The following is a 144,179-nucleotide window of genomic DNA, read 5'->3' as shown; positions in this document are numbered from 1 at the left end:
TAGAGGATAGTAACCAAAATGTTCAAAGAGCAGCTTGGCAAAACCATGGAAGTATATATTGACGACATGTTTAAGTCGAAAAGAAGGGAAGACCACATCGACCATTTGAGGGAAGCCTTCAACATACTCAAGTTGTATGACATGAAATTGAACCCCGAGAAATGCGCATTCGGCGTAACCTCAGGAAAATTCCTCGGCTTTTTGGTGTCGCAAAGAGGCATCGAGTTTAACCGAGACTAAATCAAGGCTATGGAGGGAATACCAGAAAACTTAAACCAGCCAAAAGCAGGTACAGAAGCTGACCGGGCGTATAGCCGCCATGTCGAGGTTCATCTCAGGATCCTCTGATAGATGCCACAAATTCTCTGGCGTGCTCAAAAAGGAAAACGGACTCTAATGGAATTCCGAGTGCATCGACGCCCTACGAGAACTAAAGGCGTACTTATATTCGCCCCCGCTACTTGCTAAGGCAGAACCCGGAGAACTCCTCTAATATACCTGGTCGTGTCCGACGTTACAGTAAGTGCAGTCCTGGTCCGAGAAAATAAAGGCACGCAATCTCCAATTTACAACATTAGCAAGACCTTGGTCGACGCTAAAATGAGGTACCCCACCTCGAAAAGCTAGCCTTGGCTTTAGTCGTAGTTTTACGAAAGCTTAGACCTTATTTCTAGTGCCACCCTATCTCGGTGGTCACGACCTTTCCTTTATAAAGCATCTTACAAAAGCCTGAGCTGTCGGGTAGGTTGGCCAAATAGGCTATTGAATTGAGTGAGCACGATATAGCCTATCAGCCGCAAACAACGATAAAGTCACAAGTACTTGCCAATTTCATCGTCGACTTCAACACTAAAATAATGCCTGAGGTTGAAAGGGAAGCCACTAATACTTCTCCCAAGGCACGTGACCTATGGATTTTTAGACTGATGGAGCCTCCAACACGTCAATATCTAGACTAGGACTTGTGCTCGAGGTCCCGACATGCGAGGTAATTTGCCAGTCCATACGATGTCCTGATATGACTAACAATGAGGCCGAATATGAGGCTGTGATTGCAGGGTAAAAACTGGCACTCAAGTACGGAGCACGATGGGTAGTCCTTTGATGCGACTCACAAATCATCGTCAATCAAGTCAGAGGGACTTTTCGAATCAATGAACAAATGCTACAAAAATACGAGGCCAAGATCTGCAAGTTACTGCCTGAGTTCGATGAATATTGATTCGACCAAATACCTCGAGCGCAGAACATCTAGGCGGACGGCCTCACCAAATTGGTGGCAGGTACTAAAAGTATAACCGGAAAAGAGAATATGGTCACTCTCCTCCACTCGACCATCGACCAAATTGAGGTACGCGCTATTAACCTAACTTGGGACTGGCACAACCGTATTGTCGCCTACCTGTAAGATGGCATGCTCCCAAACGACAAAAAAGAAGCCAAAAAGCTTCGAATGCAAGCAGCTAGGTATAGCATCATCAACAACAATCTGTACAAAAGGACGTATGGCGACCCTCTAGCAAAATGTTTGGAACCAAACCAGACACAGCGCGTCCTAGAAGAGGTCCACGAGGGTCACTGCGTGTCTCACACCAGCAATCGAGTCCTAGTCAGGTGTCTCATATAAGCGATCGCTACCGACTCGACACTACGCTGTGGTAGGAAGAGCGGGTCGCAATAGCTTTTACCCGAATAGAGGTCCGGGATCGAATTTCCACAGGGAGCTAGTCGTGGAGTTGTATTTTCCGTTTAGCCTAGAGTTGCGGTTGTGCTTCTAATGTCACTTCAAATATTTTTGGGTTTTTGATTTATAACTATTTTTATAAGACTATTGATTAACACTAAAATATACTACAAGAATATTGCTAAGTTGTATCTAATGGGAAGAAGGGCACTAGGGTCGTGACACTACCTAGGTGGCTAATTGACGGGTAGATGTTACTTAGGTTCGATTGACATATTTGGGGCTTATGCTATAACCGTTGCACAATCTTACCCACTCTCACACCTCTCGGTAGAGAGAGTGATTTTTTGCCCAATTGACTCTCTCGAGACCAAATGGGTAGGCAAATTAGACCAAGCAACTAGGGTTCAAGTAGGGTAATTACTCTCTCGAGGTTTAACCCGTTAATTGGGACTATCATTTCTCATGAGTCCATCCCAATTCCTTGTTGGGTCAATTTTGGGGTCATAGACTCTCTTTCTCAAGAAGAGTTAAACCCACAAAGCTTGAATCAGTGTTTGCAACCACCAATTCTAAATTAAATCATAAATTAAACCCAAATAACAAACACCCATAGTCAATCTAATCTTAGATGGCAATACCCATCAATTACCCACACTAGGGTTGAGCCACAACCCTAGCTAATGGGTTTAGCCACTCATGCTAGATACATAAATTGAAGAAATAGATGAAGAACTAAACATATTAATTAATTACTTAGAAGAAACTACAGTAATCTATATTTAATGGAAAGCAAAATATGCCAAAAATGGCTACAACACCAAGCGCAGCTTTTGTCTCTCATACCTAGATAAATCAATACCTAAAAAAAATAGTAAAATGTTCTATTTATACTAGGCTGGAAAAACTGGACAAAAATACCCCTGCGGGGTCAGTGCGGGCCGCAGAAAACGGACCGCGGCCGCACTGGCTCTTGAACTTCAACTGTTTGATGACTTGAGCTGGGGGACGCGGACCGCGTGGCAGTGTACCACGGTCGCGATGGTAACTGGCGCGGTTCGCGCAGTCGTGACTGCGGACCGTGTGATCAAAAATGCCCTTCCCTGAACCTTATGAACGCGGACCGCACAGCGCAGGAGTGCAGCCGCGAAGCTCTACCGCGAACCGCGAAGATCCTACCACGGCCGCGTGCCTTTTAGCCTGAATATATCAAGTCTCTGAACCTCCTAGTGCGACCGCGGTCACTGTTGTGCGGTCCGCACTAGGCCCTTTCTTCTTCAATTCTCTTGGTCTTTGGTACTTGAGCAGGTTTCACTTCTTTTTGAGCCGATCTTTGACATTTCGTCACTTTGTCGATCAAACCTGCAATCAAGCACAACTTGTGAGCATTTAGGAACTAATTTGTAGCAATTTATTTTAAAAGCATAGGCAAGCAGGGGCAATAACACGTTAAAATCCTAACTTATCAACTCCCCCAAACTTAAACCTTTGCTTGTCCTCAAGCAAACAAAATAAGACCCACCCCTTAAAGGAACATCCAAGTAAATCCAGCTATCCTAAAATAACCTCAACAAGCATCAATTGCAACTAACAATTGCCCTCAATACGAATGCATCATTAACACATTTAAAACTTTGAAAACTATGGATCAAGTGTGACACAAGAGCATCAAGAGTTGACACGTTTCATCAACGAGTTTTTTTACTTACTTTGGTCATTGTGGAACCCAAACTCTCACATCCTCAACTCTCCCTCAACGAACCTCACCTTTTAAGTATTGACACACAAATCGAGGTTAATGGAATTTCACTCATCTCTCTCAAAAAGAAGGTCACAAGTCCTACTCTGAGTACCATATGCTTGCCCCTTATGTAAGTATCCACTAATGTAAGCTCCCTTCAACTTGAGATCAAATAGGGCTTTTGTGGAGTCATTGTGAAGGCTTTTAGGTAAGGGTAGGACATATTTTTATTCAAATGGGTTCAATCTTCCCTTAAGCACTTCTTTTGATTCATTTTGGCACAACTCTCTTGACTCTTTTGAGTATTTCACTTATTCACAAGGGGTTAGAGAGACACATTGTCACTCTTTCTTGTACAATTCAAAACATTTCTCCTTTTTCCACACCTTTTTCACTTTTGTTTTCCTTAAATCCCTTTTTATTCTTGTTCACATTGGACTTTCTTTTTGTCCTTTTTCTTTTCTCACTTTTTCATTGCCTTCTTTTCTTTCTTTTGTACCTTACTGCTTTGCTTCCTTTCTTGTCTCTCCCCCCAAACTTAGATTTTTATCAGTACTCAAGGGAAGATTTGGGTGCCAAGAGAGGGTAATCATTTAGAATAGTTATAGGCTTGTAGCATTGGTTCTTGAAAGAAAAAGGTTTAAGGCTCAAAAGGGTTAACTGGGGATCATCTCATTGGCAGGCTATGGAATTGTTCAATTTAACATTTGGATCAAGGAGAACCTATAATCATTTCTCAAGTCAAATTTCACCTAGGATTTTGCCTCAACAAACATTCAGGGCAAGTTCTAGACCATTGGCTCAGGACTTGGACTCATATTTCGATTCCTCACCACACACGCTAGGGAGTTGCTAAAGACATCGAGTCGAGGGCCCAAACTAACCTTAGTTATGATTTAAGCACATAATGGTCCAAAAAGACCACATGATGATTGTTTGGTCAACGCAAGAGTCTCATAGCCACAACTTTCACCATCCTGAACACAACATAATATCTTTGACCATGGGATCAAAGGCAAATGTGCTAGGCCCAAGTAAAGCTTTGCTTGAGGTACCTTTAACTACAACTATCAAAAATAAAAGAAAAATCAAAGAAACGGACTCAAACCCTTAAGAAGGTAGTCACGCCATCTATCATTGGGAAGAGCCACCCGGTTTGCACAATACTCCACCCTTGGAAAGAACCATGGCATTAAGAAAACCAAGGGCTTATTGGAGGCGTCAAAAATAAAACAAGAGGCTGCGAGCCTAACTACAAAGCTAAAAATGATTTTTTTTGCGAAAATAGAAAATAGAATGAATATATCCAATAGGGGAGAAGAATATACAACGGGGATGAATACATACAAAAATGTAAAGTTATATACATCCCAAAATAAAAAAAATATCAACAAAAAGATAAACTAAGAATCTATATATACAGTCATCCAGATAAAAGTAGGGCGCACCCCCATGAATAAAAGCTGACATTGTCCTCTTTGCCAACTATCAAATAAGCATCAAAAACAAAGTAAAGAATATAGGAGCTCCCTAGGCCTGGTCCGTCTGCATGGGATCATCAGTGGTCCCTAAGTTCTCTGTATGTACGGGAACCTCAGACTGGTTCCCGATCTCCTACTACTTAGCTGCTGGGACTGGGGCCTGCTCCTGGATCGGCTGGATGATAGGTGCATCACTGGAGGGGGTCTCCTATGGGTATGCTAGCTCAATAACTGCACCAACTGAACTGGGGAGCTTCCTCTTTTTCCTTGGAGGCCTGGGTGCCTGCTCTTGCTGTGGCTGTGGCACTGGTGCTGCTGCTGGGGCTGCATCCCCGAATAGCAAGTCTAAAGGCATCTGGTCTGCTAATAGCTTGTCCACATTAGTCCTTAGCACTCTTACTGACTCCTTGGAAGCCCTTGACTTCCTCATCTTCTTGTGCTCCTTGGCAAGCTCCCTCAAAACCTTGCCATATGAATCCACCGCCTTAGTCAAGGCGTCCTGAGTCCTCATAATCTTCTCCTGATTGTCCAGGAGCTTCTTCAGTGTATCCTCAATGGACTGAGGAATCTGAGCAGTGGAAGGTACTAAGTGGGCCTCAACTGTAGCAGACAATGTAGACAACTTGGATGTCGCAGCTGACATCTAGTTGTTCAAACTGGCTAGTGTCCGGCTCAATTGATGGGCCGTGAAAGGATGAGTCCGGGAAGAAGGAACCCCCGGGTTAGCTGAAGTACTGGGGCCAGTAGAAGAGAAGGGTCATGGAGGCAAATCATCAACAGTGGTGGCAGCAGGCATGGTAGAAGGCTCTGTGGAGGGCTCAGCAGAAGACTCTACCGCAACTGGCTCCTCATACTGGCCAGCTGGGGTAGAAACATGCGGCTTGTAGTTTTTGTCCTTGGGGTTGTCTGACCCCTTCAAACTGTACCAGGAGAATGGAGCCACAGGTTTGACCTTGACATCAAACGGTCTCTTCTCCACCTCCAAGTCTCGGAAATACATAGTGAGGGTGCTGGGAAAAGGGTAGTTCCGGTCATGCTCAACCCCCACTGCAGAAATAGTGCGGGACATCACATTGCCCACATTGATAGGATAGCCTACCATAATAGAAACAATAAGAACTGCCCGAATAAGTGGAATAGTCTGATCATGGGTAGTCGGGTCGAGCGAACTGCACACAAAGGTCAACCACCCTCTAGCCTCGAAGTTGAAAGTTTTCCGAAGAATTTTGGCCCCTGCTTGTAACCATTCTGGAACTGTACCCGGGATTGCCAGGTATGAAGCTAACCACGGACGAACCTCCTCGCCCATTGCTAACTTTTCATTATAAAGGGACTCATCTTCATCAATGAACCCCAAGTATTCATTCAGTGCCCTCCCGGTGAATACCACATTTTTGTTTCTCACCTTGGTCACCTTAGTGCCCTTAAAGATATAGGCCATATTGATGTAAAATTCCTTGACCATATGCTCATTCGCCTTCAAACAATTGTCTTTAAAGAACTCCCAACCCGCTCGAGCCTGAAACTGTCTATGCACATTGGGGTGTAGGGGTAGAAGGTCTTTGTCAATGAAGCTTCTCTCAAGAATCAACTTCAGTAACGGCCACCATTCCCTAAACTTGTGGAACGCCACCTGGCTGACAAATCGATCTTCCCAAACTTCAGGTTTTCTAGTTCGTTCAACACCGCCAACCTGGGGCACATCACTGTCTGGTACCTCATTATCACTATTAGTCCCACCCTCTGCACTCTCCCCAGATACTGAAACTGTGGGGGAGGTGGAGTATTCACCGCTTCCTTCTACTAAGCCATCAGACAACTTAGACAGTACACGTTGTGGGGCTTGGGCAGTATGTGATGCTGGGACTGCAGGAGCTGGCCCTGAATCAGAAGAGAGGTCTTGAGAGGGTACATACTCACTCCCCGATTGGTCATCTATAATAATTTGTTTCCTTGTTTTCAGTTTAGGTCGGGGAGTGAGTTTAACTTGTTTTCCTTTTCCTCCCCGGGAGGAGTCACCTCGACCGGGCTGTTTGGATCTTCTTCCTTGTTGTTTTACCATTGTCTGCAAGCAAACACATCTAACATTGTTAGTTAAAGCACAGGTAGTGAAACAGGTGAATGACTTAAAGTTGCAGACAACAAAATGAAAGTTGCAGATAGCAAAATGATTGTTGCAGACACTGCTGCAGAACCAGGCACCGCGGACCGCACCATCAGGAGTGCGGCCATGTTGGAGGCATTGCGGACTGCGTTAAGATGACCGCGGGCTGCGCTGAACAAAGCCCCAGGAAAGGTCTTCTCTGAATCTCACACCGCAGTCCGCACAAAATGGGGTCGCAGCCGCGGTGGGCCAGCGCGAACAACACAAAAGTTACCGCGGTCACGCTGGACACAAGTTGTTCTTCAGTCAATCAAGCATCGCGGATCGCGTTAGGGTACCGTGGACCGCGCTAAGGCGACCGCGGGCCGCACTAGGTCAGATTCAGGGACTAAGCTAGGGTTGCATGCTTTGTTCTATTTTTGTTCAAATTTTTACCCTTACTTGTCCCTTCTCAGGTGCCCAATTCTTAGGTACTTTAAACTAATCATGAAATCTAAACTAGACTAACAATTCGAAGAAAATCATGAAGAGAAAGAAGTTACAGACTACTGGCAAGCTAATAAAATAAAAATAAGAAAGTAATTAATCATGAATGCATAAAATGTTACCAGGATTAGGAAGAATGAATGCAATCTATCCACACAAGCAATAATCTCAATCTTGGAAGAAGATGAGCAGTAGAATTAGGGTTCTGGGTTTCCAATTTGCAAAAAGGGTAAAATTAGACCCTTGGTCTCTATTTATAGATACCCAGTGGGACCCGTACTCACCTACCAGCGCGGCTGCACAAAAGTGACCGCGGACCGCACTGGGTTTATTTGTGTGACCCTTCATGAAACACCCTACGCGGACCACACAAAAGTGAAACGCGGCCGCGTAGGTCCTCCGCGGACCGCACTAACTTGACCGCGACCGCGGTGAAGAACTTCAGAGAGTCCCCTTTTTAACTCATGCTGGTGCGGACCGCACAAAGTGCACCGCGGCCACACTGGCTGTCTTTAGAGACTATGCAATTTTCCTAATCTATTTTGCACTGCTTCAACACAATCCCTGCAACATCTCACAAACAATTAGCTAAAAAATCCTAAGCTTCAAAGAAAAATAAAAAAGACATGGGTTGCCTCCCAAGAAGCGCCTGATTTAACATCGCGGCACGACGCATGTTACCACCCCATCACTTTAGATGAAGAAGCGCCACTACGTGGCTGCCATCAAACTTTCCAAAATAATGCTTGACCCTGTGGCCATTAACTCTGAAGACTGCACCATTTTTGTTTTTTAGATCAAGATCACCAAATAGGGTCGCGAACACAACTTCAAATGGCCCACTCAACTTTGAATTGAGCTTACCCGAAAACAGACGTAACCGGGAATTAAACAAGAGAACCATATCCCCAACTTTGAACTCCTTGCCCCGAGCATATTTGTCATGAAGGTATTTCATTTTGTCCTTGTACAAGGACGAGCTGGAGTATGCATGGAATCTAAACTCATCGAGCTCATTGAGTTGTTCAACCCTCAGATTTGCAGCAACATCCCATTCTAAGTTCAACTTCCTCAAGGCCCACATAGCCTTGTACTCCAATTCCACCGAAAGATGGCAAGCTTTCCCAAACACCAACCGGTACGGAGACATACCAATCTAGGTCTTGTAAGTTGTCTGATAGACCCAAAGAGCATCATCCAATTTTTTCGACCAATCGGTCCTATTTGCATTTCTAGTTTTAGACAAGATACTCTTAATTTCTCAGTTGGAAACTTCCACTTGACCGCTAGCTTGAGGATGATTAGGGATGGTTACTTTGTGATTAACTCCATATTTGGCTAGTAATGAATCAAAAGCCTTGTTGCAAAAGTGAGATCCCCCGTCACTAATGATAGCACGGGGAGTGCCAAACCTCGTGAAGATATCTTTTTAAGAAATGCCACAACACTCCGGGCTTCATTGTTGGGCAAAGCCACGGCTTCAACCCACTTGGAAACATAATCCACCTCCACAAGAATGTAAGTGTTTCCAGAAGAGCTCACGAAAGGACCCATGAAATTGATGCCCCAAACATAAAAAATATCTACCTCGAGAATCGTATTGAGGGGAATCTCATCCCTTTTTAAAATTCCGCCGGTTCGTTGGCATTCATCACATCTTTTGACCACATCACTGGCATCTTTAAACAAAGTAGGCCAATAAAATCTGCAACTAAGCACTTTAGAAGCCGTTCTCGCCCCGCCATGATGGCCACCATAGGGTGAGGAATGGCAAGCTTCCAAAATACCCAATTGCTCCTCCTCCAGGACACATCGTCGAATCACACCATCGGTGCAAATCTTAAACAAATAGGGCTCGTCCCAATAATAATCTAAGCTATCCCGCTTGAGCTTCTTCATTTGGTTAGAAGAGAGCTGACACGGGATGATTCCGGTAACAAGATAATTCGCAACATCGACGAACCACGACATTCCACTCATTGACACCGCAAGGAGTTGCTCGTCGGGAAATGTATCATTGATCTCAAGGCCGTTACAAGGCCTCCCCTCCTCCTCCAAACGGGACAAGTGGTCCGCCACTTGATTCTCACTACCCTTCCAGTCAACAATTTCTAAATCAAACTCTTGAAGAAGAAGAACCCATCTCATCAATCTTGCCTTTGAATCTTTCTTGGTCATCAAATACCTAAGAGCGGCATGGTCGGTGTGCACAATAACTTTGCCCCCCATAAGGTAAGGACGAAACTTTTTCATAGCAAAAACAATAGACAATAACTCCTTTTTGGTGACTGTGTAGTTCCTTTGAGCCTCATTCATGGTCTTGCTTGAGTAGTATACCAGATGGAACATCTTGTTGATCCTTTGGCCTAAAACCGCCCCACCGCAACGTCACTAGCATCGCACATGAGCTCAAATGGTAAGCTCCAATTTGGTGTGGTGATGATGGGGGTAGTTGTCAACTTTTGTTTAAGAAGCTCAAAAGCCTCCATGAATTTCTTATCATAAACAAACTTGGCATCTTTCTCTAGAAACTTGCACAGTGGGTTAACTACCTTAGAAAAATCTTTGATGAACCTCCGGTAGAAACCCGCGTGCCCAAGAAAGCTCCTCACCCCTTTGACAGAAGTAGGGGAGGAAGCCTTGAAATAACCTCGATTTTGGCCTTATCCACTTCAATTCCTCGCTTCGAGATCTTGTAACCCAACACTATACCTTCTTCTACCATAAAATGGCACTTTTCCCAGTTTAGAACAAGGTTGGTATCTTCACACCAAGCCAACACTCTATCCAAATTTACCAAGCATTCCTCAAAAGAATCCCCAACCACGCTGAAATCATCCATGAAGACCTCCAATATATCTTCCACCATGTTGGTAAAAATAGCCATCATGCAACATTGGAAGGTTGCCAGAGCATTACATAATCCAAAATGGCATTCTAGAGAAAGAGAATGTGCCATAAGGACATGTAAAAGTCATCTTTTCTTGGTCCTCCGGGGCAATAAGAATTTGATTGTACCCCGAGTAACCATCCAAAAAACAATAGAAAGCCCGGCCCGCAAGACGATCAAGCATTTGGTCAAGGAATGGCAATGGGAAATGATCTTTTCTAGTTACCTTGTTCAGCTTCCGGTAATCCATACAAAATCTCCAACCCGTCACTGTCTGAGTCGGAATAAGCTCATTATTATCATTGGTCACTACAGTCATTCCACCTTTTTTCAGTACACATTGCACCGGAGAAGTCCATGAACTGTCAGAAATGGGATAAACCACACATGCGTCAAGCCACTTGATGACCTCTTTCTTTACTACTTCTTGCATAGCCTTATTTAGTCTTCTTTCATGCTCAAGTGAAGGCCTCACATCCTCCTCCAATATGATTTTATGCATGCAAAAGGTGGGGCTTATACCCTGAATATCAGCTAAAGTCCATCCAATTGCCCTTTTTCGCTTTTGAAGAACCGCCAAGGTAGCCTCAACCTGCATGTTAGTAAAACAAGAAGAAAGAATAACGGGTAAAGTAGAATTTGAACCCAAGAATTCATACTTGAGGTGTGGAGGAAGTGGCTTCAACTCCAACACCGGTGGCTCCTCAATCGATGGCTTTGTTGGTGGAGTTTTGCGGTTTTCAAGATCTAAATATAGCCTTCTAGGCTCATAAGAATATGAACCCATACCGTGCAATGCATTCACGCACTCCACTCTACTAGCATCATCATTGACATCCATATTAAGAAGCACAGCCTCAAGAGGATCTTCAACATTGATCATGGAACTTATGTCATCCACTATCACAGCTGTGACAATGTCCACAAATGAACACACCTCCGTGCTATTGGGTTGTCTCATTGATTTGCAAACATGGAATACCACCTTCTCATCTCCCAATCGGAATGTCAACTCACCCGCTTCAACATCAACCAATGCTTTCCCCGTAGCCAGGAAAGGCCTACCAAGAATAATCGGCACTTCAAAGTCCACCTCACAATCTAATATGACAAAGTCATCCGGCAATATGAATTTATCAATACGGATAAGAACATCATCGATTATGCCCAAGGGTCACTTCATCGATCGATCCGCCATTTGAAGTCTCATTGAGGTAGGTCGAGGTTGCCCAATTCCCAAAGTCTTGAAGACCAAGTACGACATTAAATTAATACTAGCCCCCAAGTCACACAAGGCCTTAGCAAAATCCGCACTTTCGATAGTACATGGGATAGTAAAAGCTCCGGGATCCTCAAGCTTAGGTTCCATTGAATGCACTATGGCACTCACTTGATGAGTCATCTTAATTGTTTCACACTCCATCGACCTCTTCTTTGTAACCAAATCTTTCATGAACTTCACATACCCCGACATTTGCTCAAGTGCCTCAACCAAAGGGACATTGATTGTGAGGCTCTTCATCATGTCAATGAATTTTTTGAATTGATTGTCACTCTTTTGCATCTCTAACCATTGAGGATAAGGTGGAGGTGGCCTAGGCAAAGTTGCCTTGGCCTTTTGTACAACCGGCTTGGGCATGTCAATCTCGTGTTCCCTAGACGGGTTCACGGCATCTTGAGTCTCCACCTCGGCTTCATCATCAATATCAATCCACACATCATTGTTCACATTTTGATTGACCATATCATCAACAATCAAAGGTACATCCTCACCCCGCAACTCAAAATCTTCATCCATAGCTTGCTTTTGCATCGAGGCATTCACATCACCGTCTCTTCCACTTCTTGTTGTAACTGCCATCACATGATTATTATTCCCACCCTTCGGGTTCACCACCGTATCCCTTGGTAGAGCACCCTTGAGACGAGTATTCAATGCTTGAGAGATTTGGCCTAATTGCACCTCCAAGTTCCGGATAAATGTGTTATGCGAAGCTAATTGTGCTTCGGAATCTTAGTTCTTTTTCATCATTTACTTGAACATGCTTTCAATTCTCCCCATATCACTTCCGGATGAACTCGGACCTTGTGAAGGAAAGGGGGGTAGATTGTTTGGTTGTTGATACATGGGGGGACTTTGAAAGCCTTGCCCCCGGTTGCCTTGGTTCCCGCTATTGTTCCACCCTCCTTGATTGTTGTTGTTGCCCCAGTTATTGTTACTACCATTCCAATTTCCTTGGTTGCTATGATTACCCCAATTGTTGTTTTGGTTGTTGTTATTCCAATTACCTCCGCCTTGTTGTTTATTGTTGTTATTCCAATTACCGCCGCCTTGTTGTTAATTTCCCCAATTTCCTTGAGGACGCCATTGTTGATTCGAAGAGGTACCTTTATTCCCTTGGTAGTTGCTGACATATTGGACCTCTTCGCTTTGATTATCATAGCACTCATTTGAATAACCACCACCATCATTGTTGTTGTCATATTGTTCACAATTACCTTGAGGTTGTTGTCCTTTTTGCCTCCTTTTCAACATAGAAACACCTTCCATTGAATTGACTTGGCGCGGGTTTTGGGCTTGTTGTAATTGCGCCTTTGCCAATTGATTCATAGTTGTTGTAAGCTCGACGATGACTTGGCCATGATCGTGCAATTCCTTGTGCAAATGGATGACCGTGGGGTCACCTTGGGGCACATTTGCTCGAATTTGCCATGCCGAAGAGGTGTCGGCTATTTCATCAAGTACATCACATGCCTCTTGGTAAGAAAGTTTCATAAAGTTCCCTCTAGCCAATTGGTTCACAATGCATTGATTCGTGGTGTTGATGCCCCGATAAAAGGTTTGTTGAATCATAGCCTTGGTCATGTCGTTATTAGGGCACTCTTTCACCATTGTTCTATATCTTTCCCATATCTCATGCAAAGTTTCCGTTGGCTCTTGCTTGAAATCTAGAATTTCATCCCGAAGAGCTACCATATGACTTGGAGAAAAGAACTTGGAAATAAATTTGTCCGCCAATTCATCCCATGTTGTAATAGAATGATTGGGGAGCCTTTCTAACCAATCCAATGCTTTACCCCGAAGAGAGAACGGGAAAAGCCTCAACCTCAATGCATCCTCGGACACGTTTGTCTGCTTGCTACCCCAACATGTATACACGAACCCCTTCAAGTGCTTGTAGGCATTTTGATTGGAGGCACCCGTGAAATACCCTCTTTGCTCGAGTAAGGTTAACATAACATTTGTGATTTGAAAGTTCCCCGCCCGGATTCGGGGAGGAACAATAGCACTGGCGTATCCTTGATTTGGTAGAACTCTGGGAGCCACTCTCGGCGGTGGCGGAGGAGTATCTGGAATATTGTTGTTCTCATTTGCATTTATGTTGGCATTTCGGCCTCTCCGTGGAACTTGAGGTAAGACCTCATCTTATTCTAGATCCTCTACCTCCTCCCCCGCCATCACATTGCCGAGAGGGTCATTTGCATTAAGAGCCATGGTACTTGATTGATCGACACAAACAAAATTAGTAAACAAGAAGGAAAGAGAAGCAAAAAACTAACTAAACAGATAGTCAACACCGTAAGCTCCCCGACAACGACGCCAAAAAGTGATCGCTGCCGACTCGACACTACGCTGTGGTAGGAAGAGCGGGTCGCAATAGATTTTACCCGAATAGAGGTCCGGGATCGAATTTCTACAGGGAGCTAGTCGTGGAGTTGTATTTTCTGTTTAGCCTAGAGTTGCAGTTGTGCTTCTAATGTCACTTCAAACATTTTTGGGTTTTTGATTTATAACTATTTTTATAAGACTATTGATTAACACTAAATTATAGTACAAGAATATTGCTAAGTTGTATCTAATGGGAAGAAGGGCACTAGGGTCGTGACACTATCTAGGTGGATAATTGACGGGTAGATGTTACTTAGGTTCGATTGACATATTTGGGGCTTATGCTATAACCGTTGCACAATCTTACCCACTCTCACACCTCTCGGTAGAGAGAGTGATATTTTTCCCAATTGACTCTCTCGAGACCAAATGGGTAGGCAAATTAGACCAAGCAACTGGGGTTCAAGTAGAGTGATCACTCTCTCGAGATTTAACCCGTTAATTGGGACTATCATTTCTTATGAGTCCATCCCAATTCCTTGTTGGGTCAATTTTGGGGTCATAGACTCTCTTTCTCAAGAAGAGTTAAACCCACAAAGCTTGAATCAGTGTTTGCAACCACCAATTCTAAATTAAATCATAAATTCAACCCAAATAACAAACACCCATAGTCAATCTAACCTTAGATGACAATACCCATCAAATACCCAAACTAGGGTTGAGTCACAACCCTAGCTAATGGGTTTAGCCACTCATGCTAGATAAACAGAAATTGAAGAAATAGATGAAGAACTAAACATATTAATTAATTACTCAGAATAAACTACAGTAATCTATATTTAATGGAAAGCAAAATATGCCCAAAATGGCTACAACACCAAGCACAACTTTTGTCTCTCGTTCCCAGAAACATCGATACCTAAAAAAATAGTAAAATGTTCTATTTATACTAGGCTAGAAAAACTAGACAAAAATACCCCTGCAGGGTCAGTACGGGCTGCACAAAACGGACCGTGGCCGCACTGGCTCTTGAACTTCAACTATTTGATGACTTGAGCTGGGGGACGCGGACCGCGTGGCAGTGTACCGCGGCCATGATGGCAACTGGCGCGGTCCGCGCAGTCGTGACCGCGGACCGCGTGATAAAAAATGCCCTTCCCTGAACCTTATGAACGCAGACCGCACAGCGCAGGAGTGCGGCCGCGAAGTTCCACCGCGGACCGTGAAGATCCTATCGCGGCCGCGTGCCTTTTAGCTTGAATATGTCAAGTCTCTTGACCTCCTAGTGCGGCCGCGGTCACTGTTGTGCGGTCCGTACTAGGCCCTTTCTTCTTCAATTCTCTTGGTCTTTGGTACTTGAGCATGTTTCACTCCTTTTTGAGCCGATCTTTGATATTTTGTCACTTTGTCGATCAAACCTGCAATCAAGCACAACTTGTGAGCATTTAAGAACTAATTTGTAGAAATTTATATTAAAAGCATAGGCAAGCAGGGGCAATAACACCTTAAAATCCTAACTTATCAACAAGCAGGCTACTACTGGCCCACAATGAAAATGGAAGTAGCTGATTTTATTTAAAAATGCGAACCATGCCAAAAATACGCCACCATGATCCACCAAGCGGGCAAACATCTCCACTCAATCACTTCGCCTTGGCCTTTCATAAAACGGGGAATTGATTTCCTCGGCCCCTTTCCCGCAAGACGAGGTAATGTGCGATTTCTTTTGGTTTTAACTGACTATTTTTCTAAATGGGCAGAAGCAAGTGCGTTCGCCCAAATACGCGAACAAGAAATGATCGCCTTCATATGGAGGAACATCGTATGCCGCTTCGGTATCCCCAAAGAAATTAGTTATGACAGCAGACCCCAATTCACAGGGAAGAAGGTTATTGAGTTCTTCGAGAAATGGCACATCAAAAGAATGCTCTCCATGCCATATCACCCCGCAAGTAACGGACAAGCTGAATCCTCCAACAAAACAATATTGAATATCATGAAAAAGAAACTTGAAAATGCCAAGGGACTATGGCCAGAGGTGCTGTCAGAATTGCTGTGGGCGTACCGCACCACGCCAAAGACAAGCTCAGGGAAAATGCCATACTTACTAGTCTATGGGACTGATGTAGTGATACCGGTCAAAGTCGTATAATCAAGTCTAAGATATTCAAATAAGAGCGGGTCACACAACGATGAAAAGAGAAGGCAAGACCTCGACGAGGCCGAAGAACGAAGAGATATGGCTTACATAAGAATGGTAGGCCAGAAACAACAGGCAAAGTGGTACTACAACAAAAAAGCTAAGGTCAGGCCACTCAAAGTCGGGGACTATATACTCAAAGCCAAAACACAGGCGAGCAAGGATACATGTGAAGGAAAGCTGGGGACCAATTGGGACGGCCCATACAAAATCATGATGGCAGTAGCAAAGGGCCGTTCCAGCTAGAAACAATGAAGGAAAATTACTGCCACACAATTGGTATGTCGCCCCCCTCAAATACTTTAACTTCTAAGGATAGACATCCCCCAAGTCGTACTCTTTTTTCCTAACCCGAGTTTTCTCCCAATTGGGTTTTCTCATGGAGGTTTTAACGAGGCGACAAAGAGGGCATATCGAAGTTAAGTATAAGTTTATCGCTCGACCTCTCAACTACTTCTCCAGGTCGACCAATGAAGGGACAAGATAGATTTGGACTTCTCCATTGTATGCATGAATAGAGCAAAAACATTTAAACTTCTTCAATGAATGTATAAACAAAGAGAAATATGCAAACACATGATGTTAACATTTCTCCACCAAGTTTATACATTACGCCAATCCAGGAAACAACATTCAACTTCGTTCGAACTAATTTTAAAGTCAACATTCGACCTCGCTTGAATGGACTCACATTCGACCCCGTTCGAATTAATTTTAAAGTCAACATTCGACCTTTCTCGAATCGACTAACATTCGACCCCGTTCGAATTAATTTTAAAGTCAACATTTGATCTCGGCCGAATCGGCTCACATTCGACCTCGTTCGAATCAATTTTAAAGTCGACATTCGACCTCGCTCGAATTGACTTACATTCGACCTCGTTCGAATTAATTTTAAAGTCAACATTAGACCTCACTCGAATCAACTCACATTTAACCTCGTTCGAATTAATTTTAAAGTCAACATTCGACTTTGCTCGAATTGACTTACGTTTGACCTCGTTCAAATTAATTTTAAGGTCAACATTCGACCTTGCTCAAATAGACTTACATTCGACCTCATTCGAATAAATTTTAAAGTCAACATTAGACCTCACTCGAATCGACTTACATTCGACCTTGTTTGAATCAATTTTAAAGTCAACATTCGACCTCGCTCAAATCGACTTACATTCGACCCCGTTTGAATCGACTCTTATTTGACCTCGCTCGAATTAATTAAGACACTTACATATAACTCACCTCGAAGTAATTATGTAATGAGCCAACCTCATTGAATTGCAATCAAAGTAGTCAATTGAGGAAAACATTCAAAGGAAAAATAAGAAACTCAGAAACGGACAACAAAAGTATCTTTCTAAAAAACATCTTACGAAGGCTAAACAGATGCCCGCAAAACATAAAAGGAAAAAAAGAACAATAAAAGTACAAAACAAGAACACTACTTGGTAGCACCCCCATCGCCATCATCACTAGCACCCTCACCATCGAAGTATTCATCATCATACCAATCACCTGGCTCGAACCCGCCTACATCAATTTCATGATCACCCTCTCCGGGCGTACTGGGATCATAGCCCCAAGCTTCCCGAGCTGCACATGCCTTAACACGAACATCCTCAAATTCTGCCTCAGAAGCTTTCCCGGCCGTCATCAAGCCCCTAAATATGTATAGATGAGCCTCAGCATGAATCCACTTCTCGTACAAATCCCGTGGAGCATCGAGATAAGTGGAATCATAGTAGAAAGACGGTTGAGCCAATAGTTGCGCCTTCTCAGCCTTGAGAACGACAATATGATTGTTTAGATCCGAAACCTCTATCTTTAGGACACCAATCCGTTCCTCAACACTCCCCTCCTTAAGTGCAGACATCTCCACTTCATTTGCCGCTCAGATCTGGGGACACAGTTGGAACCCGCTAATGCCGCCCCTCTGCCAAACCCATCGTCTTGGCTTTCTTGGCTCTCTCCAAATCCGCCACTTTTATGGCCAACTCGTCACTCAAGCCGTTGGCTCTAGCTTTACTTTCCTCAAGATCGGCCCGCAAGGATGCCACCTAAGCTTGAAGGTCGACGCACTCGGACACAACCCCCTTTCTCACCTCAAGCTCGTCCATTTTGGCTCCCAACGTTCCTTCGAGCTCGCTACTCATACCGATGACTCTCACAAGCTCATCGTCCTTCTGCTTCAGCTCATCTCAGAGACTCTGGAACTAACCATCCTTGCCGAGTATGCTTATCAATGTATGGTGATTGGTACGATACTCCCTAGAGTTGGACTCCATTCTTTTATAGAGAGCCTTCCTCTTCTCTTCTTGACGGGTACACTCAATCTCCAAAATGATAGTCTGATAAACAGGTAGGAAACAGTCAGCAAAGACGAACAAGGTAAAGAAAAGGAAAAGATATGAGAACACTAAAAAGACAAAAAACTTACTCGTGGGGACATCACGAAGATGCATAATGACAAGTCATCATCCTTGAATATCTGCAAGGTCCTATTCTTGGCGCCAGCATAGAGGGGAATCAAAGATGGGACCATGCTCTCCGAGTTGGTTAACAAATTATAGTCCAAGGGAATGATGATGTTTTGGGTAGATCTCTCTATTCTCACCTCTACCCAAATGAACCCCTCGTCGAACGTCTGCACCTCCTCGGGGTCTATGTCAGAACCAGACCCATCATCATCGACGACCACAATCTTTCTTTTCCCCTCGGTGGACGAAGATATGACCTCCCTGCCTTTGACCGCCCTTTCTTCCATGGCGACCTCTGCTGCCTCTGACGGTATCCCTTCCACGGCGACCTCTGGTGGGAGAACAGTCTCCGCAACTAAAAAACGTGCAGACTCCACACCCAAAACAACATCACTCTCGGGTGTGGCCACGGTCGTAACCACATTGCTAACCTCCACTCTCCGCCTTTTTAGAGGAGCCATTTCCTTCTCACCCGATGAAGACTTGTCCACTAAATGCAATGTTGGGAGGGCCGGAGTCTGGTGGAGCAGCCCGACAGTCAGGCCCACTTAAAGCTGAAGTCTATAAAGAAGTATTCCTTATGGACTCAGTCAGCACGAACTGCGACCGGGTCGAGGCACCCGATTGGCAAAATACGGGAATGGGAGCCTTCGCCTTTCTCGAAGCTTTACGACCTAACACCAATGGGAAACTGTAAGTAAAAAAAAGAGAAGAGAAACGGGACTGGGATGAGGTCGAAGTGGTCAAAGATAGAAATCTGAATTATCGGTCGAAGTCTTGGGTCCAAATTTCTTGTTGAAAGATGCCCAGTCGCGAATCCCTATTGTGTGGGGCAAGATTTGGGCCACCCAGTCACTAATATCGGTGACCAACGAAGGACGATGTTTCTCGGCTACAAGAAAAGAAAAAAGAATGATTAAGCCTTAAAACCAAAAAAAGGGAAAGGAAAGGAACGTACTTCAATCAACAAAAGCACTTACGGGCAAAGTTCCACTGCTCAGGAAATCCACTAGGGCTCGCCACCACATGCACGGTTTTTGTAAAAAAGAAGTTGAACCAAAACCGATGATTCGCCTCATAGTCTATTCCTGCCACTAGCCCCTTGGTCCCGTGGTGGCGAAGGTGTATCATCGTGCCCCTTTGGAACCTTGGTGCAAAGAGATGCAGCAAATGGCGAATAGAAATTTCACAGCCAGCCAGCTCCACAAACTTTATTAGCATAAGGAAAAGCTTATAAATGTAGGGGGAGAGTTGGGCCAGGCAGATGCCGTAGTAACGGTAGAATTGCTCCGCCAATGAAGGAAGAGAGAGAGAGAGAGAGTAACCAACTTGGAATGGATATTCATAAAACATGCAATACCTGGGCCGATGAACCTGGATCATGTCGTTCCCAAGTAGAACCAGGTCGACGTGAGTGGGGATGTTCTATTTGGCCTTGAGTGCGGCTATATGTTTTGCTTCCATTTCGAACTTCACAGGCTCGGGGTCATGCGTATGTTCCTTAAAAAAATGAGACCTGGGGCCTGGGTTATGAGGAATGATCTCTTCCACAGTAGGGAAGCTTTCATCCTCCATAATAATTGCCTCCATCCGCAAGAAGGCATGGCCATTGACAACGGAGTTGGGTCTGAGATCATCTCAGGGTTAGGAGTTACGCTAGTCATCTTTTGCTAATGTGTATATGACAGAGCCAAAAGTATAGAATAAATGGGTGATGACCGAAGTTTCAGGAAAACTGAACACAAGAAGAAGGAGAAAAAGCAATGGGGAAGATCAAAGAATCAACGAGGGTAAAAATTTTCTCCAAAGGTTCTCCCCCTTCTTATTTATATAAAACAACGGGGCTCAAATCAGTGCAGTCAACCATCAAACAACACTAGAATCGAAATGACAGAGGCTCAAGGAACGATGCAATATATCGGGAAGACGCATAATGATAACACATCTAGTTGTGACATTATCCTGAACCTGCCTCACTGATTGCAGCTCACGGAGCGACACATCATCACCTCGGCAATGATCACCATTATTTGATCTCCACATCCAAATTTCTCAAGAATTGCTATTGATGAAATCCGCTCATTGAGGTCGACCAAAAGATCACCTCGATAAGAGAAAAGGTATTTCTGTATGGGTCAAAATCCGGCTAAGAAAATTAGACATGAAAAGGTAACCAAGTGTGAGAACTGTGTCCCATCATGGGGTGACTAGGTCGAGGCCGACCCGAGCTTGACAATATGGAGCAGCCAGGTAAGCTCCTAAGGCCGAGGGCGAGCAGCAGGAAAAAGGAATAACAGCTAGTATAGCGTTGGAACTTTCAAAGGGAATATTTTGTTATTCCTTCTGCTTTATTTTTTAGGGTTTTTAGGAATATCTCATATAAATAGCAGAAGAGAGAAGGCAAAAGGCATGGAATTTTCGTTCTGATAAGCACTTTAATGAGAAGTTGACTCTAGAGTGATAATCCAAAATATTACCTTTCCAGTTTCCATAAGGATTCGATTTGTTGTTCATTCAACCTTTTTTCTCGCATCAGATCCGAGAAAATCTCATATATTCCAATATCAATTTGTCTTACATCGTTTTTAGATAAGAGAATCATCCACCTCATTCAACATTTAGGTGAATCATTCTCTCTATTTACACTTATTATCATTTAATATAGTTATTGCTCATCATTGTTCCTCCATTCATTCTAGACAACATCATTTAATACCATTTATATTAAATTGGCTCGAACGATTATTCTGTACTATTTATACAAGCACATGTTAGATCTAGAACTTATTATATTTAACTAGGATTTACCCATCACCTTTTTATTTAATTAGTTTAATAAAACGTTTCATACATTTTGGTCAAACAATTTCCATCTTCTTCTTCTTTCTTAAGTAGAAAAAGGATTTTAAGTGATTAGTAATAAGAAATCTGAAAGCTGTGATGAATCAGCTATTTATGGATATCAGTGTAAGAAAGGCTCCAACTCCGAACGCTACTAGGATTTCAAAAACATAGACCGAAGCAATTTTTGTTTGATTATGATTTTCCTAACTTCTAATTTACGGCATTATATAATAAAAATCTTTTTGTTTTGAGAAGGTTAAAAATTTAAAAAGTATCATAAACTTTTAGAATCATGGATTGGAACTTATTCAGTATCCATATAAAAGCCTGTGTTCTTCTTGTGTGTGCAGTTGTTCTAATTCTCTATTTTTGTTATTTTTGTAACAAATTATCAAACGACGTCGTATTATCAATTTCTAACCATGAGCCATTCCCCGCCGCCGCTTCATCCCCGACGACTTCTAACCTTTTCATTGTCGTTGCCGCTTCATACCCTATGACTTCTAACACTATGCAATTTCGTGCCACCGCTTCATCCGCTATGACTTCTAACCGTTCGCCATTCACTGTCGTCACCGCTTCATACCTTATGACTTCTAACACTATGTTATTCCCCACCGCCGCTTCATCCCCTATGACTTCTAACCATTTACAATTCGATGCCATTGCCGCTTGATACCCTACGACTTCTAACACTATGCCATAACCTGCTACCGATGCTTCATCCCATATGACTTCTAATAGCGCACCATTTGCCGCCGCTTCATCCCGACCTAATTCTAGTCAACAGCCACCATCGGTATCAAAATATGATATTGATTTTGTGGTTTTTAATGAAGGAAGTCAAATGGGAAAAACAAATATCGGAGTTACGATTACGCTATTTGTCTTTCGGAGTCTTTAAAGAGAGAAAGATGCACAATTCTGTGTTAAAAATGTTAGGCAAATGGCGGGGGGCTAAAGAGTTACAACCTAACTTTATGTGTTAAACGAGAAGAAATAGCAGGGGGCTAAAGAGTCATAGCCCAGTCAGGTTATACATATACATGATAAAAGAGCATTCCAGGCGGGCATATTTAGGATTTCAAGAGCATGGGTGCACCACCAGCATCAAAAACCCCAGTTTCCAAGAGGATGTCTCGTAAACGTATTTTGGTTTAGGAATTTTAAAAGTCAAAACAAATACTAAAAAAGAAAAAGTAAAAAAAATGTGTAGCCATTAAAAAAAGGAAAAATAAAACAAAAGAAGCATGTTTAATAGAAAAAGCAGCAAGGGCATGGGGATTTCACTCAATGTATTAATTTAAATATAATTTAAAAGCTGAAAGAGTATAGTGATCGGAGATTTAACCCTATTTATTAATTAAAAAGTAATTTAAAAGAAAAAAAGTACAAGGATTAAACCCCTCCCTAAAGGATAGAAAGTGCACCTCTGTATGAGTGCACTAAAGTAGTCACTTGAGCTTGGGTTCACCACCCATGTTTGTAGACATGTGATTTTTGACCCTCCCCAAGATTTTTCATATTTTAGCACGTAAATATTTAATTTAGGCCTAATATAGGTATTTCAAATAATTTTTACTCCTTTACTTCATTTTTATTACAAGAAAAATAAAAATTACAAAAATTGTTCCATTAATGTTTTTTGTAATTATTTTTAATCTTGAAAAAAAAAATTAAAATAGTTTATTTTAACGGTCAGACTTATTTTAATAGTTATTTTACTTAAGTAGGACTAATTAATAAATGAGGTCGTATTTTCGTCCAGTTCGCGGAGAAAGAATAAAACTTAGGCTCGAGCAACCCATTTTTTTAGGTCTAATTTTGGACATAGCCCATAATTCCTAGGCCCATACCCCTAACCTAATCCCTACCCCTGTATAATAGTACCTAATCGCTAAATTGACCTAGACTCTATTCGACACAATCAGCCGTTTCTTTACTAAAACAATATCCTAGGCATTGTCTTCTTCTTCCTTTTCCAAAAATGGACAATAGCTTTTCACAATTTTTAGCTATTGAAATTCCATTAAATTACCTCACAATCTCCAAAAATAAGCAGTCATTTTCTCCATAAATTCAATCATTAAAACAACATTGAACAACCCCCATCTTCCTCCATAAATAGCCATGGAATTCCTGCTGAAAAGGACTCCAAAAAACTACAATGAACCACCTAAAGTCCAACTCTAAAAACACCATTAAAATAGCCCCCTTAACCCCCCCAAAAACGTCACCCAGCAACAGCCCCGAAATCTGCACGAAATCATGCCAAAATAGCTCCAAAATGAGCTGAAAAATACTCCCCAAACCCCAACAAACATGAGCTGAAAACTGCTCCAAACTCAGCTGAAATCCGACATTGAAATGCCCCAAAATCAGCCGCGAAAGAACTCCTTGAATCTCCATGAAAATCCATAGAAAAGCTGCTCAAAAACTCCAAAAAGAGAGCTAAAAATCTGCCCGAAATGCAGTCATGAACCTTTTTTTTTCACCACCAAATCAGCAGCCTCAACATCATCCAAACACCTCTGTTTTCCTCCCCTCAAAACAGCCATGAAGGCTGGCTATTTTCGCAGCTCTTAACCACCAAAACATGCCCCCAAAAAACTCCAAAACTCAACACCTCTAACCAGCAAAAACGCCTCCAAAAACCCATTAAAACACCATCTTCTATCGAGTTTTGAGGTCGCCGGTTCGAGGTTCGGATCAATAGCTCGTTTGTTTTGTTTTGCTAGTTTTGAGATCTTATTTCAATGTTCATCGAAAAATTTCAGCAATAAAGGTCAGTTTCCTACTGTCTTTTACATTTTATCACATTTTATCTTTACCTATTCTTTACTTGATTCCCATCTAGATGATTTCTAGCCCAATTCAATATTTTCAATTTGATTACTTGATTAAAAGGCAAGGAAACAAAATTTGTCTAAATAGGTTAAGTTAGTTTTGTTAATGTTTGATGTAAATAATTAGTTGTTTGGTGATAGTATTGAACCTGGAAATGCTATTTGATAATGAACCATTAACAGAAAAGTGAAGTATTATACCATATGTAATTGAGTTGGGTCTTGCGATTTTTGATTGGCAAAAAAGATAACGTTGGTTGTTTAATCAAATTGAAGAATGGGCCATTTTCTTTAAGACGATCTGATGGGTCTTAGGTAACGTGGAAAAGGTTTGGGCCTAAAGAAAATTTAGACTATTATTCACAATAACATTTTGTCCATAAGTCATGGCCTCACAATAATCTCAAATTAGTTTAGGAAAATCATGAACACCGTAGTTTTCTTTAGGCCCCATTTACATTAGTATTGCGATTATATATACGTTCGCATAATATGATTGCAAATATTTAACTCTAAAAAGACTCGAGGGATGCGTTCGCGCAACTTCAACCAAACTTTTCTTAATAAAATAAACAAAGCGTTATTAATTGTGGACACATTCGCGTGACATAATTTTTGACGTACCAAAGGAAAAGAGTATACGTACGCGTAACTCAATTCTTTAATTACGAATAATAAAGTGATTAAAAGCGGTAAAAAGATAATTGCACATAGGTCCTAAAAATGAGTAGTTGAACAATTAAGCCATGCATAAATCGTTAAGCGACCATGCTAGAACCACGGAACCCGGAAATGCCTCACACCTTCTCCTGTGTTAACAGAATTCCTTAACTAGAATTTCTGGTTCGCAGACTTCAAAAGAAAAGTCGAAACTTCCTCGATTTGGGATTTAAAATAAACCAGTGACTTGGGACACCAAAACTATTCCAAGTGGCGACTCTGAAAAAAAAAAATCCTATTTCGAATAATGTCACTTAAATTGGAAAAACTCCCTTATATTACCCCGGGTGTGGTAAAAAGGAGGTGTGACAGCTCTGGCGACTCTGCTGGGGATCGAACCTAGAACTTCCGGTTTAGGATTCAAGAATTCGAGCTTGCTAATGCGATTTTTATTTGGCTTTATTGTTGATATTATTGTATTTTGTGGACTTAATGTTCTAATTGTCATTTACCGCTTTGATATTACATGAACTGTATTTAAATGTCTTCTTACGCCACCCCTCTAAGTCTTCTGAAAATGGTGCACATGTTCGCGTGACCTACTTTTTCTGTAGAAATTATACCAAATACAACGAGACAGGTGTACCCAAAATAAAGACCATCCTGATGCATCCTACGTGCTATGTGAATATTTATTTGTTTCGGCTTTCATGTTGACCCGCTAGGAAAAGGAAATAAAGAGAAAAACCAAGAGTGAGGTAGGATAGAAATTTACACAGTTCTAAAAACTCCAGTATTTGAAAATGTCCCGAAACTATGCCAAATTTTTGAAAAAGAGAGAAAAAGGAAAATGTATTTCAAAAGAGTGAGTCAAATATCATGTTTTTAGGTAAATCTTGACGAACTACGCGGGTCTGATTCTCACCGGATGTGAGATACGTAGGCAAACCTCATCGGTTCCGGCCCACCATTTTCAAAAAAAAAATCCAAAAATATTTTTCATTACTTGATTCTTTAGAAAGTCTTTCTTTTACACCCCATTTTTTTAAAAAAAAATATACAAAAATATTTTCTTTTAGTTTCTTCTCAAAATCCAAAAATATTTTTCATTCTTCTTTCAAAATTTGAAAAGAAAATTCAAGATTCAAAAAATATTTCCTTTTTCTTTAGGAGAATTTCTTGCATAAATTCAAAATAAAATTCCAAAAAAATATATATTCTTTCTTCTTTAGAGTTTCTTTTAAAAAAAAATACAGACAAAAAATCGAAATCCAAAAATATCTTGCTTCTTCTTTTTAAATCTTTCTTCCGAATAAGTCCAAAATCCAAAAAAAAGGGTTAGTTTATTTACTTTATTCCTGATCTTCCCGAACTACGCAAGATCTGATTCATGTTCCCACATGATACGTAGGAAACCTACATCAGGTTCGATCAATCGGAAAAAAAAGAAAAAAAAATGAAAAAATGAAAAAGTGATGATAATAATAAGGACCGACTGAGTCCATTCTAACATGTTTTGTTTTGAATTGTGAAGAAAGTTGAGGTGGTCGGTTTGTGGTAAGCCGGAAACACAAGATCCAAGGAAAAATGATAACTGACATCGAAGCTGTTACAAGTGCTCAAGAGACTCAGGGTCAGAGGGTTCAACAAAAGTCTACTGTGTTTGAGAAAAATAGAATACTGAAATAGCAAATGACCAAAATGTGTCAAGCATGGGCCAGTGGTCAAGGACAGCCTCGTCATGAGTCACAATTTGCTACACAACAAGGGCAGTACCACTCTACTGAGTACCACTCGTACTCGTTTGATCTTCCTGCAGACATTGAGAAGCCTGCCCGAAAGATGGTACAAGAAGAAATGACCCAAAGAGTGAAAAGCTTAGAACAACAGTTGAAAAACATGCAAGGGTTGGCAGGTCAAAAGAGTGTTGCCTTTAAAGATCTATACATATTCCTCGATGTCCACTTGCCGCCTGGTTTCAAGACTCCCAAATTTGAAAAGTATGATGGACATGGAGACCCTATAGCCCACCTGAAAAGGTATTGAAATCAACTGAGAGGTGCGGGAAGAAACAAAGAATTGCTGATGGCCTATTTTGGGGGAAAGCCTTACGGGAGTAGCATCCGAATGGTTTTTGGATCAAGACACATCTCGCTGGTACGTCTGGAATGACATGACACAGGCCTTTGTCAATCAGTTCCAATACAACATCGACATTGCCCCAGACCGCATTTCCCTTACAAACCTAAAGAAGAAACCAAATGAAAGTTTCAGGGAATAAGCCATTAAATAGAGAGAGCAAGCAGCTCGAGTTAAGCCACCCATGGATGACCACGAGCTAATCACTGTCTTCCTTCAAGTGCAAGAGCCAAATTACTTTCAAAACATGATGTCCGCAGTTGGCAAATCCTTCTCGGAAGCAATCAAAATGAGAGAAATGGTAGAGAATGGTCTTAAGACAGGCAAAATTATAAGTCAAGCAGTTTTTAAAGCCGCAACTCAGGCTGTCCGGGTTGAATCTGATAATTTTAGCGACACAAATGAGAAGGTTAAAGAAATCATGATGACATCAGGGTCGAGAAGAGGTCCCAGGAGAACATCTCGAAGGTATGAGCAACCTCCTCAAGTTTTCCATGACTCCCCTGAGCAGTATTATCAACCTCATAACCCTCAATACTCTGTCGCTCCACCTCACTATGTTGTCCAGCCACCAAAACACCCCAGAAGGCGAGCACGAGCATCACGAAATCTCCAACAGCCTCCACAAAATTTTTAGGTGCCCTATAACCCACATCCAAGCTAGAGGTATAAAGGGGAACAAAGGTTGAAAGATAATCTTACACCAATAGGAGAGTCCTATGCAAGCTTATTTGAGAAGTTAAAGCATTATGACATGATTGCACCTATTCCTCCAAATCATGTGGACCCAAGTGCGTGAAGCTTTGACCCTTCTAAAAGGTGTGAATACCATTCCAATGCCCAGGGGCACAATGTTGAAAGCTATCGGGATTTGAAAAGAGAAATAGAAAGGATGATCCAGGAAAATCTGATTGTGATCCAAGACAGTGATACCCAGAATATCGCGCAGAATCCTTTACATGCACATCATGATGCACACTTTGTGGGGATGATGCCTGGTGACATGGAGTTTGAGAATCCTCTCGGGAGCTTGCTAACTAAAGTTAATGATGTTGAAATTGGAGAAGGCTCTGGTGATTCTGATGAGCAAATTTGTGGCTAAATGTCAAGCCTAGCAATTGAAAAGTCATCCCCTCTTCACTAGGAAGGAATCTTGGTAGCTTGTTTTGATGTTTTTTCTATTATCTGGGTTATTTCAGGGTTGTGATCCAGATTTTATTTGTTTTATTGAGTCAAACCCTTATATCCCTCCATTTGTCTGTGTGAGTCTTGTCCGTTTGTTCTGTTGCTATTTTCATTATTTGAGTTATTTTAGGGTTGTAACTCGGATCTTGGGTTGTTTGTCTTGTTATCAAATCTTTTCATCCTTTACTCAATAAAATACAATTTGTCCTTTTGTGTCCTTTTGTTCCTAGTTCTTTTCTCGCTAGTTCTAATGACATGACATGCATGCGAAAATTTTGGCCAGATCATAGAAACTGATTTAATATGGAATTGGATAATTGAAAAAAAAAAGATACTTTTGAGTATGAATAATGAGTTGAGATACTTTGGAATTGAGGTCGAGTAAAATTCACCTTCAAATCATTGTGGAGGTCGGGCTTGAGGATGTTTAGTTAATTGAAGTTTGTAGGAAAGTAAGGGATGAAAAGTGTCTTGTGACCACGACACACCAAGAAGACATACATGTTCGTCAATGTTGTGATTGTGAAAAGATACTATAATTGGCGTTCTCGAGGCTGGTAGGCCATTTTTCTGCTACCCAAACACTTTATACCCTTTATTACCCCTTTTAAGCTTGTGTTATTTTCTTTGATCACCCCCTTTTGGAATCAACTTTAGAGTCAAGAGTCAAAAAAAATGAAAAAAGAAAAGAAAAGTCCATACCCCAAGAGTACAAACTGGGGTAGCTCTTTGAAAGTTCAAGTAAAAAGAAGAAGAAGAAAAGAACTGTCAAAGGTCCATGCCCTCAAAAATAGAAGCTGGGGCAAACAAAAAAAAAAGAAAAAGAAAAAAAAAAGAAAAAAAAAATAGAAACAGAAAGAAAGATGCAAAATAGTTTAGGTCAGATGTTTGAACTACGTTCAACCTGATTCCTTTAAAAAAAAGCAAACGTAGGCAGCCTCACGGTTCAGTCCAACTAAATACGAATTAAAAAAAAATCCAAAATAATCCCCAATAGCTGATTTGGGGCAGAGATTTTTATTTCACTTGTAAAAGAGTCGGTTCCAAAAGTTGTAAGTCCATAACCCCTCATTTTGAGTTTACTTTGAGCCTTTATGCCGACCTTTCTTTCCAACCCTATCCAAAAACCTTCCAAATAAAGACCTTCCGATATGCCTTCAAGAATGCCAAGAGAAACATGCAATGAGCAACAGTTGTCACGTGACATAGAACACTGTCAAGTTGTTCACACAAGAAAGAAAAAGAAATAGAAAAAATGAGAGAGTCTTACTAGTGAAAACCCTCACGGGCACTGTAAGGCGGCGGTAAGCAGAGATGAATAAATGAGAGAGACTTGTTGGTGAAAACCCCTCGGGGCACCACTAGTCGAAAGTGAGTCATGAAGCTTATGCAAAGAATTGGCACGAACAAGCCCGACTTCAAAGGTCATAAGGACGGTAAAAGGGAAGATTGGATTAGTTTGATAGATCAGGCTGTTGAGTCCAAAATACGTGTCATGATCATTAATGCTAGTTATTGGAAAAAAAGGAAAAAAGAAAAAAAAAGAAAGGAAAAAAAACCCTTCCTTCTATCCTTTCCGACATAGACATTTCTTGTTAATATTATCTCTTTGCATCATTTGTGTCCTCCACTCTGAGTCAGTCCTTGTCAAAACAAGCAAGAAAAGATTTCAAAATCTGCTACCAACTTTTCAGTTGCACAAAGTAAATTTGGCCAGCACACTCGGTTGTTAATGGCAACATGCCTTGAGGATTCATACAAAGGCTCCTCCAAAAGACTCTTGTCAGGCTGCTTGACGCAAGAAAGATAACTAGTGATTCTCTTTGACAGACAAATTGCTCAAAAAGCAGAAAGTCATTCAAGATATCGGAAATGGTCACCTAGGCAAAGATCTCCAGTTGAGATAGGCTGATTGAGCCGCAAGTACAAATGATACTAGGTGTGAAACAATTAGGGTTGATGCAGAGCAAATGTCTCTTGAAGCCGACTCAAGCTGATTGAGCAGAAGCCAAGCTGCCCAAAGACTTAAGGCCACAGACCGACCACGATTTTCAAAACTGACAAATTTTTCTTTGTATGAAATAGGAACAAAGCGATGCAAGGAAAGTGATTCAAAAATAGAAAAAAAAATGAAAAAGGGAAAAGAACAAATAAAAGAGAAGAAAGAGAAAAGACGAGAAGAGCCGACAAAAGGGAAGTTTCTCAAATCTTTGCCTTTATTTATCTTGCTATTGTGCATAAAATCTTGCCTTTAATTTTTATATTTTTCCTCATAGGATAAAAAGTCCTAGTCTGATGGATTTTCATCCGAATATAAATCCCGGTCTGATGAACTTTCTCTTAGGATCAAAATCTTAGTCCGATGAATTTTTCTCCTAAGATAAAGAAACCTAGTCTGATGAATTTTTTCCTAGGATCGAAATCTTAGTCTTATGAATCTTTCTCCTAAGATAGAAAACCTAGTCTGATGAATTTTTCTCCTAGGATCAAAATCTTAGTCTGATGAATCTTTCTCCTAAGATACCAAAAAGAAGTAGAAAAGAGACCTAGTCTGATGAACTTTCTCCTAGGATCAAAATCTTAGTCTGATGAATCTTTCTCCTAACATAGAAAACCTAGTCTGATGAATTTTCTCCTAGGATAAACGTCTTAGTGAGATAAATCTTTCTCCTAAGATACCCAAAAAAAAGAGAGAGAGAGAAAAAGGACCTAGTCTGATGAATTTTCTCCTAGGATTAACATCTTAGTCTGATGAATCTTTCTCTTAGGATAGAAAACCTAGTCTGACGAATTTTCTCCTAGGATATTCTGAAAAAAAGGGAAGTCTGGATTTGAAAAAAAGGGGTCAATTTTTAGTTTTCTTAAGTTATCAATGTTTAGTTTTCTTGAAATCAAAGGCCCCACATGGAGAATATGGTCAGTCTTTACTTTAGTCAAGCTTAGTCTGTAGTTTTCCGCAAGTTCAATCACGTTTAGGAGACGTACAACCTAGTCGAGTCATTAATTTTACTTTCACATTGCATCAATAGCATAAGTGGTTTACAGTTTTGCTAACAACTCACAAATCTTCCTAGTGCAAACTGGGGCAGAAAAAATTTCTTTTGTTTTGTCTGTTTTGTTGTAATCAGGCGCCCACCTGGAGAACAAGGGAAGACAACTCAAGTTTCAAGGGAAAGCAGTTTCGAAGGAAGACAACTCAAGTTTCAAGGGAAAGCAGTTTTGAAGGAAGACAGTTCAAGTTTCAAGGGAAAATGGTTCAAGGTGCAAGGGAAAACAGTGTCAAGTAACAAGAGAAGACGGTTCAAGTTCAGCCATCAGGCGCCCGCCTGGAAAATAAGAGAATTCAATTCAGAATGCAATTCAGGTCAGCAACAAAAGAAGCTCGCATCAAGAATGCGAGTCTGCAGTCCGAGATGATCAACAGAAGTTAGTCACAATCCAAAATTAAAAAAAACAAAATAAACAAAAAGAAAGACAAGAAGTGAATCCAAATGCAGAAGTTAATGAAAGATGTGAGTTGCTCAAGACATGGCTGAGGTCACAAGCTCTGCATGTCCCGTCTTGATTTGAAAAAGCTGAAGAAGATTGAACCAACATCTGAAGCTAACAAGCATCAAGATTCAGATCAGAGTCCGCATGAAGAACCAACCAAGTCTCAAGATCAAGCTTCAGAAGACTCATAGATAGGAATCTTGTAACTCATAGCTGATAGTCTTAGTTAGTCTTTTTCATTTTTGATTTTGAAGTAATAACGAGACTGCGGACCGGAACCTCGACGAAACGGCACCTCAACCGGCTCTCTACCTCGGTAACTCCATCATCTCACTCGCCTCTGAACTACACGTGGCCTGATTCCTTTATAGCGAAGGATATGTAGGCAGCTCAGTTACCAGGGCTCGGTCACATTCTCCTTTCCCTTGGTTTGGTCTCCTTAAATAAGGGTCGGGTCAAAAAACCTATCTAGTCATTCTTTGTCTGAAAACTCTTCACGTTTTCAGTTAAAGAGGGGCAGTTGTAGACATGTGATTTTTGACCCTCCCCAAGATTTTTCATATTTTAGCACGTAAATATTTAATTTAGGCCTAATATAGGGATTTCAAATAATTTTTACTCCTTTACTTCATTTTTATTACAAGAAAAATGAAAATTACAAAAATTGTTCTATTAATGTTTTGTAGTTATTTTTAATCTTGAAAAATACAAAAAAAAATAGTTTATTTTAACGGTCAGTCTTATTTTAATAGTTATTTTACTTAAGTAGGACTAATTAATAAATGAGGTTGTATTTTAGTCCCGTTCGCGGAGAAAGAATAAAACTTGGGCTCGAGCAACTCATTTTGTTAGGTCTAATTTTGGACCTAGCCCATAATTCCCAAGCCCATAATTCCTAGGGCCATACCCCTAACCTAATCTCTACCCCTATATGATAGTACATAATCCCTAAATTGACCTAGACTCTATTAGACACAATCAACCGTTTCTTTACTAAAAGAATATCCTATGCATTGTTTTCTTCTTCCTTTTCCAAAAACGGACATCAGCTTCTCACAATTTTCAGTTATTGAAATTCCATTAAATTACCTCACAAGCTCCAAAAATAAGCTGTCATTTTCTCCATAAATTCAATCATTAAAACAACATTGAACAACCCCCATCTTCCTCCATAAATAGCCATGAAATTCCTGCTGAAAAGGACTCCAAAAAACTACAATGAAACACCTAAATTCCATCTCTAACAACACCATTACAATAGCCCCCTTAACCACCCAAAACCACCCAAAAAACGTCACCCAGCAACAACCCCGAAATCTGCACGATATCACGCCAAAATAGCTCCAAAATGAGCTTAAAAATACTCCCCAAACCCCAACAAACATGAGTTGAAAACTGCTCCAAACTCAGCTGAAATCCGACATTGAAATGCGCCAAAATTAGCCGCGAAAGAGATCCTTGAATCTCCATGAAAATCCATAGAAAAGCTGCTCAAAAGCTCCAAAAAGAGAGCTGGAAATCTACCCGAAATGCAGCCATGAATCTTTTTTTTCACCACCAAATCAGCAGCCTCAACATCATCCAAACACCTCTATTTTCCTCCCCTCAAAACAGCCATGAAGGCTGGCCATTTTCGCAGCTCTTAACCTCCAAAACATGCCCCCAAAAAACTCCAAAACTCAGCACCTCTAACTAGCAAAAACGCCTCCAAAAACCCATTAAAACACCATCTTCTATCGAGTTTTGAGGTCGCCGGTTCGATGTTCGGATCAATAGCTCGTTTGTTTTGCTTTGCTAGTTTTGAGATCTTATTTCAATGTTCATTGAAAAATTTCAGCAATAAAGGTCAGCCCTCAAAAATAGAAGCTGGGGCAAACAAATAAAAAAGAAAAAGAAAAAAAAGAGAAACAGAAATAAAGATGCAAAATAGTTTAGGTCAGATGTTTGAACTATGTTCGACCTGATTCCTTTAAAAAAAAGGATACGTAGGCAGCCTCACGGTTCGGTCCAACCAAATAAGAATTAAAAAAAATCCAAAAAAATCCCCAAAAGCTGATCTGGGGCAGAGATTTTTATTTCACTTGTAAAAGAGTCGATTCCAAGAGTTGTAAGTCCATAACCCCTCCTTTTGAGTTTACTTTGAGCCTTCATGCCGACCTTTTTTTCCAACCCTATCCAAAAACCTTTCAAATAAAGACCTCCCGATATGCCTTCAATAATTCCAAGAGAAGCATGCAATGAGCAACGGTTGTCACACGATATAGAACACTATCAAGTTGTTCACACAAGAAAGCAAAGGAAATAGAGAAAATGAGAGATTCTTACTAGTGAAAACCCTCACGGGCACTGTAAGGCGACAATAAGCAGAGATGAATAAATGAGAGAGACTTGTTGGTGAAAACCCCTCGGGGCACCACTAGTCGAAAGTGAGTCATGAAGCTGATGCAAAGAATTGACACGAACAAGCCCGACTTCAAAGGTCATAAGGACGGTAAAAGGAAAGATTGGATTAGTTTGATAGATCAGACTGTTGAGTCCAAAATACATGTCATGATTATTAACGCTAGTTATTGGGAAAAAAAGGAAAAAAGAAAAAAAAAGAAAAAAAAACCCTTCCTTCTATCCTTCTCGACATGGACATTTCTTGTTAATATTATCTCTTTGCAACATTTGTGTCCTCCACTCTGAGTCAGTCCTTGTCAAAACAAGCAAGAAAAGATTTCAAAATCTTCTACCAACTTTTCAGTTGCACAAAGTAAATTTGACCAGCACACTCGGTTGTTAATGTCAACATGCCTTGAGGATTCATACAAAGGCTCCCCCAAAAGACTCTTGTCAGCCTGCTTGACGCAAGAAAAATAACTGGTGATTCTCTTTGACAGACAAATTGCTCAAAAAGCAGAAAGTCATTCAAGATATCGGAAAGGGTCACCTAGGCAAAGATCTCCAGTTGAGATAATGCTGATTGAGCTGCAAGTACAAATGATACTAGGTGTGAAACAATTAGGGTTGATGCATAGCAAAAGTCTCTTGAAGCCGACTCAAGCTGATTGAGTAGAAGCCAAGCTGCCCAAAGACTCAAGGCCATAGACCGACCAACATTTTCAAAACTGAAAAATTTTTCTTTGTATAAAACAGGAACAAAGCGATGCAAGGAAAGTGATTCAAAAAGATAAAAGAAAATGAAAAAATGGAAAAAACAAAGAAAAGACAAGAAAGAGAAAAGACGAGAAGAGCCGACAAAGGGAAGTTTCTGAAATCTTTGCCTTTATTTATCTTGCTATTGTGCATAAAATCATGCCTTTAATTCTTATATTTTTCCTCCTAGGATAAAAAGTTCCAGTTTGATAGATTTTCGTCCCAATATAAATCCCGGTCTGATGAACTTTCTCTTAGGATCAAAATCTTAGTCCAATGAATTTTTCTCCTAAGATAAAGAAACCTAGTCTGATGAATTTTTTCCTAGGATCGAAATCTTAGTCTGATGAATCTCTCTTCTAAGATAGGAAAGCTAGTCTGATGAACTTTCTCCTAGGATAAAAATCTTAATCTGATGAATCTTTCGCCTAAGATAGAAAACCTAGTCTGATGAATTTGCTCCTAGGATCGAAATCTTAGTCTGATGAATCTCTCTCCTAAGATAGAAAACCTAGTCTGATGAACTTTCTTCAAGGATAAAAATCTTAGTCTGATGAATCTTTCTCCTATGATAGAAAACCTAGTCTGATGAATTTTTCTCCTAGGATCAAAATCTTAGTCTGATGAAACTTTCTCTAAGATACCAAAAAGAAGTATAAAAGAGACCTAGTCATATGAACTTTCTCCTAGGATCAAAATCTTAGTCTGATGAATCTTTCTCCTAACATAGAAAACCAAGTTTGATGAATTTTCTCCTAGGATAAACGTCTTAGTTGGATGAATCTTTCTCCTAAGATACCCAAAAAAAAGAGAGAGAGAAAAAGGACCTAGTCTGATGAATTTTCTCCTAGGATTAACATCTTAGTCTGATGAATCTTTCTCCTAAGACAGAAAACCTAGTCTGACGAATTTTCTCCTAGGATATTCTGAAAAAGGGAAGTCTGTATTTGAAAAAAAAGGGTCAATTTTTAGTTTTCTTAAGTTATCAATGTTTAGTTTTCTTGAAATCAGGGGCCTCGCATAGAGAATAAGGCCAGTCTTTACTTTAGTCAAGCTTAGTCTGTAGTTTTCCGCAAGTTCAATCACGTTTAGGAGACGTACATCCTAGTCGAGTCATTAATTTTACTTTCATCATTGCATCAATAGTACAAGTGGTTTACAATTTTGCTAACAACTCACAAATCTTCCTAGTGCAAACTGGGGCAGAAAAAATTTCTTTTGTTTTGTCTGTTTTGTTGTAATCAGGCGCCCACCTGGAGAACAAGGGAAGACAACTCAAGTTTCAAGGGAAAGCAGTTTCGAAGGAAGACAACTCAAGTTTCAAGGAAAAGCAGTTTCGAAGGAAGACAGTTCAAGTTTCAAGGGAAAATGGTTTAAGGTGCAAGGGAAAACAGTGTCAAGTAACAAGAGAAGACGGTTCAAGTTCAGCCATCAGGCGTCCGCCTGGAAAATAAGAGAATTCAATTCAGAATGCAATTCAGGCCGGCAACAAAAGAAGCTCGCGTCAAGAATGTGAGTCAGCAGTCCGAGATGATCAACAGAAGTTAGTCACAATCCAAAATAAAAAAAAAACAAAAAAATAAAAAGAAAGACAAGAAGTGAATCCAAATGCAGAAGTTAATGAAAGATGTGAGCTGCTCCAGACATGGCTGAGGTCACAAGCTCTGCATGTCCCGTCTTGATTTGAAAAAGCTAAAGAAGATTGAACCAACACCTGCAGCTAACAAGCATCAAGATTCAGATCAGAGTCCGCATGAAGAACTAACCAAGACTCAAGATCAAGTTTCAGAAGACTCATAGATAGGAATGTTGTAACTCATAGCTGATAGTCTTAGTTAGTCTTTTTCATTTTTGATTTTGATGTAATAACGAGACTGCGAACCGGAACCTCGACGGAACGGCACCTCGACCGGCTCTCTACCTCGGTATACTCCATCATCTCACTCACCTCTGAACTACACGTGGCCTGATTCCTTTATAGCCAAGGATATGTAGGCAGCTCAGTTACCAGGGCTCAGTCACATTCTTCTTTCCCTTGGTGTGGTTTCCTTAAATAAGGGTCGGGTCAAAAAACCTATCTAGTCGTTCTTTGTCTGAAAACTCTTTGCATTTTCAGTCAAAGAGGGGCAGTTGTAGACATGTGATTTTTGACCCTCCTCTAGATTTTTCATATTTTAGCACGTAAATATTTTAGTCCCGTTCGCGGAGAAAGAATAAAATTTGGGCTCGAGCAACTCATTTTTAGGCCTAATTTTGGACCTAGCCCATAATTTCCAAGCCTATAATTCCTAGGCCTATACCCCTAATCTAATCCCTACCCCTATATAATAGTACCTAATCCCTAAATTGACCTAGACTCTATTAGACACAATCAGTCATTTCTTTACTAAAAAAATATCCTGGGCATTATCTTCTTCTTCCTTTTCCAAAAACGGACAGCAGCTTCTCACAATTTTCAGCTATTGAAATTCCATTAAATTACCTCACAAGCTCCAAAAATAAGCAGTCATTTTCTCCATAAATTCAATCATTAAAACAACATTGAACAACCCCCATCTTCCTCCATAAATAGCCATGAAATTCCTACTGAAAAGGACTCCAAAAAAAAAATGAAACACCTAAAGTCTAGCTCTAAAAACACCATTAAAATAGCCCCCTTAACCCCCCAAAAACATCACCCAGCAACAGCCCCAAAATTTGCTCGAAATCACGCCAAAATAGCTCCAAAACGAGCTGAAAAATACTCCCCAAACCCCAGCAACCATGAGCTGAAAACTGCTCCAAACTTAGCTGAAATCCTACATTGAAATGCCCTAAATGAGCCGCGAAAGAGATCCTTGAATCTCCATGAAAATCCATAGAAAAGCTGCTCAAAAGCTCCAAAAAGAGAGCTGAAAATCTGCCCGAAATGCAGTCATGAACCTTTTTTTCACCACCAAATCAGCAGGCTCAACATCATCCAAACACCTCTATTTTCCTCCCCTCAAAACAGCCATGAAGGCTGGCCATTTTTGCAGCTCTTAACCACCAAAACATGCCCCAAAAAAACTCCAAAACTCAGCACCTCTAACCAGCAAAAACGCCTCCAAAACACCATCTTCAATCGAGTTTTGAGGTCGCCGATTCGAGGTTTGGATCAATAGCTCGTTTGTTTTGCTTTGCTAGTTTTGAGATCTTATTTCAATGTTCATCGAAAAATTTCAGCAATGAAGGTCAGTTTCCTACTGTCTTTTACATTTTATCTTTACCTATTCTTTGCTTGATTCCCATCTAGATGATTTCTATCCCATTTCAATGTTTTTAATTTGATTACTTGATTAAAAGGCAAGGAAACAAAATTTGTCTAAATGGGTTAAGTTTGTTTTGTTAAGGTTTGATGTAAATAATTAGTTGTTTGGTGATAGTATTGAACCTTGAAATACTATTTGATAATGAACCATTAACAGAAAAGTGAAGTATTATACCATCTGTAATTGAGTTGGGTTTTGCAATTTTTGATTGGCAAAAATGATAATGTTGGTTGTTTAATCAAATTGAAGAATGGGCCATTTTCTTTAAGACCATCTGATGGGTCTTAGGTAACGTGGAAAAGGTTTGGGCCTAAAGAAAATTTAGACCATTATTCACAATAACATTTTGTCCATAAGTCATGGCCTCAGAATAATCTCAAATTAGTTTAGGAAAATCATGAATACCGTAGTTTGCTTTAGGCCCTATTTAGATTAGTATTGCGATTATATATACGTTCGCGTAATATGATTGCAAATTTAACTCTAAAAAGACTCGAGGGATGCGTTCGCGCAACTTCAACCAAACTTTTCTTAATAAAATAAACAAAGCGTTATTAATTGTGGACACATTCGCGTGATATGATTTTTGACACGCCAAAGGAAAAGAGTATACGTACGTGTAACTCAATTCTTTAATTACGAATAATCAAGTGATTAAAAGCGGTAAAAAAATAATTGCACATAGGTCTTAAAAATGAGTAGTTGAACAATTAAGCCAAGCATAAATCATTAAGCGACCGTGCTAGAACCACAGAACCCAGAAATGCCTAACACCTTCTCCCGGGTTAACAAAATTCCTTATCTAGAATTTCTGGTTTGCAGACTTCAAAAGGAAAGTCGAAACTTCCTCGATTTGGGATTTAAAATAAACCGGTGACTTGGGACACCAAAACTATTCCAAGTGGCGACTCTGAAAAAATTAAATAAAAATAATCCTATTTCGAATAATGTCACTTAAATTGAAAAAACTCCCTTATATTACCCCGGGTGTGGTAAAAAGGAGGTGTGACAATGTTAATTTAAGTATTTGAACTAAAGTTCACTACAACTATACATGATTTAGAGAGAGGAGGATGGGTTCACGTGAAACTACCTATCCCATGTGCATCCGCCCCTTAATTTTCAACTTAGGAACCTTGGAATACAATTTGGGTTGTTTCTAGACCAGTTCGAATTAGATGCTTATTTTATAAGTTTATAAATTTATATCGACACAATGCCTAAAATTAAGTATGTGGGAACTGTATGAGTCAAAATCTGAACAAGGGAATCTTACCTATAAGAGGATAACTAAGAGCCGATTAGGTCGAGGTCGTGCTTAAGAAGGACCCTATTGGCGAGCTGAGTGGCTAAGGTCAAGGTCGAGTACTCATTTCAGCCTAAACGGCTAGTTTAGTAATAAAATATTTTTAGAGGAATATTCTACAGAATATTTTCTGCACTTGTACTTTTAGTTAGGTAAGGGATATGTCCCATATAAGTGGAAAGAGGGAGAGAGAGAAGAAAGGGCATGTAAGATTCTAGATGATAAGTTCTCTTATGAAAAGTTGACTCTCAAGAAAAATACAAAGATTATCTTTACATAAAGAAATTTATTGTTCATCCCACTTTCTCGCATCAGATCAGAGAAAGCTCCCTATATTCTCACGTTTGTTAGCCTTACATCATTGTCAGATTCAATATTTGGGTGAATCATTATCTTTATTTAATTTTATTGCCATTCGATATATTTACTAATTATCATTATTCTACCATACATGCATAACAGTATCATTAAACATCCCCTTGCATTAAATTGGTTTAAATGCAATTATACGTTGTTTATATCATCCGGTTTTAGATCTTGGATTTACTATGTTTAACTAGGATTTACCCACTATCGTCTTATTTTATTAGTTTTAAAAAAACTTAATACTATTTGTCAAACAATTTGGCACCGTCTGTGGGGGCAACAGATTTGAGCAAATGGCCGACAAGTTCGTCACCGCACACACTGGGGCCAAGAAAGCAGAGGTGAGGGTAAACGATATATTCGCCATTAAAAAGTCACCTAGCGAAGGGCTCAGAGATTTCCTCGCCCAGTTCAACCGTGTTAGAATGACTCTTCCAAACGTGTCAGAAGGAATGGAGGTAGCATCATTCCAAAATGGACTGAATAGGAGCGATTCGAGGGCAATCAAGAAATTGTTAAGTCAACTCATGAAATACCCCCTACCACTTTCGATGAAATATACAATGTCTATTGCGCCAAGGTGAGAGCCGATGAGGACGACCTCAATGGACTGACCCAACGGTTGACATCATTCCAAATAAAGGTGAGAAAAGGCCGTAGAAATGATATCAGAAGGGACCATGTAGGCCCATGCCCCAACCGTGAAAGACACCAGCCATACGTCAGAGCTACCGTCATTCCACCCCCTCCCCCCCTCCCGCTATGGCGACGGTCCATCCAGGACACAGATGGGGACTCATCGAAATGAGAGAGGTATTTCTCTATTACTATCTACTCACAATTTTTGTGTTTCTCCCTCAGAGATAGTCTACGCCCTAGAGAAGCTCTGCCAAAGTTGAAATGGCAACAAAAGATGAAGTTTGAGCCAAATATGAGAAAGTCGAATTCCCTCTATGAATTCCACTAGGAACGAGGTCACAAGACCGAATATTGCATCGCCTTGAGGTAGGAGGTAGTGAACATGCTCCACTAAGGGCATTTGAAAGTATTAATGAGTAACCGAGGAAGAGCGAAATTCGCTCGAGGATGAGAACAACATCAAGGACTGCCTAAGCCACCCTTCCCAACCCGGACCATCCAAATGATCAACAATGGAGGCGACGAGGCATCAATCAGCAACGTAAAGTTCACAACCACCCATAAGCTGAAGCAACCAATCACCCATGAACGGTATGACGACCTCGAAGAAAGTATGATCTTCGATGAGTCAGATACCTAAGGATTGACCTTTCCTCACTATTATGCCCTTGTTATTACTTTGCGTACCGATGTGAAACAAATTATGGTAGATAACGGAAGCAGTGTGTGCATTATTCACCCTCGTGTCCTCACACAAATAGGGCTTGAAGATAAGATAGTGTCACGCTGCATCACACTAACGGGGTTTTAACAATGCAGTTGATCAGACTTCCGGAGAAATCATGTTGCTCGTCCTGGTGGGCGGCATCACTTTGGAAACCATGTTCCACATCATGGACCATGATACGACGTACAATGCCATCATAGGCTAACCGTGGATACATGCTATGAAGGCCATCCCATCCAGCTTATATCAGGTGGTCAAGTTTCCTACCTCGTGGGGAGTATTCAGCATCCGCAGCGAGCAACGCACAACCATCGCCCAAGACTGCACCTACGAAAATAGTTAAAAGGTGAAGGCGTAGAATCATAGCAATTAACGATGTCGAACACAGACAAAGAGAAAGATGACATCAAAGAACCCAATGTCTTGGAAGCTAAACGATCAACTGTGGAATACCTTGACCCCGTTTAGCTCAACAAGAGCGACCATAGTAAAAAGTCCTATATCGGACACAAACTACAAGAACTAGGTAAATTCCATCAATTTCTAACTAATAATGCAGACTAGTTTTCCTTCTCTCATGCAGATATGTCGGGCATTGATAACTAGGGATTTTAACGCATTTCATGCTCCTTCTTGCTTATGCTTTGATTATAAATTCATACAAAATAGGCCCAAATGGCTCATAAGTTGTGCTTGATTGTAGGTTTGATCAACAAAGTGACGAGATGTCAAAGATCGGCTCAAAAGAAGTGAAACTGGCACAAGTACCAAAGACAAGACAAAACTCAGGAGAAACAGGCCTAGTGTGGCCGCACTACACTTTGTGCGGTCCGCACTAGGGAGATTCAGAGAGTTGGATTTTCAAGCATTAAAGCAATGTAGCCCTAGTAGATAGTGTGTGGCCCGCACTAAAGGCACCGCGACTGCACTACCATTCTGTGCGGTCCGCAGAACCAAAGTTCAGAGAGATGCCAAGTTCTGAAGATCAAGCCTGTGCGATCTGCGGTCATGTTTGTGCGGACCGCACTAGATGCCTCTAAGGCCACAGTCCATTCTGTGCGGTCCGCAGAGCTTGGGTTTAGAGAGTTGAATTTGCAGAGTCAAGAGCCTAGTGCAGCCGCACACCATTTTGTGTGGTCCGCACTAACCCCGCAGGGGCATTTTTGTCCAGTTTTTCTAGCTTAGTATAAATAGAACATTTTTCCATTTTTAGGGTATCAAATATTATCAGACATTAGCTGTGCTCGTGAGAAGACTTTTCTTAGCCATTTTGGGCATTTTTACTTAGTTTTTATCATTGAATCTTTGTATTTACCTTAGTAATTAATTAATATGTCTTTATCTTCATCTATTTCTCTATTTTTCTCTTCAAGCATGAGTAGCTAGACCCATTAGCTAGGGTTGTGACTCAGCCCTAGTGTGGGTAATTGATGGGTGTTGTGGTTTAAGGTTAGATTGACTATGAATGTTTGTTATTTGGGTCAATTTCATAGTTTAATCTATGAATTAGTGGTTGCAAACACTAGTTTGTGCTAAGTTGACTTGGGTTATTCTTGAGAAAGAGAGCCTAAATCTCCGAAATTGACCCAACAACGAATTGGGATGGACTCAAGATAATTGATAGTCATAATTAAAGGGTTAAACCTCGAGAGAGTAATACCCGACTTGAACCCCAATTGCTTGAGCAAATTTGCCTACCCTATTGGTCTTGAGAAAGTCAATTGGGCAAAATCACTCTCTACCGAGAGGTGTGAGAATGGGTAAAATTGTGCAACGGTTATAGCATAATTCCAATTATGTCAACCGTGCCTTAGGCTCAATTACCCATCAATTGGCCACCTAGGTGGATGCCACTACCCTAGTGCCTTTTAAACTATTAGATACAACTTGTAGCAATTTACTCATAATTAATTTAGTAGCAATTGTAATTTGTAGTTTGATAATAGTAGAATATAAAGAAAACCCAAATATGATTAGAAGTGATACTTGGAACAAATATGCAATTCCAACCTAAATAGATACTCCACTCCATTCATAGCTCTCTGTGAAAATTGATCCTGACCCACAAATCGGGTAAAAGCTATTGCGACCCTCTCTTCCTACTTTTTAGTAGTGTGGAGTAGGCTACGATCACTTTTTGGCATCGTTACCGGGGAGCTAATGGCTAGCTATCTATTTAGTTAGTTTTGTGTATTGTTCTTATTTCCTTCTTTGTTACTTACTTGTTTGTGTCACTACTCAGGTAGCAACATGGCTTTAAACAACGCTAATGACCCTCTTGGAAACGTGATGGCGGGGGAGGAGGTAAATGATCTTGAGCAAGATGACATGCCTCTTGCACCTCAAGGACAATGTAGAGGCCGCAATGCCAATGCGAATCCAAATGACAATATTCCAGACCCTCCTCTGCCACCTCCAAGAGTGGCTCCCAGAGTACTTCCGAACCAGGGTTATACAAGTGCTATTGTCCCACCCAGAATTCGGGCGGGCAACTTTCAGATAACCAATGTGATGTTGACCTTACTTGAGCAGCATGGGTACTTCACGGGTGCTGCGAATCAAAATGTCTACAAACATCTCAAGGGGTTCGTAGATACATGTTGGGGGAGCAAGTAGACGAATGTATCTGAGAATATACTGAGATCGAGACTTTTCCCGTTCTCACTTTGGGGGAAGGCATTAGACTGGCTTGAGAGACTCCCCAACCATTCCATCACAACTTGGGATGATTTGGAGGATACGTTTATTTCCAAATTCTTCTCTCCTAGTCATATGGCGGCACTTCGAGATAAAATATTAGCCTTCAAGCAAGAGCCAACGGAACCTTTGCATGAGATTTGGCACCGGTATAGAACGATGGTGAAGGAGTGCCCAAATAATGATATGATCGAGGCCATGATCCAACAACCTTCTATCGGGGCATAAATACTACAAATTAATGCATTGTTAACTAATTGGTCTGGGGCAATTTTATGAAGCTTTCTTATGATGAGGCATGTGATGTACTTGATGAAATGGCAGACACTTCTTCAGCATGGCAGAGTAGAGCAAATGTGCCTCACGGTGACCCTACAATTATCCATTTGCACAAGGAATTACATGATCACGGGCAAGCGATAGCTGAGCTTACTACTACTATGAACCAATTGGCTAATGCGCAATTGCAACAAGTTCAGAATCCTCGCCAAGTGAATGCCATGGAGGGTGTTAGTATGCTTGTCAACAAGAGAAGGCAAAGGAGGCAACAAAATCAAGGGAATTCTGTGCAATATGATGATACATGTGATGGGTTTCAAAATGTTAGTTATGATGATCAAACTAAAGAGGTACAATATGTCAACAACTATAAAGGCAATAGAGGCAACTCTTCAAACCAACAATGGCGACCCTAAGGAAATTGGGGCAATCAACAACAAGGTGGTGGTAATTGGAACAACAACAACCAAAACAACAATTGGGGTAACCAAAACAATAAAAAGTGATCACGGCCAACTCCACACTACTAAAAAGTAGGTAGAGAGGGTCGCAATAGCTTTTACCCGATTTTTGGGTCGGGATCGATTTCCACAGAGAGCTAGGAATGGAGTCGAGTATCTATTTAGGTTGGAATTGCGTATTTGTTCCAAATATCACTTCTAATCATTTTTGGGTTTTCTTTATATTCTACTATTATCAAACTACAAATTACAATTGCTACTAAATTAACTACGAGTAAATTGCTACAAGTTGTATCTAATAGTTTAAAAGGCATTAGGGTAGTGGCATCCTCCTAGGTGGCCAATTGACGGGTAATTGAGCCTAAGACACGATTGACATGATTGGGGAATATGCTATAACCGTTGCAAAATTTTACCCACTCTCACACCTCATAGTAGAGAGAATGATTTTGCCCAATTGACTTTCTCAAGACCAATAGGGTAGGCAAATTTGCTCAAGCAACCGGGGTTCAAGTCGAGTATTACTCTCTCGAGGTTTAACCCTTTAATTGGGACTATTAATTCTCTTGAGTCCATCCCAATTTGTTGGTGGGTCAATTTCGGAGACTTAGGCTCTCTTTCTCAAGAAGAACCCAAGTCAACTTAGCACAAACTAGTGTTTTCAACCACTAATTCATATATTAAACCATGAAATTGACTCAAATAACAAACAACCATATTCAATCTAACCTTAAATCACAACACCCATCAATTACCCACACTAGGGTTGAGCCACAACCCTAGCTAATGGGTATAGCTACTCATGTTTGAAGAGAAAAATAGAGAAATAGATGAAGATAAAGACATATTAATTAATAGCTAAGGTAAGTACAAAGATTCAATGATAAAAACTAAGTACAAATGCCCAAAATGACTAAGAAAAGTCTTCTCACGAGCACAACTAACGTCTGGTAATATCTGATACCCTAAAAATGGGAAAAGGTTCTATTTATACTAAGCTGAAAAAACAGGACAAAAATGTCCCTGCGAGGTCAGTGCGGACTGCACAAAATGGTGTGCGGCCGCACTAGGCTCTTGACTCTGCAAATTCAACTCTCTAGACCCAGGCTCCGCGGACCGCACAGAATGGACTGCGGCCGCGGAGGCATCTAGTGCGGTTCGCATAAACATGACCGCGGACCGCACAAGCTTGATCTTCAGAACTTGGCATCTCTCTGAACTTTGGTTCTGAGGATCGCATAGAATGGTAGTGCGGACACGGTGCCTTCAGTGCAGGCCGCACACTATCTACTGCAGCCGTATTGCTTTAATGCTTGAAAATCTAACTCTCTGAATCTCCCTAGTGCGGACCGCACAAAGTGTAGCGCGGCCGCACTAGGCCTGTTTCTCCTGAGTTTTGTCTTGTCTTTGGTACTTGTGCCAGTTTCACTCCTTTTGAGCCGATCTTTGACATCTCGTCACTTTGTTGATCAAACCTGCAATCAAGCACAACATATGAGCCTTTTGGGACTATTTTGTATGAAATTATAATCAAAGCATAAGCAAGAAGGAGCATAAAATGCGTTAAAATCCCTAGTCATCAACTCCCCAAACTTAAGCTTTTGCTTGTCATCAAGCAAACAAAATAAGACCCACCCCTTATGGGAAAATCCAAGAAATTTTCAGTTGTCCTAAAGCAACCTCAACTAGTATCAATTGGGACTAACAATTAACCTTAATATAAATGAATCATTAACAACATTTAACCTTTGAAAAACCATGGATCAAGTGAGACACAAGATCATCAAGAGTTGACTCAACACATCAAAGAACTCTCTCAATTACTTTGGTCATTGTGGAACCCAAACTCACACATCCTCAACTCTCCCTAATCAAACCTCACCTTCTTGAATATTGTCACACAAACCGAGGTTAATTTCACTCATCTCTCCCAAGAAAAAGTCGCAAGTCCGGCTCTAAGTACCATATGTTTGCCACTTATATAAGTATCTACTAATGTAAACTTCATTCAACTCAAGAGCTTATAGGGCTTTTGTGGAGTCATTGTGAAGGCTTTTGGTTCAAGGTAGGAAATGTTTTGATCTAAGTGGGTTCCATCTTTATTTAAGCACTTCTTTTGATTCATTTGTCACACATTTTCTTGACTCTTTGAGTCATCTCACTTCTTTCTTATGCAATTCAAACCGTTTCTCCTTTTTCACCTTCCACACCTTTCATACTTTTGCTTTTCTTGAATCCCTTTTTATTCTTTTTCACATTGAGCATTATTTTTTATCTTTTGCTTTTCTTTCTTTTTTATTGCCTTTCCTTTTCTTCATTTTTGTGCCTTTTACCACTTTGTTGCCGTCCTCGTCTCTCCCCCCAAACTTATACTTTTGCCATGTGCTCAAGGAAAGATCGGGTGCCAAGAGAGGGTACCTTTTAGAACAGGTATAGGCTTGTATCATGATTCTTGAAAGAAAAAGGTCTAAGGCTCAAATGGGTTAACTAGGGATCATATCATTGGTTGGCTATGGAATTTGTTCAAACTATCATTTGGATCAAGGAGAGCCTATAATCACGTCTCAAGTCAAAATTCACTTAGGATTTCGCCTCAACAAACATTCGGGGCAAGTTCTAGACCAATAGCTCGGGACTTGGATTTGCAATTCAATTTCTCACCACACAAGCTAAAGGATCTCTAAAGACATAGAGTCGGGGGACCACACAACCTTAGATACGATTTGAGCATACAATGGTCCTGAAAAACCATTTGATGATTATCGGTCAACACAAGAGTCTCAAGGTCATGACTTTCACCATCCCAAACACAACATTTTGTCTTTGACCATGGATCAAAGGCAAATGTGCTAGGCCCAAGTAAATCTTTGCTTGAGGTACCCTTAGCTACAAACTACTAAAAACAAAAATAAAAACGAACTCAAACCCTTAAGAAGGTTGTCATGCCATCCACCATTGGGAAAAGCCACCCGGTTCACACAACACTCCACCTTTGGAAAGAACCATGTCATTAAGAAAACCAAAGGCTTATTAAAAACGTCCAAAATAAAACAAAAAGCTACGAACATAAATAAGAAGCTAAAAATGAAAATATTTTGCAAAAAATAGAATGAATATATACAATAGGGAGTTTGAATATACAACGGGGGATGAATATATACAATATGATGTAACTTTATATACAGACCCAAGGAAAGATAAAAAATGCGATAAAAGTAACTAAACATAAAATTTTACACAGACCAAATAAAAAATCAAGAAAGCATAAAGATATCAATATATACAGAAATGTGTAGGGCTCGCCCCCTCAAATAAAAGCTGGCATTGTCCCCAATGCCAACTAGTCTAAATAAGCACCAAAAACAATAGAAAAAGATATAGAAGACTCCCTAAGCCGTGTCTGGCTGCATAAGATCATGGGTAGTCCCTGGGTCCAACGTGTGCTCAGGAACCTTAGACTGGTTCCCGGTGGTCTGCTATGCTGCTACTAGAACCTGGGCCTGGACCTCGACACGATGTGGAACTAGTACATCCTGTGACTGACTGGAGGAAGCCTCTGGTGGGTCTGCCAACTGGATGATGGCATCATCTGCTTTAGGGTTCTTCCTTCTCTGCGGAGGCCTCTGGGTCTACTCCGGTTGTGGATGAGTTGCTGGGACTGGATCATCAAGTAATAGGTCCAAAGGCAGCTGGTCTGCCTTCAGTCTATCTACATCTGCCCGCAGCTCCTTCACGAACTCTTTAGAGGCCCGTGTCTTTCTAAGCTTCTTGTGCTCCCCAGCAATCTCCTTGAGAGCATTGCTGTGTGAATCAACTACCTTGGTTAGTGTCGCCTGAGTAGTGAGGATTTTCTTTTAGTTCTCAAATATCTCTTTCAAAGCATCCTCTATCGACTGGGGCACCTGAGGGACTGGAGGAGCCGACTGAGCCTCTACCGTGGTAGTCAATGTGGACAACTTGGATGAGGCAGTCTGCATCCATTTGTTTATACTCAGCAGGTCCTGGCTCAACCTGTGGGTAGTGATGAGATGTTCTCGGGTAGATGGGATCTCTGAGCCTGCTTATGTGGAAGGGCTAGGAGGAATGACTGAAGATGTGGAGGGTCCGGGAGGCATGTCAGCAGAAATGGAGGTAGGCTCAGCAGGGACCTCTACCACAACTGGCTCTTCAGACTGGCCAGTTGGGGCAGAAACAGGGGCTTTGTAGTTCTTGTCCTTGGGGTTATCATTCCCCTTCAATCTATACCAGGAGAACGGGGTTGTCTCCTTGACCTTGATGTCGTATGGCCTCTTGTCCACCTTCAAGTCCTGGAAGTACATAGTGAGGGTGTTGGGGAAAGGATAGTTTCGGTCATGCTCGGTACCCACTATAGAAATGATTCGAGACATCGCATTCCCCACGTTGATGGGGTACCCCGCCATAATGGAAACAACCAAAACAACCCGGTGGAGAGGAAGGGTCTGGTCTTGGGTAGTAGGATCTAACCGGCTGCACACAAATATCTCCCAACCCCTCGCCTCAAAGTTCAAGGTTCTCCGCAATATTTTGACCCCCACAGTCAACCAATCAGGAACGATACCCGGGATTGCCAGATACTGAGCTAACCATGGATGGACCTCCTCGCCCATCTCCATCTTTTCCATATATAGAGATCGCAACCTACTCCACACTACTAAAAAGTAGAAATATATAGTCGCAATAGCCTTTACCCAATTTGTGGGTCGGGATCGATTTCCACAAAGAGCTAGGAATGGAGTCGAGTATCTATTTAGGTTGAAATTGCGTATTTGTTCCAAATATCACTTCTAATCATTTTGGGTTTTATTTATAATCTACTATTATCAAAATACAAATTACAATTACTACTAAATTAACTACGAGTAAATTGCTACAAGTTGTATCTAATAGTTTAAAAGGCACTAGGGTAGTGGCATCCTCCTAGGTGGCCAATTGACGGGTAATTGAACCTAAGGCACGATTGACATGATTGGGGAATATGCTATAACCATTGCATAATTTTACCCACTCTCACTCCTCTGGGTAGAGAGAATGATTTTGCCCAATTGACTATCTCAAGACCAATAGGGTAGGCAAATTTGCTCAAGCAACTGGGGTTCAAGTCGGGTATTACTCTCTCAAGGTTTAACCCTTTAATTAGGATTATTAATTCTCTTGAGTCCATCCCAATTTGTTGTTGGGTCAATTTCGGAGACGTAGGCTCTCTTTCTCAAGAATAACCCAAGTCAACTTAGCACAAACTAGTGTTTGCAACCACTAATTCATAGATTTAACCATGAAATTGATCCAAATAACAAACACCCATAGTCAATCTAACCTTAAATCACAAGACCCATCAATTACCCACACTAGGGTTGAGCCACAACCCTAGTTAATGGGTCTAGCTACTCATTCTTGAAGAGAAAAACAGAGAAATAGATGAAGATAAAGACATATTAATTAATTGCTAAGGTAAATACAAAGATTCAGTGATAAAAACTAAGTAAAAATGCCCAAAATGGCTAAGAAAAGTCTTCTCACGAGCGCAGCTAACATCTGATAATATCTGATACCCTAAAAATGGAAAAGATTCTATTTATACTAAGATACTATTTATAAGTATTATATAAAATGATACTATTTATAAGAGCATAAATGGCAACGACAGTCACAACAAGAAGTAGGAGAGGCGGTGATGTGAATTCCTCTAAGCAAAAGCAAGTCGTGGATGATGATATTGAATTGCAAGATGACGAAGTCCCTTTGGTAGTTTAATATGTGGTTGATAAAAATGTGAACAATGAAGTGAGGAACACATAATTGAGGTGCCGGAGCCGGTTGTGCCAAAAGCCAAGGCTCATTTGCTAAGACCACCTCCACCTTATTCTCAAAGGCTCTCGAAGCAGAAGAATGATAATCAGTTTAAAATGTTCATTGACATGATGAAGAGCTTATCTATTAATGTGCCTTTGGTGAAGGCACTTGAACAAATGCCGGGTTATGCAAAATTCATGAAAGACTTGGTTACAAAGAAGCATTCTATGGATTGTGAAACTATAAAGATGACTCACCAAGTTAGTGCTATAGTGCATTCAATGGCCCCGAAGCTAGAAGATCCCGGTGCTTTCACCATTCCTTGCACCATTGGGAGTGCGGATTTTGCCAAGGCTCTATGTGACTTGGGAGCTAGTATCAATTTAATGTCCTACTCAGGTTTCAAAACATTGGGTATTAGGCAACCTAGGCCAACCTCAATGAGACTTCAAATGGCAGATCGATCGATGAAGCGACCATTGGGCATTATTGATGACGTGATTGTCCGGGTGGACAAATTCATTTTGCCGGCCGACTTTATCATTTTGGATTGTGAAGTAGACTATGAGGTTCCTATTATCTTGGGTAGACCTTTCCTTGCAACGGGAAGGTATTGGTTGATGTTGAAGCGGGTGAGCTCACTTTCCGAGTGGGAGATGAAAAGGTCGTTTTCCATGTTTGTAAGTCTATGAAGCAACTCAATAGCACCGAGGTGTGCTCATTGGTAGACCTTGTCACAACTGTGATTGTGGATGATACCAGTGCTATGATCAACGTGGAGGATCCTCTTGAGGACGTGCTATTAAATCTTGATGTCAATGAGGATGCAAGCAGAGTGGAGTGCGTGAATGCCTTACATGGGATGGGCTCTTATTCTTATGAGCCTAGAAAATTGTCTTTGGATCTTGAAAACCGGAAAACTCCACCAACAAAATCATCAATTGAGGAGCCACCGGTGTTGGAGTTAAAACCACTTCCTCCACACCTCAGGTATGAATTCTTGGGATCAAACTCTACTTTACCAGTTATTCTTTCTTCTTGCCTTACTAACATGCAGGTTGAGGCCATTTTGGCGGTGGTTTAAAAGCGGAAAAGGGCAATTGGATGGACTCTAGCTGACATTCGGGGAATAAGAGCCGTATTTTGTATGCACAAAATTATCTTGTAGGATGATTTAAAGCCTTCCTTGGAGCATCAAAGAAGATTGAACGAGGCTATGCAAGAAGTGGTGAAGAAAGAAGTGATCAAATGGTTGGATGTCAGGGTTGTGTACCCCATTTCTGATAGCTCATGGACTTCTCCGGTGCAATATGTACCGAAGAAGGGTGGTATGACTGTGGTGACCAATGACAACAATGAACTTATTCCTACTCGGTCAGTCACAGGTTGGAGGGTTTGCATGGACTACCGGAAGCTAAACAAGGTGACCCGAAAGGACCATTTCCAATTGTCATTCCTTGACCAAATGCTTGATCGTCTCGCGAGGCGTGCTTTTTATTGCTTTTTGGATAGGTACTCAGGGTATAATCAAATCTTAATTGCCCCGGAGGATGAAAAGAAGACCGCCTTTACTTGTCCATATGGAACCTTCGCTTTCTCTAGGATGACGTTCGGGCTGTGTAATGCTCCGGTGACATTCCAAAGATGCATGCTAGCTATTTTCACTGACATGGTGTAAGATATATTGGAGGTCTTCATGGATGATTTCAGTGTGGTTGGTGATTCCTTTCAAGAATGTTTGAAAAATTTGGATAGAGTATTGGCCCGATGTGAAGACACAAACCTCGTACCCAATTGGGAAAAATGCTATTTCATGGTTGAAGTATAGTGTTGGGTTACAAAATTTCAAAGCATGGAATTGAAGTTGACAAAGACAAGATAGAGGTGATTTTAAGGCTTCCTCCCCCTACTTCTGTCAAAGGGGTGAGGAGTTTTCTTGGGCACGCGGGTTTTTACCGGAGGTTTAAAAAAGATTTTTCAAAAGTGGTAAACCCCTTGTGCAAGTTGCTAGAAAAGGATTGAAAGTTTATGTTCGATGAGGGATGTATGCAAGCATTCGAGCTTCTCAAGCTTAAGTTGACCACTACCCCTACCATTACCGCACCAAATTGGAGCTTGCCTTTCGAGCTCATGTGTGACGCAAGTGACATTGCGGTTGGGACTGTTTTGGGTCAAAGGGTTAATAAGATGTTTCATCCAGTGTACTACACAAGCAAGACCATGAATGAGGCTTAAAGGAACTATACAGTCACCGAAAAAGAGTTGTTGGCTATAATGGAAAATTTTCGGCCATATCTTATGGGGGCCAAGGTTATATGCACAATGCTCATGCCGCTCTTAGGTACTTGATGACAAAGAAAGACTCCAAGGCAATATTGATGCGATGGTTTTACTACTTCAAGAGTTTGATCTAGAAATTATGGACCGGAAAGGTAGTGAGAACCAAGTGGCGGACCACTTGTCACGTTTGGAGGAGGAGGGGAGGCCTTGTGATGGCCTTGATATCAATGATTCATTTCTCCACGAATAACTCTTTGCGGTGTCAATGAATGATATGCCATGGTTTGCCGATGTTTCCAATTATCTTGTGACTGAAGTAATCCCGTATGAGCTGTCTTCTAACCAAAGGAAGAAGCTCAAGCGGGATAGTTTGGATTTCTATTGGGATGAGCCATATTTGTTCAAGATTTGAACGGATGGTGTGATTTGTAGATGTGTCCCGGATAAAGAACAATTGAGTATCTTAGAGGCCTGCCACTCTTCACCCTATGGTGGCCATCACAGTGGGGTGAGGACCGCCTCGAAATTTCTTAGTTGTGGATTCTATTGGCCAATTTTGTTCAAAGAAGTGGGTGATTTTGTGAAGAGGTGTGACGATTGCCAAAGAGCGGGTGGAATTTCAAAAAGGGATGAGATGCCCCTCAATACCATTCTTGAAGTGGATATCTTTGATGTTTGGGGCATCAATTTCATGGGTCCATTTGTTAGCTCTTGTGGGAACACTTACATTCTTGTGGCGGTTGATTATGTCTCAAAGTGGGTTGAAGCTGTGGCTTTGCCTAACAATGAAGCCCGGACTGTTGTTGCATTTCTTAAAAAGAGCATTTTCACAATGTTTGGCACTCCTCGTGCGATTATTAGTGTTGGGGGGTCTCACTTTTGCAATAAAGCTTTCAACACGTTGTTTTCCAAGTACGGTGTCAATCATAAGGTTTCGACCCCTTATCATTCTCAAGCTAGTGGTCAAGTGGAAGTCTCCAACAGGGAAATCAAGAGTATCTTATCAAAGACGGTCAATGCTAATAGGACCGATTGGCCGAACATGACGCTCTATGGGTTTATCGGACGGCGTACAAAACTCCGATTGGGATGTCTCTGTATTAGTTGGTGTTTGGGAAAGCATGCCATCTTCCGGTTGAGTTAGAGCACAAGGTCATGTGGGCTTTGAGGAAGTTGAATATTGAATGGGATGTTGCAGCCAATCTTCGTGTAGAGCAGCTCAATGAACTCGATGAATTTAGATTCCATGCCTACTCCAGTTCGTCCTTGTATAAGGACAAGATGAATTACCTTCATGACAAATATGCTCGTGGAAAGGAGTCGTAGGTGATTTAGTTCTCTTGTTCAACTCCCAGTTATGTCTGTTTTCGGGAAAGCTCAAATCCAAATGGAGTGGACCATTTGAAGTTGTGTTTGTGACCCATTTTGGTGCTCTCGATTTGAAAAACAAAAATGGTGAAGTCTTTAGAGTTAATGGGAACTTGCTCAAGCATTATCTTGGAAAGTTTGATACAAGCCACGTGGTGGCGCTCCTTCATCTCAAGTGATGTGGTGGTAACATGCATCGTGCAGCGATGTTAAATCAGATGCTACCCATGTCTTTTTCTTCGTGTCGTTTTCTTTGATTTTCTTTGTAGTATAGGATTGATTTTTGGGCTAATTGATTGTGAGATGTTGCAGGATTGTGTTGATGCAGTGTAAGGCATGATGGAAAAAATGCACCCGGTCTCTGAAGTTTCCAGTGTGGCCGTAGTACATTCTGTGTGGACCGCACTGGTGTGGGTAAGATGAAGCTTCTCTAAAGTTTGCCACCACGGCCGCACTACATTTTGGTGGTCTGCGATGGACCTCTGCTGCCGCAATCCGTTTTGTGCGGATCGTAAAAGGTTGCCTTCTCAAACTTGTGCTAAACAAGGCAGTGCAGACCGCAGTCCATTTTGTGCGTTACGCACTGGTAGGTGAGGCTGGGCCTTAGGGGCTTTTCTATAAATAGACCCTGAGGACCCCCTGTTACCCTTTTCGCAAATTTGAAACCTCTGAGAAATTAAACATTGTTCATCTTCTCACTTGCATGTAATTACTTGTTGAAACTCATTTTATTCAATTCACCTCACAATCTGGTACTTTAATCTTCCTCTTTACTTGTTTATTTTTGTCACTTGCATTTAATTTTCATTTTTTTCTTAGTTTTTATTTCTTCCTTCTCCCATAATGTCTTAATTTGTTAGGTTAGGGTAGTTAGATTTTTTATTCTTATCTACTTAGTTAGTGTACTGGACTGGGTAAACATGTAGAGACATAAATTAAGGACAAATTTTGACTTAAAAGCAAAATCTGATGAACCCTAACTCAGTGCCAAGTCTGGGCACGTAGTGCGGATCGCGGTCGTTTCTGTGCGGTCCGCGGTGCCCTAGTGCGGTCCGTAGTGCCATTTTGTGCGGAGCGCACTGATGAACTTCTGAAAGATAACTCTTAGGCAGTGCAACCGCACTACACTTTGTGCGGTCCACACTGACCCAGTGCGGCCACGGTACCATTTTGTGCGGGCCGCACTAGTCAGATTCAGAGGATGGGTAGTCTGAACCCTATCCCATTGCGGACCGCAATAGTTTTTGTGTGGACCGCGCTGGCCCCTGTGCGACAACACTCTATTTTGTGTGGTCTGCACTGAGCAATTCCTGCAACCTGTCTGCAACATTTTAAGTCTGTTCTGCAATTCTTTCTGCACCAATGTTCCCACTGCTTCTATTGATACTAATAATGTTAGATGATTGTGTTTGCAGATAATGGTTAAACAACGAGGAAAGGGGTCAAAACAACCCGGAAGAGGTGAATCTTCCCGGGGTGGAAAACAGAAAATGGTCAAACTCACTCCCCAAGCTAGGCAAAACATCTAGAACATGAGGAAGGCCATAAAAGCGGCTGACAGAGCCATTGACATGTTGGGGACTGAGTACGAGCCCTCTCGGGAGATCTCTTCAGACTCAATCCTAGAATACATCCTGTATCCGGAGAGGGCCAGACATAGAGACACCCCTCCCTCATCACCCACTGCCCAAGCAATAGGCATGTTTCTACTGAGTTGTCTGAGGGCCCAGCAGCCAGCAGTGGTGAATACTCCACCTCCCCCACAGCTTCATTATCCGAGGAGGATGCAGGCGGAGGTGAGGAGGAGGTACAGGGGGATGAGGAGGTAGCTGAGGGTGGTGAGCCTCAGGTTTGAGGCATTGCAAGAACTAGAAAGCCCGATGTTTGGGAAGATAGGTTTGTGAGCCAGGTGGCATACCACAAGTTTAGGGAGTGGTGGCTGGTGAGAAAGTTGATACCGGAGCGGAGTTTCATTGACAGAGATCTATTCCCCTCAGCTCTAACATGAAAAGACAATTCAAAACTCGAGTGGGTTGGGAACACTTTTTAGATGACTATGTTGATGCCAACGAGCATTTGATCAAAGAGTTTTATTGCAATGTAGACCACATCAAAAAGGGCTCCAAAGTTCGTAATTTGAAAGTTTTGTTCGATGGGAAGTCAATAAATGAATATTTGGGCTTCAACGAGGAGGATGAGATTCTATATAAGGCAAAGATGGATATGGGAGAGGAGGTCCATCCATGGTTAGCTCAGTACCTGGCAATCCCGGGTACCGTTCCTGATTGGTTGACTGTGGGGGTCAAAATATTGCAGAGGACCTTGAACTTTAAGACGAGGGGTTGGGAGACATTTGTGTGCAGCCGGTTAGATCCTACTACCCATGACCAGACCCTTCCTCTCCACCAGGTTGTTTTGGTTGCTTCCATTATGGCGGGGTACCCCATCAACGTGGGAAATGTGATGTCCCAAATCTTTCTATAGTGGGTAATGAGCATGACCGGAACTATCCTTTCCCCAACACCCTCACTATGTACTTCCGGGACTTGATGGTGGACAAGAGGCCATACGACATCAAGGTCAAGGCGACAACCCTGTTCTCCTGGTATAGCTTGAAGGGGAATGATAGCCCCAAGGACAAGGACTACAAAGCCCCTACTTCTGCCTCAACTGGCCAGTCTGAAGAGCCAGTTGTGGTAGAGGTCCCTGCTGAGCCTACCTCCATTTCTGCTGACATGCCACCCGGACCCTCCACATCTTCAGCCATTCCTCCTGGCCATTCAAAATCAGCAGGCCCGGAGATCCCATCTACTCGGGCCCATCCCATCACTGCCCACCGGCTGAGCTAGGCCCTACTGAGTATAAACAACTGGATGCAGACTGCCTCATCCAAGTTATCCACATTGACTACCACGGTAGAGGCTCAGTCGGCTCCTCCAGCCCCTCAGGTGCCCCAGTCGATAGAGGATGCTTTGAAAGAGGTACTTGAGAACTAGAAGAAAATCCTCACAACTCAGGCGACACTGACCAAAGTAGTTGATTCACATAGCAGAGCTCTCAAGGAGCTTGCTCGGGAGCACAAGAAGCTTAGAAAGACACGGGCTTCTAAGGAGTCCGTAAAGGAGCTGTGGGCAGATGTAGATAGACTGAAGGCAAACCAGCTGCCTTTGGACCTGTTACTTGATGATCCAGTCCCAACAGCTCATCTATAGCTGGAGTAGACCCAAAGTCCTCCGAAGAGGAGGAAGATCCCGAGAGCAGATGATGCCATCATCCAGTTGGCGGATCCACCGGAGGCTTCCTCCAGTCAGCCACAGGATGTACCAGTTCCACAGCCTGTCGAGGTCCAGGCCCAGGTCCCAGTAGCAGTAGAGCAGACCACCGGGAACCAGTCTAAAGTTCCCGAGCACATAGAGGACCCAGGGACCACCCATGATCCTATGCAGCCAGATACGTCTTAGGGAGTCTTCTATATCCTTTTTCTATTGTTTTTGGTGCTTATTTAGACTAGTTGGCATTGGGGACAATGCCAGCTTTTATTTGAGGGGGTGAGCCATACACATTTATGGATGACTGTATATATTGATATCTTTATGCTTTCTTGATTTTTCATTTGGTCTATATATAATTTTATATTTAGTTACTTTTATCGCATTTTTTATCTTTCCTTGGGTCTATATATAAAATTACATCATATTGTATATATTCATCCCCCGTTGTATATTCAAACTCCCTATTGTATATATTCATTCTATTTTCCGCAAAAAAAAATTCATTTTTAGATTCTTATTTATGTTCGTAGCTTTTTGTTTTGTTTTGGACATTTTCAATAAGCCTTTGGTTTACTTAATGCCACGGTTCTTTCCAAAGGTGGAGTATTGTGTGAACCGGGTGGCTCTTCCCAATGATGGATGGCATGACAACCTTCTTAAGGGTTTGAGTCCGTTTTTGTTTTTGTTTTTAGTAGTTTGTAGCTAAGGGTACCTCAAGCAAAGCTTCACTTGGGCCTAGCACATTTGTATTTGATCCCATGGTCAAAGACAAAATGTTATGTTTAGGATGGTGAAAGTCGTGACCTTGAGACTCCTGTATTGACCGATAATCATCAAGTGGTTTTTTGGGACCATTGTGTACTCAAATCGTATCTAAGGTTGTTGTGGGCCCCTGACTCTATGTCTTTACCGATCCTTTAGCTTGTGTGGTGAGAAATTGAATTGCAAATCCAAGTCCCGAGCCATTGGTCTAGAACTTGCCCCGAATGTTTGTTGAGGCGAAATCCTAAGTGAATTTTGATTTGAGACGTGATTATAGGCTCTCCTTGATCCAAATGATAGTTTGAACAAATTCCATAGCCTACCAATGATATGATCCCTAGTTAACCCTTTTGAGCCTTAGACCTTTTTCTTTCAAGAACTATGATACAAGCCTTTACCCGTTCTAAAAGATACCATCTCTTGGCACCCGATCTTTCCTTGAGCACATGGCAAAAGTATAAGTTTGGGGGGAGAGACGAGGATGGAAACAAAGTGGTAAAAGGCACAAACAATGAAGAAAAGGAAAGGCAATGAAAAAGAAAGAAAAGCAAAAGACAAAAAGAATGCTCAATGTGAAAAAGAATAAAAAGGGATTCAAGAAAAGCAAAAGAATGAAAGGTGTAGAAGGTGAAAAAGGAGAAATGATTTGAATTGCATAAGAAAGAGTGACAACGTGTCTCTCTAACCCCTTAGAAAGAAGTGAGATGACTCAAAGAGTCAAGAAAATGTGTGCCAAATGAATCAAAAGAAGTGCTTAAAGGAAGATGGAACCCACTTAGATCAAAACATTTCCTACCCTGAACCAAAAGCCTTCACAATGATTCCACAAAAGCCCTATAGGAATCTTGAGTTGAATGAAGCTTACATTAGTGGATACTTACATAAGGGACAAGCACATGGTACTTAGAGCCGGACTTGCGACTTTTTCTTGAGAGAGATGAGTGAATTTCCATTAACCTCGGTTTATGTGCCAATATTCAAAAAGGTGAGGTGCTTAGGGAGAGTTGAGGATGTGGGAGTTTAGGTTCCACAATGACCAAAGAAATTGCGAGAGTTCTTTGATGTGTTGAGTCAACTTTTTATGCTCTTGTGTCACACTTGATCCATGGTTTTTCAAAAATTAAAAGTTGTAAATGATTCATTTGTATTGAGGGTAATTGTTAGTCCCAATTGATGCTAGTTGAGGTCACTTTAGGATAGCTGAAAATTCTTGGATTTTCCCTTAAGGGGTGGGTCTTATTTTGTTGGCTTGAGGACAAGCAAAAGCTTAAGTTTGGGGGAGTTGATAATTAGGGATTTTGACGCATTTCATGATCCTTCTTGCTTACGCTTTGATTATAAATTCATACAAAATAGTCCCAAAAGGCTCATAAGTTGTGCTTGATTGCAGGTTTGATCAACAAAGTGACGAGATGTCAAAGATCGGCTCAAAAGGAGTGAAACCGGCACAAGTACCAAAGACAAGACAAAACTCAGGATAAATAGGCCTAGTGTGGCCGCACTACACTTTGTGTAGTCCGCACTAGGGAGATTCAGAGAGTTGGATTTTCAAGCATTAAAGCAATGTGGCCGCAGTAGATAGTGTGCGGCCCACACTGAAGGCACCGCGGCCGCACTACCATTCTGTGCGGTCCGCAAAACCAAAGTTCAGAGAGATGCCAAGTTCTGAAGATCAAGCCTGTGCGGTCCGTGGTCATGTTTGTGCGGACCATACTAGATGCCTCCGCGTCCGCAGTCCATTCTGTACGGTCCGCGGAGCCTAGGTTCAGAGAGTTGAATTTGCAGAGTCAAAAGCCCAGTGTGGCCGCACACCATTTTATGTGGTCCGCACTGACCCCGCAGGGGCATTTTTATCCAGTTTTTCTAGCTTAATATAAATAGAACATTTTTCCCATTTTTAGGGTATCAGATTTTATCAAACGTTAGTTGCACTCGTGAGAAGACTTTTCTTAGCCATTTTGGGCATTTTTACTTAGTTTTTATCATTGAATCTTTCTATTTACCTTAGCAATTAATTAATATGTCTTTACCTTCATCTATTTCTCTGTTTTTCTCTTCAAGCATGAGTAGCTAGACCCATTAGCTAGGGTTGTGGCTCAACCCTAGTGTGGGTAATTGATGGGTGTTGTGATTTAAGGTTAGATTGACTATGGGTGTTTGTTATTTAAGTCAATTTCATGGTTTAATCTATGAATTAGTGGTTGCAAACACTAGTTTGTGCTAAGTTGACTTGGGTTCTTCTTGAGAAAGGGAGCCTAAGTCTCCAAAATTTACCCAACAATGAATTGGGATGGACTCAAGAGACTTGATAGTCCCAATTAAAGGGTTAAACCTCGAGAGAGTAATATCCGACTTGAACCCTAGTTGCTTGAGCAAATTTGCCTACCCTATTGGCCTTGAGAAAGTTAATTGGGCAAAATCACTCTCTCTACCGAGAGGCGTGAGAGTGGGTAAAATTGTTCAATGGTTATAGCATATTCCCTAATCATGTCAATCATGTCTTAGGCTCAATTAACCATCAATTGACCACCTAGGAGGATGCCACTACCCTAGTGCCTTTTAAACTATTAAATACAACTTGTAGCAATTTACTCGTAGTTAATTTAGTAGCAATTGTAATTTGTAGTTTGATAATAGTAGAATATAAAGAAAACCCAAAAATGATTAGAAGTGATATTTGGAACAAATATGCAATTCCAACCTAAATAGATACTTGACTCCATTCCTAGCTCTCTGTGGAAATCGATCCCGACCAACAAATCGGGTAAAAGCTATTGCGACCCTCTCTTCCTACTTTTTAGTAGTGTAGAGTAGGCTGCGATCAGGCATCTCAAAGGACATAGCAACACACAAATTGAACGCCAACCCACTCTACCCCCCGGTACGGCGGGTTCTAAGAAAATTCAATGCCCCAATAAATGATGTCGTTTGCGAAGAGGTGGAAAAGTTACTTTAAAATGGCTCTATCAGGGAGTCTAAATACACCAAATGGGTTTCCAACGTGGTCATGGTGAAAAAGAAAAATGGAAAACTACGAATGTGCGTAGACTTCACATATCTGAATAAGGCATGCCTGAAAGACTCATTCTCACTGCCTCATATTGATCAGCGCATCGATTAAATTGCAGGGTGCGAGCTTCTAAGTTTCCTGGATGCCTATTCAGGTTACAACAACATCCTCATAGAGGAAGACCTAGAAAATATCACTTTCATCACCTACCAAGCGACATACTGCTATAGAGTTATGCCGTTTGGATTAAAAAGGTGGGGGCGACATACCATAGGCTAGTAACCAAAATTTTCAAAGAGAAGCTCGGCAAAACCATGAAAGTATATATTAACGACATGTTGGTCATGTCGAAAAGAATGGAAGACTGCATCGAGCATTTGAGGGAAGCCTTCGACATACTAAAGCGGTACGACATTAAATTGAACCCCGAGAAATGCGCCTTCGGCGTAATCTCAGGAAAATTCCTCGGCTTTTTGATGTCACAAAGAGGCATCGAGGTTAACCCCGACCAAATTAAGGCCATAGAAGGAATACCAGAAAACTTGACCAACAAGAAGCAGGTGCAGAAGCTGACCGACCATATAGCCACCCTATTGAGGTTCATCTCACGATCCTTTGATAGATGCCACAAATTCTTCGGCGTGCTCAAAAAAGACAATGGACTCAAATGGAATTCCGAGTGCATCGACGCCCTAAGAGAACTAAAGGGGTACTTATCTTCGCCCCCACTGCTTGCTAAGGAAGAACCCGGAGAACACCTCATAATATACCTAGTCGCTTCCGACGTTGCAGTAAGCACAATCCTAGTCCGAGAAATAAAGGTACGCAATATCCAATCTACTACATTAGCAAGAACCTTGGTCAACGCTGAAACGAGGTACCCCTACCTCGAAAGGCTATCCTTGGCTTTAGTCCTTGCTTCACAAAAGCTTAGACCTTATTTCCAGTGCCACCCTATCTCGGTGATCATGACCTTTCCTCTAAGAAGCATCCTGCACAAGCCCGAGCTATCGGGTAGGTTGGCCAAATAGGCCGTTGAATTGAGCGAGCATGATATAACCTATGAGCCGCGAACAACAATAAAATCGCAAGTACTCGCCGACTTTGTCGCCGACTTCAGCGCTAAAATAATGTTTGAGGTCGAAAGGGAAGCCACTAATACTTTCCCCTAGACATGCGACCTATGGATTCTGTACATTGATGGAGCCTCCAACGCGTCAGGATATGGACTAGGACTAGTGCTTGAGGTCCCGACAGGCGAGATAATTTGTCAGTCCATACGGTATCCCAATATGACTACCAATGAGGCCGAGTATAAGGTCGTGATTGCAGGGTTAAAAATGGCACTCAAGTACGGAGCACAACGGGTAGCCTTTCGATGCGACTCATAACTCGCTGTCAATCAAGCCACAGGGACTTTCCGAATCAAGGAACAAAGGCTACAAAAATATTAGGCCGAGATCTACAAGTTACTGCCCGAGTTCAACGAATACCAGCTCGACCAAATACCTCGAGTGTAGAACATCGAGGCGGATGGCCTTACCAAATTGGCGGCAGCCACTAAAAGCATAACCGAAAATGAATGTGGTCACTCTCCTCCACTCGACCATCGACCAAATTGATGTACGCACTATTAACCTAACTTGGGACTGGCACAACCGTATTGTAGCCTACCTGCAGGACGGCGTACTCCAAAATGATAAAAAGAAGCCAAAAAGCTTCGAATGCATGAAGCCAGGTATAACATCATCAACAACGATCTATACAAAAGGACATATGGCGGCCCTCTAGCAAAATGTCTAGGACCAAACCAGACACAGCGCATCCTAGAAGAGGTCCATGAGGGTCACTGCGGGGCTCACACCGGCAATTGATCCCTAGTTAGATGTCCCATACGAGCAGGCTACTACTAGCCCACAATGAAAAAGGAAGTCGTTGATTATGTTAAAATATGCAAACCATGCCAAAAATATGCCCCCATGATCCACCAAGCGGGCGAGCACCTCCACTTAGTCACTTCGCCTTTTCCCTTCATCAAACAGGGAATGGATATCGTCGGCCTCCTTCCCGCATGATGAGGTAATATACGATTTCTTTTGGTTTTAATTGACTATTTATCTAAATGGGTGGAAGTAGGTGCGTTCGACCAAATACGCAAACAAGAAGTGATCGCCTTCATATGGAGGAACATCATATACCGCTTTGGCATCCCTAACAAAATTAATTTTGACAACGGACCCCAATTAACAAGGAAGAAGGTCGCCAAGTTCTTCGAGAAATGGCACATCAAAAGAATACTCTCCATGCCATATCACCCCACAGGCAACGGACAAGCTGAATCCTCCAACAAAATGATATTGAATATCGTGAAAAAGAAACTCAAAAATGCCAAGGGACTGTGGCCATAGATGCTGCCAGAAGTGTTGTGGGCATACCGCACCATACTAAAGACAAGCACAGGAGAAACGCCATACTCACTAGTCTATTGGACTAATGCAGTGATACTGGTCGAAGTCGGAGAACCAAGTCTAAGATATTCAAATGAGAGTGGGTCACGCAATGATGAAAGTATAAGGCAAGACCTCAACGAGGCTGAAGAATGAAGATATATGCTTACATAAGAATGGTAGCCCAAAAACAACAGCCAGAGCGGTACTACAACAAAAAATCCAAGGTCAGACCACTCAAAGGCGATGACTATGTACTCAAGGCCAAAACATAGGCAAGTAAGGATCCACGAGAAGGCAAGCTGGGGACTAATTGGGATGGACCATACAAAATCACAGCGGCAGTAAGCAAAGGGTCGTTCCAACTAGAAACAATGGAGGGAAGATTACTAAAAAACAATTGGAACATCGCCCACCTTATATACTTCAACTTCTAAGGATAGACGTCCCCCAAGTCGTACCCTTTTTCCCTCACCCGAGTTTTGTCCCAATTATTTTTTCTCGGGAAGGTTTTTAACGAGGCTACGAAGAGGGAATCCTAAAGTTAAGTATAAGTTCATCGCTCGATCTCTCAATTACTTCTCCAGGTTGACCAATGAAGGGACTAGATAGACTGGGATTTCTCTATTGTATGCATGAACAGAGCAATAATATGTAAACTTCTCCAATGAATGCATAAACAAAGCAAAATACGCAAACACATGATGTTCACTTTTCTCTACCAAGTTTATACATTACGCCAATCCAGGAAACAACATTTGACCTGGCTTGAATAGACTTATACATTCAACCTCATTCGAATTAATTTTAAAGTCAACATTTGACCTCGCTCGAATCAACTTACGTTCGACCTCTTCGAATTAATTTTAATGTCAATATTCGACCTCGCTCGAATCGACTTACATTCAACCTCGTTCAAATTAATTTTAAAGTCAACACTCGACATTTCTTGAATCGACTTACATCCGACCTCACTCGAATTGACTCACATTCGACCTCGTTCGAATTAATTTTAAAGTTAACATTCAACCTCGCTCGAGTCGACTTATATTCGACCTCGCTCGAATCGACTTACATTCGACTTCGTTCGAATTAATTTTAAAGTCAATATTTGACCTCGCTCAAATCAACCTTCATTTGACCTTGTTCGAATTAATTTTAAAGTCAACATTCGATCTCGCTGGAATCGACTCATAATCGACCTCGTTCGAATTCATATTCGATCACTCAAATTCAACTCATGCTTAACCAGATTTGAGTTCAATTACATCTTCGAAGAAAAGTAAAAGGGCCCAAAAACATATAGTAAAAAGTCATGACCATTCCATTCCAAAAAATAAATCTTACAAAGGGCTAGAAAGATGCCCCCATAAAAAACGAAAACTAAGTACAAAAGCATCACACCACATCATTTCCACCTTCACCGCCCGATCCAGCAGCGCCATCTGCATCGTTGCCCCCGCCATCGTGATGCTCCTCGTCATACCAAGAATTAGATGTAAGCTCGTCTGAGTCCTCTTCACCATCACTGGTCACCGGTGTAGCGGGTCATACCCAAAGGCGAGCCTAGTCTTACGTGCCTTAACACAGGCAACTTCAAAATCGGCCTCAGGAAACTTCCCCACCGTCATCAAATTCCTATATATGTCTAGCTGAGCCTCAGTGTGGATCCACATCTCATACAAGTGTCGAGGAACGTCGGGAAAAGCTGAAGTGTGGGGAGAGGACGACCGAGCTAATAATCGCGCCTTCTCAGCCTCAAGAGCAGCAACTAGATCATTTAATCTCGAGATATCTCTCTCAAGACCACCAATTCGCTTGTCAAGTTGTGCCTCCCTTCGCGCGGTCGTTTCCGCATCAGCTGCACGTTCAGACCTGAGTACACGAATTTAGTCCTCTAATGCCGCCACCTTCGCCAAAGCCGTTACTCGGGCCTCCTCGGTCCCCTCCAACTCTACCACTTTCTTGATCAACTCACCACTTAGGCCGGCAACTTTGATCGAGCTTTGCTTAAGCTCGGTTCATAAGGTATCCACTTGCACTTGAAGGTCGACACACTTGGCCACGACCCCCTTGCTCACCCCGAGTTCATCATCTTTGGCCCTAAGAGCCCCCTTGAGCTCACTGCATCTGTCGATAGTCCATTTGAGCACCTCATCCTTCTGGTCCAACTCATCTCTAAGGGACTGGAGGTTACCGCCTGCTCTGAACCGTGAACGCATCTCACGGTACTTGTCACGATATCATACGTACTTCGAAATCATTATCTGGAAAACAATCTTCCGCTTCTCCTCCTGACGGGCACTCTCGATCTCCCAAATAAGGGTCTTAAAAAAGAGGGAGAAGAGAAGAAAAAGGAAGAGCCAAAAAAAGTTAGTAAAGTTAAAAAGAGGAGAAGGGTGCAAAGTGCAAGAGTAATGAGGAAAGAAACACACTCTCAGAGCCATCCCAAATATGCCCGGTGATAAAGTCAGTGTCTTTAAGCGCTTGAAGAGTCCTGTTCTCGGCAGCAGAGCAAAGAGGGGCCAAAGAAGGAACCACTCTCGCCGTATTAGCCAGCAAGTGGTAGTCCAAAGGGATAACAATCGAACGAGATATTCCATCTGTTCTCACCTCAACCCGAGTAAAACCTTCATCAAATATCCTCTTTTACTTAGGGTCGACATCGGAGCTGGATTTATAATTATCTACAACCACTCCCTTCGCCCTCTCTTCGGCCGAGGAAGGAACATCGACCCCCTCCGACGTCGATGGATCACTCCTCGAAACCATAGTTGCCTCTGGTCTCTCCCCTCCATCCACGGAAGCAATCTCCATATTTGACGGGGCACGATCTCTGCGTCGAAAGCCACATCGCCCCCCGGTTCGGCCGTGGCCAACTCGGGATCACCCCCTTCGGGCTCCTCATCCTCGATCGCTCCTGTGATGACCCAAAAAGGTCATCACTTATTTTAAAATGAATTCTATGTTTTGAGGCCTTAAAAACCTCTTTTAGCATCACCTTAATTTGCGTGCGCAGTTCGGACGCGTAGCCGGGAAGCCATTATGGGTAATCTGTGAAAAATAATGAATTTTGACTTTAAAATGGATTTAAGTTGACTTTAGTTAACATTTTAGGTAAACGGACCTGAACCCATGATTTGACGGTCTATAGGAAAATATGGGACTTGGGCATATGTCTGGAATTGAATTCCGAGGTCCCAAGCCAGAGAAATGAATTTTTAAAGAAAATTGTTTTCTGGAATTATTTATGATTTTTGAAAATGAAATGCATTTAGAATTTGATGGTATCAGGCCTATATTTTGGTTCTGGAGCCCGATACAAGTCTTATATGTGATTTAAGATGGGTCTGTGAAATTTGGTAAGAAACGAAAGTCGTTTGAGGTGATTCGGACCCGTAGTTGTGAAAATTGATACTTTGAAAGTTTTGAAATTTTTCTTAGATTTCTACGCTAAATTCGTTATATAAGAGGTTATTTTGGTCATTTGATCGCACGGATAAATTCATATGATATTTTTGATTTAGTATGCATGTTTGGTTTGGAGCCCCGAGGGCTCGGGTGAGTTTCGGAAGATTTTGAACTTAGGAAAAATTGTAGGTTTTTGCTCTCTCAGTGCACAGAGGTTTTGTTCTTCGCGTTCGCGTAGTCCCACTCGCGAACGCATAAGGCAGTTCCTCAAATGATAGTTTGCACTTCGTGAACATGGAGCTTGGGCGCAAACGCAAGGTTGTAAGGGGAGTATCCTTCATGAACGCTTCCAGGCACTCGCGAACTCGTAAGGCTAATGGCTTGGGGGAGGGGTTCACATTTGTTCTACGCGAACGCGGCCATCTGACCGCGAACGCACAGGCTCCAGGAGCTGAAGCTCCGCGAATGCAAGCCGACGAACGTGAACGTAAAGGTAACCTAGGCCTGACCCATCGCGAATGCGACAGGCCTATCGCGAACGCGATGAAGTCCTTCCCAGTGATTTTTAAACAGTAACAGAACACTCGGGATTTCACCAAAATTTCATAACTTATTCCAAACTCCAAATTGGGCGATTTTTGAAAGAGAACTTCAACATAAATTCACAGGTATGTAATCTTAAACTCATTTTCTTCAATTTCCATTAACACCCATTAGATTTCTAGGCCTAAAACTTGTTCTTAAGGGTAGAAAATTAGGGATTTGGGTAGAGTTAGGGCTTTTTGTATAATTGGAATTTAGACCTCGTTTTGGGGTCGGATTTCGAAACTAATTACATATTCGGGCTCATAGGTGAATGGGTGATAGGGTTTTGGTCCGAACCTCATGTTTTGACCAAGCGGGCTCAGGGTCATTTTGACTTTTGGGAAGAATGATGGGAAATATATAATTAAACATTGGAATTGAATTGTGTAGCATTTATTGATGTTATTAAGTCGATTACATCTAGATACAATTGATTTGGAGCCAAATTCAAAAGGGAAAGCGGTGTTTGAGGCTTGAGTTGGCCGTGGAAGTTCGAGGTAAGTGTTTGGTCTAACCTTAGCTTGAGGGATTAAGAGTTGTGTCCTATTTGCTACATGTTACTTGTTGATTACGACATATAGGAATGGTGACAAGTATCTATATATTGGTGTCAAGCATGACCGTGAGTCTTAAATTGAAATTTTGTGCTCTTAATAAATACTACGAATGCCTATGTTGTTGATTCTCTATGTTGAGCAAGGATTATGATTATTCTCGTGGAAATTACTTAGGATTGAGTATTGGTGCTAGTTGAGGTAGTTAGATGTTGGAATAAGTTTGGTTATAGCTGATTTTCCCTTGCCCGGACGTATTTACTTATACTGTCGATTCCCTTACCGAGACAGTGTTGTTTCTTTATTGATCCCTTGCTGGGACTCTTGTTGTGATTGGTGTTAAACTGTATATGTGGATCGGGTTGCACGCTGCAACCATATTATATTTGGATCGGGTTGCATGCCACAACAATATTATGTTTGGATCGGGTTGCACGCCGCAACAATATTATGCTTGGATCGGGTTGCACACCGCAACAATGATATAATTGGATTGGGTTGCACACCGCAACAATAATATAATTGGATCGGGTTGCACGCCGCAACAGTGTTATTATGTTTCGGGATCGGGTTACGCGCCGCAACAATTGATAATACAAAGTGTTTATAGATTGGTTACGAGTTCCTTACTATTTTACTGTAAAATTCTAAATTATCCTTATGCCCTTCTCTTAATTTACTGATGGTATTTGTCAAACCTCATTTTTCCTACACCCCGGAAGGGTATAAGGGAGTTTTTCCAATTAAAGGACAATCGAAACGGAATTGTTTATTAAAAGATTCAGAGTCGCCACTTAGGATAATTATGGTGTCCCAAGTCACCGGTTCAAATCCCGAATCGAGGAAAGATTGACTCTATTTTACAGTCCGCGAACACAGAAATCCGGGTAAGGAATTCTATTAACCCGGGAGAAGGTGTTAGGCATTCCCGGATTTCGTGGTTCTAGCACGGTCGCTCAACTGTTATATTTAGCCTATTTACTTATGTGCATTTTAATATATGTTCTAGCCTATGTGCATTTTATCCTTTTTAAACCGCTTTTATTTAATTATTTTTTAGGAAAGATTCAACATCACCTAAAACACGCTCTTGAACCACGTCACATAAATGCACCCGCGGTCTTCGACATATTTTAACATTGTTGAGATTTGGATTTTGGTCACATAAATGCGCACCCGAGTTTAAGGAAGTTAATTTAATATTACGTGCCTGAAACACCTACGCACTTTCAAGTTTGCGAGGGCCATGAAAATTTGCTAAATGGCATACTTCGAATTCTAAGGATCAATACGAGATTAATTACAACGAGGGTCATGCAATTGTCATTTTTTGTTTGGCGTGGCGCACCTCAATTCCATTTTAAAAGGGTATTCAAAACTAAAACCCGGAGGGCCATAAACTACTTGTGTTACTAACATGACTCACTTTCATCTAAATGAACAAAATATCATTTCTAGATCCTTCACTAAAAGTTGTTAATCGCATAACTGTTATTTTAAAAAAAAATGTTGGGCTACTGGACTAGAATAAGCCAAAGAGAAATATTGAGTGACGGCAACCCAAGTGTTTAAAAACCTCCCACTGACTAGGCCCAAGTCAAACCAATTCATTGAACAAATAAGCTATATAAAATCAATTAAAACACCAAATCAGCTAAGGCACAAGAAGCATAGCATCAAATCAATATTCTCAAATCTGAGTCTTAACTGATTGAGTATAAATCAATAACTGAGCTTTTTCTTGCATTTTAATTTCCTTGAGCCAAGTTTGTTTTTTAACCCAATTGGTCACAGCAATCAAAATGAATTTTGGGTCCAACGAGAGAGGAAACGACCCCAGTCTCATTTAAAGGGGAAACAGACATGCCTGAGCCCAATGTCAAGTCCAAACTCAAACAAGGATTGTTTCAAACAATGAAGAGGTCCTTAGCTGGAATCCACAACTTAATTCGGAAGTCAGTCGCTCACATTTCATTTTTAAACTATTAAACCAAAGGAAAACAATGAACAGGGCAAGGCTTTCAAAGTTTTGGGCATGTATTAGGCCCAGTCCGGGCAGATGAAAATAGCAACGGGTCTTGCCCAGGGATCGAACCCCTGCAGACCAGAAAAAGCAATTTACAAGGCCCAGCCCCAAAACTGGCCTTCACCTTTGGCGAACCAAAGGGAACACAAGGACAAGACTCACGTTCGAGTCCAGGCGCACATTTTTGTGTAGAAACATTAAGAGGGATGCCAACATCAAGACTGGCTAATTGCAACAAGGCCAGTTCTACATCCCATCAAATTTGAAATAATTCAACTAGTATTTGCATGAGTCTCCAAATTCAATTACATTCCCTTTTCCATGAATACAACAGTAGAACCAAACTTTAGGGATTTTCAAGTGGACAATTTAACATCAAAATTAACCTAAACATGCTCACAACTATGCCAAAGTAATTTCTGTACATGGCTGGACCATTAAGGTCATTAGCCAAGCTATTTTAATCAAGTGACTGTAAATTAACACATGACCTCAAAACCATCAATGATTTTTCACAAAGCATAGTAAGACATAATCTCCAAACACTATACTTCAGACCATGAAAGAACAAATCTGCCAAACGATTTCCTAATCAGGTGATCCATTTAATAGTCCAAACAGCCTAAGTTATTACACTTAAACATATTCGACTCCAAATAAAAATGACATACGACATCAAACATGAGAATAAATAATTAGAGTCTATTGTTTACTCATCAATACAGATGCAAAATATCACATCAAGTCACTTTCACATACCCAATATCAAAGGAAAAGACCCTAACTAACATATATAACTTGAGATCTAATTATGGAACATAGAAATAGTAAAAAGAAACGGGGAAGTCAACTTCAAGTGGAGTCTTCATTTAACAAAACTTCAAACCTTTTACATGCTTAACAATTAGGCCTCAATCGTGAACTAAGGAAGTACCTGGATGTAGAAAAACCGAGGAAGAAGGGTGAGAAATCAGTAGCCCAAAGAACAGCAATCAACAGCAGTTTTCAACCAGTTTCAAACCCAGAAAAAAATGACATAACAGCTCAGGAAAACATTTTCAATCCAAGCAAATGAACCAGAAGACCTTAACCTGACTTGATTTCAACTCATTTCAACTATCAGCTATCCAGAAATTATTTCAGCACTAAGGAAACTTTAGAAATCACCAGAAACTCAATGAAACAATGTTTTTCTTTAGAGTTCTCAGCCGTTTTTTATTTTTTCAGGATTTCTTAGTTCTTCAAAATCTATATTCTTATCCCTGTACTTTCAGTATATACTCTTTTCTATCAATGTCTATCACTCTCTATCTTTTTAGTATTTTTCAGAGTCTCCTTGTCTTTGAACTCAGTGTATGTATGTGTGTACTCTATATTTTTAGTATTTCAGAGTAGTCTCCCTTTAACTCTCTATGTTCTTCAGCCTTTTATAGGCAACCAATTAGTGCAATCCCCATTACGAGTGTCCCTTCCCTATTTAATTATCCCTACTGACTTAGTTTCTGAATTAATCAATTAGTGCAAATTCCATTACCAATCCCCTTTTCCATTTTAATTATCTCCACTAGCCTAGTGTCTTTAATTAATTCAGTAATGCAATTTCTACCCTACTACTATTGAGAAGCTTCCTTAAGTTAGGTAAACACTTGAATTAAACTTACACTAATCAATTCTTATCAACAAGAGATTAATAAAATTATCAGATTAATGTTAGTTAAATCGACTAAATGATTAACAAGATATGACTGATAATACCATTAAGGAAACAAATAACATATTCACAATCAACAAAACCCATGGATGGAAGCTATTTTAAACATACGGATTGGTCGAGTTTCAATTGAAATCGACCAGAAAAAGAAAAAGAGATGAGGAAGGATGAACAACAGAATATTACTAATCGAGAATAACTAATAAACTCGAAAAACGTATCGGGTAAACTTGAAATTACACTTGATACTCTGATTCACACGAAATTGATACCAATCATTTGTTCTTTGTCAAGAACAAATGAGCAGCATCGGTTTTGTAGTGAATCAATCCTTCTAATGGTAAAGATTAGAGGTCTAGATCGATGCATGTTATTGGGTTCATAGGAAACCGATTTTAAACTTTTAGGGCTCGATCTTAAATTTGAGATTTGAGAGGTTCTGGAAAGATTCGAGGGAAACAGATCGTGGTTTTGGAAAGAGAGGGTCGTGGTGGTTCTGGGGTGTAATTTTGGAAGGGATTGGACACCGCCCGCCGCCGTAAGCGATTTCCGGCGGGCGGCAGGTGGTGGTTTAGGGCGGGGCAAAAGGGGGGTCTCTGAGAGATGGTGAGAGACAAAGAGGTAGGGGGTTTGGTTTGGGGTAGGGGGAGGGTTTTGGGTATATTAAATTAGCGAATTAATTTGGGCCGTTGGATAATTGGAATCCAACGGCTCAGATTAGTTCATTAAACGAAACAGGGTTGTTTGGAGTAGCACTGGGGCGGTCCGGGTATTGGAGTGACGGGTCGGGGTCGGGTTGGGTCAAGGCTTTGGGACCATTTGATCAAGTTAATTTCAACGGTATAGATTGAAACGCCTGAAACGATGTCGTTTGGTTGAGGCTGGAGACGGGTCTGGGCTATTTGGGCCAGTTCGAACATGTTTGGACGGTTTTCTGATGGGTTTTGGACTGGTTTTGTGTTTGGGCTGGGGATTTTTGGCCCAGATCTAGTTTCCTCCCTTTTATTAATTCTTTTTCTTTTTCTTTTATTCCTTTTTTTTCAAAAATTAAAACTTAAAAATCCTAAAAAAACTAAATTATCTTAAAATACTAATTATCTCTAAATAATAATTATCACACCAAATTAAAAGAAAATCGCAAAATTTGACATTAAACACTAAAATGCAAAAATACGTTATTTTTTGAATTTTTCATTTTTGTAAAACAACATTTTACTAAACTAACCAAAAATATAAAATCAAATCCTAAGAGCAGCTGCTATAGTTTTTGCATTTTTTAATGCATTAATAAAATTAAATATGCACACAAAAATATGCAAACAATCAGGAAAATCACACAATAATTCCTATAATAACACATAATTAAAGAAAAACCTAATTTTGAGAATTCTTTTGGAGTAATTCGTGTGAGGCAAAAATCAAGTGCTCATAGTATTGATATTCCCCCACAGCATGTACCCCCTCTCATCCTTACTTGTTTATTCCTATTTTATTTTCCGTATAACTGCATAGGTTTATTTGGTAGTGTGGTCCTAGCCTCGTCACTACTTCGTCGTGGTTAGGCCAAGTACTTACCAGCACATGGGGTCGGGTGTGCTAATACTACACTCTACACTATGTGCAGATCCCAGAGCGGTAGCTTTTGGACCGTAGCATTGGGAGGCTGCCTTCAGTCCAGTTAGAGATCCTGAGGTAGTCCTGCAGGCGTCCGCAGGCCCGACGTTCTCTTCTATCTTTATATGTATTCCGTTTTCATTTACTTCAGAGGCAGATTGTACTTTTCTTTCCAGACATTTGTATATAGTATTCGTAGTTGGTCTGTGGTATTGTGACACCGGATTCCGGGCAAAGATATATGTTGGTATTGCCGTACTGGTTTTGGCTAAGTTATTAGATTAACTCTTCCGCATGTATTTATTTATTGTTAATATTTCATTGTTAATCGCATGTTAATTTAAATTGTTAAAAAGGCTAAATAAAAGAGTTAGTGATTCTATATTACACGGCTTACCTAGCTTTCACTAGTAGGCGTCATCACGACTCCTGGGGGTGGGAAATCCGGGTCGTGACAAGCTGGTATCAGAGCTCTAGGTTACATAGGTCTCACAATTCACAGACAAGCTTAGAAGAGTCTGAGGAATCGGTATGGAGACGTCTGTATTTATCCCCAAAGGCTGCAGAGTTATGAGAAACTTCACATTTATTCTTTCCTATCGTGCGGTTTGGTTTCTCAATACTAATTAAATTTCTACTCTGTTCTTTCGCAAATGGCGAGAACACGCGCTTCCTCATCTACTGATCAGCAACCCGAGCCCCTTGCAGCAGCTCCTACGAGGGGCAGAGGGCAAGGTCGAGGCTGTACTAGGGGCCAAGGTAGGGGCAGAGCTCAGCCAAGAGCAGCAGCACCAGCGGCGGAGCCTTGGGTTGACTTTGATGATGAGGTTCCGGCCCAGACCGTTCAGGTTGGCCCAGCTCAGGGTCCAGAGGGTTTTATTGCTACTCCAGTACTCCAGGATGCTCTGGTCCATCTTGTGGGCCTCATGAAGAGTGCCACCCGGGCAGGCTTGCTTCCCGTAGCCCCAGTCGTCTCTCAGGCTGGAGGAGGAGCCCAGACTCCTGCTACTCACACTCCGGAGCTAATGGCTCCCCAGTTTTAGACTCCAGCAGCTCAGCCAGTTAGAGCAGTTTAGTCGGGCGTGGTAGCTCAGACCGGTGATGGAGCAGCTATGTTTGTCGATGCTTTGTGGAGATTGGACAGGTTCACCAAGCTCTTCACTACTACTTTCAGTAGTGCATCTTCTGAGGATCCCCAGGACTATCTAGAGAGTTGTCATGAGGTTCTCAGGAACATGGGGATAGTGGAGACAAATGGGGCCGATTTTGCTATTTTTCGATTATCTAGATCCGCCAAGACTTGGTGGAGAGACTATTGTTTGGCTAGACCAGCCGGATCGCCAGCTTTGACTTGGGAGCAGTTTACTCAGCTATTTCTGGAGAAGTTTCTCCCCATCACTCAGAGAGAGGCCTATCGAAGGCAGTTTGAGCATCTCCGGCAGGTTTCTATGACCGTTACTCAGTATGAGACCAGATTCATCAACTTGGCCCGTCATGCTCTTATCATACTCTCCACCAAGAGAGAGAGAGCGAGGGAGTGAGGAGGTTTATTGAGGGACTTATTCAGCCGATTCGCCTTCAGATGGGTAAGGTGACAGGGAGTGAGATTTTTTTCCAGGAGGCTGCCAGTGTGGCCAGAAGAGTGGAGGAGGTGGTCAGGGGTCTGACAAGACGCCTCGTCATTCGGGCAGATTTAGTGGTGCCTCGTCTGGAGGCAGGGATTCGTATGGTAGAAGCCATCCTCCTAGGCCCTTTCAGTTAGCACTTCAGGTTTCTCACGGTGCTTTAGGTGGCCATGGTTCTCATATGAAGTATTCGGATCAGCAGCCTTACAATGCACCACCAGCTTCTATCAGTGCACCGCTACTCCAGAGTTTTCGGGGTGGTCATTCAGGTCGTCAGGGTCAGTCTCAGTTTCCTCAGCCGCAGCACTCAGGTGGATGTTTTGAGTATGGTCATATCTGGAGGGCTTGTCTGAGATTGGTAAGTACTCAGTCGCAGCAGCAGGGTTCCCGTGCTATGGTTCAGGCACCAGGTGTTCCGCCGCCTGCTCCGCCAGCTAGGGGTAGAGGTAAAGGTGCTAGAAGTGGAGGTGGAGATGTTAGAGGTGGAGCTCAGATCACTAGAGGTGGAGGCCAGCCAGCTGTGGGTCGTCCCAAAAATGTAGTCTAGGGTGGTGGGGCCCAGCCCCGATGTTATGCTCTTCCAGCCAAGCCTGAGGCTGAGGCTTCTGATGCAGTTATCACAGGTACTGTTTTGGTTTGTGATAGATATGCTTCAGTTTTGTTTGATCCGGGATCTACATACTCATATGTGTCATCTTATTTTGCACCGTATCTGATCATGCCTAGTGATTCCTTGAGTGTCCCTGTATATGTGGCTACACTGGTGGGTGATTTTATTATGGTAGATCGAGTCCATCGCTCGTGTATAGTTGTGATTGGGGGTCTTGAAACTCATGTGGATTTATTACTCCTGGATATGGTTGATTTTGATGTCATATTAGGGATGGACTGGTTATCACCTTACCATGCTATCTTGGACTTTCATGCCAAGACTGTGACGTTAGCCTTTCCAGGTTTACCTCATTTAGAGTGGAGAGGGACTCCTAGTCATTTTACTCGTAGTGTTATCTCTTATGTGTTGGCTCGACATATGGTCGAGAAGGGGTGTTTGGCCTATTTGGCATATGTTCGTGATTCTAGTGCCTAGGTTCCTTCATTCTGTGCCTGATGTTTGTGAGTTTCCTGAGGTATTCCCTTCAGACCTACCGAGTATGCCACCCGACAAGGATATTGACTTCTTCATTGATTTGGCTCTGGGCACTCAACCCATTTCTATCCTGTAATATCGTATAGCCCCGCCTGAGTTGAAAGAGTTGAAGGAGCAGTTGCAGGACTTGCTTGAAAAAGGGTTCATTAGACCTAGTGTTTTGCCTTGGGGTGCGCCGGTGTTATTTGTTAAGAAGAAGGACGGATCGATGAGAATATGTATTGATTATCGGAAGTTGAACAAAGTTACAATCAAGAATAAGTATCCGTTGCCGAGAATTGATGATTTATTTGATCAGCTTCAGGGTGCCAAGGTATTTTCGAAGATTGACTTGAGATCTAGCTACCATCAGTTGAGGATTAGGGCATCTGATGTCCCTAAGACAGCTTTCCGCACTCGGTACGGGCATTATGAGTTCTTGGTAATGTCATTTGGGTTGACAAATGCCCCAGCAATTTTTATGGATCTGATGAATCGAGTGTTCAGGCCTTACTTGGATTCATTCATGATAGTCTTCATTAATGATATTTTGATCTATTCCCGCAGTCGGGAGGAGCACGAGCAGCATCTTAGAGTGGTTCTTCAAACTCCGAGGGATACTCAGTTGTATGCCAAGTTTTCGAAGTGTTAGTTCTGGTTGAGTTTAGTTGCATTACTGGGTCATGTTGTATCCGCATATGGTATTCAGGTTGATCCGAAAAAGATTGAGGCAGTCAAGAACTGGCCTAGACCAGCATCAGCTATAGAGATCCGGAGTTTCTTGGGTTTGGCAGGCTACTATCGTCGGTTTGTGGAGGTGTTTTCGTCTATTGCAGCCCTGATGACCCGGTTGACCCAGAAGAGTACCCAGTTCAGATGGTCGGATAAGTGTGAGGTGAGCTTTCAGAAGCTCAAGACAGCTTTGACTACGGCACCAGTGTTGGTTTTGCCCACAGGTTCAGGGACTTATACAGTTTATTGTGATGCATCTCGTATTGGACTTGGTGCGGTGTTTATGCAGGATGGCAAGGTCATTGCATATGCTTCGTGACAGTTGAAGATTCATGAGAAGAACTATCCGGTTCATGATTTGGAGGTAGCAACCATTGTTCATGCATTGAAGATTTGGAGGCATTATCTGTATGGCATGGCATATGAGGTGTTCACAGATCATAAGAGTCTGCAATACTTGTTCAAGAAGAAGGATCTAAATTTGAGGCAGAGAAGGTGGTTGGAGATGTTGAAAGACTATGATATCACCATCTTATATCATCCGGGAAAGGCCAATGTGGTGGCCAATGCTTTGAGTAGGAAGTCAGCCAGTATGGGCAGTCTTGCTTATATTTTGATCGGCGAGAGGCCGCTTGCTTTGGATGTTCAGGCTTTGGCCAATCAGTTCGTGAGGTTGGATATTTCTGAGCTCAGCCGTGTGTTAGCTTGCACGGTCGCTCGTTCTTATTTATTGGAACGTATCCGTGATCGGCAGTATGATGATCCCCATTTGTGTGTCCTTAGAGACACGGTACAACACGGAGGTGCCAAGCAGGTTATCTTAGGAGATGATGGAGTTTTGAGATTGCAGGGTCGAGTTTGTGTGCCTAATGTGGATGGACTCCGAGAGTTGATATTAGAGGAGGCCCATAGTTCCTGGTACTCTATTCATCCAGGCACCGCTAAGATGTATCAGGATTTGCGGCAACATTATTGGTGGCGGAGAATGAAGAAGGACATTGTTGCACATGTGGCTCGGTGTTTGAAATGTCAGCAGGTTAAGTACGAGCATCAGAGTCTTGGCGGTTTGTTCCAGAAGATTGAGATTCCTGAGTGGAAATGGGAGCGTATCACTATGGACTTCATTCTTGGACTCCCACGGACTCAAAGGAAGTTCGACGCAGTGTGGGTTATTGTTGATAGGCTGACCAAGTCAGCACATTTCATTCATGTGGCAGTCTTCTATTCTTCCGAGAGGTTAGCTGAGATCTATATCCGGGAGATTGTTCGTCTTCATAGTGTGCTCATGTCTATCATTTCGGATAGAGGTACGCAGTTTACCTCACATTTCTGGAGAGTAGTTCAGTGAGAGTTGGGCACACGGTTTGAGTTGAGTACAGTGTTTCATCCTCAGACGGACAAGCAGTCCGAGCAGACTATTCTGATTTTGGAGGATATGCTCTGAGCTTGTGCCATTGATTTTGGATGCTCGGGGGATCAGTTTTTGCCTCTAGCATAGTTTGCCTACAACAACAGCTACTAGTCGAGTATCCAGATGGCTCTTTATGAGGCTTTGTATGGTAGGCGGTGTTGGTTGGATGGTTTGACCTGGGGGAGTGTTGGTACCAAATTTTTTCCTATGTATTTTTATATACAAAATACTTTCAAAATAGCATGTACATGCATATATATAAGCATGCCCAAGAGTTTTGGTATTTTTTTCTAATTTTTAGGATTTTAAAATCAATTTATTGTCTATTTTAAGCAGTACAAAATCCAATAATTATTCTCAAAATTATCATGTTGGTGAATAACTTATTTTATTCTCATATTTACACCAAAATATAATTAAGGTGATTTTTGTATATTTTTTACAAATCTATTTGGTATTTTTAAGCTAAATTGCATGTAATTGCAATTATAGCCTATTTCATGATTAGTAGCATTTTATAATTATAAAATTATTTTCAGTATTTTTAAATTAATATTTATATAGTATTTGTTGTCTTAGTGTATTTAATTTACTTTTAAAATTATTATTACTATTTTTATAAAATAAAAAGGGAAAATAGGCTATTTAACACTTAGCTCATTTCTATTTCAATTACAGCCCTTTCACCTTTCAATTTTGGCCCTCAATTTGACCAATTCTGCCCCCAAATTAAACTAGCCCAATCCCCAATTTACCCGACCCCTAACCCGATTAAAAAATCCACTCAGCTCCCCTTTGATCCAGGTCGTTGATCATTTTGATCAACGACCGTAATTCACCCTTTCCTTTTTTAATTTCCAAACCCCCTTGACCTAATTCATTTCACCTGAGACGCCGCCTTTGAGCCCCTTCATCTCCCAAATCCTCTCGAGCCTCTCCGAAACCCTAATCATCTCCCACCTTATCTCAACATGTTTCCACCGGAATCCATGGCGTCTCCGACCATGGATGGTCTGTACTCATCCTTTCTCACCATCATACCTAAACTATTCAAGGTTTTGAAGCCCGACATCAATGGCTCTCTTCAGATCCTTCTCAGATCTATAGATCTATGGCTTCTCCGGTCATTACCCCGGCATGTTCAAGCAATATGAGTCTTTTCGACTCAGGATCTGACTTTCCTCAAAACCTTTCTCATTTCTAGGGTTTTCTCTGCAAATCTAAGTCGTCTGAGGTTCTGTAGTCACCTATTTTTCTTAGATCTGTGATATGTCTGGGCTTTACTTGACATTTTAAAAGGTTTTTCCCCAAATTTCTTTTTCAAAATCGCTCAATTTCAATTTTAGGGTTTCTGAAAAAATTTCTTCAAACATCTTTCCGATTCTCTCTGTTCTTTCTTCATGTGTGTTTACCTATGTTATACTCGTATGCTTTTTTTTCTACTATGCTTGAGTTTGCTCTCTTGTTTCCTTTCTATTATGCAAGATTTTTCTACTTTTGTTGTTATTCCTGTACTCACATGTTAATCCGTGTTGTTAATCCTTATTATTTGCTATATGTGTTTATGGTTGAGTTTTTTGATTTTGTTCACTTTATTTAGCTCTGTTTGTGTTCTTGCTAAGCATATTTCACCTGCTTTTGTTTAAGCTCGTATCATCTCTTTCTTCTGAACTTGTTTAAACTCCGAGTTTTCTCAAACATGTTATCATGACCTTGAATCAGTTCTTTCTATCATGTATGTTTGTTTCTCATAAAGTCTTTGGAAGAGACTTCTGAGCCTCTTTCATTGACCTGCTCTCTCACCTCTATGTCTAACTCAATTGGAAACCCTAGGATTTGGGGGTTTCTTTGGCAAGTGATATTAGGGTTCCACTTTGGGACCCTAGGCTTTCAGACTCAATATGAGTCTGTAACTGAACTCGATTCCCTTTTGTTTGTGACTCTAAGGCTTTCAATGTTAGACTTTTTTTCTGAGTAACCTGACGATTCCTTTCGTTTGATTGGTATGCTTTATATATGTAAAATTTCTCTTTCAAAAGGTTTTTACCAACTGATTGATTGATTCTGAAATCCTTTTAATAAGTCTGACGAATTGTCACTGATTGAACCTCCTTTACCTTTCTTGACTTGGTTCATTCGAATTGAACCTGTAATTTTGGTTTCATGGCTGTGTGATTGATTCCCTTGCATTATTTGGCACAAACCGTGTACCAATGAATTTTTGCCTTAAATAACTTCTATGTATTTACCCCTTTTGTACTACTTTGAAAGGTTTTAATTAAAATTTATTTCCTTAACTGGCTTTTACCCGTTGGAATCAGAATCCCTTAACCAAAGGGAGATTGATTTCATTGATATTTTCTTGCCTTTCTTACTTGTTTCTCTGCACTATAAAAGGGACTACCCTTCTGCACTTTTGACAGGACTTCGAGTTCAATACCTCGAACCTTTAGATCAATACTTTCAACTTACTTACACACTTTATTGCTTTGAGTTCAATACCCTTACAACATTCTGCTCTTTTCTGGGATCTTTTGGAACTTTTGCTTGCAACTTGGCTTTTTCAAAACTACTTTTACTTGTTTGTTTTCCCTGAAACTGGTATGTTCTAATTTAGCTTTCCTGCCTCACCCCTATGTGTTTATTTATAGTTTTTTGCAATCCTGTTTTCTTTGTTGTTCATGATTAATGTTAACTATGTGTGTTCTTTCCTTGCATCTATTTTCTGTTATGAATCCCTACCCCTATTCCCTTCTATGTGTTTGAGTTAAGGTTTATGGCCTGGCAGTATCCAAATTACTGCCCAGGTCCAAACCTGATCCTCAATGGATCCTAACTTCTAATTTTGGCTGACAGGCTGGTCAGGGGTGTGCCAGCACTCTTAAATTGTTGGGCATGACCACCAGCCTGCCATGGCCTTCCCTAATCCCCCTCTATGCACATACACTTACTCTTAAATTCTAAGTTTTATCCCCCTCTTATGAGCCATGCTTTAGGACCCTGAGTTTCCTCTGAACTTGGACATTTGAGGGCTGACTCTTCCACACTGCACTATGATCTAATTCTGCAATGTGTTTGGGGTGTAAGCACTGCCCTGAGTCTCTTTGAGACTCTTGGGAACTTTGACACATCCCAAATAAGAGAAAGGCTTTTTGGAAAACGGATTCTGGAAGTTGGTTTATCTCATATTGCTAGACCTTGAGTCTGAATTAGGCTGTTTGGTTGTAATTGGAAGTTTTGATGTATTTTTTTTTATTCATTCGGGTCTATAATAATTTGTAATAACTATGTGGTTCTTGTGAAAGGGGAGGGTCATTTATGTATGCATATGGGGTAGACAGCATGCTCATAGGGATTACTATTTACAAATTCTGCATTTATGCAGATCATATAGTACTCCTGCCTATAAGTCGTGTCATTATTACATTAGAAACCATGCCTATAAGTTTCTGCATATAGAAATCATGTATAAGATTCTGCACTTACGCATTTAGAAATCCTTCCTATAAGTTATGCATTACACGTAGAAATCTTGCCTATAAGTTGTTTCATTACTGCATTAGAAACCACGCCTATAAGTTTCTGCATATAGAAATCATGACTATAGTTTTGTTTCTGCATTTCTGCATATTCGTTTGTCATTAGGCAAACAATCATAGGTTTAATAATAATCAACTTCATTCTAGATACCATTCCTATAGGGTTCCTGCACTTACATAACTGTTTTAAAATCAATAACGCTTAGAAATCATGCCTATAGGAGCAGCCGTCTGAATCTGATTCGTCTATTTTATCTATAAGTCTAAAATCAGTAGTAATGTTTGTTTAATATCTGCAAAATTTAATTGGTTCTAAAATCCGTAACCCTTCGTTAAAATCAGTATACTTCCACCTAGGTAAGCAGTAGGTAATTGTTTAACTGTGTCAGTTTTAATAAAGCATTAGGACCAACAATTACTAGTGATCGGAGATTCAGACCTACTGATACATCAGGTCCGAGAAGAATGGGCAACCAAGAACTCCAAGATACTCTCTTATCTGCATCATGTACAGGATTTGAGGAAGAGGATCACAAAGATAGAGTTCCAACATGTTCCCAGAGTTCAGAATGAGTTTGCCGATGCATTGGCTACCCTATCGTCCATGATACAGCACCCAGACAAGAATTTTATTGATCCTATTCCGGTAAAGATCTATGATCAGCCAGCTTACTGTGCTCATGTAAAAGAAGAAGCAGATGGAAAACCTTGGTTTCATGATATAAAGGAATATTTGATGAAGGGAGAATATCTAGAACTCGCAAATCCTATTCAGAAGCACACACTTCGGAGATTATCTAACAACTTCTTTCATAGCGGAGGAATCCTGTATAGGAGGACTCCTGATTTGGGATTACTAAGGTGTGTCGACGCAAAGGAAGCATCCAGATTATTGGAGGAAATTCATGCAGAGACCTGTGGTCCACATATGAACGGCTTTGTCTTAGCCAAGAAAATACTCCGAGCTAGTTATTTTTGGATGACTATGGAAACGGACTGCATCTAGTATGTCCGAAAATGCCATCGTTGTCAGATACATGCAGACATGATAAAGGTGCCTCCAAACGAGCTTACTGCAACAAGCTCCCCATGACCGTTCGCCGCTTGGGGAATGGATGTTATCGGACCTATCGAGCCTGTCGCATCAAACGGGCACAGGTTCATTCTAGTGGCAATTAATTATTTCACCAAATGGGTTGAAGCAGCATCGTACAAAGCAGTGACTAAGAAAGTGGTAGAAGATTTTGTCCACGATCGTATTGTTTTATCAGTTCAGAATTCCGGAGTCAATCATCACTGATAATGGTTCTAATCTCAATAGCGACCTGATGAAAGCCATGTGTGAAACCTTCAAGACCAAACATAAGAATTCTATAGCTTACAAACCTTAGATGAACGGAGTTGTAGAAGCCGCCAATAAGAATATCAAGAAGATACTAAGGAATATGATAGAGAAACATAAGCAGTGGCATGAGAAGTTATCATTTGCTTTATTGGGATACCGCATCATAGCTCGCGCATCAACCGAGGCCACTCCCTATATGTTGGTTTATGGTACAGAAGCAGTCATTCAAGCCAAGGTAGAAATTCCCTCCTTGAGAATCATACAGGAAGCAGAACTTAACGATGCAGAATGGGTAAGGAGTCGCTACGAGCAGTTAGCTCTTATAGATGGGAAAAGAATGAATGAAGTTTGCCATGGTCAACTTTATCAGAACATAATGTCCAGAGCGTTCAACAAAAGAGTCAAGCTGAGACAGTTTACACCGGGGTAGCTGGTGTTAAAGAAGATTTTCCCGCATCAAGATGAAGCCAAAGGGAAGTTCTTTCCCAACTGGCAGGGTCCATACATGGTTCACCGGGTTCTAACCGGAGGAGCCCTCATACTTGCAGAAATGGACGGTGAAGTTTGGCCAAAGCCGATCAATTCAGATGCAGTGAAGTGATACTATGTGTAACTCTTAAGATTTCCTGTATAATGTATTTGAACTATGCCTGACCTGATTCCCGTTTAAGAGGGGATACGTAGGCAGCCCTATAGGTTCGGTCACAATTCAATAACATTTTCATTTCCCCCGCTATTGGAAACTGGGGCAGAATTTTAAGGAGGACCCTCAAAATTTCGAAGTTGATTTCAGCCATTTATCGCATGTAGCCTTCAGAAGCACTAGCCCAGTAAATTGGGGCAGAATTTTAAGGAGGATCCTCAAAATTTCGGAGCGATAAAGGTTGCAATGTCTTGAACCGCGTCGCATTCGTCGGTTCATCTAAAGAAAACTATTATAAATTATGTATTTATTTTACATTTTTTCTAAATCATGCATGTCTTGTATCAAAATTTCTTTGTTTAGCAATGCTACCTCAATGATACATAACGCCAAGCAGGACAAGCGAAGCTCATGGGGAAACGAACTAACCTTCCCCCCCCCTACAAAACTAACGATTTTTCTTTGGATGCAGGCACTCAAGTCGTAAAATCATCATATATATCTATACACTCATACTTCCCGGGAATACAACTCTCAGAATCATCACCTATTTACAGTTTCTATTCGTACACGACATCCACAGCAGCCACAATATAGCAATCAGCTATCAGCTATCATCTATCAGCTAAGAGATTTCATTACTATTCGCCTTTTATTTTATGCATTGTATAAAGCTACCTTTCTGCCTTCCGAGGTTAAGCTCTACCTCCATTTGCATTTCCCTAGATTGCATAAGACTACCTTTTTGCCTTCCAAGGTTAAGCTCTACCTCCATCTACATTTCTCTGCATTGCATAAGGCTACCTTTATGCCTTCCGAGACTAAGCTCTGTCTCCATCTGCATTTTCTGCATTACATAAGGCTACTTTTCTGCCTTCCGAGACTAAGCTCTGTTTCCATCTGCATCTTTTGCATTGCATAAGGCTACCTTTCTGCCTTCCGAGGTTAAGCTCTACCTCCATCTGCATCTTCTGCATTGCATAAGGCTACCTTTCTGCCTTCTGAGACTAAGCTCTGTCTCCATCTGCATTTTCTGCATTGCATAAGGCTACCTTTCTGCCTTCCGAGGTTAATCTCTACCTCTATCTACATCTTCTGCATTGCATAAGGCTACCTTTCTGCCCTCCGAGGTTAAGCTCTACCTCCATCTTCATGGCTGAAATACCGCCACCTTATTTCTCTTGCATGGATAAAATATCGCCACTCTATTTCTCTTGCATGACTGAAATACCGCCATCTTATTTCTCTTGCATGGCTGAAATAACGCCACCATTTATTTACGTCTTGCATCGACTAAAAGATCGCCACCTTCTGCATTTTCATGGGCTGAAAGATCACCAAGTTGTCCAAAGGCGTCATTGTTCGGAGGCACCATTTTCATATCCTGAGAATGCCATGCCATGGCCTGAGGACCCCATTTTATCTTTTGCATATCATTATTCAAAGGCGTCATGGTTCGGAGGCATCATTCTCATAGCCCGAGAACATCATTTTATAGCCTGCGAATCCTTTATCATACGCTTCATGGCCCAGGACATCAAGGTCCGAGGACGTCATCCTAGTCGTCCAAAGACAACATTCACGGTCCAACAGGAACTTGCATCACGTTTAAATTTATGCACAATATATATATATATATATATATGTTGGTATTGTTCATTCGCAGGTCCACTGGCTAGCAACGGCCATCTCAGCAGGAGCAATCCCGCTCCAATTCCCGTAGCCTATCAGACTCTGACCATCCTTTCTCAACCTGAACATCGCGTCCGCTTTTCAAAAATCTCCATCGGCATACTTCGTTGATGGATCCCGAACTATATATGGCCTGATTCTTGTAATATCAGGGATATGTAGGCAACTCAAAAACCAGAACTCGGTCAAAACTCTTCAAAATCGTTTCATTCGGTCAAAATTGGCCATCATATCTTTACCCGACAACTCTTTCATCCTTCCCGGGTAAAGAGGGCCAGTTGTTGATACCCAATTTTTCCCTATGTAATTTATATACAAAATACTTTCAAAATAGCATGTACATGCATATATAAGCATGTCCAAGAGTTTTGGTATTTTTTCCTAATTTTTAAGATTTTAAAATCAATGTATTGTCTATTTTTAGCAGTACAAAGTCCAATAGTTATTCTCAAGATTATCATTTTAGTGAATAACTTATTTTATTCTCATATTTACACCAAAATATAATTAAGTTGATTTTTGTATATTTTTTACAAATCTATTTGGTATTTTTAAGCTAAATTGCATGTAATTGCAATTATAGCCTATTTCACGATTAGTAGCATTTTATAATTATAAAGTTATTTCCAGCATTTTTAAATTAATATTTATAAGCTCAGTGTTTTTAATTTACTTTTAAAATTATTATTACTATTTTTATAAAATAAAAAAGAGAAAATAGGTTATTTAACACTTAGCCCATTTCTATTTCAATTACAGCCCTTTCACCTTTCAATTTTGGCCCTCAATTTGACCCAATTTCGCCCCCAAATTAAACCAGCCCAATCCCCAAATTACCCGACACCTTACCCGATTAAAAAACCCACCCGGCTCCCGTTTGATCCAGGCCGTTGATCATTTTGATCAACAGCCGTAATTCACCCTTTCCTTTTTTAATTCCCAAACCCCCCTTGACCAAATTCATTTCACCTGAGATGCCGCCTTTGAACCCCTTCATCTCTCAAATCCTCTCGAGCCTATCCGAAACCCTAATCGTCTCCCACCTTATCTCACCATGTTTCCACTGGAATCCATGGCGTCTCCGGCCATGGATGGTCTGTACTCATCCTTTCTCACCATCAGACCTAAACTATTCAAGGTTTTGAAGCCCAACTTCAATGGCTCTTTTCAGATCCTTCTCAGATCTGTAGATCTATGACTTCTCCGGCCATTACCCTAGCATATTCAAGCAATATGAGTCTTTTCGACTCAGGATCTGACTTTCCTCAAGACCTTTCTCATTTCTAGGGTTTTCTCTGCAACTCTAAGCTATCTGAGGTTCTGTACTCGCCTATTTTCTTAGATCTGTGATATGTCTGGGCTTTACTTGACATTTTAAAAGGTTTTTCCCCAAATTTCTTTTTCAAAATCGCTCAATTTCAATTTTACGGTTTCTAAAAAAGTTTCTTCAAATATCTTTCCTATTCTTTCTATTCTTTCTTCATGTGTGTTTACCTATGTTTTACTCGTATGCTTTCTTTTCTAATATGCTTGAGTTTGCTCTCTTGTTTCCTTTCTATTATGCAAGATTCTTCTACTTTTGTTTTTATTCCTATACTCACATGTTAATCCGTGTTGTTAATCCTTATTCTTTGCTATATGTGTTTATGGTTAAGTTCTTTGATTTTGTTCACTTTATTTAGCTCTGTTTGTGTTCTTGCTAAGCATATTTCACCTGCTTTTGTTTAAGCTCGTATCATCTCTTTCTTCTGAACTTGTTTAAACTCCGAGTTTTCTCAAACATGTTCTCATGACCTTGAATCAATTGTTTCTATCATGTATGTTTGTTTCTCATAAAGTCTTTGGAAGAGACTTCTGAGCCTCTTTCAATGACCTGCTCTCTCACCTCTATGTCTGACTCAATTCGAAACCCTAGGATTTGGGGGTTTCTTTGGCAAGTGATATTAGGGTTCCACTTTGGGACCCTAGGCTTTCAGACTCACTATGAGTCTGTAACTGAACTTGATTCCCTTTTGTTTGTGACTCTAAGGCTTTCAATGCTAGACTTTTTTTTTGAGTAACCTGACGATTCCTTTTGTTTGATTGGTATGCTTTATATATGTGAAATTTCTCTTTCAAAAGGTTTTTACCAACTGATTGATTGATTCTGAAATCTTTTTAATAAAGCTGACGAATTGTCACTGATTGAACCTCATTTACCTTTCTTGACTTGGTTCATTCGAATTGAACCTGTAATTTTGGTTTCATGGCTGTTTGATTGATTCCCTTGCCATATTTGGCACAAACCGTGTACCAACGGATTTTTGCCTTAAATAACTTCTATGTATTTACCCCTTTTGTGCTACTTTGAAAGGTTTTAATTAAAATTTATTTCCTTAACTAGCTTTTACCCGTTGGAATCAGAATCCCTTAACTAAAGGGAGATTGATTTCAATGATATTTCCTTGCCTGTCTTACTTGTTTCTCTGCACTATAAAAGGGACTACCCTTCTGCGCTTTTGACAGGACTTCGAGTTCAATACCTCGAACTTTTAGATCAATACTTTCAACTTACTTACACACTTTATTGCTTTAAGTTCAATACCCTTAGAACATTCTGCTCTTTTCTGGGATCTTTTGGAACTTTTGCTTGTGACTTGGCTTTTTCAAGACTACTTTTACTTTTTTGTTTTCCCTGAAACTGGTATGTTCTAATTTAGCTTTCCTGCCTCACCCTTAAGTGTTTATTTACAGTTTTCTGCAATCCTGGTTACTTTGTTGTTCATGATTAATGTTAACTATGTGTGTTCTTTCCTTGCATCTATTTTCTGTTATGAATCCCTACCCTTATTCCCTTCTATGTGTTTGAGTTAAGGTTCATGGCCTGGCAGTATCCAAATTACTGCCCAGGTCCAAACCTGATCCTCAATGGATCTTAACTCCCAATTTTAGCTAACAGGCTGGTCAGGGGTGTGCCAGCACTCTTAAATTGCTGGGCATGACCACCAGCCTGCCATGGCCTTCCCTAATCCCCCTCTATGCAATACACTTACTCTTAGATTCTAAGTTATATCCCCCTTATGATCCATGCTTTGGGACCTTGAGTTCCTTCTGAACTTGGACATTTGAGGGTTGACTCTTCCACACTGCACTATTATCTAATTTTGTAATGTGTTTGGGGTGTAAGCATTGCACTGAGTCCCTTTGAGACTTTTGGGAACTTTGACACATCCCAAATAATAGAAAAGCTTTTTTGGAAAACGGATCCTGGAAGTTGGTTTATCTCATATTGCTAGACCTTGAGTCTGAATTAGGCTGTTTGATTGCAGCTGGAAGTTCTGATGTATTTTTTTTTTATTCATTCGGGTCTGTAATAATTTGTAATAACTATGGGGTTCTAGTGAAATGGGAGGGTCATTTATGTATGCATATGGGTAGACAGCATGCTCATAGGGATTACTATTTACAAATTCTGCATTTATGCATATCATATAGTACTCCTACCTGTAAGTCGTCTCATTATTACATTAGAAACCATGCCTATAAGTTTCTGCATATAGAAATCATGTATAAGTTTCTGCACTTACGCATTTAGAAATCCTGCCTATAATTATGCATTACACGTAGAAATCTTGCCTATAAGTTGTTTCATTACTACATTAGAAACCACGCCTATAAGTTTCTGCATATAGAAATCATGACTATAGTTTTGTTTCTGCATTTCTGCATATTCGTCTGTCGTTAGGCAAACAATCATAGGTTTAATAATAATCAACTTCATTCTAGATACCATGCCTATAGGGCTCCTGCACTTACATAATCGTTTTAAAATCAATAACGCTTAGAAATCATGCCAATAGGAGCAGCCGTCTGAATCTGATTCGTCTATTTTATCTATAAGTCTAAAATCAGTAGTAATGTTTGTTCAATATCTGCAGAATTTAATTGGTTCTAAAATCAATAACCCTTCTTTAAAATCAGTATACTTCTACCTAGGTAAGTAGTAGGTAATTGTTTAACTGTGTCAGTTTTAATAAATTGCAACCAGACAAGGCCTAATTCGGACTCCTCATCTGAGAAATATGTGATGAAGCAGCATGTCTTAACGCTTTAAATTTAATTCAGACTATAACCAGTATTTGAAGTCATGCTCAATAATTTGCTCCTTTAAGTGAGGAGGCTTGTATTAGCCCTTAAACTGCTATTTGTTTCCCCCTACTTGGTTATGTGTTTGTCGCATTAGAATTTTGTCCTTTCAAAACTCTGAAAAGGCCCAACCTTTTTCCCTTTAGGACTAGTGGTCCCAAATGCCTTTAGGACTGATAGGATCAGGATGGGTAATAGCATGCAATAAGTAACGACACTATTCCACATTTAATACCTTAACGTGGTGGGAAAGGGTAGATATGGACATGATGACCGGTGCGCTAATACCACGTGTCACCCCTCTTCTGAGGAGTGATTGTCGGGTATTGCATTGATGTGATCCATATTGTTTGTAAACCTAGGACCCCTTCCTCTTTACTTGTTATCCCTTTTTCAACTGTCCAGACTATTTGCTTAAGATTTCTGTTTTCTTTATCTTTCTTCAAACTTTTAATTCACTTGCAACATTATGTGTAAATCCCCTTCTATTTGAGACCTTTATTTGCTTACTTGTTATTTAAAGTCACAATTGTAACATGGTCGGGAACCACACTAGTGGATCTTGGGGGTGCCTAACACCTTCCCCTCGAGATAATTTCTAGCCCTCACCCCAACTCTGGTTTTCCAACTCGAACTCTTCTTTAGTGTCCTAATGGACTTTAATCATTAGGTGACGACTCTTCAACCCAAAAAAAACCAAATTTCCAAGAGGGAACTAGTTGTCCTCCTAAATGTCATGAACCCGATTTTGCTTTTAGAAAAAGGGGGCGCGACAGGGAGGCTCGGTTGCTGGGTACGGATCTGGTTCAGGATGCCTTAGACAAGGTCAGGATTATTCAGATAGGCTTCATACAGCTCAGTCCAGGCAAAAGAGTTATGCCGATCGTAAGGTTCGAGATTTTGGCATTCATGGACGGTGAGCGGGTATTGCTTCGGGTGTCGCCTATGAAGGGCATGATGAGATTTGGAAATAAAGGCAAGCTTAGCCCTATGTTCATTGGCCCGTTTGAGATTCTTGATCGAGTGGGAGAGGTGGCTTACAGACTTGCGTTGCCGCCGAACTTATCAGTCGTGCATCCAGTGTTTCATCTGTCCATGCTTCGGAAGTATTACGGTGATCCCTCCATGTTAGATTTCAACACTGTCCAGTTGGACAAGGACTTATCTTATGAGGAGGAGCCGGTAGCTATTCTAGACCGGCAGGTTCGTCAGTTGAGATCGAAGAGCCTTCCGTCTATTCGTATTCAGTGGAGAGGTCAGCCTGCTGAGGCATCGACCTGGGAGTCCGAGTCTGATATGCGGAGCCATTATCCCCATCTTTTCCCCGACTCATGTACTTTCTTCTTTTATCCGTTCGAGGACGAACGGTTGTTTTAGAGGTGGAGAATGTGATGACCCAAAAGGTCATCACTTATGTTAAAATGAATTCTGTGTTCTGAGGCCTTAAAACCTCTTTCAGCATCACCGCAATTTGTATACGCAGTATGGACACGTAGCCGGGAAGCCATTATGTGTAATCTGTGAAAAATGATGATTTTGACTTTAAAAAGGATTTAAGTTGACTTCGGTCAATATTTTGGGTAAACGGACCCGAGCCGATGATTTGACAGTCTCGGAGGGTCCATAGAAAAATATGGGTCTTGGGAATATACCCGGAATCGAATTCCGAGGTCCCAAGCCCGAGAAATGAATTTTTAAAGAAAATTATTTTCTAGAATTATTTATGAGTTTTGAAAATGAAATGCGTTTAGAATTTGATGGTATCAGGCCAGTATTTTGGTTCTGGAGCCCAGTATAGGTCTTATATGTAATTTAAGATGAGTTTGTGAAATTTGGTAAAAAACGGAAGTCGTTTAAGGTGATTCGGACCCGTAGTTGTGAAAATTGATACTTTGAAAGTTTTGAAATTTTTCTTAGATTTCTATGCTAAATTCATTGTTTAAAGGTTATTTTGGCGATTTGATCACACGGATAAGTTCATATGATGTTTTTGAGTTAGTATGCTTGTTTGTTTGGAGCCCCGAGGGCTCGGGTGAGTTTCGGATGGGTTTCAGAAGGTTTTGAACTTAGGAAAAACTGCAGGTTTTTGCTGTCTCAGTGCACAGAGGTTTTGTTCTTCGCGTTCGCGTAGTCCCACTCGCGAGCGCGTAAGACAATTTCCTCAAGTGCTAGTTTGCTCTTCGCAAACGTGGAGCTTGGGACGCAAACGCAAAACTGTAGGGGGAGTACCCTTCACGAACGCGTCCAGGCACTCGCGAACGCGTAAGGTTAATGGCCTGGGGAGGGGTTCACATTTGTTCTACGCGAACGCGGCCATCTGACCTCGAACGCGAAGGCTCCAGGAGCTGAAGATCCGTGAACGCGAGCCAACGAACACGAACGCGAAGGTCTGACCCATCGCGAACGCAACAGGTCTATCACGAACGCGATGAAGGCCTGCCCAATGATTTTTAAACAGTAACAGAACACTCGGGATTTCACCAAAACTTCATAACTTCTTCTTCCAAACTCCAAATTGGGCGATTTTTGAAAGAGAACTTCACCACAAATTCATAGGTATGTAATTTTAGACTCATTTTCTTCAAATTTCATTAACACCTTTTAGATTTCTATGCCTAAATCATGTTCTTAAGGGTAGAAAATTATGGATTTTGGTAGAGTTAGGGATTTTTGTATAATTGGAATTTTAGACCTCATTTTGTGGTCGGATTTCGAAACTAATTACATATTCGGGCTCGTGGGTGAATGGGTGATCGGGTTTTGGTCTGAACCTCGTGTTTTGACCAAGCGGGCCCGAGGTCGATTTTTGACATTTTGGGAAGAATGATGGGAAATCTATAATTAAACATTGGAATAGAATTGTGTAGCGTTTATTGATGTTATTAAGTCGATTATGTCTAGATACAATTGATTTGGAGCCAAATTCAAAAGGAAAAGCGGTGTTTGAGGCTTGAGTAGGCCGTGGAAGTTCGAGGTAAGTGTTTGGTCTAACCTTAGCTTGAGGGATTAGGAGTTGTGTCCTATTTGCTATATGTTAGTTGAGTACGACGTATAGGCATGGTGACGAGTATCTATACGTTGGTGTCAAGCATGACCATGAGTCTTAAATTGAAATTTTGTGCTCTTAATAAATACTACGAATGCCTAAGTTGTTGATTCTCTGTGTTGATCAAGGATTATGATTATTCTCGTGAAAATTACTTAGTATTGAGTATTGGTGATAGTTGAGGTAGTTAGATGTTGGAACAAGTTTCGTTATAGCTGATTTTCCCTTGCCGGGACGTATTTACTTATACTGTCGATTCTCTTGCTGGGATAGTGTTGTTTCTTTATTGATCCCTTGCCGGGACTCTTGTTGTTATTGGTGTTGAACTGTATATGTGGATCGGATTGCACGCCGCAACAATATTATATTTGGATCGGGTTGCACGCCGTAACAATATTATGTTTGGATCGGGTTGCACGCCGCAATAATATTATGTTTGGATCGGGTTGCACGCCGAAACAATGATCTAATTGTATCGGGTTGCATGCCGCAACAATAACATAATTGGATCGGGTTGCACGTCGCAATAGTGATAAATGATATGGATCGGGTTGCACACCGCAACAGTGTTATTATGTTTTGGGATCGGGTTGCGCGCTGCAACAATTGATAATACAAAGTGTTTATAGATTGGTTACGAGCTCCTTATTGTTTTACTGTAAATTCTAAATTGTGCTTATGCCCTTCTCTTAATTTACTGATGGTATTGATATTCCCCCGCAGCATGTACCCCCTCCCATCCTTACTTGTTTATTCCTGTTTTATTTTCCGTTGCATATTATATAATTGCATAGGTATATTTGGTACTCTGGTCCTAGCATCCTCACTACTTTGTCGGGGTTAGGCCAGGCACTTACCAGCACATGGGGTCGGTTGTGCTGATACTACACTCTGCACTATGTGCAGATCCAGAAGCGGCAGCTTTTGGACCGTAGCATTGGGCGGCTGCCTTCAGTCCAGTTAGAGATCCCGAGGTAGTCTTGCAGGCGTGCGCAGGCCCGGTGTTCTCTTCTATCTTTATACATTGTCACACCTCCTTTTTCCGCACCCGAGAGGGCGCACAGGAGTTTTTTCCAATTAAAGGACAATCGAAACGGGATTGGTTTATTTATTTCAGAGTCGCCACTTGAGAGATTTAGGGTGTCCCAAGTCACCAATTTTAATCCCGAATCGAGGAAAAGAATGACTCCATATTATAGTCTGCGTACCAGAAATCCGGATAAGGAATTCTGTTAACCCGGGAGAAGGTGTTAGGCATTCCCGAGTTCCGTGGTTCTAGCACGGTCGCTCAACTGTTATATTTGGCTTGATTATCTGATTTTATACATGTTAAAACCTATGTGCAAGTTTAAACTCTTGACCGCTTTTATTATTATTTTTTACGAGAATTGCAACGTCGTGAAAATATATCTCGAACCACGTTACATCAATGCACCCGTGGTTATTGACATATCTCGACTCGGTTGAGATTTGGATTTGGGTCACATAAATGTGCACCCGAATTAAGAAAAATAAATTATTAAGACGCGCCTAAAGCAACTAACGTATTGTTATTTTGGGGAAGGCCGTGAAATTTGCTAAACGGCATGTCCCGAATTCTAAGTATTTTTAATATATATACATTTAGAGGGCCCCGCAGCTTCTACATTTTGTTTGTCGAGGCTCGTCTCATTTATTATTAAAAGGAATTTACAACGTCATGGAAATGCATCTCAGACCACGTCACAGTCAATGTACCCGTGATTAGAGACACATTTCGATTTCGTTGAGATTTGGATTTGGGTCACATAAATGTGCACCCGAGTTTAGGGAGATAACATTATTAAAGGCGCGCCTAAAGCAACTAGCGCATTATTATTTTTGGGGTAGGGCCGTGAAATTCGCTAAATGGCCCGACCCGGAATCTAAGTATTTAATGCATATATTTTGTGAGGGCTCCGCAATCTGTGCATTTTTATTTTTTGGCGAAGCTTGCCTCGTTTTTCTTTTTATTTTTTTTATTTTTTTTACTTTTTTTACTTTGCGATGGACATAGAATTTGCTAAAATGACACATTTAGGATTCTGATTTCAAAGGATTACTCCTACCAACGGTTTAAGCCCATATTTACGCAACTCCTAAGAGCATGGCACTAGACTATGTCCATTGAGCAAAATCGCGTAAAAATAAATCTATAACCTAACTTCAATGTTCCCTAATAATAAAAGTAACAGAAACAAAACTTAAACAAAACAACAACAAAAAGAAAACTAGGCATAATTATGCACCTTTTGCCAGAATCTCAACCATAGGCTCATATCAAACGAAGCAAGTGAATAACCATATACATATGAGCAGGGAACAACTAAAAGTCTACTGAAGCAACGAGGGAAAATGCCAACAATGCCTCAAACAAATCTGGAAAAAAAAACAACTAACCGCGAGGCAGCGTTATCCTTGAAACGCGACGAAGCGTAGGCGGACCTTGACGCATCGGACAGCGACCTCGACGTACCGGACCTCGACGAGCAAAACAACCTCACCGGACTGAAGCAATGGCTGATCTGCTCAGCAACGCAGCGACGTAGCAACAGTTGCTGTATTTTTCGACGCAGCAACTGTTGCGTGAAGCTGCAACCTAAGGGGTCGTTGGAGGTGAGGAAAGGGGAGCTATGGAGGGACGTTTGGATGTGGGTTGGTGAAGGTTTTCTGCTGGTTGTGAGGCTGGTTGGTTCAGCAGGTGGTGATGGAGGTGGGAGTTCTGCTGGACATGAGGAGGAGGGGGTTCGACGGGAGGTTGTTGGTTGAAGGTGGTGTTTGGGCGATGCAGGCAGTTGTTTGGACGTGGGGGTGCGACTGGATGGTCACCTTGGGCAGTGACGACGCAGTGGGGGTGGCGACTGGTTTGGGTTTGTTTGGTGGTTGTGTGAGAAGGTGGTGGGTGGTCGAGTCGGGGTTGGGGGGCAGTGACGACGGACTGGTTGCGAGACGACGAGGGAGATGGTGTCGTCGGAGCAGGTGGTTTGGGGTCGGGCTCAGTAGGGTTTTTTGTTTAAGGTTTTCGTCAGGAAGAAGGGAGGAAGACGATGAACAGCCGCAGAGGTTAGGGTTTTTTCTGTTGGTTTTCTATTGAGGAGGAAGACGAGGCTACAGTGCCTTTCTCCAAATTTTTAAAATCTGTCCCTTAATCCTTTCTTTGTCCGTGTATTTGATCCCTTTGGCCAAGACAAATGAGCCCCACGCGTGGTGGGGTTCGAGGCTTGTGTTCCCCACGCGTGGTGGGGTTCCCCGTGTATGGGATTCCGTCCGTGTTCCCCACGTGTGGCGGACTCGGATTATTATGGGCTAGGTCCGAAAATTAGGCCTAAAAGCGGGTAAGTTTGAACCCGAATATTATTCTTTTTCTCGGACCCGACTAAGGACACGACGTTGCTTAACTAGTCTTATGCAAGCAAAATAACTATCAAAAATAGGACTAATATTTAAACAAAACTATATCTTTTTTTAAAATATTTTTCAAGATTTAAAATAGCTACAAAATATTAATAAAACTATTTTTTGTAATTTTCGTTTTTTAAATATTAAGATAAAATATGAGGTAATATTTTTTGTATTTTTCAAAGTTAAAATGACTATAAAACCTTAATAGAACTATATTTTTTTTGTAATTTTCGAAATTATATAAAGTACAAAAATAAAGTGCAATTTTTGTATTTTTTCAAGTTTATGAGAAATACATAAACTAATATATATATATATATATATATATATATATATATATATATATATATATATATATATATTGTAATTTTTCTTTTTGCAACGAAATAAAGTAAAAATAGTTAAAATGGCTATATTAGACCCAATTTTATGCTAAAAAAAATGTGAAAATCCTCGGGGAGGGTCAAAAATCACGTGCTTACAGCTGCCCCTCTTTGACTGGAAACACGAAGAGTTTTCCGACAAAGAACGACTAGACATGTTTTTGACCCGACCATTATTTGGAGGGACCACACTAGGGAAAAAAAGGGAATGTGACCGAGCCCTGGTATCTGAGCTGCCTACATATCCTTGGTTATACAGGAATCAGGCCACGTGTAGTTCGGGAATGAGAGAGATGGTAGAGTGTACCGAGGTGAAGAGCCGATCGAGGTGCCATTCCGTTGAGGTTCCGGTCCGAGGTCCTGTCATTACAATAAAAAAATGATAACTGAAAAAGACTAACTAAACCTATCAGCTACTAGTTACAAGGATTCCTATCTTTTAAGTCTTCTGAAACTTGGTCTTAAGTCTTGAATGGTGCTTCATACAGACTTTGGATTTGAACCTTGATACTTGCTAGTTGTAGGCGCTAGTTCTTGAGCAGATCACATCCGTTCTCCACTTCCGTATTTTTCTCCCTTTTTTTATTTTTCTCTTTTCTTGTTCTTCTTCTTTTCTTTTTTTTTCTTTTATGTTGTGTCCAGCTTTTGTCGACCATCTCAGATGTTGACTCGCATTCTTGAGGCGAGCTTCTGCTATTTATAACTTGGTTGAATGCTGGGGATTTTTGTTGTAGCCTTCTGCTTCCCGGAGCTGGGGATTCCTGTTGTAACCTTCTACCTTCCGGTGGGGTTACTGATTTCCAAAATCTGCAGTATAAGACTAAAAGGTATTCCTCTTGTTATAAAAGTGGGCACCTGAAAAGAAATTTAAAGACTTAAAAGTATTCCACTCGTTATGTAGGTGGGCGCCTGACAAGAAATTTAAAGACTGAAAAGTATTCCACTCGTTATGTAGGTGGGCGCCTGACAAGAAATTTAAAGACTGGAATGTATGCCTCTGTTCTATGGGCGGGCTCCCAATTTCAACACTTGAAAGTAAAGACTGAATGTATTCCTCTGTTATTATGGGCGGGCTCCCAATTTCAACACTTGAAAGTAAAGACTGAATGTATTCCTCTGTTATTATGGGCGGGCTCCCAATTTCAACACTTGAAAGTAAAGACTGAATGTATTCCTCTGTTATTATGGGCGGGCTCCCAATTTCAACACTTGAAAGTAAAGACTGAATGTATTCCTCTGTTATTATGGGCGGGCTCCCAATTTCAACACTTGAAAGTAAAGACTGAATGTATTCCTCTGTTATTATGGGCGGGCTCCCAATTTCAACACTTGAAAGTAAAGACTGAATGTATTCCTCTGTTATTATGGGCGGGCTCCCAATTTCAACACTTGAAAGTAAAGACTGAATGTATTCCTCTCGTTATACAGGTGGGCGCCTGGAACATGAAATGCAAAATTTATTCCTCTCGTTATACAGGTGGGCGCCTGGCTTTAGGAAAACTAAACATTGATAATCTTAAGACAACTAAAAGTGACTCTCTTTTTTTTCCTCTTTTTTTTCAAACGTTTTTTTTTCTTTCAAATTCAGACGTGTTTTTTTTTTCTTGGTATCTTAGGAGAAAGATTCATCAGACTAAGATTTTGATCCTAGGAGAAGGTTCATCAGACTAGGTCTCTATCTTAGGAGAAAAATTCATCAGACTAAGATTTTGTTTTTTGGTATCTTAGGAGAAAGGTTCATCAGACTAAGATTTTGATCCTAGGAGAAGGTTCATCAGACTAGGTCTCTATCTTAGGAGAAAAATTCGTCAGACTAAGATTTTGATCCTAGGAGAAGGTTCATCAGACTAGGTTTTTTTTTGGTATCTTAGGAGAAAGATTCATCAGACTAAGATTTTGATCCTAGGAGAAGGTTCGTCAGACTAGGTCTCTATCTTAGGAGAAAAATTCATCAGACTAAGATTTTGATCCTAGGAGAAGGTTCATCAGACTAGGTCTTTTCTTTTTGGTATCTTAGGAGAAAGATTCATCAGACTAAGATTTTGATCCTAGGAGAAGGTTCGTCAGACTAGGTCTCTATCTTAGGAGAAAAATTCATCGGACTAAGATTTTGATCCTAGGAGAAGGTTCATCAGACTAGGTCTCTATCTTAGGAGAAAAATTCGTCAGACTAAGATTTTGATCCTAGGAGAAGGTTCATCAGACTAGGTCTTGTTTTTTTTTGGTATCTTAGGAGAAAGATGCATCTCCTATGGGTAAAACTTAAACCTAGGAGGAAATGTGTCTCCTACGGGTGAAGGTAAACTTAGGAGGAAATGCATCTCCTATGGGTGAATCTAAAACAAACTTAGGAGGAAATGCGTCTCCTATGGGTAAAACTTAGGAGGAAATGCATCTCCTATGGGTAAAACTAGACTTAGGAGGAAATTCGTCTCCTATGGATAAAACATAAACTTAGGAGGAAATGCGTCTCCTATGGGTAAAAGTGAAACAAACTTAGGAGGAAATGCATCTCCTATGGATAAAAACTTTAATGATTTCAAATTAGGAAGTGCGTCTCCTATTAATGACATATTGACTTAGGAAGTGCGTCTCCTATGCGTGAACCATTTCCTTCTTCTTTTTTTTTTTTGAATTATTTACTTGCCTGTGTTGTCTTCCCTCGAAACTGTTGGGGATTATTTAGATGGGGATGACTTTTCCCCTTTTTCATTATATTCTTTTTTTTTTATTTTTTATTATTACTCTTTTTTTTGCATAGCTTCTTCCTTCGAAGACTACCCCCGAAAGGAACCGCTGAGGATACTGACTTTCCAACCTTGTGTTGGACTCCTCGCAACTGCTAGGGATAACACTGTTGGGAAATTATTTACTTACCTGTTGGGGGGTAAAATGTTATCAGCTGGGGGTACCTGACTTCCAGAAAATTTTCTAAATGGAAGGAAAATTTTCTGCCCCAGTTTGATAATATCCATTGTGGCATGCGTTTCTGCATCAATGCCATTTCCTGTACCTGTTTCAAATCAAACAAAATTTGTTAGTTTAAAACATGGTGGTTGGCTGTGATATTCCTATTGGGATGACTTTCCCTTTCTCCTTCATTGCGCTGTGTTCCACGACTTGTTGGGGATGATATTATGTGCTGGGGATAATCCCTTCCAGCTGGGGATATCCCTATTCTTTTGTGGCATAGCTTGGAAACTGCATTTCCCCGACCTTTTAGTCCAGTATGGATTTCGCCAAATCATGCTCACTGCTCTCCTTGCTTTGTTCACGGGCCTTGTCTTTGAGGTTTATAACCTTAGTTTTGGCAAGGATATCCCTCTTGACGCTAGTCAATCCTTTTGTCAATTCCCTTTTGCTGGGGATATCTTTATTGACACTAGCCTCGCGCTTGTTCCTTGCTGACTATACCATTTGGATGTACTAATCAGATCTCATCTTGAAAAGCTGATGGCATATTTGAAGTCATTTCATACTTGTTCTGACCAGACAGACTCTATTGGGGAGTTTTTCTATGAAAGGAGAAAGATAAGAGAAACAAAATAAAAGACAAAGGAAACGATGACTCTTTTACAAAAGAAACTATAAATAAAAATCTATCAAACGCAGATACCGACTCTAATGGCCATGACATGCGTATGTGGCCTATCCTCTACCGTCAATCATCTTTCAAGATCTTCAATTGGCGATTCCCCATCTGATTCTCAATCTTATTCGACTTGTAGTGCCCGAAGGGTTTTCACTATCAAGTCTCTCTCATTTTTGGGTTCTTCTCTCAGCTTTCATCGCCTTATGGTGCCTGTGAAGGTTTTCACCAATAAGACTCTCTCGTTTTATATCTCTCTCCAGCTGGGGGGATTTGGAGTGTTGCCGGTATGACTCTTTCTGTTGGAGATTAGAGTCCTTTCTGCTGTGGAACAGAATGTTATGTTCACCGGTAAGACTCTCCATTTGTCTGACTTGACATCTTTTGAAGACTGATCAGAAGGTCTTTCTTGGACCGTAATGTGGGTTTTGGATAGGCTAGAAAGAAAGGGTATAAAAGGCTCAAAAATACATTAATTTTTGGGTTATTAGTTACAACCTTCGGAATTAGATTTATTTACAACAAACGCAACTTTTTCCCCAGTTTCTTGCTCGGGGATATTTTAATTGATTTTTTTTTCATTTCAAAACTATGACCGAGTCGTGAAGCGCCTACGTATCCTCTTTGAGGAATCAGGTCAAACATAATTCACAATTCCTCTTTTTCATTCTGATTTTCTTTTGTTTTTGTTATCATTTTTCTTTTTCTCTCTTTTTTTTTTTCTCTTTTTCGTTTTGTCATTTTCTTTCTTTTTCCTTTTTTTCTTCGTTGCTACTGATTCCGAACGAGGGGTATGAAAGAAAATAAATAAGGCTCAAAAGGGGTAACGAAGGATAAAGTGTTTGGGTAGCAGAACAAAATGCCTTCGTCATTCCAGTCTTCAAAATATGCCAAGTGCAAACAACACTATTTAAATTTGTAGTCTCTTCTGATGGTGCTGGACTTGACAATTATATTCAACATTTGTTTCTTCATATGTCACTTCTAACGCACCGTTGGGCGACACTCTAACTCTCATTATCTTGAACAGCCCTCATGCCAGTTTGGCGAATCTTGCTTTTAACGGTTTTCTTTGTGCTTAACTTGCCCCAGTTCCACATGACTCGAGCTCTGAATAATCTCAAACCGTCCTTATTTTCTTTAAATGGTCTGATCGCCTTTCCGGGGTTTTATGATTAACTTTTAAGATTAGGCCCAAACTGGGTGCGCATGTCATGTCCCTAGAATCGGCATTGAACGAAATGATAAAAGGACTAAACAAAAGACGACTGGAACTAACAAAAGACCGACTTTGTATTAGACTACCGGCGAAATGGTTTGAATAATAAAACAAACAAAACAACCAGAATAAAATCCTAACACAAACTGGACAAAATTTAAACAAACTGCTATGACAAAATGGAAAGATAAGAAGGTTTGACACAGGACAAAATCCAAATTACAACCTTAATAATCCGGACAACAGAAATGACAACAAAATAAGCCACCAACTGCTTCTTTCTTGTTAACCAAGGAAGGGAGCGTCCTCCCATTTTATCAAACTTGGCATCGTAGCCACTGAGCTTTGCATTAGTATTGCAATGACCATTGCCAACTTCAATATCATTACCCTTAGTCAACAAGTTCCCAATAGGACTCGAATGCTTCTGTCATCAGGCCTGATCCCCGCAGAGTGTGCATCATGAGGTGCAAGTAAAGGATTCCGGGTGTCATTGTCCGGCTTACCACAAACCAACCACCTTAACTTATTTGCAAAACAAACAGGTTAGAATGGACTCAGTCGGTCCTCATTATTGACAACATCTTTTTTTTCTTTTTTTTTCTCTTTTTTTCGATGTTTTTTTTTCCTTTTTTTCTCTTTTCTCTCTTTTCTTTTTTTCATTTTGCTCTTTTTCATTTTTCTTTTTTTTGTTGTGGTCGAATCTTATGGAGATTGCCTACATATCATGACCCCGCATGAATCAGACCTTGCGTAGTTCGGACCACTAAAAGATAAACAATACTAAACATTTTTTCATATTAGAACAAACTGGGTTTCAAAGGTTTGAAGATGACCTACAAACTCGAAAATCAAACAACCCACATATTCTAATCAAAAGCTTTACAAACTCAAAAACAAAAGGCTAGCTCCCTTTCTCTGTTCGACAAATGCAACCAAACGGTTATTTTTGCAAATGTAGCCCCTTCCAAATTTCACATGAATTTTGAGGCCGGGGAGGATTATTTATGACACTTTACAAACTTGTCCGTTCTTTTACGAAAATAGCCTTTCGACAACTGAAAGATACTCTAAGGCTATTTCGGCAAGAACGGTTTATGACGCGGCCGAAGCTGGCTCGGCTTATTATGACAAAATTCAAACGGTATTCACCTGACCGCCGACTCTGTGTTTTTTTTTTCTTTTCAAATTATAAAAAACCTGGTGTTGCAAACACAGCCCTTCAGCGCCTCGGGGACAAAGATATTTAAGGCTGTGTGGGTCAACTGGACCAAATCTTTTAAAAAAATGACCCGAAGGTGGCTGTTTATGCAAAGTCAGCCTTCCGACGTCCCTTTCGGGAACATTCGGCTATTTATGACAAAACAACATCACCTGACTTATTCATGACTCTTTTTATCGTTTTCCAAATTAGAAAACTCAATATTGCAAATACGGCCTTTCAACGTCTCGGGGACGAAGATTTTTTAAGGCTGTGTGGGTCAACTGGACCAAGTCTTAAAAAATGACCCAAAGGTGGCAGTTTATGCAAAGTCAGCCTTCCGGTGTCCCTTTCGGGAACATTCGGCTATGTCTTGATAAAACAGCGGCACCCGACTTCTTTATGACAATTAAAATTTGACATATTTGTTTTTGCTATTTTTTTGTAAAAGGGGGAAGTTACATCACTAGACTTATTTACGACAAAATTAAAAATCTTTGACATGTTTTTTTTTGTTTTTTTTATTTGTTTTTGGCTTTTTAGCAAAAAAGGGGGTTGGACCCGATGAGGGTTGCCTACGTATCTCACATCATGTGAGAATCAAACCAACGTAGTTCGGGCAACTTAGAAGGGAGTAAATATATATATAAGGGAGTAAATAAACTATATATATATTTTATTATTTTTTTGAAAGAACGACTTCTAAGAATTCCTTTTCTTTTGACTCGAACTTTGAGAATTTCAAAAGGAAGATAATAATTTTTTTCGTTTTTTCATTTGTTTTTCTTATTCTGAAGAAAAAAGAAAATGTTTTTTTTTTGGAATTTTACCTTTAATAAAAGAAATGCTTAAAAAAATATTTTTTGAACTTTGAATTTTCTTTTGAATTTTTTTTGATTATGTATATATTTATTTTGGAACAAATAATAAAATCACGTTCAACGCCCGACTCTTTTTATATTTTTTTTTTTTGGCATTTTCATAGACAAGCCAACTAAAATAAAAAAACATTTTAAAAACCAGACTCTTTTTCATTTTCATTTAATGGCAAAACAAACTATTTTCTTTTCAATATTTTTTGGAAAAAACAAGACAGAACAATGATGATTTTTTCTTCTATTTTTCCTTTGCTACTAATAAGACATTTTTTCTCATTTTCTCAAAATTTCGGCAGAGTTTCTATACTACTCGGGCATTGGTTTCTTTTTCTAACAATAAGTAGCCACATCTCTACACTGTTATTTTCTCCTCTTTTCCATTATTTTCTAATTTGTGGATGATGAAAACATACACAATCTTTTTTTTTTGAATTTCCAATGTTTCTTTCTATATATATACATATATATTTTATTTTTTTATATTTATTATATTTTCAAAAATGGGGAATTTCAAGACTTCTTGGATTCCGCCAATGCTCCCCATGCGCTTTTCCCAACATATGAAGCGTGGGGGACATATGGGAATTCCAAGACTTCTTGGATTCCACAAATGTTCCCCATGTGCTTTCCCAAAAAGCAAGCGTGGGGGACATAGGGAATTCCAAGGCTTCTTGGATTCCACAAATGTTCCCCATGCTTTGATTAAAATAACATCATGCTGGAAATGACCAAATGACCCATACGCCCTTGACTAAATACAACATGTAGCACATAGGATGCCGAAAGATTGTCTATTATTTTCAGGTTGCTTGTCCTAGACGGACCCAACCCCTATGTTGAGTCCCCTAAGTCAAATGCACATGATGCAAATAAACGTTCCTACTAGGGATCCGGCATGTGGCTTTGTTATACTAGGTTCAAAAACCTGGGTCGGTGTTCTAGACAGTGTACCCGAGCGGACAACTCGAGCTGAGGAAGGAGCTCCTTTCCGGGAACCAAAAGGCCAGCCGGCTTAGAAACTTTCCGAGCCTCTTTTATTTAGGGTATGACACTAACAGAATAGGGAGTCTCAACCAGTAAGCACATCCCCGGAGGTAAGAAGAGAAAGGTTTCGGCACAATTTATATACAGTTCAAATAATATTAAAGCGGTAAAAGCATCACTTAGCACATTGAGCCCAAACATATAATAAAATCAGATAATAAATAAAGCCAAATAATAACAATTATTCTAAGCTCGAATTCTTAACCCTGAACCAGTGGTTCTGGGTTATATACTCCCCAGCAGAGTCGCCAGAGCTGTCACACCTCTTTTTTCCGCACCCGAGAGGGCGCACAGGAGTTTTTTCCAATTAAAGGACAATCGAAACGGGATTGGTTTATTTATTTCAGAGTCGCCACTTGAGAGATTTAGGGTGTCCCAAGTCACCAATTTTAATCCCGAATCGAGGAAAAGAATGACTCCATATTATAGTCTGCGTACCAGAAATCCGGATAAGGAATTCTGTTAACCCGGGAGAAGGTGTTAGGCATTCCCGAGTTCCGTGGTTCTAGCACGGTCGCTCAACTGTTATATTTGGCTTGATTATCTGATTTTATACATGTTAAAACCTATGTGCAAGTTTAAACTCTTGACCGCTTTTATTATTATTTTTTACGAGAATTGCAACGTCGTGAAAATATATCTCGAACCACGTTACATCAATGCACCCGTGGTTATTGACATATCTCGACTCGGTTGAGATTTGGATTTGGGTCACATAAATGTGCACCCGAATTAAGAAAAATAAATTATTAAGACGCGCCTAAAGCAACTAACGTATTGTTATTTTGGGGAAGGCCGTGAAATTTGCTAAACGGCATGTCCCGAATTCTAAGTATTTTTAATATATATACATTTAGAGGGCCCCGCAGCTTCTACATTTTGTTTGTCGAGGCTCGTCTCATTTATTATTAAAAGGAATTTACAACGTCATGGAAATGCATCTCAGACCACGTCACAGTCAATGTACCCGTGATTAGAGACACATTTCGATTTCGTTGAGATTTGGATTTGGGTCACATAAATGTGCACCCGAGTTTAGGGAGATAACATTATTAAAGGCGCACCTAAAGCAACTAGCGCATTATTATTTTTGGGGTAGGGCCGTGAAATTCGCTAAACGGCCCGACCCGGAATCTAAGTATTTAATGCATATATTTTGTGAGGGCTCCGCAATCTGTGCATTTTTATTTTTTGGCGAAGCTTGCCTCGTTTTTCTTTTTTCTTTTTTTTATTTTTTTTTATTTTTTTTTTACTTTGCTTTGGACATAGAATTTGCTAAAATGACACACTTAGGATTCTGATTTCAAAGGATTACTCCTACCAACGGTTTAAGCCCATATTTACGCAACTCCTAAGAGCATGGCACTAGACTATGTCCATTGAGCAAAATCGCGTAAAAATAAATCTATAACCTAACTTCAATGTTCCCTAATAATAAAAGTAACAGAAACAAAACTTAAACAAAACAACAACAAAAAGAAAACTAGGCATAATTATGCACCTTTTGCCAGAATCTCAACCATAGGCTCATATCAAACGAAGCAAGTGAATAACCATATACATATGAGCAGGGAACAACTAAAAGTCTACTGAAGCAACGAGGGAAAATGCCAACAATGCCTCAAACAAATCTGGAAAAAAAAACAACTAACCGCGAGGCAGCGTTATCCTTGAAACGCGACGAAGCGTAGGCGGACCTTGACGCCTCGGACAGCGACCTCGACGTACCGGACCTCGACGAGCAAAACAACCTCACCGGACTGAAGCAACGGCTGAGCTGCTCAGCAACGCAGCGACGTAGCAACAGCTGCTGTATTTTTCAACGCAACAACTGTTGCGTGAAGCTGCAACCTAAGGGGTCGTTGGAGGTGAGTAAAGGGGAGCTATGGAGGGACGTTTGGACGTGGGTTGGTGAAGGTTTTCTGCTGGTTGTGAGGCTGGTTGGTTCAGAAGGTGGTGATGGAGGTGGGAGTTCTGCTGGACGTGAGGAGGAGGGGGTTCGACGGGAGGTTGTTGGTTGAAGGTGGTGTTTGGGCGATGCAGGCAGTCGTTTGGACGTGGGGGTGCGACTGGATGGTCACTTTGGGCAGTGACGACGCAGTGGGGGTGGCGACTGGTTTGGGTTTGTTTGGTGGTTGTGTGAGAAGGTGGTGGGTGGTCGAGTCGGGGTTGGGGGCAGTGACGACGGACTGGTTGCGAGACGACGAGGGAGATGGTGTCGTCGGAGCAGGTGGTTTGGGGTCGGGCTCAGTAGGGTTTTTTGTTTAAGGTTTTCGTCAGGAAGAAGGGAGGAAGACGATGAACAGCCGCAGAGGTTAGGGTTTTTTCTGTTGGTTTTCTATTGAGGAGGAAGACGAGGCTACAGTGCCTTTCTCCAAATTTTTAAAATCTGTCCCTTAATCCTTTCTTTGTCCGTGTATTTGATCCCTTTGGCCAAGACAAATGAGCCCCACGCGTGGTGGGGTTCGAGGCTTGTGTTCCCCACGCGTGGTGGGGTTCCCCGTGTATGGGATTCCGTCCGTGTTCCCCACGTGTGGCGGACTCGGATTATTATGGGTTAGGTCCGAAAATTAGGCCTAAAAGCGGGTAAGTTTGATCCCGAATATTATTCTTTTTCTCGGACCCGACTAAGGACACGACGTTGCTTAACTAGTCCTATGCAAGCAAAATAACTATCAAAAATAGGACTAATATTTAAACAAAACTATATTTTTTTTTAAAATCTTTTTCAAGATTTAAAATAGCTACAAAATATTAATAAAACTATTTTTTTGTAATTTTCGTTTTTTATATAAAGATAAAATATGAGGTAATATTTTTTGTATTTTTCAAAGTTAAAATGACTATAAAACCTTAATAGAACTATATTTTTTTTTTGTAATTTTTGAAATTATATAAAGTACAAAAATAAAGTGCAATTTTTGTATTTTTTCAAGTTTATGAGAAATACATAAACTAAAATATATATATATATATATATATATTTTGTAATTTTTCTTTTTGCAACGAAATAAAGTAAAAATAGTTAAAATGGCTATATTAGACCCAATTACATATTTATGCTAAAAAAAAATGTGAAAATCCTCGGGGAGGGTCAAAAATCACGTGCTTACATACATATTCTGTTTTCATTTACTTTAGAGATAGATTGTACTTTTTTCCAGACATTTGTGTGTAGTATTCGTAGTTGGTCCGTGATATTGTGACACCGGATTCCGGGTAGAGATGTATGTTGGTATTACCGTACTGGTTTAGGCTAAGTTATCAGATTAAGTCTTCCGCATGTATTTATTTATCGTTAATATTTCATTGTTAATTACATATTAAGTTAAATTGCTAAAAAGGCTAAATAAAAGAGTTAGTGATTATATATTACGCGGCTTGCCTAGCTTTCACGAGTAGGCACCATCACGACTCCTAAGGGTGGGAAATTCGGGTCGTGACAGCTCCACCATTAACCTCTATCCTTCATCTTTTCAGCAGAGCCTCTTCCTCCTCGCCCTGCGATAATTCATCCACCAAATGAAACACTGAAGAAGCCGAAATCTCCACTAGTGGGGCAGCAGCCTGGCAGCTAGGCCTATGCAAGGCAAGGGTCCGAGACGGAACAACAGCCTGAACGGGCTCGCTTGCAGCTGCAGCAAGTAAAGACCTAGTCGACGTACTTGACTGGCGAAAGCTGGGAGTATGAACCCCCACCCTCCTCGAAGCCCTCCGACCTACCAACAAAGAAAGACAAAGTAAAAAATTATAGGAGAGAAAAAATGGTACGAAGGTCAAAACCACTAAGGTCGAAATGAAACGAGTCACCGGCCAAAGGTTTGCGCCCAAACCTCTCATTGAACTGCAACCACTCACGGATCCCCATCGTATGAGGCAAAAATCTGGCTAACCCAGTCACGAATGTCGGCGACCAGCGAAGGAAGATCCTTCTCGGCTACATAAAAAAGAAGAGGGAGAACGATCAGATCACAAAAAAACCATTTGGGAGAAACACTTACGAGCAAAGTTTCACTCCTCGGGAAACTCGTTAGGGTTCAACACCACGTGATCCATCCTTACATAGAAGAAATTGGCCCAAAAGTAGCGATTTGTATTATCATCCATCTTCACCACTAGTCCCATGATGGTGAAGGTATACCATCGTACCCCTGTGAAAACTTGGGGCGAAGAGGTGGAGGAGATGACGAAGAGAAATCTCACGGTTGGCTAGCTCCGCATACTTGATAAGCATAAGGAAAAGCTTATAGATGTACGGGGAGAGCTAAGTCGGGCACACGCCATAATAGCGGCAGAAGTCCTCCGCCAAGTAAGGAAGAGGAAGCGTATAGCTGACAAGAAACGGATACGCGTAGAATGCGCAATACCCTAGGCGATGTATCTGCACTACATTGTTACCGGTAGGGATAAGTTTGACATGGTCCGGAATTTGCCATTTAGCCCTAAATACAAAGAGTACCGCCGCATCCTTCTCAGAAATGATGGGTTCAGGATCATCTTTGGGTCAGTTCTTGAAGTCCGATCTGACCCTCCCCGAACGTGGGACTATCTCATCCACAGTGGGGAAACTCTCGTCCTCTATAATGTCCACCCTTTCTTCATGAGAAGGCATGTCCACAGTCAATGCGACAGGATTAGAAGCTCCCTCAAGGTTAGAAGATGCACTAGCCATTTTTATGTCACGTATATAAGAAGAAAATGTAAATGTGAAAGGGGTAATAATGGCAGAAAACGCTAAGAGAAAGGAGAGATAAAGATGCAAGAACTCTGAAAAAGAAGAAGGGGAAGCTTTGAGTTTCGAATGCTTAAGAAATGTAGCAGCTCAAATGAGGAATTCCCATCCCTATTTATAAGGATACTGGCACCCTAATCGAGAAAGCCAAATGCCGCCACATTGATTTCGAAATGGAAAAGGCGCGGGAAACGACGTAACGTATTGGGAACATGCGTCATAATGACGCATGATGGAGTGATGTCACTTCAAATTGACGTAACTGTCAGATGTGGCTCTTAAAGCGCCACGTCGTCACCTCGCCATAACAAGGTCACTCCTCGGCCAACATGCTCAGATTTCTCAAATTGCAATTGGCGAAGTCCGTCCATCGAGCTCGTCCAAAACAACCCCGGCGGGCGGAGGGACTAACTGTATGGGTCAAAATCTGACCAAGGGAATCTTGCCTAAGAGAGGATAACTAAGAGCCGATTAGACCGAAGTCGTGCTTAAGAAGGAATCTATTGGCGAGCTGAGTGGCTAGGGTCGAGGTCGAGTACTCAGATCAGCCCAAACGGCTAGTTTAGTAATAAGATATTCTTAGAAGAATATTCTACAGAATATTCTCTGCACTTGTACTTCAGTTAGGTAAAGGATATGTCTCGTATAAGTGGGAAGAGAGAGAAGAAAAGGCATGTAAGATTCTAGATGATAAGTTCTCTTATGAAAAGTTGACTCTCAAGAAAAAATACAAAGATTATCTTTACATAAAGATTCGATTTATTGTTCATCCCACTTTCTCGCATCAGATCCGAGAAAGCTCCCTATATTCCCACGTTTGTTGGCCTTACATCATTGTCAGAGGGAGAATCATCCACCTCATTCAATATTTGGGTGAATCATTATCTTTATTTACATTTATTTCCATTCGATATATTTACTGCTTATCATTATTCTACTACATATTCATAACAGTATCATTAAATATCCCCTTGTATTAAATTGGTTTAAATGCAATTATACGTTGTTTATATCATCCGATTTTAAATCTCGAATTTATTGTGTTTAACTAGGATTTACCCATTATCTTCTTATTTTATTGGTTTAACAAAAAAAGTTTAACACGAACCTCTCTATAAAAGTTTTTATATATATACATGTTCTTTGGACTCTATCGGTAAACGGGCGCTAAGTAAACTCAAACCGTGCAAAGATGTCAGATCGGTTAGGTAAATACTTACCGGGATTTATATTAAATCATATTAACATATCATGATTAACCATATTTAATTAACTAAAAATTAAGTGATAAAAGTCTATATGCAAATATATATCATGCATCCATTTGATTTAGTATAACATGAAATGTTTAACGATCAATTACTTTCCAAGATGGCAGGGTATTTGATAACAGTAAGCTAACTTGTTGACTATGACTAGTGCTGTATTTTGTCCCGGGCCCGGGCCTTAGTGGGCCTAACGGGCCGGGCCTCGCGGTCCCGGGCTTCGTGGTCCCGGGCTCTGGCGGTCCCGGGCCTGGCGGTCCCGGTCTTCGTGGGCCTAATGGGTGGAACCGGCCCGTGACGGGCCTAAGCCCACATGGTCCTGTGCTTAACGGGCCGGGCTCGTGGGCTTCGCGGGCCTAGCGGGCTTTTTTTTTTTTTTTTAAGACAATTTCTTGTAGTATCATGGCTATATTAAAAATATATATGTAGTATATATGTATATCTAATTATTAAAGTGCTTGACGAAAAAGAAAATAACAAAACAATAGTAAAACACTAAATTGTCATGCATAAATATCACTTCTTGAAGTATATTATATTGTATCTTATGTATATATATTCTCTTATATATTTTCTTTTAGTATATGTATTGTATCTTATGTATATATATTCGCATAATAATATATTTTCTTGTAGTATATATATTGTATATTATGTATATATTGTAGCATAATATATTTTCTTGTAGTATATTATATTGTATCTTATGTATATATATTCTCTTATATATTTTCTTATAGTATATATATTGTATTTTATGTATATATATTCGCATAATATATTTTCTTGTAGTATATATATTGTATATTATGTATATATTGTAGCATAATATATTTTCTTGTAGTATATTATATTGTATCTTATGTATATATATTCTCTTATATATTTTCTTGTAGTATATATATTGTATCTTATGTATATATTGTAGCTTATAAATATATTTTCTTGTAGTATATATATTGTATATTATGTATATATTGTAGCATAATATATTTTCTTGTAGTATATTATATTGTATCTTATGTATATATATTCTCTTATATATTTTCTTGTAGTATATATATTGTATCTTATGTATATATTGTAGCTTATAAATATATTTTCTTGTAGTATATATATTGTATATTATGTATATATTGTAGCTTATAAATAATTCTAAGTATAGACAAAGAAATATTGCGAAAAGAAGCTCATGGGTAGAAGCAATAAATTTTATTACCAAAAAATGACATATCTTTCTTAGTCATCCTTCCCCCAATGGAATGAGCACAACAAGGTACTAATACCACCATTAGAAGGAAAAAAAACTAAGGAAGATGTGCCAAAATACAAGTTACATATTATTCTATGTATTATCTCTAACAAATCTCATAAATCCTTCAAGGTTCGGAGGAGGTTGCGTTGGTGGTGGTGGAAAAGAAGCTTGTTCATCACCACTTCCGGGCGAAGCCGAATCCTCCGTAAGTTCCGCTATCATTTCTTCATAAGCTTCATCTATCGCCGGTTGTGCTTCTGCAATTCCAAAGTTTCTTCTTTCCGAGCGGATCCAATCTCTAAACAATACTGATTTTTCCAAGCTATCCCTCATAGACGCTCTATGATCACCTATTTGCAGTCTTGCTTGACTGAAAGCGCTCTCTGATGCAACAGTTGAAGCTTGAATTGATAAAATATCCCGAGCCATCCTTGCAAGAACAGGAAAATGTTTTTCCCTTGCCTTCCACCATTCCAAAAGATCAAAAGAGCCGTCTGGATTCTCCTTTTCAAGTCCCTGAGACAAATAAACTTGAAGCTCATTTAGATGTGAAGTTTCATCATAATTTTCACCTTGAGACCCCCTGAACTCCGTCCAAGATTTAAGAGCTTTTAAGCCCGCAACTCTTTTAGAGGATTGTGAGCTAGACGAAGTAGGGGTTGGAATAGTTGGCCTAGCATGCTCTAAGGCAAGTTGATAAGCATTATAAACAGTTTGAGCGTTAATCTTAATTGAAGCTTTTGCATCTGCAAGTGTCGCAATTTCCTCATTTGAAAGATCTAAAGCCTTATAAATATTTGAATACCAAAAATGAGGACCTCCCAATTTCATTGTAGGATTTAGCATTGCAGCAAGACCATAAATAGGAGGGATAGGAAAAAAATATTTTTTAAACTTTTGTTTCATTTCATTTATAGCAAGTTCATAAATATCCCCACCCTCACTAAATTCAACAAACAAATCAGATAGTGCTGCAATATAAACTAAACAGTTTGAAATAGTAGGATAATATTGCCCAGAAAATGCATTTGTTGCAATTTGAAAATGTTCTAAAAAATCTAAAAGAATTTTAACATTAGTCCAATCTTGAGTGGTAAGCATTTCATCATCATCTTCACCACCTACCCGAGAATTAAACGTTGCATTAATTGGGTTTCTATATTCATATGCTACTACTAAACTTTCGTACATACAATTCCATCTAGTCGGGCAAGGTTTAGGAACCTTTCTTTCTCTAAGGCCATATTCATCACATTTTTTAAAATACTCTCTAAGTCTACTTCTACGGTTTGAATAAAAAAGCCAATTAAGAGCCATTCTAACCTTTTCAATTTCTATGTTTAATATTCGCATACCATCACCGACAATTAAATGATAAATATGACAAATACATCTAACATGGAAAATATTAGTAAATGCAGGATTTAGTGTTGTTGTAAGCATGCCTATAGCACTGGTGTTACTAGAAGCATTATCCATTGAAATTGCCATTATTTTATCGCTAAAGCAAAAATATCTACAAATATCTGCAACAGTGTTAGCTATAAATTTACCTGTGTGACGCGAATTAATTATTCTATATGCAATTATGCGTTTTTGCATTATCCATTCTTCATCTATCCAATGACTTGTAACAGTTAGGTAATCACAATCATTACCACTTCTACCAATATCAGTAGTAATAGAAATCCGATTAGGTATATGAGTAAATAAATAACGCAAATATTGTTCATATTCATGTTTGAATTTATAAATATCACTCTTAACTGTTGCGCGAGGCCAACCTTTATAAGTAGGATTAAACACTCTTCTAATATAATGAACCCAATTAGGATTAGAAGCAAAAGTATAAGGTAAGCACATAACAGTAATCATCTTTGCTAATTCTTCACGATCTCTATTTGGATCGTAATATAAAATACCTCCAGTGACAGTGTTAATTCCTGGTTGAACTAGATTTGAACCTGTACTAGGGTTAATCGCAGAATCTACACTTGTCCCCTCTAGATGCGCTTTCATTTGAAAAAATCTAGCCTTATCTCTAGGGTGTGTTTTTATGTGCCTAGTCAAACTACCTGTGCCGCTACGGTCTCCTACATATTTATGCGACATTAATTTCCCACAAGTTTTACACTTAGCCTTATTTTTTTCTCTTACTTGAGTAAAAAAATTCCAAACTAATGATGTTTCTAAGCGTTTAGCAGGTTCTCTATTAAAAGTAGGAGTTTCTACAGGTGGGTCGACCGGTGCATCACTTGGGTTATTAAGAGGACTAGTAGGTGTATCATCTAAATCCGGTGCTTGAGTTTCATCATCATCCTCATTTTCCTCATTATTTTCTAAGATGGTTTCATTAGGATAAAGAGCATTCATAATTTCATCATCTAATCTATCACCTGGTGCAACATTATGATAAAATTCACTATCGGTAAATTGAAAACAAGGGTGATCACTATCAAGAATTACGGAAGGAGGAGGACGTCTAGGTTGGCGACTACTTTCAACTTGCTTATCTTTTCTAGGTCGGGGAGCCGGGGGAAGGGTAGTTGGTTGGCCACTACTTTCACCGGTTTTATCTTTTCCTTTACCAAACATTTTTTTCAAAGTAAATGCCATATTAATTATAATTATGCAAACTAAACCACACAAAAATATATTCTAAAAACGTAAGAGTTGAAACGAGTTTACCGGATTGCCGAACAACTTCTTGAAAATTGAAAATCGTTGAACACTTGAAAACTTCAATTCAACAACTTCACAATTTTTCACGAAATTTCAACAATAAATTAAGTAATTGTAGTAGAGAGATTGAGAGAGATTGAGAGATATTGAGAGATATTGATGAATTGGTGAATAAAAATGAAAGAATGAGGGGGTATTTATAGTTGAGAAATGGGGAAAAGTGTAATTATATAAAGTTTGGGGTTAAAATAAAGTTTGGGGGCCAAATGGCCATTTTTTTAACTTAAAAAACGGTCATATTTTCAGCCCAAACGGCTAGATTTTAAATATGGCCGTTTGAAATTTTTTTTTTTTTTTTGAAAAATAGCCGTTGGGCCCGCCAGGCCCGCCAGGACCGGCCCAGGCCCGCCTGCCGGTCCCGGGCTCGTGGGCTCAACCATGGAGACCAGCCCGTGACGGGCTCAGGAGGCCCACCAAGACCGGCCCACCCAGGACCGGCCCACCAGGCCCACCAGGCCCGTTAGGACCGCGGGCCCGGTCCGGTCCGGTTCAGGCCCGGCCCACCGAGTAGCATTAACTATGACCAAGAACAAGAAGATACAAAATGGACAAACACCCGGTCATTCCAAATTTGGGACAAAAACATACGAAAATTTATTACATTATGTTTATCCTGGATCAGTATTGATGCATCCAATGATCCAAAGCTCGTACAGTGAAGTGTATGTGTAACACTTTTTTTCGCCTTACGTATAAACTAATAATATCAAAAGTCTAATGAGTTTACTTTTAAAACATCGAAGATTAAGTTTAAGCCCATCAAGCTTAAATCTTAGATCCGCTACTGCCTGCGGGAAAACATGTCGATTAAGGCGAACCATTGTGTGACTGAGAATTGATAGGAGAAGAGCAGCATCTGCAACAAGATCCTGGTGGTGGAGGTTGGCAACACACACAAGCAGGACATATAGGTCTCCTCACAAGTACTTCTGCATATTTGAATCCGATAATTGAACAAAAAAACAGCCAAAAGAAACAGAGTACAATGTTTATTGATGTATATGTATCATTTAATTACCTCTGTACACATTGGAACGAGCAGCAACGCCTTCTTGGATTCCAGGAGTTAAAATTAAACCTATGAAAACAAGGAACATGACTATAATAGATCTGGGAATTATGGTTGCCATGGTGTAATGAGAAGAATAGCTAGAAATTAGCCTTTAATTAGATGAATTAATGAACAAGTAGTAGTAGTTATTTATACTGCAAAACTAGCAAAAGGAAAATTGACCAACCGTGTGTTCTCACTAACCAAGCTCAAGGTTGACTTGACTATTCAGTGGCGGAGCCACATTCGACCAAGGGTGTCAATCGACACCCTTTTACCGGAAAATTACATAGTACTGTTAGATAAAAAAAATTTGTCCCACGTCTTTTCTGTCCCTTTATGTAATATGGTGCTTATGCTTTCCTGAACCGAGTGTCTAATGGAAACAACTTCTCTATCCTTACAAGGTAGGGGTAAGATCTGCGTACATACTACCCTCCCCAGACCCCACAGTGTGGGATAATATTGAGTATGTTGTTGTTGTTGTTGTTAGATAAATTTTATTGTTTTGTTTATATTTAGTATACATTTACTCCCCTAAACTTTTTCGGTGTATCTATATTTTTATATTTTAATATTCCTTGGTGAATTCTGGCTCTGCCACCATTGACTAATTACAAGTTAACTATATTGGGGAATCTGTTCGACTTAATTTGATTTGCTATAAGTAATGCAATTGGAGACTATGTTAACTTATCTTTAAAAAAATGAAATGATTGAAAAGTCAACAATTTGAATGCAAAATAACAAAATGCGTTCTTTTTAGACTTTTGTAGTGTTGTCAAACTTGCCAGTTATTTCTGCTATCTCTTGGTCTTGCGAAACATAAAGTACATTAACTAGACTGCTAAGCAATCTTATTAAAGTTATAGTCAGTTGAATTCAAACTCTCTTACTCATCTTTAGAAAAACAATTAAATAGATTATAGTATTGCTTAGCAACTGTTTATAAATAAAAAATATTTTGTCATACACGTCTGATTCTTTTCTAAGATTTTGCTTGATTTAGACAGATTAGGATTTTTAGCAAGAAAACTTGTCAAATACACCGAATACGTCTAGTTTGTTTGGGCGCTCTTTGAACAGTATTCTGATTTATAGCCCGTTTGGCCAAGCTGTAAAAATTAGCTTATTTTGAGAAGTACTTTTTTCAAAAGTATTTTTCTCAAAAGTACTTTTGGTGAGAAGCAGTTTGTGTTTGGTTAATTAGTTTGAAAAGCACTTCTGAACCAATGTTTTAAAAGGCGAGGCGTTTTACCTCTGACAAGGCGAGGCGTAAGCCCTGAGACATGGGGCGTAAGTCCAACGGATCTTTAAATTTTACTAATTTCAAGAATTTTAAGAAAGTATAAAATAAAAAATAATTATAAAAATTACATTAAAATCACAAAATTATAACAAATAATCTATTTAAAATATTTATAAATTATAACTCAACTATGAATTATGCGAAAAGTATGACATATATCATAATATGCAAATTAGTTGCAACGTCATTACAACTCAAACATCAAAAGTAATGTATTCGATACGAAATCATATATGTATCTCTTAAGGACGATATTATAATTTTATATTTTTCTTAAAATACTCCTTTTATTTAATATGCTTTCTATTTGAAAGAGAATTTATATAAAAATATAATTCACAATTTAAATATGATTCTCTAGCATCAATTATTTTTAAGTTTCAACAAGTTAATAAAGTGACACATAATTCACCATATAATACCGTGAAAACTAATTATTTGTAAATAGTTACTAGCTAATACTGAGCTATTAAATTAATAAGTATTGTATCTCGTAAACATGATAAAAATAATTATAAAAAAATTATGGACCATATTATATAGTAAAGACGTAACAAAAGTTAATAAGTAAATACTTTTTAAAATGAAGGATTTATTTAAAATTAACTATCATAGCAGTCTTAGTGGATAGTGTGTAATAATTTTTATTTTAATTATGACATAAAATACTCTCAACTTAATGATTTATAATTAAGAAAAAAGTAATTTTGAATAGTCAACCATATTAAGAAAATTTGAGGATTTACAAGGTTACTTACATACAATTGCATAAAGTTCTATTAGGCGAGCCCAGTACGCTTGGCGTTGGGCGTGTCCGGGGCGTAAGCCCCGATGGCCGATGTCACACCTCCTTTTTTCCTACACCCCGGAAAGAGTATAAGGGATTTTTTTCCAACTTAAAGTGACAATCGAAACGGGATTCATTTATTATTAAAAATTCAGAGTCGCCACTTGGGATAATTTATGGTGTCCCAAGTCACCGGTTCAAATCCCGAATCGAGGAAAAGATTGACTCTGTTTTACAGTCTGCGAACACAGAAATTCGGGTAAGGAATTCTGTTAACCCGGGAGAAGGTGTTAGGCATTCCCGGGTTCCGTGGTTCTAGCACGGTCGCTCAACTGTTATAATTAGCCTATTATCTGATTTTAATACATGTTTTAGCCTATGGTTCAATTTTAACTTATTAACTGCTCTTATTCATTTTTAGGAAGATTGCAACGTCATTTAAAATATGTCTTGAACCACGTCACATAAATTCACCCGCGGTCCACGACACATTTTATTTAACGTTGTTGGGATTTGGATTTGGGTCACATGAAATGCACACCCGAGTTTAGGAAGGTAATTTCAAATTGCGCGCCTAAAGCAACTACGCATTTTTCAACTTTGCGAGGGCCATAGAAAATTCGCTAAATGGCATGCCTCGAATTCTAAGGATTTAAAATTAATTAAATGAGGGTCATGAGTTTTGATGTTTTATTGTGGATGGAGTGGTATAAATTGCTAAGTACAAAAGGCCTAAAGAAATGGGTTAACTACATGTATATCACTGGAGCCTTTTGTTATAGCATACTACAATTCAGAAAGGTGGAGTTGGCATTTATGTGAAAATAACAAAAGACAGGTGCCAGCTTTGGGTTCATCTCCATATCATCTTCAAAAGACCGACTTTCGTTTTCAAATTCTAAAAAGAAACTAACAAAATTTTATAACAAAATAATGAATCTTAAATGGCCATATGAGCACAAAAAAAAACCATGCTGAGAACTATTCGGATGAACCAGAAGGAACAAAACAAACATGGACATACAAAAATGCATTTTAAACTTGATTATAACAAAGAACACTTAAAGTAATTAATTTATTTAACACTATGCTAAAGAGAAAGTTGTAGTATCACCACTATAACTTCTACAGTACCATTTTGAAGCAGAGGAAGTTGAATCTTCACATGGTTAATTTAAGAAAATATGCAGCCAATAACATAAACTGAAGATAAGATCCTTCTACTAACGCAATCTATTTTTTTTACATCTTAATGTTGACAAATTGTTCAATTTCACATACTTCTTTAAATTTCAAAATATGAGTATGGTTCTACATGAGCTTGAAATCTAAATGTAAACAAAACAATACCTGCTGGTTACAAGTCATGAGCCAAGAAAAATAAAATTAAAAAGTGAAAAAAGAAAAGAAAAAAACGTGACAGAGTCATGAACATACTAAAATAACGTTAACATTTGCAAATCTCAATTCACTCAATAAAAGAAACATCATTCATGCGAACAGATTAAATACGAAAGAAACTTTATCAAAAGAACCAAATCAATTTGCTTCTGCTTCAATAAAGATGCTCCGACATTTTTTAACTCAAGAGCTTGAATTACATACCTACAAGAGAGTGAATTCAAATGAATAAAATCTAGAAGTTGTACAGTCAATACAGCAGCAACAACAAAATCTCTATCAACTCTTCTTCAAACCCAAGATTCAAGGCCCGAAATATTGAAAGAAAAATTTAATGAAAATTTTCAACCTAAATTTCTCTCCTCCCCCTCTCTTCTTTTTTTTTTTCCTTTCTGATTTCTTCTCAAATTTTCTCTTCTATTTATAGCAAAATTTTCGAGATTTTTCAGATTTTAAAAAAAATTATTTTATTATTTTATTATTTTTTAATTAAAAAAAATCCCACTTACAAATTGCTTTTATTTTTTTTATAAAAAGAAATCCCACCTTTCTTTACTTTTATTTTTTAAATTCCAACTTTAATTACTTTTATCTTATTTAAAATCCCACTTTTTTACTTTTTAAAAGAGAATTCCACTTATTTAACTTTTCTTAAAAAAACAATCCACTTTCTTTTGCTTTTCTTTTAAAAATGCTACTTTCTTTTACTTTAAATTTTTTAAATTTTCAGATACCTTTATATTTGTTTTTTAATTCCAACTTTCTTTTACTTTTTATTTTTTTAAAATTTCCACAAAACTTTACTTTTATTTTTTAAATTTTCTACTTTCTTTTACTTTTTAAAAGAGAATTCCACCTACTTTTACTTTTATTTTTTTCATTCAATACTTCCCTTTTTCTTATTTTTTAAATCACTCCTGAAAATTTAAAAAAAATTAATATTTTTTCGGAATTTTTTTATATTTTAAAATAAAAATAAAAATAAAATAATATTAATAGTAATAATTCACCTTTTAAATTTTATATTTTTACCCTATAATAAAAAGTGTAACAAAGCTAAAAATTGTAGGCTAAAATCCCTAAAATATTTACATAGAAGAAGTGATAAAAATTAAATATTATCAAAAATTAGGTGCTCACAGCTGCTCCTCTTTGTTTGGAAACATGAAGAGTTTTCAAGCAAAGATAAGGTGAGTCATGTGACTAATTTTTGAACATATTTTTATTCAAAAGGGGAGAAATAAGGATAAGAGAAAAGAGAAAGGGTGCAACCGAGTCTTGATTTTGGACAGCCTACATATCCCGGGTTATATGGGAATCAGGTTGCGTGTAGTTCAAGAAGTTTTGGTAGCTGGTACTACCGAAGAGCTGTGATTTTGCTGTTATTGCTGTTGTTTCTGCTTACTGAACTCCTTATTACACCGTGACAAAATAAAAGAAGTCAGACTAAACTATGATATACGAATTACAAGAATCCTATCTATATCTTGAACTTGCAGTTTCTGCTGCCCTGCTAACTTGTACTCTCTGAGTGAGTTTCCTTTGTTTCTGACTTGAATTGCATTCTGAGATGCTTTCCCTTTGTTCTTCAAGTGGGCTCCTGATTGTTTTCTTCCTTTGAACCTTGATGTTTCCCTTCGTTCTCCAGGTGGGCTCCTGATTACCAACACTTGCGCTACTTTTCCTCGAAACTTGAACTGCTTCCCTTCGTTTTTTAGGTGGTTTCCTGATTGCTGAACTCCTTTGAACCTTGCTATTTCCCTTCGTTCTACAGGTGGGCTCCTGATTGCCAATACTTGCACTGCTTTTCCTCGAAACTTGAACTGCTTCCCTTCGTTCTTCAGGGGGGCTCCTGATTACCAACACTTGACTTGTTGTTTCCCTTCGTTCTTCAGGTGGGCTCCTGATTACCAATACTTGAATTGTATTCCCTTGCTCTCCAGGTGGGCGCCTGATTACCAAAACTTGAATTGTATTCCCTTGCTCTCCAGGTGGGCGCCTGATTGCCAAAAATAGAATTGTATTCCTTTGCTCTCTAGGTGGGCTCCTGACTGCTAAAACTCGAATGTATTCCCTTGTTCTCCAGGTGGGCTCCTGACTACTGAAACTTGAAATGTATTCTCTTGTTCTCCAGGTAGGTTCCTGATTGCTGAACTCGAAATGTATTCCCTTGCTCTCCAGGTGGGCTCCTGACTGCTAAAACTCGAATGTATTCCCTTGTTCTCCAGGTGGGCTCCTGACTGCGGAAATTTCAACCGTCTTTCCTTGTTCTCTAGGTGGACGCCTGATTTCTGAAACTTGGTCCATCTTCTTCTTGAAACTGCTTTTCTTTGAATTTTTCTCCCTCGTTCCTCCAGGTGGGCGCATGATTACCAATACTTGTGCCAATCTTCTTTGAAACCTGATTTGTTTTCCCTTGTTCTCCAGGTGGGCTCCTTATTGCCGAAACTCAAACTGTTGTTCCTTGTTCTCCAGGTGGATGCCTGATTGTTGATACTTCAACTGTTGTTCCTTATTCTCCAGGTGGACGCCTGATTGCTAGTACTTGGTCACGCTCTTATCTTTGATATTCGTGTTGTTCTCCCTATTCTTCATATGGGCACCTGACTTCAACAAAAATAGACAAAACAAAAGAAATTTTTCTGCCCCAGTTTGGTAGCTGGGCGCATCTGTGAGTTTAAACTGAATCACATCACCAAATATTACTAAGAATTTGAAAGCTAGGTCCCATTATCCGGGGGGTCCTGACAACTCTTAACTAAACGACGATTTTAAATCTAAGCTATATCTTGTTATCTAAGGAGGTCTTAAACTACTCCCCATTATCCAGGAGGGTCCTGACAATTCTTAATTAAACGACAATTTTAGAGCTAAATTATATCTACTGAAGGGTATGTCTTATGCTAAATCTTGTTATCCAAACCAATTTTAAACTACGTCACATTATCCAGGCGGGCCCTGACAACTCTTAAATCAAGTCTTATCTTAAGAGTGACTATTCTACAGCTAAATTATATTACCCTACAACAAGAACTTATGCTAAACCTTGTTATCTAACGGAGATCTCAAAGCTAGGTCCCATTATCCAGGAGGGTCCTGAAAACTCCTAATTGAATCATATCTTAAACATGCGAACTTTAAAACCAACTTATTCCTTGGGATACATTTATGCTAGATTTTACTACTCATGACTGTTTTAAATTTTAAACTAGGTCCTATTTTCCAGGAGGGTCCTGAAAACTCCTAACTAAATTCTATCTCCAGAATGAAAATTTTGAAACCAACTTATATTCTTTTGGGGTACATTTATGCCAGATCTTGCTACTCAGTCATGTATTTTGAATTTTAAACTAAGTCCCATTTTCCAGGAGGGTCCTGAGAATTCTGCGATCAAACCTGCATGGTACTTGTCTTCCTTACAAGGTGTTTCCTGAAAAAAATGTCATCTTTGCCCCTGTTTCAAATCAAAGAAAATCTTGTCAATTTAAACGTGGCGGTTAGTTGTGGCATTCTTGCTGGGGGTGGTTTTCTCTTTGCTAGGTTCTGCGTTTCGACTGCCTTGAACTTGGTCGAAGGATTGTTTTGACCTTCTGACTGATCCTTAACTACAGGATCCCCAACTGTTGTTCTCCATTTCTGACCTTTCTGTCTGAACTCGTATATCTCCCACGACATTACTGAACCATTCCACCGATTTAACTTTTGCTTACACCGTATGTCCCACTTTTCATCATATCATCTCTGGCATGTTCTAGCCGCATTTTGCTTTGTGCAATTTCGAAACTGGTAGTAAGCTTTGAAATTCCTTCTTACTTGTTGAAACAAGGCTAAACTTGGAAAAATTAACAGCAATGAAATGCAATAATTTTGGGAATTAAGAATAAAGAAGAAAATCCGAATTTGGATGACTGTTGGAGATAGGAAAAAGGAACTTATCTGAGTGGAGTCACTGGCACCAATGATCATGGTATGCATTTTGGATTAATCGGCCCAGTCTATTTAACCAATCTCTTTGCCAATTATTTTACTTTTTGCTCCAAGATGTTCCACAACCCAATTTACTTTCCGCCAACTTTCGGATCTTGTTCAACTGCAGTGCCCTAAATGGTTTTCACCGACAAACCTCTCTCATTTGTTGATTCCTCAATTCTTTGTCGCTTGATGGTGCCCGTGAAGGTTTTTACCAATAAGACTCTCTCATTTTTATTTTTTCTCAGCTTTCGTCGCCTCATGGTGCCCGTGAGGGTTTTCATCAATAAGACTCTCTCATTTTCATTACTTTCCCTGCTTGGACCAGAGTGTTACCCTGATATGAATCACCTCTATTTGCTCGACTTGGCATCCCTCGAAAACTGATCGGAAGGTCTTTCTTTGGACCGTAATGTGGGCTTTTGGATGGGGTTAGAAAGAAAGGGTATCAAAGGCTTAAAACAATTTGACATGGGTTTAAAATTACAACTTTTGGAATCACATTTCTTATTACAAATACAACCTCTGCCCCAGTTTCTTGCTTGGGGATCTTTTGACTTTTATTTTACTATGACCGAACCGTAAAGCTGCCTACATATTCTTAACAGGAATCAGGTCAAACGTAGTTCACACCTGAATTTCCTTGTTGTTATACTTTTCACTTCTTTTCTTTTCCCTTTTTCTTTTCTTTCTTTTTCTTTCTTTTTCGTGATTGATTCCAAAAGAGGGGTATGAAAGAAATAAATAAGGCTCAGAAAGGGGAAACAAAGGGTAAAGTATTTAGATAGCAGAACAAATTGCCTTCGTCATTTCAATCTTCGAAATAATGCCAAATACAAACAATCAACAATTATAACAAAGAAATCATACATAATATCTTTTTACTGCATCAGAATTGATAGTCATGTCTATGCATTTTCCTTCGATATCTGTTAAACATAAAGCACCATTGGACAATACTCTGGTTACAATGAATGGTCCTTGCCAATTCGGGGCGAACTTGCCTTTTGCCCCAGCCTGATGTGGAAGGATGCGTTTCAGCACTTGCTGGCCCACTTCAAACTTCCGGAGATGCACATTTTTATTGTATGCTCTTGCCATTCTCTTTTGATACAACTGGCCATGACGCACAGCTGCCAATCGTTTTTCATCAATCAAGCTCAACTGCTCCAAACAGGTTTTGATCCACTCATCATTATCAATCTCAGCCTCAGCGACAATCCGAAGGGACGGGATTTCAACTTCCGCATGTATCACTGCTTTGGTTCCATATACCAACAAATAAAGGGTTGCACCTACTGAAGTACGGACGGTAGTGCGATAACCTAGCAACGCAAATGGTAATTTTTCATGCCATTGCCTGGAACTTTCTACCATTTTCCGAAGTATCTTCTTTATGTTTTTGTTGGCTACCTCAACTGCTCCATTCGCCTTGGGACGATATGGGGTGGAATTGCGGTGTGCAATCTTAAATTGTTGACATACTTCTTTCATCAAATTGTTGTTAAGATTAGCACCATTATCCATGATGATCACCTTTGGGATTCCAAATTGACAGATGATATTTGAATGAACAAAATCGACCACTGCTTTCTTGGTTACAGACTTGAAAGTTTTGGTTTCAACCCACTTGGTGAAATAATCAATGGCTACTAGAATGAATCTATGCCCATTGGACGTTGCTGGCTCAATTGGTCCAATGATATCCATGCCCCAAGCAACGAAGGGCCATGGTGCCGATATCGTGTGCAATTCCGATGGTGGAGAATGAATCAAATCTCCGTGTATTTGGAACTGATGACATTTGCGCACAAAACTGATACAATCTCGCTCCATGGTGAGCCAATAATAACCTGCTCGGAGAATTTTCTTTGCCAGCACATATCCACTCATATGTGGTCCGCAGACTCCTGAATGTACTTCGGACATGACAGTCGTAGCTTGTCTAGCATATATGCATCTTAACAATCCAAGGTCTGGTGTTCTTTTATACAAAACTCTTCCACTTAAGAAGAATCCACTTGCCAACCGTCGAATTGTTCTCTTTTGATCCCCCATGTCTTGCACTGGATATATCCCCATTCTGATGTACTCCTTGATATCATGAAACCATGGTTCGCCATCAAGTTCTTCTTCAATCATGTTGCAGTAAGCATGCTGATTTCGTACTTGAATGTGCAAAGGATCGACATAGGCTTTGTCCGGATGCTGCAACATTGATGCTAGGGTAGCCAAAGCATCAGCGACCTCGTTATGGACCCTTGGAATATGCCTAAACTCCACTGATCGAAACCGTTGACAAAGATCATGCAAACATTGTCGGTATGGTATGAGCTTCAAATCGCGTGTTTCCCATTCTCCTTGAATTTGATGTACCAGAAGATCCGAGTCTCCTAAGACCAAGACTTCCTGGACATCCATGTTTGCAGCTAGCCTTAAACCCAAAATGCATGCTTTGTATTCAGCCATATTGTTGGTACAATGAAAACGAAGCTGAGCTGTAACAGGATAGTGATGCCTTATTTTAGAAATAAGCACGGCTCATATTCCCAATCCTTTCATATTAGCAGCCCCATCAAAGAAAAGTTTCCAACCTGGGTTTTCAGCCTGTTCTAGCTCGTCAATATGCATCACCTCTTCATTGGGAAAGTAAGTCCTCAGTGGCTCATACTCTTCATCAACCGGGTTCTTAGCCAAATGATCGGCCAATGCTTGGGCTTTCATCGCAGTCCGAGTCACATAGATGATGTCAAATTCTGTGAGCAAAATCTTCCACTTCGCAAGTCTTCCTGTCGGCATGGGCTTTTGAAAGATATACTCCAATAGATCCAAGCGCAAAATGAGGTAAGTAGTGTAGGATGACAAATAATGTTTCAATTTCTATGCCACCCAAGTTAGGGTGCAACATGTCCGTTCCAGGTGAGTGTACTTAACCTCATAAGCCGTGAACTTCTTGCTAAGATAGTAGATGGCCTGTTCTTTCCTACCTGTGACATCATGCTGCCCCAGTACACAGCCAAATGAATTTTCCAGGACAATCAAGTAAAGAATCAAAGGTCTCCCTGGTTCTGGTGGTACCAGCACAGGCGAGTTAGACAAGTACCCCTTTATCTCGTTGAATGCTTCTTGACACTCATCAGTCCACTTGATCGCAGCGTCCTTCTTAAGCAAATTGAAAATATGCTCACAAGTTGTCGTGAGCTGAGCAATAAACCTGTTAATGTAGTTCAACCTTCCTAACAGACTCATCACTTCAGTCTTGTTCCTCAGAGGTGGCAATTCTTGTATGGCTTTGATCTTTGATGGGTCCAATTCGATGCCTCACTGGCTGACTATGAATCCCAACAGCTTTCCGGATGGAACACCAAAAGTACACTTGGCAGGGTTAAGCTTGAGGTTGTACCTGCGAAGCCTGTGGAAGAATTCCTCAAATCCCCAACGTGGTCGGCCTGACGCTTTGATTTTATGATCACATCATCTACGTATACCTTAATATCCTTGTGTATCATATCATGAAACACGGTAGTCATGGCCCTCATGTAAGTTACTCCAGCGTTCTTCAAACCAAATGGCATTACCCTGTAGCAATAAGTCCCCCATGGCGTAATGAAAGCCGTCTTTTCTGCATCTTCTTCATCCATTAGAATCTGATGATACCCGGCATAGCAATCCACAAAAGATCCTATCTCATGCTTGGCACAATTATCGATCAAAATGTGGATATTGGGTAGTGGGAAGTTATCCTTCGGACTTGCTTTGTTGAGATTGTGGTAATCGACGCATACTCTGATCTTGCCATCCTTTTTTGGTATAGGCACGACATTAGCCAACCAAACTGGATATCGAGTGACCCGAAAAAACTTTGCATCCAACTGCTTGGTAATTTCTTCTTTAATCTTCACACTCATATCAGTTTTGAATTTCCTCAACTTTTGCTTGACGGGAGGGAATGCTGGATCAGTAGGCAATTTGTGGACCACTAAATCAGTGCTCAAACCCGGCATGTCATCATATGACCATGCAAAAACATCTTTGTACTCGATGAGTGCTTTGATTAACTCTTCCCGGATCTCTGGCTCGAGGTGGACATTTATTTTAGTCTCTCGGACATTGTCTGTGTCCCCTAAATTGACGACTTCTGTATCATTTAGGTTGGGTTTGGGTTTTTCTTCGAAGTGAATTAACTCCTTACCAATCTCTTTGAAGGCTTCATCCTCATCATCATATTTTGATTCGTAATCACAATCTATTTCTTGAACTAATATTTCAGAATCAGATTGATTTTTAAGACTGGGCTGAGGATTCCTTATGCATGCCATGTCATTAGAACTAGCGTAAAAAGAACTGTATAGAAAAGAAAAGAAAACAAAAAGGAAAACCATCAGGAATGATGAATAAAGGGAAATTGTATTTCATTTAATGATAAAAGATAACAAGGTTTGCACTCTCAAACAGACTGGAAAAAAAAATGAAATCTGGATTACAACCCTGGAATAATCCGTACAAACTTAAAGGAAAATCAAAGAAAACTACCAAGACTCCTTCCGAGTAGGGAAAGGAGTAGCCTTCCAATTATTAAGCTTTGTTTTTGGCCCGACAAATTGCACTTTCGCGTTGCTAGAACCTTCTCCAATTTCCACCATGTTCACATTGTCTAACAACTTCTCAAATCTTTCAATTAACTCCTTGTCAGGATTAATCACAGAACTGGGAATTGCTGTTATTGGGCGACTCCTCGTACCGGACTTGACAAATGATCTGGAAAGACGTGGGACTGGCTTTGGAAGTACCCATGCCCTCTGTTTCAATTTCCTGGCTCTTTTTATGTCTGCGGATGTGGGCTTGAATCCCATACCAAATGTTCCCAAGTTTTCAGGAAGAGACACGAGCTGTATGATGCCTTGCAGAGCTGATCCCAAACCCTTTCCTGGTACAAAACCATTCTTCAGCATTTCATACGCTACCATGACTGATGCGGCGGTTATCTTTGGATATGGGATACACTTCCCTTTTAGAACTTTCTCAACTGACATTGCATCAGAAACTTGGCAGACCCATGGTCCCTTGTCATCTTCCATTTTAATGAATGGCACAATGGTGTTGCTGTGAGCGCAAAAATTATCTTCGCAGTGCACAACTATTTCCTGTCTGTCCCATTCAAACTTGACCATCTGATGGAGTGTTGATGGTACTGCTTTAGCGGCGTGAATCCACGGTCGCCCTAATAGCAAATTGTAGGAAATAGCTATATCCAGAACTTGGAATTCCATTGTGAATTCTACTGGACCTATAGTCAGCTCCAACATTATGTCCCCGACGGAGTCTTTGCACCCGCTGTCAAATCCCCGCACACAGATACTATTCTTATGGATCCTCTCATCTTCTACTTTCAGCTTGCTTAGAGTGGAGAGAGGACAGATGTTCGCACTTGAACCATTGTCAATCAATACCCGGGTAACCACGGAATCCTCACATTTCACTGTAAGGTAAAGGGCTTTGTTATGCTCAGTACCCTCTATGGGCAATTCATCATCGAAAAAAGTGACTATGTTTACTTCAAAAATCTTTTTGGCTATCTTTTCCAGATGGTTTACCGAGATCTTGTCGGGGACATGGGCCTCATTCAAGATTTTCATCAGTGACTGACGGTGCTCATCTGAATGGATTAGCAATGAGAGCAATGAGAGCAATGAGATATGAGCGGGCGTTTTCCTCAACTACTCTACAACAGAATAGTTATGCACTTTCATTTTCCTCAAAAATTCCTCTGCCTCTTCTTTAGTTACAGCTTTCTTTACCGGCGTTGGATTATCTTTAGCTCTTCTTAACTCCTCTGGAGTGAAACACCTTCCTGAGCGAGTCAAACCTTGTGCTTCACAAACTTCTTCTTTGATTTCTTTCCCTTTGTAAATCACTGTCACCCGTTCATAATTCCAAGTAACAGTCTTGTTGTTGATCACTGGAAGCTGAGTTACTGGTTTTATAATAATAGGCTCTGTGCGAGCACCCTTCACAACCACAACAGGTTTACTTGCAACCCCTAGTACTACCACTTTAGCTTTCTCTGGTTTCACTGCAACAGTGCTTGACGACCCTTTCTCGGCTACCACAACTGGCTTATTGTCTACCCCTTTCAACTGGACCACTGATTTCCCACTGGTTACCTTCTCCTTTGAATTGGTTTCGCTGGAACGGATCATCATTACCATCTGCGAGGGTTTCTTAGGCTCCTCTCCTTTGTGTACCAACTCAATCATATGGGTCTCATGGTGAGCTGGCAGTGGATTATGATTGATATTTGGTGTTTCTAGGGCCTGGACCTCGATCCGATGAGTATCAATAAGCTCTTGCACAGCTGTTTTCAGTTTCCAACACTTCTCTGTATCATGCCTAGGGGCCCCTGAACAGTACTCATAACTCACCGAGTGGTCAAGATTTCTAGGAGGGGGATTTGGTATTTTAGGATCAATTGGATTCAGCATGCCCAACTGCCTCAACCTGTGGAAAAGACTGGTATACGATTCCCCCAGTAGAGTGAAAGTCTTTTGCTTCTATAACCTCTCATTCTTGAAGGCTTGGCTTGGTCGGAAACCCGTTCCGGGGGGATTTCTGTAGGCTCTTGGGGGTGGATATGTGTTTTGTGGAGTTGGGTATGGATTTTGTGGAACCGGCGCACGCTATTGTGCGTGTGCCGGGGTTTGGGTATAGGTTTGTGCCTGATGGACGGGAAAATAGGGATCTGGCGGTGAGTAGTATTGTTGTGAAGGGCTATATGGAGTGTAGGGGTAATTTTGGTGGTAGGGTCGGGATTGGTTATAGTAGGTTGATAGGCCTCTAGATCCGAACCAGGATCCGGACTCAATTGTCGCAACATCTTCTTTCTTCTTTTTCCCAAGTACACCCCCAATGCCGTTTTGGATGGCCTGGGTGATTGCCTTGATTGCTGAATAACTTATGATCTTGTTGGACTTAAGTCCCTCCTCGACCATGCCTCCCATTTTTACAATTTCATTAAAAGAATTGTTGATTGCGGACACCAAATGACCAAAGTAGGTTGGCTATAAAACCTGCAAAAAGTAATCAACCATCTCGCTCTCTTTCATTGGGGAATCTACCCTTGCTGCCTGCTCCCTCCATCGGAAACCATATTCTCTGAAGCTTTCATTGTGCTTCTTCTCCAGTTTAGGCAAGGACAGTCGGTCTGGAATGATCTCAAGATTATACTGGAAGTGACAAGCGAACGCTTGTGCTAGATCATCCCATGTGTACCATCTTCCGTGATCTTGGCGGGTGTACCATTCCAATGCTAATCCACTCAAACTCTGACTGAAGTAAGCCATTAACAATTCATCTTTTCCTCCGGCTCCTCTCATCTTACTGCAAAAACCTCTTAAGTGTGCTCCTGGATCACCGTTCCCATTGTATAGATCAAACATGGGCATCTTGAAACCTGGCGGCAATTGCACATTTGGAAACAGACATAGGTCCTTGTAGGCCACACTTACTTGACCTCCTAATCCTCGCATGTCCCGGAATGACTGTTCTAGGCTCTTAACTTTCCTGAACATCTCCTCATGTTCGGGATTTTTGGCTGGTCTCTCAACTTCTCTCGGGAGATCAGAACGTGGATTATAGGGGTAGGTTTCGGGAGCTTTGAAGGTGGGCTCCGGGGGTAGTACTGGTTGTCCTGAGCTTGGAACATAGGCTCACTCGAGGATCTATGGAGTGCAGCTGGTGGAGATGCCACAAAGACAAGGGTGACTGGCGGAGGGGGTATGGAATTGATTTTGGTAGTGGAGCTTGTGGCATATGAGAAGTAGTGCCATGGTAATGTTGGTAAATGGGAAAACTTGGATCGATGGTAGGATGATCCTGAGCCTGAGCCGGTGGTGGGGTGGAAGTAGGGTTAGCAGGGTAAGCTAGGGGTGATTGTCCTTTAGACCAGGCCTGATACATCTCGGCCATCTGTTGCTTAAGTTTGAGTATCTCCTCTTTCATTTTACTGACGTCCAACTCCTCTACCTCAACACTTGTGTCGACATCCAGGATAGACATGATTTCTGGTATTGGTCCTTTTGATCTGGTTTGGTAATGATAATGTGCCAGTATCCTCTAGATAAACTAATTGCTTGAATTCTCTATAAGAACAACAAACTTATTAGTTTTTAGAGTTTAACACATATGCAATTACACGTTGGGATGCAATGCACCTAGGCAATTAACCATTTTCTATCATGCATTTGCTTGGGTTGCGAGCGTCATTCTAGCCTCTCATAATTGTGCCCCTTCTTTTAAGCTTCCTTTATTCTATCCTCCTTTATTTATTTTTCATTTCCCCCTTTTCTTATTAGTGGTGGTCGAATCCTATAGAGATTGCCTATGTATCATGTCCCCGCATGAATCAGACCGTGCGTAGTTCTAGCAGATAAGTGCACAAGTAAACAGCTCTAAAAAAACAAATGCTTCCATTACAAAACTCAAAACTAACAAATTCCAAAAGACTAACAGATTTTGATGCAAAGATATAATACAGACTCCGAAAAGAAGCTATCATACTCCAACAAAAGGAAATACAGAACAGAAAGAAAATACAAACTCAACATGACTGACAGACTTTAACCGAAACGGAAATACAGACTTCATGAGAAATCATGAATACATCAATGCTCCTGGTGCCCGCGGGACATCATCCGGTCTCGCCGCAGGCCTATATGCAAGATCCCTTTGAAGTCAGTCCAAGTCACTCATTATCTGCTTAACAAATGTCATCACTGCTGCGAAGAAGGTAGTGCGAGTCATATCCTCACAGATCTGGCACTTCATAACGTCGTAGTCGGCGATGTTTCTAATTCTTTCTCTTATGACGCCTTTTTCTTGTAACAAACGCCCAATTTGCTGGGCCTTGGCTTCCAAAGTTTGGTCGGCCACATGATTCTGCTCCTGAAGTTGTTGCAAGTCTATTTCTAATTGCGCCAAGGCCGTATAATAATGTTCCCTTTCAACCCTGAAGTCTTTTGCCTGTTTGATCATTTTGTTTTCTATGGAGATGACCATTTTCTTTAGCCCTACAACCTCATTGTCATACTTTTCTTTCAGCTGCTTAACTAGACGTGCTCGTTCTGCCGAGTTTTCGGCCAATTGTTTTCGAGCCCTGGTTAATTCACTTTCTGCTTTGTTCAGATCAAAATTATATTCACCCACTTTCCGCCTCAGGTTATCTATAAGTTTTTCATCTTTGGCACTTCGGGCGGGGTTTTTTGCAGCTATTTTCATCTTTTGAATATGGGCTCGAAGGGCCTCATTTTCTTTAGCTAGTTTCTTTTTCTCCCCCTCATCTGCGGCGGCCTGCAGATTTTTCTCAAACTGCAACTCCATGACTTGCTTCTCCAATCTGCCTATTGTGGCCCTGTACTCATGTTCTTTAGCCAACCAATCCCATTGTTCTTGCGACGCCTCGACGAACTCCTGGAGATGGGGTCTCTTGGCCGGACTCCCAAACTTGATTTCTCTCCTATACCAAGCAAGGTATCCCGGCGAAACTTCACCTTTGGACCGATCACGTACACATGTATTTGCCGTTAAGTATTGACACTCGTTCCAAATTTGGCGGACTGCTGCTTCGTGAAATTGTCCGTTAGGCCCTATCTCGACCACTTGGCCACTAAGATCTTCATCTTTCGAAACTATTTGGCATCTCCCCAACTGCCTCAAAACTCGATACGGGTCATAGGGCTGGATACTCCTGAGTCCCATCAAAAGGAAATGGGGTCTAGTGGCTGGCATATATATGATTTCATCCACAGGAAGTCATCCAAATGTCCACTCTATTTGGCTTGTAGTGACGGAACGGAGGCGCGCTATCCACTCTGTGACCCTTTCTGGCAAGCTGATTTCATCAACCCTCGTAGAAATTTCCTCTATACATGTTTTCTTTGTCGACCCATAACTCATAAATTGAGGACGACGGCATAGGTGTTCGATCATCCACATCTGCAGCAACACGTTGCACCCCTCAAAAAAGTCTCCCCCGGCTTTACAGGCTGTGAGAGCGCGAAAGATTTCAGCTACTATCATGGGTGCGAGGGTGTTGTTTGCCTGAGTAAACAAAGTGCTGACAACCCCAGTTGCTCGTATGTCAATATTCCCATCTTTTCTAGGAAACACCAAAAGTCCCAAAAAGACCACCATAAATGCAAAACATTTGTGTTCTTCCCACTTAAGGTGGTTTCCCTTGCTGTAGATTTTGTTTTCCGGCTTATTGAACCCCCCTATATGACCATATCTGTTGTATATAAACTGCAAAGTACAAAAACCAGTTGTCAAGTCCGAGTTGTGGACCTCCTTACTTATTTTCAAAGAGTCTAGGAACTTGTGCACGGCTATGGCCCTCAGAGCAATTAGTTACTGGTGTCTCAGAGGAACTTTGGGACCCCCAATATATCCGGTTATTTCTTCCAATGTTGGGGTAAGTTCAAAATTTGAGAAATCAAATACGTTGTGAGTCGGGTCCCAGAATGTGACCAATGCCTTTATGATATCCCCTCTGGATTAATTTTCAGCAACCCAGAGAGGCCTCCCAAGTATAGATTGACCGTGTCTCGCCCTGATTTGCCTAAGTCATCCCACCACATGTGCAACTCCAAAGGGATCTTGTTCATAATTGTTACTGGTAAATTCTGGCTTGTGCTCATTCTGCACATTTATTAAGGTGATTAATCATGATTTACTCTATTTTGAATCAAAACTGACCCTTTTTCATATTTTTTTTTCTAAAACCAAAAGCCCAACTTTGCAAATACGGCCTTTCAGCACTTCCGAATGGAGATTTTAAGGTTGTACCTGCTAACTGGCCAAAAATTGGAAAAAGACCAAAGGTGGTTGTTTATGCGAAATCGGCCTTCCGTCGTCCCTTTCGGGAACATTCGACTATTTTTGATAAAAATGGCATCACCTTACCTATTTACAGTAAAATAAATTATTATTATTTTTTTTCGTTTTGGGCTATTCTTGGCAAAAAGAAGTTGGACCCGATGAGGGTTGCCTACGTATCCCACACCCTGTGAGAATCAAACTGACGTAGTTCGGCAAATAAAACAAACTATTTTTTGAAAACAAGATTCTTTTTTCATTTTATTGGAAAAATAAATAAACTATTTTTGAAAACAAATCTTTTTTCTTTTCCTTCTCCTTTTTTTCTTTTTTTTTTTAAAAAAAAAAATTCTCAAAAAATCGGCAGAGTTTCGGCACTATTTGGACATTGATTTTTTTTCAAAACAGGTGATTAACTCTCTTTAACCCTCATACTGCTATTTCTCTTTCCTCAAAATATTCAAAAGTCGGTCAGCATGCAAGTCCGAAGCAAATAAATGCACAAGTAGCAAGTAAGATGCATCAGGATGGTCTTTTTCATTTTTGGTACACCTGTCCTAGACAGACCCAACCCCTGTGTTGAGCCTCCAAAGTCAAATGCACATGATGCACACAAACGTTCCTATTAGGGATCCGGCATGAAGCTGATTTATTCTAGGTTCAAAGCCTGGGTATTTGTTCTAGACTGTGTACCCGAGCGGACAACTCGAGCCGAGGAGGGGGCTACGTACCGGGAACCAAAAGACCATCCGGCTTAGTATCTTGTCCGAGCCTCTTTCTTATTTCAAGGTATGACACTAACAGAATAGGGAGTCTCGACCAGCGAGCACATCCCCGAAGGTGAGAAGAGAAGGGTTTCGTAGCAGTTTATATACAGTTCAGATAATATCAAAGCAGTAAAAGCAGCATTTAGCACATTAGGCCCAAACATGTAAAAATCAGATAATAAACAAAGCCAATTATAACAATTATTCCAAGCTCGAATTCTCGAACTCTCAACCAGAAGTTCTGGGTTCCAGTCCCCAGCAGAGTCGTCAGGCTGTCACACCTCCTTTTTTCCTACACCCCGAAAAGGGTATAAGGGAGTTTTTTCCAACTTAAAGTGACAATCGAAACGGGATTTATTTATTATTAAAAATTCAGAGTCGCCACTTGGGATAATTTATGGTGTCCCAAGTCACCGGTTCAAATCCCGAATCGAGAAAAAGATTGACTCTGTTTTACAGTTCGCGAACACAGAAATCCGGGTAAGGAATTTTGTTAACCCGGGAGAAGGTGTTAGGCATTTTCGGGTTCCGTGGTTCTAGCACGGTCGCTCAACTATTATAATTGGCTTATTATCTGATTTTAATACATGTGCCTATGGTTCAGTTTTAACTTAGTAACCGCTCTTATTCATTTTTATGAAGATTGCAACGTCATTTAAAATATGTCTTGAACCACGTCACATAAATGCACTCGCGGTCCACGACATATTTTATTTAACGTTGTTGGGATTTGGATTTGGGTCACATGAAATGCACACCCGAGTTTAGGAAGGTAATTTTAAATTACGCGCCTAAAGCAACTACGCATTTTTCAACTTTGCGAGGGCCATAGAAAATTCGCTAAATGGCATGCCTCGAATTCTAAGGATTTAAAATTAATTAAATGAGGGTCATGAGTTTTGATGTTTTATTGTGGATGGAGTGGTATAAATTGATAAGTACAAAAGGCCTAAAGAAATGGGTTAACTACATATATATCACTGGAGCCTTTTGTTATAGCATACTACAATTCAGAAAGGTGGAGTTGGCATTTATGTGAAAATAACAAAAGACAGGTACCAGTTATGGGTTCATCTCCATATCATCTTCAAAAGACCGACTTTCGTTTTCAAATTCTAGAAAGAAACTAACAAAATTTTATAACAAAATAATGAATTTTAAATGACCATATGAGCACAAAAAAAAACCATGCTGAGAACTATTCGGATGAACCAGAAGGAACAAAACAAACATGGACATACAAAAATGCATTTTAAACTTGATTATAACAAAGAACACTTAAAGTAATTAATTTATTTAACACTATGCTAAAGAGAAAGTTGTAGTATCATCACTATAACTTCTACGGTACCATTTTGAAGCAGAGGAAGTTAAATCTTCACATGGTTAATTTAAGAAAATATGCAGCCAATAACATAAACTGAAGATAAGATCCTTCCACTAACGCAATCTATTTTTTTACATCTTAATGTTGACAAATTGTTCAACTTCACATACTTCTTTAAATTTCAAAATATGAACATGGTGCTACATGAGCTTGAAATCTAAATGTAAAGAAAACAATACATGCTGGTTACAAGTCATGAGCCAAGAAAAAAAAAGAAAAAAAAAAGAGACAGAGTCATGAACATACTAAAATAACGTTAACATTTGCAAATCTCAATTCACTCAATCAAAGAAACATCATTCATGCGAACAGATTAAATACGAAAGAAACTTTATCAAAAGAACCAAATCAATTTGCTTCTGCTTCAATAAAGATGCTCCGACATTTTTTAACTCAAGAGCTTGAATTACATACCTACAAGAGAGTGAATTCAAATGAATAAAATCTGAAAGTTGTAGAGTCAATACGGCAGCAACAACAAAATCACTATCAACTCTTCTTCAAACCCAAGATTCAAGGCCCGAAATATTAAAAGAAAAAATTAATAAAAATTTTCAACCTAAATTTCTCTCCTCCCCCTCTCTTCTTTTTTTTTTCCTTTCTGATTTCTTCTCAAATTTTCTCTTCTATTTATAGCAAAATTTTCGAGACTTTTCAGATTTTTTTAAAAAAATATTTTATTATTTTTTAATTAAAAGAAATCCCACTTACAAATTGCTTTTATTTTTTTTATAAAAAGAAATTCCACCTTTCTTTACTTTTATTTTTTAAATTCCAACTTTAATTACTTTTATCTTATTTAAAATCCCACTTTTTTACTTTTTAAAAGAGAATTCCACTTATTTAACTTTTCTTAAAAAAACAATCCACTTTCTTTTGCTTTTCTTTTAAAAATGCTACTTTCTTTTACTTTAAATTTTTTTAATTTTCAGATACCTTTATATTTGTTTTTTAATTCCAACTTTCTTTTACTTTTTATTTTTTTAAAATTTCCACAAAACTTTACTTTTATTTTTTTAATTTTCTACTTTCTTTTACTTTTTAAAAGAGAATTCCACCTACTTTTACTTTTATTTTTTTTATTCAATACTTTCCTTTTTCTTATTTTTTAAATCACTCCTGAAAATTTAAAAAAAATTAATATTTTTTCGGAATTTTTTTATTATTTTAAAATAAAAATAAAAATAAAATAATATTAATAGTAATAATTCACCTTTTAAATTTATATTTTTACCCTATAATAAAAAGTATAACAAAGCTAAAAATTGTAGGTTAAAACCCATAAAATATTTTCATAGAAGAAGTGATAAAAAATTAAATATTATCAAAAATTAGGTGCTCACAACCGAGGCGTAAGTCTCACGGAACTAAGCCCCACACATAAGCCCAGGAGCGTTTACGAGTGCTCCGCCCCGGGGCGAGTCCCGGACGAGTCCCAATTCTGCCGTTTAAAACACAGTTCTGAACAGCAATTAGTGTTTGGCCAAGCTTTAAAAAACTGCTTCTAAGTGTATTTTTCTCAAAAGTGCTTCTCAAAAAAGTGTTTTTGGAGAGAAGCTACTTTTTTCTGCTTCTCCAAAACTGCTTTTGCTTCTCCTCAAAAGGTGCTTTTGGCCAAAAAAAAAAAAGTACTTTTGGCTAGACGGGCTATTATACTGCTAAAAAATTTCCAAGCCAAAAGTTGACTTTTTATTTTAAAAGCAAATCTTGCTTAATCAAAATCAATTATCTTTATAATATTAAAAGAGAGACAATTTCACCCATATAATTCTTATTTTTTTTTAATTTTTTTGGGGTTGGAGGGGGAATCTGTAGGGAATAGTTGTATGATAGTATAAAACGTAAAAATTGCATGGGGTGCCCTACTTGGCAGGGGCGGATGCACGCTTCCTCAAGCGGTGTCATGTGACACCGCTTCGTCAGAAAATTTTACTAAATATATGTATTAATACTGTACGAAAACGGATAAGTAAGAAAAAATGACATCACTTGACATAAATTGTGCCTTGGAGTGTTGGTTTTGTGCTTGATTTTGCTCTAAGAGGTCAAAGGTTCAAACCTCAACTAACACATTTTTCTTTTGTAAATATTTGAGAGAGCCTTTGTAGTTAAAAATTGTGATGAAGTAGAATTGAATTCAAAATCTTTTTTAACTTAAGACTCAACAAAACTAATAAACTAAGGTTATTTCTTGTCTAAAAGTATGATAATCAAAGTAACATTCCAGTTCTTTTATAAATTTCGACACCGCTTACAAAAATTCCTGCATACGCCCCTGCTACTTGGTCGTCCTTTTTAAACTTGTACCCATTTTATTTTTTCGTTGCATCCATATTCGATTTTTTGTTAAAAGCATTTTAAATAGAAGATTTTGCCCTTCTTTAATAAAAAATTAATTTCTCTCCAAGTATACGGCATATTGTCTCTTGTCTCTATCTCTCTCTCCTTCTTCGCGGTTTTTTATCATTCTTTGAAATCAAACGGTTTTTGCCATTGCACTCTGCTTGATTTTGCAACTGTTTTTTTTTCTAACAAAATTAAGTATAATCACAGGTACGATTTTAATGATTGCTTTTGTACATTGTATTAGCTGTGGATGGGATTTTAATTTAGGATTAGTTTTATGATTTAATTTTGTTTTTTATTTGTGCTAAAATAGCTTCCTAGATTTTACTTTGATCAGTGCATTAGTTTTATAGGTTTTACTTTTATGAAATAGTGTTTTATGTTTTTTGAAATTGTGTTTGTACTTTTGACGAAAATGCTATATATTCTTCGATGATTTTTGGAGACGTTGAAATTTTTTAAAATTTTGAAACTCAAATAGATGATGATATTAAAGTCTAAAGCTTATAATACTTCAAGCATAACTTAAGTCTGTAAAGTCTGAAGTTAGAAGGTTTTAAAATATAACTTTTAAAATATAACTTAAGTCAGATTGTTCTGAAGTTTTTAATAATTTTTTTGATCTGGTATGAAGTTATCAAAGCTATAAAACATAAATTAAGTCATAAGGTTCTGAAGTTATTTTTCCCACCTGTAATTTTTTTCAACAGATGGCATCTATGAAATCCAAAGCACCTAGAATACTCAAAGCTCATTTAGTCTCTGTTGTTGTACCTACAAAATCAGGGGAGAGATATTATGAGTTTCGAGATTGGTTTAACTATCGTGCTTGCTGAAAGGGAAACCATGATTTAAAGGGTTTAATTACATCTTTCTTGACTCCTGCACAACAAGAGAAGTTGTATAATGGTACATTTCGGTATATCATTGCTATGGAGAATTTCCATTGCAGCATGAAGTTGGTTTATTGTTTGATTATTTCTCGCATATTCACCAATGGATGAGATTCCATTAGTTTCAAGATTTTTGGTTGTGATTTGTCATTCAACCTTGAAGACTTTCACATTATGAGCGGTTTAAGGATCACAACACATAATATTGAAAAATCAATTAAACGAGATAGTAAGATTCTGAAGCGCTATTTTGGGAAGTCTAAGGGTGTGACCTTGAAGGACATTCAAGAGTATATGATACGGAATCAAATTAAAAAGAATGATGTGAATTTCAAACACGTATGCGAGAGTGATGAAGATGCTGTGAAGCTTATGAAAATTCTTATTGTGGAGTCTATTTTGTTCGGAAGAAAACATGAATCAACTGTGTTAGAGGAGTATGCAGCTATTGTTGAAGACGATGAGGCTTGTGTTAATTATCCTTGGGGTAATGCGTCTTATGAGAGGCTTTATTACCTCAATAAAACATGTTTTTGACAGCAAGGACAAAACCATTGCGACTGAGTATATTGTAGTCGGATTTCCATATCCATTATGTGTTTGGTTCTATGAGCGCTCCTTAGATCTTAGGGACAAGTATTTAAAAGATGACGAATACAATGATATCCCAGGTTCCTAGGATGTTACGTTATCCATGTTTGGGAGAGCCAAAATTTAATAAACTTCATGCGGATTACTTCAGTAATCATGGTGTAAGTTAATGTTCTTTATTTTTTATTTTTTTTATAGTTTTGTTAATATGTTGACGTATCGGTTTTATTTTATTTTTTCTAATATTTTTTTTCTATTAAACAGAAATATCGAACATTTAGGGTATTGGAGATAATTCCTACCGAAGAGGAATTGAATTTAATGCCTTTAATTGGACAATTACCATGCAGCTGCAATTGTTCAAAGATAGTGAATTTGGTTCCTTCAACTGGTGAATCACCATGTAGTCAGAGTCGATCAAAAGAAACGAATCAAACTCCTGTAATTGGAGAAACACCCCGTACCCGAGTCGTTCTAAACGTTCTACAACGGTGCTTGACAATGAATTAGTTAACACAATATGTCGCGTAAGTTTTTTATTTTTATTTTTTGGTTTAGTCTGAAGTTTTTCATACTATTTTTTGCTTAACTATAGCATGTTTTATGTGACTTTTTGTTCTGTATTTTGCTGAACTTTAGCATTATTTTTTAGCTGAAATTTTTGTTCTGTGTTTGTAAAACTACAGCATATTTTGTCTGCAGTTCTTATTCTGTATTTGCTAAACTTCAGCAGTCTTGGAGTTGAAGTTTTGTTCTGTGTTTGTAACACTACAACATATTTTTGTCTATAATTTTTGTTCTATTTGTGATGAACTTCAGCATTCTAGGAGCTGAAGTTTTAGTTTATGTTTTGAAAAAGTAAAGCATGTTTTGTCTGCAGTTTTTATTTTGTTTTTGTTGAACTTCAGCATTCTTGGAGCTGAAGTTGTGTTCTGTGTTTGTCAAACTATAGCTTTTTTTTGTCTGAAGCTTTTGTTCTGTATTTGCTGAACTTCAGCTCATGTTTTGTCTAAAGTTTTTATTCTGTATTTGATGAACTTCAGCATTCTTAGAGCTGAAGTTTTGTTCTGTGTTTCTATTCTGAAATTGTTGTGCTGTTTCTATTTCTATACTAGAGAGTAACGAGGGAGGTTAAAAACTATGCAACAGAAGAAAGACGCATGATCACGAAAGAAGTTGTTTAAGAGTTTCGACGGGACGAGCGATCTATTATTGTGGATGAAGTTGTGAAAAAAGTCAAGGTAGGCTTATTTAAAGAGAAGTCTTTTTTTCTACTAATGTTATTCTTTTATTCAGAATAATCATTGTTAGTAATTTTTTATAGGAATATTTTGATATGAAGTTTGAAAAGTTGTTTGAGATTGTCGGCAAGTCAAAAGGAAGAGATGATGGCGATGCAGATTTTGAATTCATGAACTATCGACAATATAATAGGATGAACGATTAGTACCTCAATCTGATATTAATTTCAATCACGGTACTTTTATTTTAGTCAAACAAGTATATCACTTGTTTATTTCTCTTTTCCCCTCAGAAATATAGATTGTTCAATTATCATAAATCTTAACTCAATGTTCAAGATGTAAAAGGACTTGATAATTCGGGGCGGACTTAGAGGGCAAATGATAGTTTCATTCGAACTCAATAACTTTGACTCGGATCTTATAAATATGTTAAAAATTTCACAAAATAAATAAAATAATTAATTTTGGACACGGTTAATTAAATAAGTTGTGGTAGAGTTCTAAAATTATCTGGAAGGTAATTAGATATTCAATTTATTTTAAGAATTAAGTCACGCGCATGTCTTCTTTTATTAACATGATTGTTAATGCACCATAAAACATACTGTATTTGCAACTATTCTAAAGTTTTTAGTTGACTTGATAAAGCAAGTATTGAGTTTTGATCTTTGGGACGTTTGTAGCCAATTGAAGGATAATTTTAAACCATGGTCAAAAGATAGGTAGATTTGGACCCCATTTTTTGGAAGAATTTGAACAAATTAAGTCCATCCATTTCACGGTAGAACTCTTTTAATTGCAAATCCAATGCATTTAATCAATGAGAAATTTCAAATAGGACATGTTGAATGAAGCACTTTTGCAAGGAAGCCCAAAACAAAATAGGAGCAATATTATTCACACACATAAAATTCAAATCACCCAAAACATATTGCCAAAAGCATTAATTGCACGAGCAAATTGTTTTCTTATTTCATTCTTATGTAGAAATCATCACACAACTCGTCTCTTCCCTGCATCTTGCTTTAAGTCCATATATCATGGCCGGTCGACGGCGGCGGCAAACGGAACGGCGCAAGCGCAAACACAACAGGACGGTGTATTTGGTTGGCAACAGTTGCAATTGTTACATGGTGGTTCCTTAAAACCAAGCTCTGCAACAATTATGATCATATCGTCAGTTGTTTATGATTGTAAATTAACGTTGTCCAATACTCCATTCGTTCCAATTGATGTGATATTGTTTGATTGAGTACAGAATTTAAGAAAGAAAAAATTTCTTTTGAAATTTATGGCCTATAACAAGTCATAAACGTTTGTATAACTATAAATTATTTTACTAAGGATAAAATAAAAATTTTAAAATTAAATTATTTCTAAACATAAAAGAAGATTTCATTTTTTTTGGGATAAACAAAAATAGAAAGTGTGCAACATAAAATGAGACAGAAGGAGTAGTACTAATATACCTCGACGAGTCAGTCCGGCGGCGTTGCTGGGCACAGCCGGAGATAAAACTAGCATAAAGATGATAATAGTAGCCAGAAGAGTTTTCTCAGAATTCATCGCCATTGCCTTAGACTTAGAGGTTTATTTGATAAAGCTATGATAATGTTGCTCTGCAGTCTGCATACACCACTTCAATATAATCATTATATATAGCTGGAAACAGTAGACTTTTTTGTTTTTATATATGTTGCTTGACACAACAAGGCAAAATTATCATTTTTTAAAATACAGAATTGAGCTTTCAATTCCAGTAGTTGGAATTATTTTACTAAGTAAATTTAAAGTTCTTAATTAGTCTAAGTCCTTGATGCCAGATTTAGAATAAATAAATCCATGCGACTCTGCAATCTGCATTGGATTCGATCATCGGTTTGAATGGGCTTGCTACTTTCACGAGTATTGTGGGCTTTCAAAAGAACCAATTTAGAATAGTTTGGACTGAACCCACTATTAAAGTTCAATGCATCTGAGGTAGAAATGACACCAGATAGCCACTCTAAAGGGCTGTTAATTAGCCAGTGCGTTCTGAATTTCAGTTTTTTAGTTCAAATTTTTAGGATAAAAATATTCTGAACAAAATAAGTGCTGGCTAATCTCTAAATAACATCCATGAAAATGGCTTTCTGAGCACTTGCCCAACACTTAAATTGTGCTAATCGCTCCATTCCTAGCCCGTTGCCCAGGAAGCAGGAGGACTGTATTTTGCATATAAATCGTGTTTGTTCACTGACCACTTTTTGACCCTTCCCTTATTATTGTGATGTTTCACTAGTGAAATTTGAAATTTTAAGATAACGGCTATTTTGAATTACAGAGTTAAAAAGTGACTATTTGTGAAAATTTTCCGTATTTTACAAATACAATATCTTTTAGCACTTAAAAATTGCACGGGGCGACCAAGGCGCACTATTTGATCGCACCCACTTAATCTATACTTACTTTTTAAATTTTTTTAACTTGTACCAACTTTTTAAAAAATTCAAGCTTCTTTCTCCTCCTTAGTTTTCTTCTTCTCAAGATTTTCCACTCAACTGCCGATCACCTCCAAGCTTTCAATAGAGTATTTCAGGGGACTTGGTGTCACCCTTGTTAGTCCTCGATCGATTTGTCTTCATTCTTGGAAATGTGATCGTCATCATTCTGCTCTTGAAATCAGGACAGTCATCTTCTAATTCCACAAACAACATTTAAATCGATTTGTGCGATGAGTACAAGCAAACATGTACGATGCACAAAGAGGCCTCTTGGGAACAAAACAAGAAACAGACAAAACAGAGCATTCTGGTAGAAGAGGCATTTTGTGAACATAGCAAGAAACAGAGCTCTAAGATCGACTAAGTGTATCTGACATTTACACAAATCCAAGTGTAAAACAGCTCTTCTTTCCTCTCGATGACATTATTATCATATACGCTCTAAGAATGCTTAAGTTCAGCAAATATAAACAAAAA

At 39.9% G+C, this 144,179-nt stretch overlaps 1 long non-coding RNA gene across 1 annotated transcript; it reads right to left on the bottom strand.

The window, feature by feature from the left end:
* Positions 1-142,093: 142,093 nt before the first annotated feature.
* LOC104211103 (uncharacterized) lies at positions 142,094-142,854 on the bottom strand. Its single transcript, XR_707057.2, has 2 exons — positions 142,689-142,854; positions 142,094-142,373 (listed from the first exon to the last, which is right to left on the bottom strand). It is a non-coding gene; the product is annotated as an uncharacterized lncRNA (long non-coding RNA).
* Between the last annotated feature and the right edge of the window lie 1,325 nt (positions 142,855-144,179).

This window comes from Nicotiana sylvestris, chromosome 3, assembly GCF_000393655.2.
Source record: "Nicotiana sylvestris chromosome 3, ASM39365v2, whole genome shotgun sequence".
NCBI classification, from domain to species: domain Eukaryota; kingdom Viridiplantae; phylum Streptophyta; class Magnoliopsida; order Solanales; family Solanaceae; genus Nicotiana; species Nicotiana sylvestris.
Note: the sequence above shows the minus strand (reverse complement) of the source record. Positions and strands in the feature narration are given on the sequence as shown.